This window comes from Epinephelus fuscoguttatus, linkage group LG17, assembly GCF_011397635.1.
Source record: "Epinephelus fuscoguttatus linkage group LG17, E.fuscoguttatus.final_Chr_v1".
Taxonomy (NCBI): Eukaryota; Metazoa; Chordata; class Actinopteri; order Perciformes; family Serranidae; genus Epinephelus; species Epinephelus fuscoguttatus.
The window spans coordinates 6,120,673-6,235,814 of NC_064768.1; the positions used below are offsets into that span (position 1 = coordinate 6,120,673).

At 41.4% G+C, this 115,142-nt stretch overlaps 6 protein-coding genes across 12 annotated transcripts in view; 4 read left to right on the forward strand and 2 right to left on the reverse strand.

The window, feature by feature from the left end:
- The first annotated feature begins 17,110 nt into the window (after positions 1-17,110).
- LOC125904284 (zinc finger protein 235-like) lies at positions 17,111-24,013 on the forward strand. Of its 7 annotated transcripts, none has more exons than XM_049601613.1 (2): positions 17,111-17,634; positions 20,572-24,013. In XM_049601613.1, the coding sequence occupies exons 1-2, from the start codon at positions 17,442-17,444 to the stop codon at positions 21,513-21,515; spliced, it is 1,137 nt and encodes a 378-aa protein (XP_049457570.1). In that variant the 5' UTR covers positions 17,111-17,441; the 3' UTR covers positions 21,516-24,013. The 7 variants fall into 7 exon arrangements, 3 of the variants coding, with proteins under 3 accessions (XP_049457570.1, XP_049457571.1, XP_049457572.1); XM_049601614.1 differs by having other exon boundaries at positions 20,575-24,013; XR_007451412.1 differs by having other exon boundaries at positions 17,509-17,634; positions 19,183-20,707.
- Positions 24,014-26,192: 2,179 nt separating this feature from the next.
- Positions 26,193-34,553, reverse strand: LOC125904314 (pro-opiomelanocortin-like). Its single transcript, XM_049601653.1, has 3 exons — positions 34,419-34,553; positions 33,052-33,172; positions 26,193-28,478 (listed from the first exon to the last, which is right to left on the reverse strand). Exons 2-3 carry the CDS (start codon positions 33,166-33,168, stop codon positions 27,936-27,938), a joined length of 660 nt encoding a protein of 219 aa, XP_049457610.1. The 5' UTR covers positions 33,169-33,172; positions 34,419-34,553; the 3' UTR covers positions 26,193-27,935.
- Positions 34,554-51,175: 16,622 nt separating this feature from the next.
- LOC125905195 (fibrinogen-like protein 1) lies at positions 51,176-59,464 on the forward strand. The gene is made up of 6 exons (XM_049603087.1): positions 51,176-51,790; positions 56,675-56,903; positions 57,025-57,159; positions 57,436-57,652; positions 58,879-59,074; positions 59,165-59,464. Exons 1-6 carry the CDS (start codon positions 51,176-51,178, stop codon positions 59,309-59,311), a joined length of 1,539 nt encoding a protein of 512 aa, XP_049459044.1. The 3' UTR covers positions 59,312-59,464.
- Positions 59,465-63,845: 4,381 nt separating this feature from the next.
- On the reverse strand, positions 63,846-68,256 carry ndufb9 (NADH:ubiquinone oxidoreductase subunit B9). Its single transcript, XM_049601668.1, has 4 exons — positions 68,101-68,256; positions 66,382-66,574; positions 65,419-65,532; positions 63,846-64,240 (listed from the first exon to the last, which is right to left on the reverse strand). The coding sequence occupies exons 1-4, from the start codon at positions 68,187-68,189 to the stop codon at positions 64,109-64,111; spliced, it is 528 nt and encodes a 175-aa protein (XP_049457625.1). The 5' UTR covers positions 68,190-68,256; the 3' UTR covers positions 63,846-64,108.
- A 190-nt stretch (positions 68,257-68,446) lies between these two features.
- tatdn1 (TatD DNase domain containing 1) lies at positions 68,447-88,615 on the forward strand. The gene is made up of 12 exons (XM_049601625.1): positions 68,447-68,544; positions 72,125-72,190; positions 72,268-72,317; positions 73,838-73,901; positions 74,107-74,250; positions 74,417-74,459; positions 79,572-79,657; positions 79,747-79,787; positions 83,206-83,282; positions 86,190-86,260; positions 88,092-88,218; positions 88,330-88,615. The coding sequence occupies exons 1-12, from the start codon at positions 68,472-68,474 to the stop codon at positions 88,430-88,432; spliced, it is 945 nt and encodes a 314-aa protein (XP_049457582.1). The 5' UTR covers positions 68,447-68,471; the 3' UTR covers positions 88,433-88,615.
- A 14,509-nt stretch (positions 88,616-103,124) lies between these two features.
- The window catches only part of rnf139 (ring finger protein 139), a 23,870-nt gene continuing 11,852 nt past the window's right edge, over positions 103,125-115,142 (forward strand). Inside the window, exons 1-3 of the mRNA XM_049601568.1 lie at positions 103,125-103,676; positions 110,225-110,880; positions 113,695-113,842. Coding sequence (XP_049457525.1) covers positions 103,514-103,676; positions 110,225-110,880; positions 113,695-113,842 — 967 coding nt within the window. The 5' untranslated portion in view covers positions 103,125-103,513. The remainder of the gene's footprint in view (positions 103,677-110,224; positions 110,881-113,694; positions 113,843-115,142) is intronic.

Here is a 115,142-nt window from a genome sequence, read left to right on the forward strand (position 1 = left end):
ATTATAAAAGCGCAATAATGTGCTATTTAAATCTTAAAAGATTTAGTCCCCCCCCTCCCATTCCTAGTAGTGGTATATCCCACACTCTTTCCAACGGGCGGGGCTAGCAGCCGTTAGTACTTGGCAGCAGTTGCAGCATGTGGCTGGACCCGGCTGCCCACATCACACGCATAGCGGGGTAAGATGTTCACTCACACAGATACAGTTTAACTTAGACAAGTTACAACACATCCCATTTACTGTTACAACAAGCCCCAGGCCCAGGCTGATAATATAAACTGTCTGCAACATTTCTCCTGCATTGTTCAAAAGCCAGAGTTTAGTGATAGTCAGAGAGGACAGGAGAGAAAGAAGAGGGAGAGGACAGGACAAGAGCAGTCAGTGGCAGAGCAGCTCGTAGTTAATATCTGTAGGCTCTCCACCTGTCAGTGAGACAAACATGACAGACGTGCAGTTTAACTGACGAGGAGCGGTCATTACGCACAGTTTTGAGGTGCCCAGCAGCAGATCCCACAGCACACTGTTTATAAACCAGTTCACCAGTTTAATTGCAGGAAATGTTTATCTCACTGCCAATAAAAAACAAAAAAACAAACAAAACGTTTTGCTCCTGCAGCCAGCCAGAGACGATGGATCCATTCCACATACCTGAGCCAGATGAAAAAGAGGGAGAAAAGGAGCAAGATCGAGTTTCGGTCTTTGATGAATGAAGCCTTATTGTTTTGCTGCTATTAAACAATGAGAGACATGTTTTCTCCGCTTACTTAATAGCATAAATATTCACACTACTGCGCACAGGGAGACAGAGACCTGCTCTGCTCCAGACACACTCAGCACCTTGGACAGCAAGGTGCACCTGACTGTTGTCATTGTGTACATGTTAATTTGATTTCAGTCATTTTGTTTTAAATCTGGACATGTGCAGGTGGACTCAGCCAGTGCTAAGAAAGGTCCTATGCCTGCTTGTTGGAGAGATAGAGAGAAGATTAAAGCGTCAAATTGCAGTAAAAGATGCTGTATAAAAGACAGGCTACAACTTTTTTTCCTTGTCCCCCCCCGGAATTATTCTCTAAAATTTTACTGTTTATTGTCCCCCCCAACTATGAAATGGGATTTTCGCCTCTGCTTGGATGGAATACTCGCGAATGCAGGCTCGCACAGAAACGCCACGCATATCACCTGAAAGTGCAGGAGCAGAGCTTTCCAGTGATACCACACACATCATTGTACTGTCATCCCATCACGCTATAAATACAGATTAATTGTCTACCAAATAAAAACCTGACAAATTTCTTTACAATCCATAATACAGATCTTGTTATCAGTCACTTCATATAGTGAGGAATATCGTATCTTACCACGTCTTAGGCTTGCGTGTGTTTCTCCCTGTCTATCCACATTTGTAGTCCGGCTTTCAAGATGCAAATATCTCCATATTGTCCAGTTGACACTCCATCAAACTTTGTATGACAAGACCAGCACACTTCACCTTTGCGCACCCAGACAACTGTAGCCTAATTATGCGTGCATGACAGGGCCGTAGTCACCATATACCATGAGGGGGACACGTGCCCCCCCACCAATGCCCTGAAACTGAAACTGAAAAGTCTCTCCTCTTCATATATGGCAGAATATGTCATTTTTCAACTTGCTATGCTGAGATACATGTAAAAATGTAAGAATTTAGTCACACGGATTTGTTTTTTCATTGATATTTTTAAAATTAATTTGTGGCATGTTGTCTTGTAAGGTGTGTGGCATCACGGTGGCTGCAGATGGGACAGAGGATGAGATGATTCACTGATTCAAGGCAGGACAACTAGTACACTGTGGTGTAGTAAATAGTGGTGATTTACAAAAACACCAACAACTACTTTTACTGTTAAAGTTTGTTACTGTAAATAATACAGTACTTTATTTGTAATACTAGAAAAAAATTTTACTGTAAAGACAAATTTCCATAAATATGTCTGCTGTTTCAATTAAAAAAAAATACAGTATTTGTATTTTCAAATTTGGCTGTGATTTTTTTGTTTTTTTCTTTTATTAAAAGCCTCCTTCAAACAGTAACCTGTCCCTATTTGTAGCCTGGTCCCAAATGATTTTTTTGTTAATAGTGGCCCCGGCTACTATTTGAGGAAATACTGTATGTATGTAACATACGGTCACTGGCCACTTTGTGTACACCTGTCTAATCTAATGCAATCCAGTAGAACGACTATACCATGATTTTTTTCCCTGAAGCTTATAAATTTTCGGTTATTGTTGACATTGTCTAGAAAGTGGTGATTCTACTTTGTTTATTATTGAGGTCATAGTGAATGGTGGTGGTGTACTGAGGTGGCCTCCTAATTTTGTCTAATTGAGGGGGACAAATATTAGGAACACTTTTAAATATATTGCACTCCAGTACACCAACACCACCCACTACGACCTCAATAATAAAGTAGAATAATCACCTTTCTGACAAAAGCTGAAAAAGTAAAAGCTTTGTAAACGTACAATGTGTGGCAGAGCTGTTGTATTGGATTGTATTAGATTGCACAGGTGTACCTAATAAAGTGGCCAGTAAGCCCCACATTTACACCACCAATCCATGCCTGCTCTGGATCTCCCTGCAGCCCCTGGTTGCTCAGCAGCCTCAGCCCCTGAGACCATGCTGATCAAAAGTTATTAAAAGCTTTTCTCTATGTCAAGGGGTGTGGCAGCTAAGACGCCGCCCTCGCCGCCAAATCAGTTGGCTTTTTGATGGCTTCAGCGACCTCATATCCTCATGAAATTGATACACAGGTCAAGAATGGCGAACTCTTACATCTGATAGGGCCGTCGCCCATGGGGGGGGGGGCAAAATGCCTATGTGGTCCCCCTTGAAATTTTCAAAAACCCCTTCCCATAGGGATTTTCTTGGAGTAGGAAGATAAGAAATAAATTAATAGGCTACCATTCAAGCAGTTTTTCCCTGTAATATTATTGTGATTGCAAAGGACTACATTTAAACTTATGCACTGACCAGAGCAGCAATGTTCTCCCACGCCGTCTCCCTCTCTTTTTCAGCTGCAGCGGTGTTGCACTTCTTTTTGAAAACGTGTGCAAACTCGCCGCATGAGTGCATTAAGATTTCTAATTATTGTGGGGTGAAAAACGCAGCCCTCCTCTTCCCCGCTGCCATGGTGACTCATCGAATCGGGGCTCCATTGATGCTGGCTTTTTATACTTGTGGTGCACGTGCTTAACTCCAGGTGAAACTACTCCGAGTTGATTAAACTGATTCAAATCAGCTGTTCTGGAACCGGAAACTCAGAGTTTCCTATCTCAGAGTAGATCAACTCAGAGTTCAGGATTAGACTCAGAGTTTGTTGAACCTGCTTTGTGAAACAGACTCCAGAAGTCATTATAGCTATTGTTTTGCAAAATTTTAGCCAATAAGTCAGATCTCAAGAATTTTCATTTCTTTTAGTAAATCTAAGAGCATATTTAAAATTTGCATTTGCCTGTTTCTTCTGAGTCTACCCGTGCTTTAAATGCTGCTCTAGCTTCAGTATGGAGCTCTGCCACATACTCATTCCAGCCAGGTTTGATATTATATCTCTTTGGCTGAGGTTTATAAAAAGGCTTACCAGAGAAATGAAGTGACTTCACAATAGACTCATATAAAACGCATAAATACTATGTTGTGGGTTACTACAATTCACATTACCACATCATACAGCATCTTTAGGCAGTTCAGTATTTCTCAGCAAAGTGTCTGTGAGAGAAGTGTATTTCCTAACATTTTCATTAGTTAAATTAGACCACTTCAGTTTCCCTGTATCCATGCTATTTGCCACTGTTGTTATCATAGGTAGCTTTTCTACATTGAGTGATATAGCAAAGGTTATCTGCAATGGCATAGTTATAGTATATATCCATGGCATCCAGAGAGGCATGTGCGTCAGCTGTGCAAATACAATGATCAAGCTATGAAGTCATATGCCATGCTTCACTGATGTAAGTGTAACTGTTGGCAGGCATAAGCACCTTGCTAGAGAGTATTAACCCACCATCAGAGCAGAAGTATATCGGGTGTTTAGCAAAAGGAGAATTTTCATCAGAAATTACAGTGTTCAGGTCTCCTACAACATCAATACAGGTGGAGACATTATCTTGAATAAAGGAGCTAACAAAGGCTAATCTACTGAGATATTCAGCCCCATTCTGATAACATTCATAAGGTGTATGCAGTATATGTTGAAGATGATGAACTTGGTGTCACTGCACTCAAACTCTAAGCCAATAGCCCAATCCACATCCAATCTAACCACTTTAAACAGAGAGACATATTTCTTTTTCCAGAGGATAGCCACTCCCCCTGGTATCCTTCCTTGTATGATTTTGGAACTGAGGCCAGTGGTGGATTCACCAGCCCCATAAAAATCAGAGTGCAATGAATTTAGACTCTTCAAGTCCCGTTTAGCTAAAAATGTCTCTTGAACACACAGTACATCACAATTTCTGAGGAGCTTGTCAACATCAAAATGACGTGACTTATCTCCAGCACTGTGCCCAACACGCAGGCCACTGTGGAGGACCAGAACCAGCCAGGGTCTCAGATCCAGATACACATTTACAACCAGATACTGATGATGAGATTTCACACTCTGAACCTCAGAGTGATGACAGTTGAGACTGGGAGGAGACACAGGAACCTCAGTCAGGTTTAAACTTGCTGCAAAACAGTGAGGTACCTGTCAGCGATGTGGAATGTTATACTGAAAAAACACCCATTAGCTCCTCTGAATGTACAAGAAGCTTTGACAACAAGGGGCATCTGCAGGAACACACTGGAGTCCAAACTGGGAATCAATCAATCAATCAATCAATCAATCAATTTTATTTATAAAGCCCAATATCACAAATCACAATTTGCTTCACAGGGCTTTACAGCATACAACATCCCTCTGTCCTTTGGACCCTCACAGTGGAAAAGAAAAAACTCCCCCAAAAAACCCTTTAACAGGGGGAAAAAATGGCAGAAACCTCAGGAAGAGCAACTGAGGAGGGATCCCTCTTCCAGGACAGACAGACGTGCAATAGATGTCGTACAGAACAGATCAACATGATAAATTAACAGTAAAGAAACCATTTATTTGCTCAGTCTGTGGTAAAAATTTTGCACAAAGGGTACATCTAAAACACCATTTGACTGTCCACACAGGAGAAACCATTAAGTTGTTCAGTGTGTCAGAAAAGATTCACACAAAAGGAAACTGAGAAGACACCTGACAGTCCACACAGGAGAGAAACCATTTAGTTGTTTAGTTTGTGGCAAAAGATTTTCTCGAAAGTTCTCTTTAATGACTCATATGAGTCTTCATTCAGAAGGAAAGCATTTCACCTGCTTGATTTGTGAAAGTAGTTCCTGCACCAGTAGTACTTTGGTTAAACACATGAAAATCCACACAGGGGAGAAACCACTTAGCTATTCAGTTTGTAATAAAAGATTTGCATATAAGGAACATCTGAGATGACACTTCACTGTCCACACAGGGGAAAAAACATTTGATCATTCAGTTTGTAATAAAGGATTCTCACAAAAGCAAACTCTAAGATGACATGTCACTGTCCACACAGAGGAGAAACCCTATAGTTGTTCAATTTGTAGGAAAGGTTTCGCTTAGCTCCATACTTTCAAAAATCACAAGTGTGTTGGTGAGAGCAACAGGGACCACTTTCTAATCATTATGTGTCTGTGAATGTATATATATAGACATACATGTGTGCATTTGTATATATGCATGTGTATGTGTGTGTACATGTATATCATATCTTATCAAATTGAGTTAAGTGGTGCACCAGTCCACAACAATGTAGCGGACCCACTCAAATGTTTCTGTTGTTTGTGACTTTATCATATTTCATTCATCGAGGCTTTGCCTCAGCAGCCTGAGGGTGGGTCTGAACCATTATCACAGCCAATGGTGGAGTGGTAGTTGATGAGGTGCGTGTACTGTTAGGTAGATAGGTAGGTTATCAAGGAAGCAGTGGCTATACACCGCTACACTCCACGACACCACTGATCAGGCAGGTGTATACTATCAAGAGGTGAAAATGAACAAAGAATCTTTTCTGAATGACTCTCTTAGTGTCTGGTACGCAGAGGGTCAGCCTGTCAAACATCTGAGTGCTCACGAATCTCCTACTTTTCCTACTAACTGATGTGAATGGGTACTGCTCACACTGCCTGCAATGGTGAGTGAACAAGAAAGGATTAAATTGGGCTTGGGTGGAGATCTCCACCAGCCAAAGCCAAAAGTGCATTCACACCTCAGATGGTTGTTTTTCAGACATTGGTGTGTTCATAAGCTTTAAAGGTCCAGACACACCAAAGCGACTTCAAAGAACAAGTAGCAACAAAAGCTCATTGTTTTGTCACCTCACATTGCCCATGTCTTGGCTAAAAAGATGCACATGAACACACAGGAAAGACTGCAGCAGTCAGCTAACCAGCACATAGGTTCTGTGCCTGTGTGAGAGAAAATAACTCTCCACACCAGCAGATGGTGATCATCTGTATTCATCATTAGAAAAGGGAAACAGGAAGACTGTCTTGACATTGGCCTGTTAGCACATTAACAACACAATCCAATGTTGAAAGAACAGGCCATATTTAGGCCCAATTCCAATCCCGCCCCTAAAGACTCAAGCCCTGAACCCTCACTGACTTAACTGACGTCAGCTGTAAGTGATTCAGTGTGAGAGTCTGAAAGGGCTCCGGATGCTACAAATAGGAATGGGACAGCACTTATCCCCCTCTCTACAAAATGTTGTTGACACTGGCGGCTCTGGGCGTGATCATTTATCGGTTATTGTCAGCATATATTCCACACACAAAGAATATATATCTATCTATATCTAGATCTATATATATATATATATATATACATATATATATATATATATATAGATCTAGATATATAGGCTATTCTTTGTGTGTGGAATATAACCACTGGTATTCCTCTGACTTCATGTGTGTTTATGTACCATCTTAAATCCTTGTTAATGTAATGTTTCATTGTTTATCTATCTGTTTTTTTTCGCTCTCCTTCCATAACGTTACCGTTTGCATATCTGCCGACCTGTTTTCGTTTTTTTTATAACACTTCCGATGTTCCGAGGGCAACCCCTGTATTTGACGTCACAACGCTATGAACTGTGGGTAATTTCCTTACCGTAAGTCCGCATCGATGCTGACCTACCGTAAGGGGGCATAAAGGGCTCACTCACTGACTCACTGACTTGACGATTTGACATGGGACAGCCCTCACACACTCACGCACTTCACATGAACACGCCTCTAAGTCAGTGAGTCTGTAAGGGATCGGATTGGAATTGGGCCTTACTGTGTGCCAGTGACCAATTTGTGAGCAGTGGTTGACACGGTTGACAGCTGCTCTCTCTGAAAATGGCCTGTGATTGGTCAAAGTCTCCTGTCACAGCCCAGATTTTCTAAAACCTAAAAGCAGAGCCAAGTGTTTTTTCACAATGTAAAAACAACTGATTTGACATGACAGTTAAAACAAATCCTCTAGGAAAAGTATTGTATTTGCATCAAGTCAAAATTATTCAGTGTGGGCAAATGTTAAATCTGTTAAGGATCAGGAGGGAGAACAAAGTGGTTGAAGCCATTTCATGTTTTGATCATTAGTGATGGAGGGAGAACATATTAAAAAATGGTACCTGTTGTTAACTTCCTCTCAACAGGTGTGCTCAACCAAAAGTGACACCTGCTTGGGGGCGTACAGCGTCATGGAGGCTGAGGGGAAAAGCTGGCACCCTCATTTTACTATTGGATGATGGCCGGGAGCTACAGATCTTGGAAGAACAGTGGGCACCGAAAGAACCGAAAATGATGGTGCCTCCTCTGAAGGTTGCTATTATAGTTACTGACATCACTATCACACAAATAAATTTTGTTGAACAGTGATGGCTACCTGTTGTTTTGACATGACCAATGTGTTAATGTTTGTTTTAGTTTTTTTTGTGTGTGTTTAGCCACAGCTTTATATATATATATTGCTATGTGTTACAAATTTGTTAACATTTTCACAATTCCTAAATGTATTTGCAGCCATATTCAATCAGATTTAATATGGTTCAATGTTCATATAAATATGTTAAATAAAAATATATCTTCGTAATGGTGGCCATTATTTCATCTAGAATTTATTTTAGATTTTGAAAATAAAATTAAATTTAAATGAGCAAATTGTTAGCCTTTGCTCTTAACACATTTTCATATTACCTCAAATTGTTGCACATAGGTCAGTGTACTTTTTGGTCTTTGAATAGTCCTTTCTAAACCAGACATGAAAAATAAACTGTTATTTGATTTTCATTTTAAAATAAAAAATGAAAAACAAGGCACCTGTACTTTTCCTGATCGTAAACAATATAAACAAAATTGAAATACCACTCACTTTTCAAGTTCTCCATTCTAAAACATAAAATACCGAAAACAAACAAACAAAAAAAACAAAACAAATGAAAGAAAACACGGCAGTCTTTTCATTTTTCTGAAACCGGAAGATATTCTTCTTCGTTGGTCATGTCAAGCATGCACGGGAGTCTCCCATCTTGGGCATCTCTGATTTGAAAGTTTATTCTGCTAACAGAATATGTGTTGTGTGGCTGATGGTGACGTTAAGCACAGGCTTGAAATAAAATGATCAACTTTTCCTCCATATTTATCACAGACTGATATTTACAGAAGCAGGGAAAGATTTCAAAAGAGGTAAGATACTGAAATAGTTTGTGTTAGAACCTTTGTGGAATGTACTTTTTTCAAGACGTTGTATAAGAAACCATTGCCTTTAATGTCTCAACAAATATGAGGCAGGTGACAGGTGACCTCAATGCAAATAGGTTTTAATTGTATTCAATTAGATTATTATTTTGCAAAATAACAATTTTGTAGTCATTTACACAATAATAAGTATGTTTCAAAATGTAGTTGTACTGTCAGCAACAATAAATTAGCACATCAATATATGACATATCAACAGTATAACAGACACACCTGATATGTTAAAAAATATGAAAAACACACGCACAACCATAGCACTTGCAAAACTCAAATTCATAATGCCTAAACAGTAATTTTTTAAAAAATGGTTGAATAGGGGCGTCAGTGGCTTGGTGGTAGAGCAGGCACCCCATGTACAAGGCTGTTGCCGCAGCGGCCCAGGTTCGAATCCAGCCTGTGGCCCTTTGCTGCAAGTCACTCCCACTCTCTCTCCCCCTTTCACACTTGTCTGTCCTATCAGTTAAAGGCTTAAAAATGCCCCCCAAAAAAGGTTGAATAAGACAAAGCTCAACAATATATGTTTTATCACCATCAGGTATAGCTGTAAGTGCAAAAGATGCAGTGTTGAGTTATTGAGAAATCTGCTCACACTCTATTTTTTACTTATTCTTTTTTTCCCTCTCTTTTTGTTATAAGAACAGTACACAGATAATAATGTGAAGGGTATGACATGCACCCATCACTGCCTATACAACAATAAAAAATTAAATAAATAAATATAGTATAACATAGAAGATATTTCAAATATATCGCAAAGTATATTAATCAGTCTAATGTAGAATGTGCGTGTTTGTTGTTTTGGAAAAGGGTGTTGGGGGGTAAGGGGGATGCCAGTTCCAGCATGCTCAAAGGAGCACTTGAACCACTTAGGTGGGATGACCCAGTGGCTGAACAAGCTGCCATTTGCCACAATTTGTCAGATAGCACTGCAGGGGAAGATGGCTTTGATTTTGCCCATTATCCTCCTCTCTGCCACTGTCTGGACTATCCAGTTTCAGCATGATCACAGGGTTTGCCTTCCTTACCAGCTTTTTAAATCTCTTGGCCCCACCAGCCTTGATGTTACCACCCCAGCACAACACAGCAAAAAACAGTGCACTGACTACTACATACTGGTCTCTCAATTTCCTCTCCCTGGACCCACATTCCTCTGACAGATATATCTTGTAAATATTGAGTTTCAGGTGATTGTTGTTGCACCATGTCATGAAGCCCTCTATCAGTCCTATGTTCTCTTCCTTCTTGTCTTTGCTGATGCATCCAACAATAGAGGAGGCAATGGAGAACTTTTCAACATGATAAGAACCTGACTTAACAGATGTCTGACATGATGGTATTTCACCTGCCTGCTCAATCCGTATTTGACAAGCGGTATATTAAAGGTCATTAAAATCTGTCCTGTCTGCCTTTGGTGCTGCAATGAGGGTCCTACCACATCGTGACAACAGGTATTAAAAAACAATGACAGAGAAATGCATAGCCTATGTATTTTTACTATCATGAATATGTTATTGCAAAACAAAGCTCCACTACTTGATCCCTGTCTCGGGTGAGCTCAGTGAACAGTCTTTTGTTTTGTCTCCATGGTAATGGGTAGAAAGTCCGGATAGTGTGTAAACTGAATGCAACAGTACATAAATCACTTTATAAGGGCAGCTGCAGTACCTAGTAAAAGTAAAAAAAAAGTATGTAGTTAAACGTATGTAGGCATTTTTCGTCTTTCACCTGATGTGCTCATTTAAGCAGTAGGACTTTTTTTTTTTTTTTTTTTTTTTCTAATTTCATGCCTCAAAGCTACTAACCAGTGTTCTAATCATGACTCAGCTCTTTCAGACAGACACACAGATGATTCTGATAAGCTGATTAAACCTCCATCAGCTCCTGCTTGTCTCTGTAACACTACTACTACAACCACCTCTCCTGTAACATTTTCTGATTAATGACTTCTTTGACGTACTTTTTAGAGAGAGAAACCATTCAAATGCCAAAATGTTCAGTTCTTTAAGGACATTCACACTTCATTTTTTCTACTTTTTTTGCTTTTTAAAGTATGAACTACTGCTACTGCTGCTACTAGTAGTAGTGGTAGTACTGCTTCTATTCCTTCTCCTGCACATTTTGATTTTGATTATTTACTACTCCTACATACTTTTAGATAGAGAAACCATTAAAATTTCAAAATTTTTCACTCCTTAATGGAGATGATAAACTCCTCGCTAAGGCCTTAGCTTATAGAATTGAAACTGTTTTACCCTCTATTATCTCGACGGACCAAACAGGGTTTATTAAAAATTGCCATTCATACACAAACATACGGAGACTTCTCAACATCATTCACGCCCTGGCACATCTTTCTAGCTCAGAGATGGTTATTTCGCTTGACGTGGAAAAAGCTTTCGACCGGGTTGAGTGGGGTCATCTATTTTTTACACTGAACCAATTTGGATTTGGAGAAAAATTTATTTCCTGTATAGTTACTATATTCTTCACCACAAGCTTGTGTATGTACCAATACTCAATGATCACAGTTCTTCCCACTCACGCACGGCACGAGACAGGGATGCCCGATTTCCCCCCTCCTTTTTGCTGTTACTATTGAACCCTTATCAATTGCTCTTAAAGATAATACAATGTTCTCAGGTATAAGTAGAGGCGGAATCGAGCAAAAGGTGTCCTTGTACGCAGATGACCTGCTCCTTTATGTTTCCAATCCAGTAGTTTCCATCCCACATATTTCATCTACTCTCAAATCCTTTGGCACCTTCTCTGGGTACAAACTAAATATACAGAAAAGCGAATGCTTTCCTATTAACCAGTTAGCCCGTGAAATACCACAATCTAGTATACCCTTCAAACTATCCACAACTAGGTTTAAATACTTAGGAATCATTATCACTAGCTCCATCCACTCTCTTCAAGTGGAAAATTTTACATCTTTGTCAATCAAGGTAAAGTCAGATCTACAAAGATGGAGCAACCTACCTCTCTCTTTTATAGGTAGAGTACAATCTATTAAAATGAATGTGCTTCCAAAATATTTATACTTATTCCAATGTCTACCCATTTTCTTATCTAAACGCTTTTTTTGTCAATTGGATTCAATGATTTTAAATTTTATATAGGGAGGTGAAAATCCAAGAATTCATAAATCCCTCCTCCAGAGGGGAAGATCACAGGGAGGACTCAGTTTACCCAACTTTCAGTTATATTACTGGGCAGCCACCTTACACAAAATTGCACTCTGGATCTCAGACACGGATAGCACTTGGGTTCACCTAGAAGCTAGCTCCTGTCTTTCCTCATCATTAAAAGCCTTGGTATGTAGCAGCCTTCCACTTAAACCTAGACTATACTCCACCAACCCCATGGTTATTAACACTCTGAGAATTTGGCAGCAGGTTAGACTTCAATTCGGTTGGATCTCTTTACCATTAGTTATACCTATTTGTAACAATCGACTATTTCAACCAGCCAGGATCAATTCAAAGTTTGCTTCCTGGAGCAGACAAGGCCTGTCCTGCCTAGGTGACCTTTATATTGATGGTCTCTTTGCTAGCTTTTCACAGTTATGCTCCACATTCAACCTTCAGCAGTCTGACTTGTTTAGATACTTTCAAATTTGCAACTTTGTCAAATCCAACTCCTCAGCATTTCCACAAGCTCCACCGCCCTCAGGTGTTGACCATCTTCTTCCAGTTGGTGACTTATCAAAGGGACATATCTCCTTTATTTATAATCTTTTATCAAGGACAACCCCACCCCCAGCCCTGCATAAGATCAAGACTAGTTGGGAGGCTGAACTGGGCATCGTCTTGACTGAGGAGTGGTGGGACGATGCATTACATGCAATAAATTCTTCCTCCTCCTGCGCAAGGCTTAGCCTCATTCAGTTTAAGGTACTTCACAGGATCCACTATAGTAAAGCCAGATTATCAAGGATTTACCCAAATCTCTCTGATACTTGTGATAGGTGCTCTCAGGTGCCGGCAGACCTGTCTCATATGCTTTGGTTATGCCCAAATTTGGCAGAGTACTGGAGGTCCTTCTTTAATTTTATGTCAGAGGTACTCAAGCTGACATTAGTCCCTTCACCTCAAATTGCCATTTTCGGTATCCCTGAGGAGGGAGTTAGAATGACTGCTAAACAAATTAATGTTCTCTCCTTTGCCTCATTAATCGCCCGTCGTCGGATTCTCCTCCTATGGAAGAGTCGCTCACCCCCCTCAAATACATCTTGGCTGCGGGACCTACTGTCATTCATAAAACTGGAAAAGATCAAATTCACCATTCGTGGTTCAACAGACAAATTTTACAGGTATTGGCAGCCTCTCATCTCTTACTTCCAAAGAATGCAATCTATCTCACTGGACTAAAATTTCACGGTACGATTTGTTGGATAGTATTCCAGGAAGTACATGCTGACTATATATCACATTACAGTTCTTTTTTTTTTTTTTTTTTTTTGCTGTGATTATCTTTCACTCTTCCTTAACATATTTATGTATTTACTCATTTTGCTGATTACTTTTGTAGTATCACTCTCTGTGTATATTGCAACTGTTTACTGGGGAAAAATGTGGTTGTGTAATACTACCTTGTTACACCTGCAGAAATGTTGAATAAAATTTGGTTATGAAAAAAAAAAATTCAAAACGTTCAGCTCTGTGAGGAGTTTCAGATGTTTGTGGCAATTTGTTTGATATTTTCGGATTTTCAGCTTTTCAGCATTTTCTTTCATTTCAGTATTCAGCATCCACACGCATGTTCCGCAGGAAATGCTTTTTCTAGTTTACTATGAAATCTATATTCTTCCCCCTCTTCCACATAATCCCGTCATCTGCAAATAATGCAACACCTATGGATCTATCAATGCTACTGAACACTTTGTCTATCATCACTGAAAACAGAATGGGACTAACTATACTTCCTTGAGGAGTTCCATTTTCCACTAAGTGCTTAGTACTATAAGCTTTTCCTATTCTTACCGATATTAATCTATCCATTAAAAAGTTTCTAATCCATACATTCTACTGCTTATTCCCATTTGATATAACTTAATCATTAAACCTTGTTTCCACATCATATCATAAGCCTTCTCCACATTAAAAATTTAGCCATTGAACTCTTTTTTAATAATTTGAGCTTTCCTAATTCCAGTTTCAACATTTCTAAACATTGTAATCCTTCCTTTTCTAAATCCACTTTGATGATTCTTTAATAGTTCTTATGTTTCTATGTGATACCTCAGTCTTTCATTTATCATTTTTTTCCATAGTCTTTCCTATATGTGAGGTCAAAGCTATTGGTCTATAACTTTCTGCCAAACTTAGATCTTATCTGGTTTACATATGGGAACAATAACTGACTGTTTCCATTGTTAGGGTAAATATCCTATTTCCAATATTTAACTACCGTATAATAATAATATTTCTCTCTTATTGTAAACATCATATTTATCGCACTCCCATCCTCCATATCATCTTGCAGTGCTTCTATGTTTCTTGCTACTGTTCTCTCTCTCTGTCTCCTGCTCCTAGAATAATGCTGCTTATTTCTGCATTGAGTTCATCAATGTCTTGGTTTATATTTACCTTTCTTAAGTTTCCTTCAGTTATTCCAGTCAGCTTTATCAAATATCCATCTTCCTTCTCTCTCATCCTGTTTTATTTCCTCCCTTATTTCCTTTCCTTTCTACTCCTGTGTTTATAAATATTGGGTTATGATCCCTTCCTATAGTGCTTCCTTTATGTACTTACTACCTAGTTTTCCCAGCTAAAGATTGTGATACCAAGGTGAGATCTATTGCTGATTCTGTTCCCTTCCCCAAATCCTCCCTTGTGCCTCACCCATCATTTATACATACCAGTTCTTTTTCCTCCATTACTTCCTTATAATTTCTCCATTTAAATCTTCTGTCTCTCCCCATACTGTGCTGTCTCTCCCCATACTGTGCTCTGAGCAGTACAGTCACCATACCAGATGATATTTCCTCTCCAGTGATGCAATATTGCTTCCAGATTGCGTTTCTCTAATCTTTTGAATGAGTTATAAAAACTGATTACCTTCACACTTTCCCTCTTATCCCATACAGAACTTCAATAACTACTAGCTCTTATTCTTGAATTGTTCTTAATACTCTATACTTTATACATTCTTTAGCAAATATTGCACACATCCCTCCATTTCCATTGACTCTGTCTTTGTGTATGGCAGTGTTTCCCTTAATTATGAAGTCCATTGTTGGCTTGAGCCATGTTTCCTGTATGCATATGACATCTGGTTTCCTTTTTAATTTGCTGATATAGCCTTTAAACTCCTGAATGACTCCTAGCGTTCCACTGAACCAATAACATTATGGTATGATGACAGAGGCTCCCTCTGAGGTCCCTTCTCCTTGACAAAGATCTGCATGTATCTTTTCCCATGATAGGTCTTTCATATTTAGGAATTTGGCTGCTGCCTTAACTATGATTTTGTTTTTGTTTTTCTGTCTTGGTTTTTGCTTGTTCTGAGCAGTTGATGACGTAAGCGAAAAATAGCACTTATCTGTCCATCAGTATTCCTGTGTTGTTGTTCTGAGTTTGTCCTGGTCCTGCTGTTGTATTGGGCTTGGTCTTCTTTCACTGTTGTAGATCTTTATTGCTTCTGCATATGTTATTTTCCGCTCTGATTTCAGTTGCTGAATCTCTCCTGCCTGCTTCCTGACTGTGCACCCTCTATAAGCTGCTGTGTGGTTTCCTCTGCAGCTATCACATTTAATCACATCCTTGCTACTACATTTTCTGTGCATATCTTAACCTCCACGTCTATCGCATCTGTGCTTTCCTCTGCATACATTAACAGTATGACCATACCGCTGACATTTAGAGCATCTTAACGGTGGAGAAACATAAGCTCCTACATGGAAGCTCACATACCCTACCATCACTTTTACAGGTAGTTCATTTTCACTGAACTGCACAAATTCACTGTCAACTTTTTCTCCATTTCTGAAGACTTTCAGCTGTTTGATTCCTATTACTTTCCCTCCTTTCAACACTTTTCTGAGTTCGTCTAGGTTTTCTCTGGTGGGGATGCCTGTTATCACTCCCCAGCTCCTCTTTTCTCAAGAAGTATCCTCCTTTTCGAAATTTCTTTCTCACACACAGTTTGCATTTTCATCATTTCATTCCTCTGGTTAGCACTCCTGCATTTTATCAACAGACTTCCGTCACGCAATACCTTTGCCATTTCTATATCTCCAACTGCCTTCCTCAAACCGTTCGTCAGAGTAAGTGGGCTAACCAATGTTAACTCATGTCCCACCTTAAATTTAAGAATTACCCTAAATTCGTCTATCATAATCTTCTTCCTCACAAGTCGCCTTTCCTCGTCCTCTTCTAATGCCCGTTTTCCTGACTGTGTCATCCAGCTATTTCTGTTCCTACATCCTCTACTATTACTCACAATTTGTGTCCATTCAGCCTCCATTTCATCATCCTCCAATAAACCACAGCTTATCATAGACTGTAGAGTATGATGCATTCTTTTAACAGATGTGATTGGTTGTCACAGTCACACCATTTTGTGAGCCTGCAAGGTGTGGACACCCAGTGGAAATGAAATGATCTGCATGTCAACATGAGACTGTTAAGGTGTTGTCATTGTTTGTGTGATCATTCTGCTGATGGGAGTTTGAGACAGACTCAAGTCATCACTGCTGGACTGCTGCATTTTTCCAGTTTTCCAAATATCTTAGTGTTGTGATTATTTTATTTCTGGTGTCTTTGCGTTAGGTAGGAAATGTGTGTGTATCCCTAATAAGATCAACCAAATATAGTATCCCTGCATGATCCAATCTGTAGCATTTCATTTACTCACCATCATCCAGTGTTTGAAGAATATTTCTCCGACCTCACTGTGTTTCCACCATTTTCTCCTCTACTTAAGAAACTCTTAAGCCTCTTAAAAGTCCTCCTCCCTGCTCCTAACAGTTTTTCACCTTAGGAGCTCTTATAAGTTCTGAGATACTCTGTGAATAACTTTTATCTTTACAAGGACCTAGTCTTAACTTTAAGGGGAAATTCGAAGAAAATGTCACAATATAAGAATTTTCTTACACTTTTATAGTTAGGAGCTACTCTTTGTGCTAGGAAGCTTTGTGAATACGGCCCCTGGACTTTATTAAAAAATATAGAGTGAATAGTAAACTCTTGTCTGCGGAGGGCAGCATTACGCTTTATTAGCGTACAGCCTGCCGGAACTTTATTAGAAGAAGAAGAACAAGTTACAACGGAACCGGATATTACTCTTTGAGCAATATGGCGCTTTACATCAGCAGAAACAGCAGTGTCCGTGTGTTGTTAGTGAGAAAGTGTGTGTGACCTCCAGCAGTAGTGATCCACCAGGGCCTTTGTATGTCTGAATGGACTTTTTCAATTAATGCTTTTCCTCTGACTCATCTCCGGTTAGGCTACAAAGCTATTAAAGTTAGCTTAGCATGCTAGCTAGAAACAGACTGACGGGGACGGAAGTTAGCAACACAACGCCTGTCAGAGTGACTAATTGAGAGCAAACATTGTTTTTGACGTGGAGAAAAAGTTTGTGTCAAGGTGTGAAAATGCCTAAAGCCCAAATGCTGAGAGCGTTGGTGAAGCAGCGACTAACTGCGGCTGCTGAAGAGATATTTGGGCTGTTTGAAAGAACGATAGCAGAGTACGAGGAGGAACTCTCTAGATCAAAACAGGAGAATGAGCGACAACGGAAACTACTGGACGCTGTTTTCAACCCTCGGCTTCAGTTACACAGAGCAGGTTTGTTCATTAAACGTTACAAATTCATTATTAAGCATGTAAGGGACTGTTCTTTACTTATCGTAGAAGGGGAGTGGCTGGAGTGTGACTGCGTTTTTTGACCCTCCTTGACTCTTCAAATATTTTTCCTTGAGCCTTGTAAAAAGCCTTGTTTTTTTAACTCTTGTTGTGCATGCTGGTCAGTTCTTGTAAACAGTTTCATGAAAAATTATGTGATGGGGTGGGGTGTAGTTGAAATCGGTACAAAAGGGCTTTATTACCATCAAGGGAAACGTTTACATTTCCAAATCAAGCTGACATGAACAATGGTGTAATTTTGGCAAGTTTTATGGAAAACATGCTTTAAGGCGGGTTTGGAAGGCTTATTTTTTATTTTATGTTTTAATCGGCGGTAAAATAAATACAGTAAACAGCCATTTAAATTTGTATGCCCCTCCCCTAAGTCAAAATAAGAAAAACTGAAGTCTCCTCCCAGTGTTTAAAATTATTGGACGTGCCTCCCCTTTTTTGCACCACCCCTCCCCCTTAAGAAGTAACAAACAGTCCCTAAATGCAAAACTATTTTACTCAGTAATAAACATTGATAGACACTGGTATCTATTTTGGCTTTAACACTGATTTATACATTGAATTCATAGTTTTCTTGTCAGCAGTTTCCTGGTGGTTTGGGCAGCACAGTGGTGCAGGTGCAGTGGTCAACATTGTCGCCTCACAGCATGGGGGTTCCTGGTTTGAACCTGGGGTGGGGGAGCCCTTCTGTGTGGAGTTTGCATGTTCTTTCTGTGTCAGCGTGGGTTTTCTCTGGGTGCTCCGGCTTCCTCCCACAGTCCAAAGACATGCAGGTTAATTGGTGATTCTAAATCATCCATATGTGTGAATGTGAGCGTGAATGGTTGTCTGTCAGTCTGGTGACCTGTCCAGGGTGTACCCTGCTTCTGGCTCAATGTCTACGTAGAGAAGGGGCTCCTAAAAGTCAGCTCAGAGCAGTGTGAAGGAGGGAGCACGGGAGTATCAACTGGACAGAAAAATAGTAAGGGAATATGGGACACTGGAGGGACAGGCTGGGCAGCGGGACCTCATGAGGAAACGATTTATGCTGATACGTGTTATAAAAAAGGAAAAGAATCCAGCTTCTGTTGTCACAATGCATATGCAAATGTCCACTTTGACTCAAGGATGATCTGATTAGTTTTTGGTGGTCATAGGTCAATGGTCAGCGTTGTTGCGACCTTGTCTGTCTCATTCTTGTGAACATGATATCTTAAGAATGCCTCGAAGGAATTTCTTCAAGTTTAATACAAATGTTCACTTGGATTTAATGATGAACTGATTAGATTTTGGTGGTCAAAGGTCAAGGTCAGTGTCACCTCATCTTTCCTATTCTTGTGAACACAATATCTCAAGAGTACATTGCGGGTATTTCTTCACAATACATGTTTTTGGTCATAGCTCTAGAATTCTAATGCTAATTATGACAAAACTTCACACAAATGTACAGTAGGATAAAATGAGAAAGTGATGATTTTTTTCCTTTTTTTTATCCAAAAGGTCAAAGGTCAACTTTACTGTGACACCAAGGGTGAGGGGGCTTTATTGTGTGTATTGATTGCACAATAAAGTCTATTGCATCATGTCCTGCCAGCTTCAAGTGTTTTACCTTTATAGTATCGACACAAGTGGGTTGACAAAGAATTGACCAGAGCTCCAGATTTCTTTCCTGGCCCAGGTTGGGAACAATTTGCCACAACGAATTACAATAATCAAGCCGAGAGGTAACAAAAGCATAGATAACTTTTCCCAGGTCCTAATGAGGTAAAAACAGCTGTAATTTTGCTAAAATTTTGACCATAAACTGCTCTTCTCAACACAACTGACTTCCATTCCATTTTCATCCGCTTATCCGAGGATGGGTCGCGGGGGCAGCAGGCCAAGCAAAACACTTCAGATGTCCCTCTCCCCAGCAATGCTTTCCGGCTCCTCTTGGGGGACTCCAAGGCGTTCCCAGGCAAGATGAGATATGTAATCCCTCCAGTGTGTTCTGGGTCTGCCCCGGGGCCTCGTACCAGTGGGACGTGCCTGAAACACCTCCAGCGGGAGGCGCCCAGGAGGCATCCTGATCAGATGCCCAAACCACCTCAACTGACCCCTTTGGACGTGAAGGAGCAGAGACTCTACTCCAAGTGTCCTCCTGATTGGGACAACTGACTTGTTTGTTAAAATTCAGTTAAGCATCCACCAAGACACCAAGATTTTTAACAATATTGTGCAAGTTTGCAGATAGGTACCTGAGTGCCTTACTTAGACTGTTGACAGAGCTAGGAGGACCAGACGTGATCCCTTTGGTTCTGTTTTCATTTAGTTGGAGGAAGAATTTCACCATCCAACATTTGAAGTCATTTAGATATTTAAAGGGCTTTTCCAGTGAGCAGGCGCTGTCAGGTGTAACTGGTAGATTAAATTGTGTATTGTCTGCATAGTAGTGATACACAATGTTGTGTCTTTCAAAGATGCAGCCGAGGGAAAGCATGTATAATAAGAATAAGAGAGGGCCTAGAAGTGAACCTTTGGAATGCCACAATGGATGGGAGCATGAGATGAGGAACGCTTTCCTATAGTGACTGAGAAGGCTTTTTCTTTCTGGTAGGATGTACAGATTGTAGCACAGGACTCTGCAGACCCACTGCATCCTCCAGGCATTTTAAATGAATGTCATGAGTAAGACGTAAATGGCACAGGGATAAATCAAATGGGATGACAAATCTCGACTGAATGTTTAGTTTGAAATATTCAGAACTTTGGCTATAGAGAAGGTGAATGATGACGTCAAGAGATTGATAAGAGACTTGATACTTTTGAAGCCTTCAATAAGGAGTTTGAGCTGTCTCTGTGTGTATTAATGTCTGTGTGTGTGTGTGTGTGTGTGTTAACTCTTTCCAGCAGATGTCCAGCAGCTGTTGGTTAAAGAAGAGGTTCCCCGTGAGCAGCAGGAGTTAACTGCCATTGTGGACCAGGAGGACCCAGAGCTCCCAGACATTAAAGAGGAACAGGAGGGAGAGCAGCTTGAGGGGCTGGAAGAGGCTGATATCAAGTTCACACTCACTTCTGTCCCTGTGAAAAGTGAAGAAGATGATGAAGAGAAAGCTCAGTCGTCACAGCTTCATCAAAGACAAACTGAACAGATGGAAACAGGAGATGATGGAGAGGACTGTGGAGGACCAAAACCAGCCAGGGACTCAGACCTTGATACACATTTACAACCAGCTACTGATGACAAGACTTCACACTCTGAACCTGCGATTGATGACAGTACAGATTGGGAGGACACTCAGGAACCTCAGTCAGGTTTAAACCTGCTGCAAAATATTGAAGTACCTGTAAGTGACATCGAATCTAATACTGGAAAAACATCAGTTAGCTCCTCTGAATGTGCTACAAGCTTTGGCCACAAGGGACATCCGCAGGAACGCACTGGAATCAAAACAGGGGAGAAACCATTTAGTTGTTCAGTTTGTGGCAAAAGATTCACACGACAAGATCATCTAAGACGCCACTTCACTGTCCACACAGGGGAAAGACCATTTAGTTGTTCAGTTTGTAGTAAAAGATTTGCACAAAAGGGACAGCTGAAACATCACCTAATTGTTCACACAGGGGAGAAACCATTTAGTTGTTCAGTTTGTGGTAAAGGATTTACATCCAAGGGAGACGTGAAACGACACTTCACTGTCCACACGGGGGAGAAACGATTTGGTTGTTCGGTTTGTGGTAGAAGATTCGCAGATGAATCGAATCTGCGACGACACTTGAAAATCCATGCTAAGCAGAAACTTTGGTTTGGTTGTTCAACTTGTGGAAACGATTCACACAAAAGCCACACCTGAAATATCACCTGACTGTCCACATCACAGACTGTATATAGAGATGAACAGTATCTCTTCATTTCCTCCCACTGTGCAAAGATGAAGCCAAAACATCCAGGATATGGCAGCTGCTAGCTAGCACTGGCGATGTCATCTAGAGCTAGAGTCTGTGCAGTAGTATTCTCCTTAGTATCAAGTTCCTGCCTATATACCTGTCTGACCTATCACAAGTAGTGCCAATGATCACACCGATTAGCACAGATAGCTGTCAGTCATGTCATATCCCGTTCACTTATTCAGAGCTCCGCGCTCCCGGAGCGCAGCACATACTTTAGGCACAGACGGAGCAGCAGAGCCATAGACTGGAAAAATAATGGATTTAGCTACCGTGACATCACCCAATGGTTTTTTGACTCCCATTTTGAAGCCTGTAGTTTGGCATTTTGGCTGTAGCTGTTTTGGGTTTTTGGAGCCAGTAGTATCCATATTTGGGCGAGAGAGTGAAGCTGTGGAAGGAACAAGGGGTGGATCTGACCGAGACTGAGGACTGTTCAAATCTCTACCCCGCGACTCAACTCACAAAGCTGTTACTGAGGAGAAAAAAACCCCCAAAAAAGTCATGAAGAGTTCCGCCTGTGCTGTTTTATGGACCCGCAAAAACCTCAGAATTCCAAGAGGGGACACAGAATGATGTGCCTCCCCCAGCCGTCAGCTACCACCACACATAGATTCTAATTCTGTGGGAAACAATGAGTATGTTTACATGCACACTGATATTCCCCTAGTATACTGAGTATGACAATATTATGAATTTGGTACAGGTTAGGATGTTTTGTTTTCAGATTAAGACGTGGGATATGTCAGTATTACTCAGGTTTTAAAAGCATCATTTGGACATGTATACAGCATTCAGAATATGTGTCTCAACTTGGGTTTTTACCACAGTTTGCAACACATGGCCTCTTGTCTGTCTTGTCAGCTCTGTGCGTTGTCATGGAGATGTTAAACAAAAACCAACTTGCCAACAGTTTGCAGGGCTGGTGCAGAGATGCATGCCCAAAGAAAAAGCCCACATTTCTGTTTGGAAGAGGAAATACACCAACTTTCAAACATTATGTTAGACTTGCATGTAGGATCTTATCTGCAAATATCACAAGACTGACCTTTTCAAGAAGGTGGTTGAAGGAATGAAACAATGAGGTTGTGTTGGTAAGGTCTAACAAGTCAGCCACTGGTAGGAAACTCATGGCTGCATGTAAATGGGAATATTAGTGGAATATTCATTTTCATGTAAAGAGCTTAGGAAAATTTTCCTTGTCAGAATAAGGGCAAAACTGGAATATTTTGTACATGTAAACACAGTGAGTGGTACAGTTTATGGTCCACATGGGAGAAACTAATTAGTTACAGCCTTTATGATAAAAGATTCACTTGGCTCCATCTTTTAAAAACGTGTGTTGGTGAGAGTGAAAGAAATATGTGAAGCTGCAGAGATTTTTTTTCCTTATACGGACTCCAGAATACATCTTTTCAGTTAAGATGAAGCTACACAATGAGGACTGTGCAATATATCGATATTGTATCGATATGGTGATATTAGACTAGATATTGTCTTAGATATTGGATATTGTAATATGGTTGGTGTCGTCTCTTCTTGGTTTTAAAGGCTGCATTACATTAAAGTGATGTAATTATCTGAACTTACCAGACTGTTCTAGCTGTTCTATTATTTGCCTTACCCACTGAGCCATTATATCCACATTAATCATTACTGATGATTATTTATCAGAAATCTCATGGTATAAATATTTTGTAAAAGCCCCAATAGTCAATAGTATCATCAGAGTATCACATCAAGGTATTTGATGAAAAATGCTGTGATATTTGATTTTCTCCATAACACCATCCCTATACACAGTCATAATAATTCTGTTTGTATTTGCCTTTACATTATGTAGTCATTTTATGGCGCTGTGCCTTTTGGTATTACATGTAATATTTGATTAACCTGTTCAGAACCCAAATATGTTCTAAACACAAAATAAATATTGTAATGGTGGATTTCTACTCTAAATGCATTAGCATGATTAGGATACTTTATTATGTGTTATTTTTTCTGTCCATTTCAGTGGATGAGGAATCTGAATGCAGACACCACCTAATAGTTAAAATGACAATAAATGGTCATAACAGACCTTTTTTTCAACAGAATACATGAGTTTTCAAGCCTATTTTAAAAAAAAAACAAACTGATGCAATGTGTATTTTTGAGAGTTGTTCTTCACTTAGGCATCTTTGTCCTGGGTCTTGTGTGTAGACTTGTTACAGATGTTTTGTAGCACCATATGTAATCCTTTTTTGATTGTTTTTATGGATTTGTTTTTTCTAAATTCTGTGTTTTCTGTTTCAGATTTCTAAATTCTGTGTTTTACAATTTTGTCTTCAGAATGGGTGTGTAACGATGTGATGAGTGAATAAAATTTTTAACAATTCAATAAGAAGACTTTCCAAATCTATCTAATCTAATGAATACCAATGAATTTGATGTAACACAACAATTAGGGTTGGGTCGGTATGAGAAAAAAAAAAAAAAAAAACAAACGGTCTGGTTTTTGTAAAAAAAAACAAACAAACTGTCAAGTCGGTAATACCGGATTTTTGCCACTTGGGGGCGCAATTGACTCATTTAAAATAAAAAAACAACCTTAGGACAACAGAGTGAAAGTAACAAGTTGTTTCTTTTATTCCTTACAAATAAATTTTGCAGCTTACTCAATCAGTGCAAACAAGGGTTGCCTCCTTCATCTGGCTCATAGCCAAAGTGTTGCCATAGTGGCGCATTCCTTGATTTCGTCGAGACTAAACTGTCTGCCATTATCGACTCCCCGTCACTATTAAACAAACTCCAGGCTACAGTAGAGACGCATACGCACTCGCACAAAATCTACATCATTCCAGAGCTGTGCATTTTTGGATGGATGAAATGTACAGAGCTGTAAAGTTGTCCACCATGGTACCAGTTTCCTGCTAGGTAACAGTAGCAAACTTGTTTGATGGTTGTTTGGTTTGTGACGTAATAGGTCAACCGGGAAAAGGTCCAATAGTACCAAGCCGTAAGGGGGCATGTCTCCACTTATTGTAATGGAGTCTGACACACTTTGGTCAATAAATTGATTCCCTCCCGTGCTTGTATACTGGGATACGGACAGTAGTCCTATTAAATAGGGCGGCAACTAAGGATTATTTTCATTGTCGACTAATTTGTCGATTATTTCTTCGTTTAGTCAACTAATAATTTTATCAGAAAATGTGTTAAAATGTTGAAAAATGTCGGTTTCTCTCTCCCATACCCCAAAATTATGTCATCTAATGTCTTGTTTCGTACTCACGCCAAAGGGTTTTAGGTCACCGTTACGGGAGAGTGTGTAAAGCTGCCAATATTGGAACATACGAAGCTGCAATAAAAGTATTTTGGGGTACTTTTGTAGTACTTTTCTATGAAAAATGACTCAAACTGATCAGTCGACTACTAAAATAGTCATCGATTATTTTAGTAGTCGATTACTCATCGATTAGTCGACTAATCATTGAAGCCCTACTATTAAATGGCCTAGTTAAGCTGTAAATGTAGCTCCACTTAACTGCATGTAAACGTACTGAATGGCGAATTCCTCAGTTTTTTGGATGACTGCAGGGTCAGGGATAACGCTAGCTTGATGGAAAAATATCAGACGCTTCCTGTGGATGAACCAAGAAAAAAGGGAGGACAGGATTTGATCCAGCTTGAGTGACTGGAAAAAAGGTCAGGCTGATGTTAGCTGTCACTCACATCTCCATGGTCAAGCCGTAGGCATGGTACACTACCCCATAGCCGGAGGTGCACCTCCGGCAAAATGTAACTACACGTTGCAGCGATGCAGACCACCTGTCTATTTTTGTAAGCTGAAAACCATTTCCCTCAGTGGAGACAAAGCTTCTATTTACTTTTATTTCAGAAAAATAGAGGATAGGGGATATGGACAAAAAGTCAAATCTCAGTATTTACAGGCTGACTGCCAATACACAATATATATAGGAGCCAAATATGTTACTGGGAGGTTTGCTTCTGGCTGTAATTCACTGTGTGGGCATTGGGGGGCGCTGTACTGTCACCTGGTGAGTTCAGGTATTTTAGGATGTGACCTCACTATAATCATCAGGTGTTTGACCCAGAAGGGCAAAAGGTTTTTGACCGCTGTGGTGCTAACTGCCGGCGTTTTCTTTGTTTGATCAGTTGTCAATAAATCCGAATAAATGTTCATTATAATGCACCAGAAGACCAGCGTCCGGACTCTTTTACTCAGCATCAACAACGGTAACGTTAGGGTGAGAAACCAGTAAGTTAGCGAGGCACGTCAACCAGGTTACTCTGGGTCAAGCATCTCAGTAGCTAGTATAAGACTTAGTTCCTATAATAATATATATCTCAGCATTTTCTATGAAATGGGCTACATTGTCAGTTGCAAGTCAAAGCTACATTTGAGATGTCACAAACACTTCTATAAGAACAGAAGTGCTCAAAAGTTCCCTGTTTGAAAATATACAGCTGCACAACATGTAAATAAGAAATGATAATAAAATAAATAGCAGGGCTGTGCGTTAACTTTTTGCACACAGATAGATACAGAAGATAGATAGTAAAAGATAACATCTCACGTGTTTGCTTGCAAATAACTTTTTTTTCACTTTATTTATAGCTATTTACATGAATGAATATATAAAACATTTTTCTATCTTTTTCTGTTCATCTCTCTGTCTCTCTCATTCCTGGTCTGATCCCTGTGGGTGGAGTTACAGTCAGGCAGAAGAACAGAGATTGGTATTGATTGGTCATTAAAGTATGAAAATAATTTCTCCTGCTTACAGTTAATGTGAGATCATGACAACAATAATTCCTGATCTCCACCGAGTAGTTGCCTGAACTGAACCAAACCTTAACCATCAAGGTGGCAGAGCAGAAAATGTTAATATGAATCACTGACAAATGTCGATGTCTAGTGTTGTAACACCGTCTCCACGAAATTACATTTATACAGTACTCATTTGGAACAGCAAGTTGTTTTAAAAGGGAATGTGTTTTATGTCAAAATAATGTGGAAAATTTTAAAGTGATTTTTCTTTTCTGTTCTTGCGATACACACACATGTAGCAACTACAGCAAACTTTTTTAATATTATGTTTAAGTGCTCATAAAAGCCCAAATCTGAAGTAGGCCTACTTCTTTATAAATGGATACATTATATTTTTAAATCTATTATGTTAAAAACTAACTTTGGCAGAAAAGTGTGTGTTCATGGGAAGCCTTCAGTCGTGGCAAGAAGCTGGTTGAGAAAATATGCTTTCAGGCCTTTAAGGTTTGGGAGTATCATGGTTGTGGTTTAATACTGAGTCAACAGCGAGGCCACATTATCATGTTTTTACCCATGTTTAACCCTAAACCCAACTGAAGAGATTCTGTTGTCTAAACCTGATCACACGCAGGAGTCAAGATGCAAACCCTGCTCTCTGGTGTCATCTATCCACCCTGATGGTAGAATCAGCAAATATTTTGACAATCAATGTCTTGTTAAAGTCATTAATTTAAGCAAAAATGCTCCATCATGAATATTTACCGCAATAGTACGAAATTTAACAGTGTCAACTTGGAGTTTTGAAAAAAGGTGCCTGTGTCCACACTGGGTTTTTTTTTTCTTTTCTTTTTCTCATTGCTGGTATCTTTTTCCAGTTGTTCCCAATGACGGCACTCCGAGTGCTACGAGTCGAAAATCACCCCTCCTTTAGCTACTATCTACTGTCACAACAAAGACAGAGAAGCCCATGTGTGGGAGCAAATTGGCTGGCGGACACTGAAAGTTGCTGGTGAGTGTTGTTCTTTTATCACCATTGTAAGCTTGTTGTTAACTGTGTAGTCTCTTTTTTGTTAATGTAGCATTACACTAGCAACCTAGCTAATGTTAACCTTGCCACAGAACCAAAACCCAAGTGCAACGCATAATTTTTTATGAAGTGCTCGCCAGCGCCCTGCCACTGCTTTTCTGCCAGAGAAAAACGCTATGTGAACACAGACCCTCACACATTTCTCACATTTTACAGACTGAAAGATTTAACGTGATGATAATCAGAAGATTATGCGGTATGAAAATAATTGTTAGTTACAAGCTGTGAATGTTATTTAGGCAATGATTTCTCATAAGCATGTAAAGGAAAAAACAAGTTGTGTATATATGAAGGTAATTTATAGGAGACAAGTAGGTGCCAATAAAGGAGTCAGAAAAACACTCAGATGGGTGGTTTTTTTTAAAATCAGTGACAAACATCATATTTTGTTTTTATTTTGGGGGATTTGTTGGCCGATGTCTCTGCTCCTCTTCGAGCTCTTTCCTCCCTCTCCTTCTCACTCCCTCACTGCTCTCCCTCCTGCTGTCCGTCTTTGTTGATGACGTTTTTGAAGAGCGTGAGCAGCGGCCTCTGGCTGCGTTCATCCCAGCTCTTCATGAAGCCACCGTAGCGTTTGCTGGCCGGTGGGCCACCCCAGCGGAAGTGCTTCATCTTGTACCCACCGTCTTTCTTTTCGTGGATGTCACCTGGGAGCTGCTCCTGCTCGTCTTCTGCCACCTCCTGCCCCTTCTCCTCTTCCTCCGCTGCAAGCAGCTTGCTGGTGAGCTCCCGCCTCCTCATCTCTCCGGGGAAAAGCTCGGCTGACTCTTCTTCTACGCCGTTTGAGGTGTAGACTTTGACCGGGCGGCGCTTTCGTCCAACAGGCTTCCCCCAGCGGAAATGCTCCATGGAGTAGGAGCGCTTGGCCTGAGGAGAGGAGGGGGAAGATAAAAGAGGGAGGGGAGGCAGAGAATCGAGATCTGATGGAGGAACAGGTTGGAGGTGGTTGTCGCCTGGGATGACAGGTGTCTCTGCGGTGAGGTCGGAGCGACAGAGCTGGATACATTCCTGCAGGAGAGGACAGAGATGTATTGTTAATATATGAATGGAGAAGAGAATGAAAAAGTTGTTCAGCAACAAACTGAAGACTCATTGTCTCATTAAAAAGCCTTATGGCAGCAGGCAGAAAAGACTTTCTGTACCTCCTTACATTTTGGTGGGATCAGCCTGTCACTATGTGTGCTCTTCCTAAAAACCTCTAATGCATGGAGTGGTGATCCGGGTATTCGCCGTGAACACCGGCTGTTCACTGACAATTGGAAGTGCTCCGCTTTCACCCACGGTCATGAAAAAAAAAATGTTATCCTGGAGAATAATTAACAAGGAAACACTTCTTCTTCAGGGCAGGCCCAGGCAGGCTACACAGTACGCAGGCTACTTTCCCGCAGCTGCTGCCTCTCTGTTGGACTCCGGTACTTCACGTTACTCACGAGCCTTTTTTTTTTTCCAAAGTAAAATTCACATTCAGGGCTTTTCAGAAAACATCCAGGGCTTGAGCCCAAGTAGCCACCCCCTAGCCCCGCCCCTGGGCCATTCTCAGCAGTCAGACAGGAGTCATTTTAATTTACAGGGTTGGTACCTGCGATATTCCACAGGCCAATCCAGCAATCCAATCTAGGGTGACATGCAGTAAAGGGCTGCAGGCTGGAATCAGGCCCGCAGGCACTGTGGCAAGGACACTGCCTTTGTATATTGGATGCCTGCTCTACCCAAGCCACCGGGGACCCCAGCAAATTCTTATTCATAAGGCTCTTCTTGGTCTGTTACCTTCTACCTAGAGATCCACACCCTACAAACAAGTATTGTATGTTACTGTCTTCGCTTGCAGGACTTATTCTTACTAACTGTCCCTAAAGTTCAAACTGAACTGGGAAAAAAGGAGCTCAAGTATGCTGCTCCTTCAGCTTGGCATTACTTGCAAATTTGCTTGAATCTTCAGGAGTTGGTCTCATTTGACACATTAGAAATGTTTCTAAATGAAGCAGGTACATGTGCCTGTTGTTGTTTTAAATGATAGAAGAGTTTCTATCTTTTATATCTTATTGTTTTTGTGAGTTCTTTGTTTTTATTTTAAATTTGTCATATATTTGCTTTATTGTCTGCAACTGTTATTTGTGCTGCTGCCTGTCTTAGCCAGGACAATCTTGAAAAAGAGAATATTAATCTCAATGGGTCTCATTCATGAAATGTTAGTAAATCTGTGAGTAGATTTGCACATGAAAAACCTTGGTACTAAAATCCTACACCAGATTCATGAACGCCGTAGAAACTTGGATCTGAACGTACATCCCGTCAAGCTGTGAACATGGAGCAAACAAAGAGAGAGAGAGAGAATAACGTTTCCGTCACTGAGACTGAAGTTATTTTAGGTGAAGTGGGGTTGAGAAAAACATTTTATTTTCTTCTGTTAGTTGTGGTGTGACAGGGACAGGTGAACCAAAGGCCTGGAAGGAGGTAACGGGTGCTGTTGACTCCGTGTCCTGTTTTGTAAGAACCAATGAAAATGGTTTCACATGAAACTTGATGCAAAAAATGCGTTAAAGTGTGTTATTTGCCCAATAACTGCATTTGAGTCAAGCCCTGCCCCTCCCTCTAGTTTCCCTTGTGGCAGCCGTATGCAAATCAAGCGTCCTGCAGAGCATGTATCAAAGGCATCTGAGTATTGTGAACATAACAGAGAACAATATGAAATAAAATTGTAATTTCTAATAATAACAAGCAAGCATTTATGTGCAATATCTTGATTACACAAGCACTACGAGCGCCTTAGCACCTATGAAAAGATTGGAGCTACTAACATGTTTATGAAACACACATAAATTCCCCTCTGCAAACAGTTTGCACACAGATTTGTTCTGCTCATGTTTAATGAACGAGACAACGAGTTTTGCTCCAAAAAATAAAAATAAAATGGGGGGCAGCTCGGTGGTCATGCATTTAAGGTTGCGTTCTGCAATAAAATGATCACGATAGTTATGTTGATCTTATAGCCTGTCATACATTAGCAGTAAATGCAACAACAGGCAGTCAGTCCGTTGTCTGACTTCTCTGCTCTCTGTTGCTGCCTGTTTGCAGGAGGGAGGGGCTACGGTCTACACAGAGTGGACAGCAATGTTAACTTCAGAGCAGAGCCTACAGTGAAAACAGTGAAACAGAATGTAGGAATCAGTTTTACTAAGGTCAGTGATGCTAATTATCCACAAGTGTAAGTATAATCAATTTCCAACCAGCACAACACAAAGTTGCATAAAATGTGGCATCGTCGGGCCCACTCTGCCCACAGGAACTTGTTTCCTTCTCTTAATCCACATGCAGTTTGTTTTACACAGCCATGGAGCTTGTAACATTAAAGTGCTCAAAGTAAAACTTTTTCACCCAAAACTGAGGAAAGTGTTGACAAAAATGCCAGCACCATGTCAATTATATGGAGGTCATAAACAATGATTCACAGATTAAAACGGTCTGCAAAATACGCCGTTAGTTGATGCCCCATTTCCACCGAGCAGAACAATATGGTTCAGTTCAGTGTAGTACGCTTTTTTTCCATTTTCACCGTGAAAAGTCATGGATGGTACCAAAAGAACCGTTCCGTACCGTCCCCCATTTTTCTTCCGTCCTCTGTAGCGGTGCCTAACAGATCTGGTACTAATTTATTTAACCACTGTTCATACCGTGGTGAGTTTTACATCCATTAGTAAACTACAACTACAATGAAAGGATGTTTTGCTGCCTCTTGCAGCAGCTGTAGTCTGAGAAACTTAATTCACTGGGCCGACTGCCACCAACTTTTAAGGTGAAATGTTTATTTGTAATGTTACTCAATGCATGAGTAGACGATGTAAATCATTTGACGCACCCTAAATTCAAATGTGACAACTTTGACCATTCCATTAGCTTTTGTCGTCTGCTTCGATGACATACACTTTTAGTAACAAGTAAACCTTCAAGCGTTTAAAAATATGTATTAATTTCGACCGGATTATGAGAACTGCATCTATTCTAATCCTCACGTGGAGGGAAAAAAAACCATTGTAGAGTGTTGTTCCTGTGGGCTACGGACAGCTGCACTTACCTGAGAAGGACTAAATGCACAAACCCACTATTTTTAAATATTCTATCAGGAGAGACTCTCACTGCAGCCTGTTTTATTTTCTTCTGAAAATGTCGGCGTGCAGCCTCGTTTAGTAGATGATGAACGAGGCTGCAGACTTTCATCTATGAGGAAATACACTGAGTGCTGGATGAAGCAGTGACTGACCATCAACCACACCATTATTTTAATGTGTTACAAAACAAGCTAACTTGTATTGTTTGCTTGTTTGCAAAGTTAAATTTACATTTACTCCATGTCCTAACTGGACACAAGCATCAGACTATCACGCTATATTGGATGTTATCTATCCAAACCTGATCCATTAAGTATGGAACTCCAACACATCATGTAAAGAAACCATCAGCTGTGGTCTCAGAGTAGCCATTAAGAAAAGACGGGTGAGTATGTACTTCCTCATTATTCATATTTACAACAATAGTATCGCGGGTGTAGCTCCCATATTGTATCATACCACCATCTCCACTCTGTAAAACAAACTAGCTTGTTTGCACCCCCCACAATTCTTACCAGAAACGTTCATCTAGCTGTTGATCTTTCTCCAGCCAGATGACAACTTATTTAGGTTTTTAGTAAAATGAGGAGGTATCCTGTATTTCTCATTTAAACCTCATGAATCAGCTGTTCCTCCTCCATTGCAAGGTGTCCAACACAAGTGACAGAATAAAAACAGAAACAGGGCGTCTGAAAAAAGTTCAGCTCAAAACGGCGTCCCATCAAGTCATGTCGCTCACGGGCAGTTAGGACAGTCCAAAGAAATCAATGCAATCAAACTGATTAAGCCGCTGATGCTTGCTCGAGTTGCATCCAGTTAGGACATGGTGTTAGATGTTATTCAGTTTTATCTGATTACAAAATAAATTCTAAATCAAGACGTGTTTGCACGTTTACTGCCTATGTTATTCTGTGTCATGTAAAATAAACAATATTCTTAAGTTTAACTAATGAACCCTCTTGTTTCTTCCCATTTTAGTAAGTAATGATACTCTTTAAACTGGCATCATTATCAAATTGTACATTGTGATAAATATCAATTTTTTACTATATGGAAAAAAATATTGTTATTTTTACCATCGTCCAGCCCTAGTTTAAGGTGCCTACCAAGAAACACATCTTCTGTCTTCTGTCTGCTCTGTGCAACTTTTTACTCGAGGTTTTGGCTCAACAGTCATAATGTGTGTCTCTGCATTTAGCAGAGTCTTGTCATAATTGTGAGGTTGCCAGGCAACCAGGGTGATACCCACAGATGCTGCACAGACGTTCTGCTGGGAAGAGGAAAGTGTTTTTTGTCCAGAACAGTTTAGGTGCATCTATTAATCTAATGAGATTCAACATGTTCATTAATGAGCTGTAGGTGTTTATAGGTGTAGTTCTTACCATTGGACAGAACCAGGCTGTTTCCATCTGTCTCCAGTGTGTGTGTGTGTGTGTGTGTGTGTGTGTGTGTGTGTGTGTGTGTGTGTTAGTTACCATCATGCTGCCCTCAGACTTGACCTCCTGACAGCTCGGATGTTCCCAGCACTGACTGACAGCTCCTCTGACCACGCCCACCACCGCCACAGCCACCAAAAGCCACGCAGGACACATTCCCCTGCCGACCAATCAGAAACAGCAACATACATTCTTATCTTTTTATCACTATGATGTGCAACTGTACATACAAAATAAAAGCCTCCCATTCACGACACATTCAGTCAGATTCAATTTATCTTAATTAATTTGACGTTAATTCTTATTTCCAAAGCCCAATAATGATTTTTAATTCACGTTTATTAATACAGCCAAGTATCACAAATCACAATTTTTTAAAGATATAAACAGAAAAAAAATCATTCCTCTACTAATAATTACTACAATTACTAATAAATATTTAAAAATATTTTAACATAATTGATCCTTATTTGCAAAACATGCCCACAGCTACAACACATTCACAGCAGAGCGACACACTAATTAAAATTACACATTTGAATATTTATTTTAAAAAAAAGAAAAAGAAATGACTATGGAATAAAGCGGCAAATGTATGTCATGAAATATTTGATTTTTAATCACCTAAGATTTTCTTTAATGATCACAAAATAATTTTTTTTAATAGATTAAGATCACAAATTTGTTATCATTAAAAAACATTATGTACATTTTGTTACGTATATAGAGATAGAACAGTGATACACAACGCTATTTCTAATGACCAGAAAAATAGTGGTGAGATAATATTTTCAAAAATCATTTCGCTTGATCACAACAGAAGACATGTTTAAATGTTCCCTTTGTTTTCTTAGTACAAATAAAAAGGTCACAGATCACATAAACACAAACAGACACTGAAACAAAAGAAAATTTAGTTGTCTAGCTGTTGTTTATTTTGTCTCTTCTAAAAAAGCTTTTACTTTTTAAATCTATTATTGTCTTTTATACTATATTTGGATTCTTCTTATTTCTTCTAACTTATGTTGATTCCTTGCTCATCTTTAAAGTTTGACTTCTTTAGATATTCGTTTTTACTTCTATTTTAGGTTGTTTTATATTTCATATATTCACACATTTTTATGTTTTTGTTTTCATCATTTGCTTCTTTTTGTTCATTATCTTATGTTTGCCTTTTGCATTTATGTATTTTTTTATTATTAATTTAGTTATTTGTTATTATTGTTATATTATTTTTTCTTTATTTTACTTTCATCCTATTTTTCAATGTATCAGATGTTTTATTTAATTAACAAGTAGATTACAGAAAACACAGCTTTTAAATATAATTTAAATTAAGAAATTGAGGTTCAAAAACAAAGATTGTAAATAATAATAATATATGAACAGGAAGTGAGGATACTCACCACGCTGTCCTGTCTGTCTCTCTCTCTGTCTAATGTTTTCTTGTCGTTTGGCTGTTGGACAGATTTCTGTTGTTTCCCTTCACTTTTGTCCGTCCAACTGACCACACGACTTTATATCCTGTCAGCCAAGGACACACACACACACACACACACACACACACACACAAATGATGACGTCATTACCTGAAATCTCCCCATCGTTCTCATTCATGCTTGTAAACACAGACAAAGCTGCATGAAAAGGGACAATCGATGAAATATCACTCCCTGTTCCACCCGCACACACCATCATCATCATCCTCATCATCATCACTCTCCAATGAGAAACCTCCTAACCCAAAAACTAAGCTTTCCAGAATAACGAGTCTGCAGCCACATAAGCAGGTCTGAGGCTGTCATGTTCATTTTGACAAAAAAACAGACGACAGAGATGTCAGTCAATACTCCACTTTGGTCCAGTCTGAAATATCTAAACAGTTATTTAATAGACTGCTGAGAGAGTTTGTACAGAAGACATTCCCCAAAGGACAATTATTTTATATTAGGAACCTTTTGTTGTTTTTCCTGTAGTTTTTTGGCCCCCATGTGTGGATGTCTTTTAAGGTCTTGTCGCTGCTTTTTAGCCCCCAAATGTGGGTGTTTTTCAGGGGACCTGTCCCTGCTTTTTAGCATCCAAATCTGTCTGTTTTTTAGGGACTTGTCACCTCTCTTTGGCCACCAAATGTGGGTGTTTTTCAGGGACCCGGCACTGCTTTTTAGCCACCAAATTTTGGTGTTTTTTAGGGACCTGTCCCTGCTTTTTAGCCCCCAAATGTGGGTGTTTTTTAGGGTTCCATCACTGCTTTTAACCCCCAGATATGGGTGTTTTTTAGGGTCCCATCACTGCTTTTAACTCCCAGGTGTGGGTGTTTTTTAGGGACTCGGCACTGTTTTTAGCCCCCAGATGTGGGTGTTTTTCGGGGACCTGGCACTGCCTTTTAGCCCCAACATTTTGGTGTTTTTCAGGGACCCATCACTGCTTTTTAACCGGCAAATGTGGGTGTTTTTAGGAACCGGTCACTGCTTTTGAGCCCCCAAATGTGGGTGTTTTTTAGGGACCCATCACTGCTTTTTAACCCCCAAATGTGGGTGTTGTTTAGGGACCTGTCACTGCTTTTTAGCCTCCAAATATGGGTGTTTCTTAGGGACCTGTCACTGTTTTCCCACTGGCTTTTTAGTCTCCAAATGTGGGTGTTTTTTAAGGACCCATCACTGCTTATTAACCCCCAAATGTGGGTATTTTTTAGGGATCCATCACTGCTTTGTAACCCTCAAATGTGGGTATTTTTTAGGGACTTGTCACTGCTTTTTACCCCCAAATGTGGGTGTTTTTCGGGATTGTTGCTGTTTTTCCTGTAGCTTTGTAGCCCCCAAATGTGGGTGTTTTTAAGGACCTGTTGTTTTGTTTCCAGTAGTCTTATAGGCACCAAACATGTTTTTTTTAGGGAAGTGTCATTGTTTTTCCTGTTGAGATATTGCCATGAAAAGCAGTTGTTTTTCACGGAGACATGGTTGCGTTTCTTGTCAGATAGTGCCACAAAAAGCGTTGGGTTTCTTGACAGAACGGTGGCAAAAAAAAGTGGGTATCTTAAAAACATCATAAGGTAAAACATGATCTTTTTTTAAACCATAACCAAGTGGATGTTGTGCCTACAACCACACATTAACCACCATGTTGTAAAGGTTCTCTGATCCAGCTCATAATAATGTATACATGTAATGTATCTGTGGTTTGCAGAAGTATAAAATGCAAACATTTATTCTGGTGGTTTGGTTGTATTTTAGGACAACCAAAGATGGATACAAGTTTTTTTCATTCGCCATAATGGAGACTGATGTGAAAGGTTTTTTTCATTTCACAAATGACCAAACACCTGCAACATTAATGTCATTCCCATCAGCCTCAGCTGTATTTTGTAACTGACCTATGGCTAAGTCCCGCCCTCAAACGCGATGAGCCAATCACAGTGCGTACATTCTTGGAACCCATCGGCTGTATTCGGTGTCTGACTTCCGGCAGACAGCAATACAGCCTCTGGGGGCAGACCCCCGATTTTTTGGCATTCCGGTTTGATTTGGGCGAAGGAGGCAAATTTCCGTTTCCGATTGCCGTTTATGTAAATATGCTGAACCATTGCGATGGATTCAGAGTTTGCAGTGACGCCAATTATGTTCCACCTCGTTAGTTCACCGCGCGGACCATTTAACCTGGCAACAACTGCAGCCGGCTCAAACGTGACTGGTCAATATCACACGGACTACAAACAGCCTACGACCGGAAACCAGGGCTCTTCCGCTCTTCTTCCGGAGGCAAGATCTCTGGGGTTTTCCTACAGACTCTACATTCACTGAATGTAGAGTCTGTTTATAGAGACTACAGTGCGTATAGCCATTCCCATACGTTCGGACATTCTCTGCCTGGACGTCCATAGAAAAGCATTACAGAAAGTCAGTTTTGTTCGGTTTCATGAGCTTTTTTGGAGATTTAAAGTTTAAAAATGGTCAAACGGTGTGCGTGGGGTACATGCAACACAAGGTATCCTGAGAGGTTGGGCGACGGGGTGTATTTTTTACCCTTTCCTAAACCACATCTCATCCGAGAAAAGTGTCTCCTTTGGATAAAGTTATGTGGTAATGTTAGACCACAACATCAACTCAACGGGAACTGCCCATTGGTCCGACAGCCCATTGGTTCGACATCCCATTGTTCCGACCACATTAAACCCATTCCGAAATCATCATGTTGCCCTGTGGTTAAGGTCTGCTTAGGTTTAGGCGCAAAAACCACTTAGTTAGGGCCAGGAAAAGATCATGGTGTGGGTTAAAATGAAAAACAAAGTGACAAACACATAAGCCGTGAGCCTGCTTCGCCTCAAGCTTTTCCCAGCTGACCCAGAGTTGGTCGCGGAGCACCATACGCCCACTGCGAGCCGTTCAGCACCGCGGACAGTCGGACTAATGGGATGTCGAACCAGTGGGCTGTCGGACCAATGACACGGACCCAACTCAACGTGAATAAGATTAACAATGATGTCTACATCTGTTCTAAGGTAAGTCAACATCATGTTTGAGGCAACATATTGTCATTTTGCTGGAAAGAAATATAAAGTTATCTTTAACATCTCTAGCTAACATTAGCCTAACATTAGCTCCTAGCTGCGTAGTTCATCATGTCACCTTGTTTTCTGGGAGTTCATTAGCCTATGTTGTTCTAGTTTTGTACTTTGGTGATCGTACATCATTGTTAGCTGTTGTCCAAAGGGCTCTAGTTAAACTAACGTTAACTTCTGGAGCTTAGCTTCATTAACTTTTCTGTAATCGCAGAGATAACAAAGGTTGGCAAATGTTATGCTGAATGATTCAATGTAAATACTGTAGCACCAAACTAACGGAGAGACACTCTTGGTAAAGATGGTAAAAAGGCCGTTATCCTTTTCTCATATTCTGAGCCAAAAACCTTAACTTCAGTGGCACTTTAACTTGTTGTCTTTGATGGTGACGGCAACGAGATGCAGTTCACAAGCGTAAGTTACACTGTGACCTGTAAATTTTGGCTTGTAATTTAAGCTTTTCATCGACCTTCTCAACAAATAAAATGATGAATATATCCCTCCAATGCGTAGTTTAGGCCCTTTTGGTTACTTCTTAATGACATCTGATCATTATGTCTCCAAAAATCATCAATTGCCTCCTGCGAAATGCCATGTACTGTGACACCAGCCATAGCGCCGGTCACTGAATGTTGATAGTTTGTCCGAGTGAGTGGAGGGGGGCGTGGCTTAGCCATAGGTCAATTGGTGTTAATAAGTAAAAGTTAGCATGCCAACATGCAAAACTAAGATGATGTCTCAGTATCTGCCTCAGTTGTATTTATTCTTGCCCATTATGCCTCTGTCCGTCCTGTCTGCCACACTCCCACTTCTGCAGGCCCCTTTAAGTGTCATTCTACACCTGTCCACCAGGTGTCCCCAGACTTTGCCACCTGATCTAGTCACCTGACTCCCACATCCAGCCCCCATCCTCCTGCTCACCTGTTCTCCATTTCCCTCACAATTGCTGCAGTATTTATACTGGCACATCTCCACCAGCTCCTGGACAGATAGTCGATGTTGCTTTGTGCCAAAACTGTATCTGAACTTGAACTCTGAAGCAGCAGTCTGAACCTGTATACTTTACCCTAAAGCTGAAGTTAAAATTTGTGTGACGGTATGTTGTGAATTAGTGTTGACATTTAGTTGGGACCCCTGTGATGTCACAGAGAATCAGAAATGTCGGACAAACGTAATGTGGTTGTCTGTGGGCACCAGTAGCTCTATGATGCAACATTAATACTGTATGGAGACAGAACAAAGGAGGATAGGACTTTGAGATTAGTGAGTGAAGCCATAGGACTACATGGTAAATCCTGGATGTAATTGTGATCTATGTAAGCTATCAGTTGTGCCCAGCTACAAACCGAATTAACACTAACTGTAGAGTCAGCTGCCTTCCCTAGTTAGCACGGGGAAAATATTCGCCAGTTGTGAAACACTCCAAAAAACACACAAATAACACGAGGTAAAGGTGCACTTTCCATTGAGTGAGAACACACCAAAAGTCTTGCTCAAATTATCTTTAAATCTGTGTAATACTTGTATTTTATTAGTCTGTTTTCATCTTGGGATAACAGCAGGTGAAGATGAGCTGTTTCCTACATGATGTTTTTCTAATGTCAGACTGCGGACTCAAGAACAAAAACATCGATCCACACAACAGAAAGAAATGCAGCCTGCAAATCTCCATTCAGCAACCTGCGGCTCCTGTTGAGTGTTAAATGTCATCCGATGTATCAGGCAGATTAACACCAAAGCGGCATGTCGTCACTGGAGGCAAGAGGGGATTCAGACCTGTGGGTCAGAGTCTACAGTTACACACAGTCACCTGCTGCAGCATCTTTTTAGAACCCTCTGTGTGACAGATCATAAATCTGAGGGAGATTGACTAGCTTATTGGACCACTGGAGGAAAGGTCAATGAGGATGAACTTAATTTTTTAAAGCTTCGTGTCCACCAGGAGCCTCACCTTCAAGTCTCTAAGACTTCTGGGACCCTCACCTTAACCTTCAGCGCCCACCAGAAGCCCAATTTTAAGACCCATCATGCACCAGGAGCCTCTCTTTAAGCCTTTACGTCCACCATCATAAAGGCAGGATGTAAGTGCTTGTCAGATGGTTGAAGAGCATCTGGAAAGTTTACCTTTCCAACACGTGCTTAAAGGTTTTTGCAGTGTTTGGTCAGGTTTGTGAAGGTCAAGCTCTTTCCAAAAAGAGAGAAGAAAAAAGAAAAGTCATGGAATCTGAAAAAAGCAATTTCCAGGCCTGAAAAAAATTGGAAAAAATAAATAAACCCAGAAAATTTGGGAAAGTCATGGAGACTGGCTTTACACTTATCTGTGTGACAGAGTATATGTACTACACAGTGTCGATGTCCGGGCAGATCAGTCTCATCACTTAACATTATGTTGTTCTCTGTGTCTTGGCAACATTAGACTACATCCTGAGTTGCAGTTTCTACTTAGTCCACATGTGAATTCACGCTAGCCAGGAAAATACTGATTTATTTATTATTTCTTCACCTGGATGAGTATAAGGCTGAGAAAGACCAGGAGGTGGGACATGCAAAATGTGGACTGGTTAAACTCCCCACATTTCAAACATAGGTGAACCAATTTTTCAGGTTCTCAGCCAATCTATTTTTGGTCAAAATGCTCTAAATAGTTCAAAATTAGGTGCGGGGACCAGAACGGAACTGGTTCCTTGTTGGTGGAAAAAGGGTAATAGAGATACAAAAGGGTGCCCTGTCACTGTGAGATACCAAGGGGCGTGACAAAGTGTTGGTGTTTGATGATGCAGGAAGGAGAACTGATAAGTTTATCTATCTTAAAACTAAAAGACATGTATTTTTCTTTGTCTCCTGGTACATCATTCTGTAAAAATACCAGGCCCAGTTGTCACAAGTATTCATATTTCCCTTTTTGTGTAACCTAATAAACAGATATCTGCTTTTGTATGTAGAGTCTGGTGGCAGCGTAATCAGAGTCATATTGACCAATCAAGTTTGAGTGGCAGGTAACTGGTCCATGTGGAGAGGCAAAACACATTGGCCAAAATGCAATCTGAGAACCTCTCAACTATTGTCTTACAACAATTTTGCTTTTTGTTTTCTTTTTTAAGGATATTAGCCAAAATGACTGCAGCACAGAGGAGGAAGTCAATGCTCTCATCCACTGAGGCTTACTGTCGTCAGACCAATAGCTGATGTTCTCTGGGATTGCTTGTTGTGTTCTCAAAATGTAAAAAAAAAAAAAAAAAAAAAAAGGTGAAGAAAACCATAGAGCTTAGTTATAGAAATTGTTTTTTCATAGTTGAACGTTGTTGTTGTTGTTCTATGCTTTCGTCAAAGACTTGACTGTGTCTGTTTTTTTCTGTTTTTCTAATGGAACAAAGTGAGCAGCTTCTGGAGGCAGGCAGGTAAATATAAACCCATTAGAGGACTCCTGCAGCCTTGAACATCCATTCAGCCCATTAAAGACACACACTCTCTACCTTGTTCTGGAAGAATATGAAGAGGTAATGGCACGATGACACAAGAGTCAGATGAGCCTGTTAGGCTCCCATCCCGTTAAAGGGGACCCTTTTTCTTATTTTCTGTCTTATAATGTTACAATGTCGGATGTTCATATTAAATGTGGCTAAAGTTTCAAATGATGAGGTAAACAAATGTAAAAGTAAAAACTCCAGACTGTTCTGAATACTCTGTTTTCAAAGAGACAAGCTGCTCTCAGCTCTCCAACTCTGTCCTCCACCACACCCACCATGAAACACCACAAGCTATATACAACAGAAAAATGCAGTATTAGACTGTTTATGATGCAAACTCATTTTAGCTCAGTGTTAGAGTCTCTGGTGCATGGTGTTTCACAGCCACACTCACCATGCCACTGCCAGTGCGACAACAGCCCCACCAGCAAAAAGAGCATAAAAGTATTTTTTTAGTCTTCCAAAAAGATGCACAGACGACTAAAATAAACACTCAGTGGAATACGGTTCATTTGGGTAAGTCAGGCCAAGGCTGTGCTGAATCAACAGACACAGGAGAAAAGGTTACTTTCGTAACAGGACAGAGACATTCCTTGGAGACAGCGACGAGGCCAAAAAGATTTCAATTAGGAGAGACTCGTTCTAAGAGAAAAGAATATCATTTACATGTGCACATAAGTATGAGAAATGTGAAAAGTCTTTGGCGATTAGACCCCATCGTAATGTCACCCATTTATTTGTTCATTCCAGGAGGGAGGTAAAGACTTATGGGGTTAGTGTGCACTGCGCAGCTGTATTATCTGCGAAAATAGTGGTTAGAGCAGGTGTCCCATGCACAGAGGCGCAGCCCTTGGCGAAGCGGCCGCGGCTCAACTCTGGCCTGCAGCCCCCTACTGCATGCCATGGAACCTGAGATGGTTCAGCGGTTTGGCGCTGCGTTTGTAGTGATGCAGGTGCTGTGCTGGATTGTTGTGGTAAAGAGGTAGCTGAGCCAGAGGGCAAAACTTTTGATTTACTGGTCCATCTACATGCCAACCCTCACCTATGGTCATGAGCTTTGGGTAGTGACAGAAACAATGAAGTTGCAGATAGCCTATGAGCCGCTAAAATGAGTCTCCTGCATGGGGTGTCTGTGCTCAGCCTTAAGGACAGGGTAAAGAGCTCGGACAACCCAAGGGAGCTCGGAGTAGAGCCGCTGCTCCTTTGCGTCGAATGGGATCAGTTAAAGTGAATCGGGCATCTGATCAGGATGCTTCCTGGGCGCCTCCCGCTGGAGGTGTTCAGGGCATATTCAACTGGTAGGAGGCCCCAGGGCAGACCCAGAACACACTGGAGGGATTACATATCTCATCTGGCCTGGGAACGCCTTGGGGTCCCCCAGGAGGTGCTGAACAGTGTTGCTGAGTAGAAGGACGTCTGGAGTACTTTGCTCAGGCTGCAGTTGAAAGTAAGCACTTGAAAATGTATGGCTGGAGTATCAATTGTAACATGAAAAGTTTGTTACAACAAAATGTTTTCATCATGTAACAAGATATTTTCATGTTATTACAAAATTTTCATGTTATTAAAAAAGAGAATGTGAAAAAGATCTTGTTATAACAAGAAACTTTTCATGTTATGACTGATACTGATCAGTAGGCAGTTGTACAAAAAAGTTCTCGTGGCACAAAAACCACTTGGTTATGTTTATGAAAAGATCACTTTTGGCTTAAAATAACCAGTTTTGGCAGTACAGTCTTTGCTGGAAATGCAGCAATTACTCAGAAAATACAACTGTTTTCCGCTGTTTTGCTCTATCACTGGAGGAAAAACAGCAGCAGCTTCGCTGTTTCTTGTTCTTGAACAGTGGTCTGCAGCCTGGCACACCATCCACCATCCCCTCCAACTCCTGATGAAGTCAGCTCATATACTACGTCAGTTTAAAAACACTGATATGGGGGTGGTGGTAGCGTAGTGGATAGTGTCGGTGTCCTATGTACAGAGGCACCTGCCACGCTGCAGTGGCCGCGGGTTCGATTCTAGCCTGCAGCCCTTTGCTGCGTGAAAAAAAAAAAAAAGAAATGTTGATATGATACTATGACACATACAAATGTAACAAATTTGTTCCATCCATCCATCCTGAGGCTTTCCCAGGCCAGATGAGATATGTAATCCCTCCAGTGTGTTCTGGGTCTGCCCCAGGGCCTCCTAACAGTGGGATGTGCTTGAAACACCTCTAACCAGAGGCGCCCTGGAGGATCCTGATAAGATGCCCAAACCACCTCAACTGACTCCTTCCAAGCTCCCTCCATTTGTCTGAGCTCTTCACCCTATCTCTAAGCTCCTCCAAGAAGCGCTAGCTTAACATGGTGGAGGGTTTGTGTGTCTCTGTGAACCTGGGAGCTGTGTTGTCTGGGGCTAATAGCCCCTGGTAGAGTCTCCCAAGGCAAAGTGGTCACAGGGGAGGAGCCAGACTAAGAGCAATTAAAGAAGACTTTGATAAAACTGCATATTTGGAGCTTGAGCACCTCACCTGGTATGGGGGTACCGGGGCCCTACCCTGGAGCCAGGCCTGGTGGCCAGGCCATGGGGCCGGGTCGGAGGGATACCAATCTGTAGTAATCTGCTCAGAAGACGATGTGTTTTTTATGTCTTTGGGATTCTGTGACAAGATTGATGCCCCATTATTCCTGAAGTGTGGCACTAGGACCCATACAAGGCTTGTGGATATTAGGAGGGTGGCTGCCACAGTTGGCATAGAGGTTTGTAGGGCTCTAATCGGGTTGCATGCATATACAAGATGTGACACTGTGCTTTTGCTGGCAAAGGGAAGACAAGCGCCTTAAAACTCCTGACCAGCAAAAGGGAAACTCAGGACCATGGCCGGCCCAAGTCTCCATGGGGCCCTAGGCAAAATTTGATTTTGGGGCCCTCTATTACTGCCACTAATACTGATTATTGATCATTCACACACCTACTATGACTTATCATGACTTCATGTTCTACTCTGTCATTACGGATACACTTGTAAAACTAGATGTGAGAACTTTCTGTTGTAGTCAGATTGTAATCCACAGTGATTTAGGCCATGGAAGCGGACAACAGATTTGCAAACTTGCAGAAAAATCTTTCAATATTTGGCAATCAGCAACTCCCCCTACTGGCCACACAGAGAATCAATACATAAAACCTCAAAGAGCAGCCCAGCATGTTTTACCCATCTATGGTTTTTAATCTGAAATGGTAGCAAATTCAGCTACAAGAGCAGCCTGGGGTTGATTTACACTTAATATTTAAAGTGATATAGTACTGAGTGGGATACCAAATGTCATCTAGGCCAACTAAAAGTAACAAAATAAACCAATCATTTACTGTAAACACAATCTGCTTTATTATTTTTTGTTTTAAATAAACTGCAACACAGAGGGGACAGTGGGCACAGTGGATGGAGCAGAGGATGGAGATGGACCTAAGATGAAAAACAACAACAAAAGCTAGTCATTTTAGATGTCATATTACACTTGAAAATTATGCTGCTTATTTTCTAAGTAAAATAGTCCAGCTATAGCTTGTAATAAGAAAACAATCTGCCAGTGGAACAACTGACAATTGCTTGAGAAGTTTTGAAATAATATGCATTTGTCTAAAAACATGTCCCTTTTCATATGATTATATCTTATAAAAAATTATTCATCTCAGAATGTTCTGCAGTACACTGAGCAATTACAAAGGCTGTTCTGTTGTTAACTGACCAGGTAGAGCTGAGGTTGCGGCAGACACACAGGGGACAGTGGGTGGAGCAGAGGATGGAGATGGACCTAAGATGAAAAACATGTCCCTTGTCATATGATTATATCTTATATTAGTATATCTTAATGAGATAATTTGACTAGAAATTAAATATATATGGTGACAGTTTTTCCCTCACTGGATTAGCCTTGGCTGAGCCTGAGGAGGTGGACTGCCCTTGGGCTGAGTCAGTGCCTCCTCCAAAATACTTTAACAGTGCTCCTTGGGAAGTTTCATATAACTTATGAACATAATAAGGAGTTGATGTAAAAGGAATATGTTTATTTACTCACATAAATTACTATGCTCTGCAGCAAACAATTGCAAACAGCATATGTCAAACTATAAGTTAACTAAGTTAATTCATTAATGCATGTATGTATGTATATAGTACCAGTCAAAAGTTTGGACACACTTTTTCATTCAAGTAAATGGGAAAGTGTGTGACTGGTACTGTATATATACCGAGAATCAACTTATTCAAAGTATTACCTACCAGTTAAAAGAGAAGTTTCTCTAGTTTTGAACTAATGTTAGCTAGCTAATTTGCTATTATAGACTAATGTAGTTGGAACAAAATATCAACAATTAGAGACTTTCCTAATTTGAGGAAACTTCAAAATCTCCTTGACACCAAACGTTACATTACCAAGACATGCAAACATACCTTTATCTTGTCGTTTTTTCTCCTCTTCCTCTTTCTTCCTTTTTTCTTTTTTCTGCCCCTGAAGGGTATGTCCTTTTTTTGCGACAATATTAAGCCTTCCACCTGCTCCTAGCTCCTTGGATGCGCAGTGCGCACTGCACGGCTGGATGCACACTTACTAGCGGAGCTCTGACATTTAGAGCAGAGAGGCAGTAGGAAACTACACTCTGTTAACATAATATTGTCTTTTTGTACAACAACGTACATTTGATATTATATGAATCATCATCACTCACATCTAGATGCCCATCTTTTACATTTCTGCCTATTTTAGGTATGTGTTTATAAGTCTGTATCACCTATTTGCATTGAGATATTTGCATTCTGTTTTTTCTATTATGTAGAGGGATATTCTGTCATCCAGCATGACAAGTTTGGTAGCTCCCAGAGCTTGTATTGTCAGTCTACATGGATTTATATGATTTAGACCCAATCCCAATATCCCCCCCTAGCCCTTGCCCACTACCCCTTGGCCCTCGAAATAAAGCAACAAGGGGTAGGGGTTGAAATCTTTCCCTAGGAACTGGGACACCACTCACTACGTCACCGCGTCAGGTACGTTCATGCATACGTAACTATTTTAAACAGGAAGCCATCTACATTTCCAACCAGCATCTACAATGGAGTCTCCAGCTGAATTCATCCTACTGATTGCGTTTGCTGTATTCATCATACTTTGTTTGATGAACAACAGATGATGAAATGTATGTACGACAGGGGACTTCTGCTAGCAAGCTAACCAGCTAACATTACGAGGCAGCATAGTTATACTAGCTTGTGTGTTATCGTAATGTGAAAAATCCAACAATTTTGCAGAACAGGACAGATGACAGACGCCAGATAGTGTGAGCTAGCAAGCTAGCTAACAAGCAATCTGATGATGGTAACATTACCTAGCTGGCTAGCTTTCTGTCAACTCCAATCTAAACATCATGAATAGCAATACAAAAATGTTATATGTTGTCTACACAAATACAGTTATTCGAAAATGTTTTTACAAAAGTTCCATGATTATTTGCAAAATTATACGTACATGAATGAAATTTTTTCCCCGTCTCTTGCTCGGTGGTAGCCATGGGGACGTCTACCCCTCGCTGGCAAGTCAGTATCTATCTATCCCTCGCTCCGAAGGGCTAGTTTCATACCCACTACCCCTCATTATGCCCCCTACACCTACACGCAAAAAGGAATTGGGACACCCCTACCCCTCACGGGAATGCGCAAATCTAGGGGTAGGGCCAAGGAATAGGGCTAAGGGGGGGGTATTGGGACAGGCCCTTAACCTCCATTCGGCCAGGCGTTTTTTTTTAGCTCTTTTTTAGTTTTCCTATGGGGTTATAAATTAAGTGATAGCACACAGAAAGCTACCACCGGTACAAGGCTATCACATTTTTTCTAACACTAGAGATGTATACCTCGCTAAAAATCACTATGAGAATTATATCACTATATTATTATATAGTGGTACCCAACAACCCTACTGGCTCACGGACTATAGGCAGTTTAAGACAAATAATAAAATGTGGATCTTTCAGAGTGACAGTATGTCATCATGGGCTCATCTGTATCCTTAATCATGAAATCAACATTACTGGATTTAGTTGACCTTTTGCTAAGCCCCGCCCCTTTGTCATGGTCCGACAAGATGTCGGATTAAGCATGGAGCCCACAGTGTAACTAACTGCACTCCCTGAAGAAATATTAGCATATTTTTGGAAAAATGAAACAGTAATTCCAGAGAGAAGCAGACAGAGGGGTCTACAAAATGCGTTTGAAGAATATATCCAGGATGTCAAACTGACTGAGCAGCAAAAACAGGTTAAAAAGACAAAGATAGTTAGAAGCTAAAGCAGAACTATAGGCTACAGATCACAGTGTAAAAGTGAACCATCACATCACTGGTGATTGCCACAGAAGACAATGAATATAAAGGGAAACTTTGCTGATATTAAACCTGCGCATCTGCGTACAGTGCGATGACACACAGCTGGTTGAATATCAGCAAAGTTTCCCTGCTTCCCTTCACTGGTTCCTGTACAGCAGGGTTGGTCATTAATCATTAAAAAGCAAAATAAGCAGCGTGTGTATACATTCAGTAGACTGTATCTTCAGTAGCTAGCTAGCTAACCCTACACTTTTCAGGGTTTGATTTTGGTTTTGGAACAGGGAAGAAACGTATATCTTTTTCCAGCCTCTCCAGGTAACGAGTATCATTAATGCATGATGTGCCCCAGGCACAACATTTAGCTCCAAATCCACAAAACCAGCCTGAAAATGAAGAAAATCTGAAACGACTGAATTAAAGTCAATCGAGCACAGCTGTTTTGTTGTTGGACCCTGGTCTGAGCCGGCCCAATGCTACGTTATGATTGGCCAGTCTGCGTCCTGCGTTCCTTCAGTAACACCTGTTGAAATCGTATTGTTTCTTCAGTGTCTTTCATTCACTGTGTTATGTCAGTTACTGTAACTTGTAGTCAGATTAGTCTAGTCCCATTAAATGTAATCTATTACCCTACAGGCCAAAGGCTGCCAATCCCGTTAGGGGATTATCTGGATAAGATGTCATACCAGGTGCTGAACACACACACACACACACACACACACACACAGAGTCTCCCGGCTGTCTTAATGCTTTTCCATTGAGTTGAATTCAGCGCTGGGATGCTGCTGGGACATGCAGTGTGACAGGTAGGAACGTGGGGTTCAACTTAAATGTAAAATTCATGTTAAAGAATCATTTTTAATGTTTTACCTCGGTTGCTATGTTGCTTTAGAAATTCTGAGTCAACATTTATTCGCCTTATTTTTGTTGTCAAAGTTGCATTGCCACCGTCTGGTGATGCAGCTGAAAGCAGGGACTGTTCTGAAAACTTTCTTGAAGGTGCATTTAAGTTAAAGTAACCAAACGCAAAATATTTAACACTGTTAAATGGACAAGACTACTGCCAGACAAGTATGTCAATGTTAGATGATTTTGCAGAGCACAAGATTATGTTCAATGGCAAATAGTGGAAATATTAGGAATTTCTACTATCTGAATTTAGTCCTCTTTTAAAGGTTCCTGTTCATCCGTGGACTCTTAAATCTCAGATGTTGGAGCATCTTCATGAACAGGGAGGTTAAAAAGAGGAGAAATTGCGGCGCCATATCATGTCATATCAGTGGGGTACAACACATGGGCAGTAAAATCTGGTCTGCACATGCTGAAAGGCTCAATACTGGCGTGCAATCATATCAATCATTATTCACAGAGCATCCGACAAAGAATTTTCCTAGTCGACCAATAGTCGTCATTTCGGGCCATTAGTCGACTAGCTGCTCACATGTAGCCTATTTACCTGAAATCCTGAGAGCAGAGCTTATCTTCTTCAAAGTGCTGTTTATAAGTGTGTAGGCCTATCGACTGTGGGACAGATGTAAAGGTCTGGGTAGCCCTGCACGAAAATGATCAACTCTTCTGTATTTACCAGACTGAATATTTATGGAAGAAGGGAAAGATATCTGTCGGCTGTGATTGGTTTGCAATGTGACTCCTGTCTGACTGCTGAGCGTGGCCTCTTCCTGTGTCTGTCCTCTCAAATTAAAAGTCCCACATGGTCCAGTCATATAGGTTTTGATTTATTTTGACAAGGCAAAGGTGAGTTTCACGTTTGTTTGTTTGTTTGGTTGGTTGGTTGGTTGGTTTATTTTTTGCCACTAAGGGACCAATGAAATCTTGCCAACTAATGACCTTTCTGGTTGACTAAAGTTTGGTTGACTATTAGGGGGCAGCCCTAGGGGCGGCCATCTTGACGTAAAGATACCATTTACTTTTGACACAGCTGTCCTCACATCTCAAACATTTCCAGCAAAATGTCTGAGTCAGCCATGGCTTTGTTTGAAACTTTACCCCAAATGGAAAGCAAATTTGTCCCACAGAAGCTAGTAAGCAGTAAAACCTAGTTCAGACCAAAGATTCACAACAAGACAATACCATTTTAGAGCATTGCAGGAAACAGTTGCAGAGCTGTAAACTGGCTCATCTCAGCTTAACTCTAGCCAGCCTGTCAAATTGCCAGCTGCTGGTTTTAAAACACACGCCATGCTGTTCCAACAGCCAGTCTGCTAGTCTGTGCGCACACGCGTGTTTGACGGTGTGACGATGTGTTGCTGCAGCATTCTCTGATACCAGCCCTCTGTTTCCATCCTCACAGTGTGTCAGTGTCAGACAGTGGGTCGGTGCTGCTGCTGCTGCTGCTGCTGCTGCTTGCTGTATGTGCACATCCCACACACAAAGTCATTTACTGATTAATTGGAGCTGGCTATTTAAATCATTGTGGCATATTTATTAATGTAATAGGGTCAATTATACAGTAGTAATATGTGTAACAAAGTCAAAATTTGTTTCCGTTGTTTTAACCTGACACACTTAGGTCTCCATAATCAATATGTGGAACTTTTAATAATCAGTTTCTGTATGCCTACATTCACCCTGGTGGTACCCCACCTATAAAAGGGTGTCTCCCTCCTTTCTTCTCCCCTTTTGCTATTCTATGGGACAAGTCTCATTCTTTTTGACCTCTTGTTGTCAGGAATAAACAGAGGTCGCCTCCAAAGTTATTCATAGTCTGGCGACACTTCCTCCGGCCTCTAGGCCTCTTCATATCAACACAACACAGACAACACTAGAGTCCATTGGTTACAATAATACAGTCCATCTGAAGTTCAGGCTTTTTTGTGTATTATGTTTTTGCCATTTCATCACTAGCGTACTAGAAATGCAACTGTAGCAAGTATCTCACTATAACTATCCTCTTTTATATTTTAGGAAACTACAAGTTATACTCAGCTACAAAATAAGCCTGAAAAGCTGGAAATCAGAACGGAAGTAATGGAAGTATATAGAGTTGTTGCTATGGAGACTATACACCATCACCACCACCAGGTTTTCAGGAAGTTGCAGACCAGAGCATTGCAAGTATTAACCTGTCTTGTCATGAATCGGACGTCTGAGCTGGACTTTAGCCAACTTGAAGGGATGCAACATGTTTATGTTTGTGGCACAGATACATGGTCAAACGTTTTTGTTTTTACTCTGTAATTTGTCTGAGCTCCCCATCAGGTTGTTTTGAAGATTCTATCAGTAGCATTAAGCCTTTCCTTTGATCTGGGCTGAGTTAAGATCTAGTTTTAGCATCCTCGTCTCCTCTCTTCACTTCCAAGATTTTTTTTTTCACTTCACTTGACTGAAACATCACCTTGATGTAAAATAGCTTCTCTTGATTATATCCAGATTCTAACCCTGTCTCCTGGGCAAAAAAGTAACAATATTTGCTGTACTAATCCACAGAAAGTGAAAGCACGAGTCCTGGTGCCATTGGACCAGGTCAAGCTCCTTCACAGAAGTCTGACTGTGATGTTACAAAGTTTGAAAAGGTCAGGCCAATTTGTGATTAAGTCACAATTCATGGACAAAAATTCCATTAACTTTGTTTGGACTTTGTTTTGGATATCTTGACTCTCAGCCTACATCTCAACCTAACTCTAGGTGAAGTCTGGACCTCATCTTTCTGCTATGATGTCTGGTGTTGATCTGATAATTGAGACTGAGTCTACCATTGACCTTACCTGATAAAAATGGATAAAAGACAGTACCAAGCAGGGAAGGCAAGTTAGTGAATGTTCGGGATGAAGTGGAGATCCATTTTACTAACTTTTGTCCTACTCACTGGTGACTTTGTGGCCTCTGATGAACACCCAGATGTTGGACACAATGAAGATGTACACCCCAACATCCTGACAGAAACAAACGGGGACATACTGGACATGAACATCCAAACAAACAGAGAAGTGCCAGACACAAACACTGAAACAAACTGGGACATAAACAAGGACAACTATGAGGACGCTGACTGGCATCCTCCTTCCTCGCTCCTGGAAACGTATGCCGACCTGCACCCAGACACCCCGCCACTGATCCGTAGCAGCAACACTGCTGTTAATAACAGCACCAACCAACCCTTCAACCAGACTGTTGGTAGCACGTCAACACAGTGCGGCGAGTACAGCAGCCAGCTGACGTCTAGTGGCCAGTGCCGGCTGATGGCAACACTTCCTCCGGTGCCCGTGGGAACGTCGCAGCAACGCTGCCCGGATATGTTCCGCTGCACAGATGACATCTCGCACTGGCTTCACGAGAACCAGAACAGGAAGGAGCAGCTGGATGAGCTGAGGGAGATGATGTCAGAGCTGCAGGAGGAGCTGAGGAACCACCGGCATCGAATCAAAGCCCTGGAGGTGCAGGTACACTGCTGTATGCAAGGTTACTAACTGTGACTTTTTTTGTAGGGGGAGAACGGGGCTTCTTTTCACACACCAGAGGGCGCTATCTACAAAATCTAACAGCTGCATATGCAATAGGGGTGGGGGAAATAATCAATTCTAAGACTCATCGCAATGCGAACGTGGACAATTATAAATCTGTTCACAAATTTCAATAATCCATTACCTGAATGTTTATTTATAACGTGATGTTGACGGAATGGAGGAACTTGTCTTCATCTTCACCAAAGGCAATGGCTGCAAAATTGTGTTAATTTAATGCCTTAATAATTACATTTGCGAGGTGAATGTGTTGAAAGTATTCACAAAATACTTTCAACACCATGACCATGACCAAGAGCGTACCAAGATGTCCCGCTATCCTGAAATGACAACTTGACTTTCTTAAAGGAGTAGTTTGACACTTCTGTAGTATTTCGTTGCAAAAAGATAATTCAGCCAAGTAAAACACAACCCCGCTCTCTCTCTATTAATCTGTCTGTCTTTATCTCTCTGTCTTGACACCCACTAAGTCCTCATTAACCCTGAATGCTAACAGGATTAGCTTTAGGCCTTTTGGCTGAGGCCCTGCATCCTCCTAAGTTACCCGACCCAGAGGCATTCTTCTCGGCCGGGGTGTGTCGAGGCCACCGCTGGTCAAAATTGAGTTAGGACTGCAGTCTGACTTTGTGACTTTTTTTTTTTTCAAATGGTGCCATTGTTTGCTGACAGAAGTCTCAGGCTATATCCACACTAATACATGTTATTACCACATTTGTGCTTAGCATCCACAATACTACAGCATTTTGGAACCCCGTATAATGACTTCCAATCTGGTTTCTGCCATCTATATATAAACCTTTATTTAATCAGGTAAATCTTGTTGAGATCAAAATCTCATTTTCAAGAGAGACCTGAGTAGGCTACATAAATAACATAAAACAACCAATTTAAAAAGTACAATTTAGTATTTAGTATATATATATATATATATATATATATATATATATATGTATATATATGTATATACATATATACAAGCTTCAAAGTACATTGAAACTTGTTTCAGGTGTGTGGTGCAAAGACTAGAAAAGCAATTGTTCCCAAGTCAGTGTTAGTTCTAGGAACTTGCAGTACTAACCAATCCTGCAAACGTGTGTTATGTGTTACAGCACTCCAGCCAATAAGTGACGTCAAATATGAGGGCAGAAGAAGTCCTTTATAAATAGTAAAAACAAATGCTGGTCCCTTCTCATAGAAGACAAGGTCAACCCACTTTTTGATAAAGAAAACAATGATGAGTGCCATAGCTGTCTCTGGTTATAAATCGGGCTGAATGGTAGACAGCATTTAGGGGTATGAGAGTGGAGGCTGCTGCATGCTGATAAATTACATCACCATATTCTAGCACTGACAGAAAGATTGCTGAACCTTGTGGGACACCTTTTATTGCTTTACTGCTAAAACTACTAACTACTAGATATAACAATTCCCCACTTTTACACACTGTTGTCTGCCAGAAAGGTAACTGGTGAACCATTTACTGGCTTGTGGACTGAATCCAATATTTGTCTTTGTAAGAGGAGGGAATCTTGACCACCTTATAATCGTGTGTTATCCTTCAGTAACAGTTACATCTCATTGTCGACCCAAGCAAAGACATAAGTGGTCTTATTTTTCACCATCTCCATAGTATTTTCTTTATTATTCAGTTTATTGTACCACATAAACGAGGCAGTTACTAAATCCTGCCAAGAACACAATGAAGTAACAAACGTTAAAGTACTTTCACTAAACGCTAACTAGTAAGGAGCAGTAGCTATCTTAGTGTCTAAATCAATGACCGTAAAGGTGGATGACGCCTCCCCACTTCGTTTCATTGTACAAAAATGAAGCAAGAATATCCTGGATATGGCCGCTGCTATCTTATTTTCTGGTGTTATCATTTGAAGCCAGAGCCTATGCAGTTGCAATCAGAAAGTAGAGCGAGCAGTGCCATTGATCCCAAGCACACTGACTGACAGACACACCTGTCCATCATGTTACCATGCCCCCTTTTATAACATTGTATAACTACTTAAAAACAAACTTATCAGACAAACACACTACTTTACATACATCAGTGTGATAAGAACTACTAAAATGATATAAACATTTTTTGGGAAAAATATATTTGACGTCCACTTTGAGTTTTTATTATCCATATCCGCTAACATGGAGGAGGCAGGGTTTATGACCTCTACTGCAGCCAGCCACAAGAGGGTGATTTAAGTGTTTTGGCTTTACTTTTGAGGAGCTGTCCATCTTTATATAGACCCTTTTGGAGTTAGTAAACAACAACAATATTGTTGTTGTAAACACGACAACGTTTTTTGGTGGGTGGGGCTTGGCTGGAGGCAAAACAATTGTCCAGAGATATTACCTAGCAAGCTCTGTTGGCTTGTTTTAGACAGTGGAGGAAGATGATGTGAGTGGAGCATTCAGTGCCGGAGTGCACTCTGGCACAAATTGGTAAATTTGAATTTCTGGGACCGCAAGTGTTACTTGAATAAGTAAACACTGACCAACAGGACCAGACTGGCAGACTCGTATGCTCTCACTCAGTGGATGGATAATGTCACAGGAAGCTTGTGGGTGATTACTATGCCAATCTTACAAAGGAGGACTAGCCTGGTTCCAGACCATAGACCCCGCCCACTCAACTGAGTAGGCTTGCATTACTGGTCTGGCATACTTCTATGAATTTGCGATTTATCTCGTCCAAACGATGGACGGACCAATGAACGCCGGGGGTCTAGCGATTAGCCAATCAGCGCCACGCTGATGTCAAGCTGTACACCGGTGGGTAACTGGTGAGGATAGCAACAATGGTGACCACTACAGATCCTACAGACCACATTAACGATGCTATTGAGGTATTTCGCCACTACTCGCGTTAATGGAGGACCAAATTAAGGAAGCTGCTAAACTGGATTTAACGGCGATGTGGCTGGGCGTGCACAATGACGGAGACATTTTAAACGGGCAATGCTCGCTTGTTTTCGGCACCCCCGAGGCATGGATACTAATGACGTCAGATTCTGGGTGAGTCGTTGATCTCTACTGATTGGTTAGGGAAAAATCAAATTCCCTCCCCCTTTGTAAATCGCCTTCAATGGAAGCCATGTCAGACTGAAGGTTCTGGGAGCTTCAGTCTGACACTCAGGCTAAAGGAGGATGACACTGGAACGGTTTCCTCCAGTTTGTTTTGCTATCAAAGCTAACGTTAGCTAAGATGCTAAAAAACTAGCGTTATGGAGAACATTCCTCTCAATACCTCCCCAATTTCTGATGAGGTGGACATGATAACCCTTAATACACATAACATTATTTATCCAGTCCTTTTGTGTTATCACATTTAACCATAGTTGTCTTTGTTTTTGTTGATGGCCAGTGGCGGCTGGTTTTGAGCCATGACTCCTTCTATTCTGGCTCCCAATAACACAACAAGACCACATTTTAAGACTCCTATGTAGCCTACAGCACTGTGGTGGAGAGGCAGGTTTTATGTCCAGCTGAAAGAATGACATCATTGTGATGTCTAAAAGGGTCTATAGGCCTACCAGTTGCAGCTGCTGGTCTTTCAAACAGGGGAAGCTCACTTTAAGTTTACATCATAAAATTTGTCATATTGTAGCGAGGAAGTAACTTATAAAAGAAAAATTTAATTGAAGCTGTTTTTCAACCACACTCATGCCATAGAACCACAGCAAAACACACCTCAAAGATTTTCAGATGGGTTTATACACCTGAACTGTGTCTACACCACCAGAACTGATTTTCTCTCAAGATAAGTTTCCCCGAAAGGAGGAGCACCTTAACACTGGCCCAGGTAACAAACAGCGCTATCTATAGCAACATTCTCTGAACATTCTCAAATATTACTGAAACACACATTTATTTATGAATTCTGCCCTCTGCTCCTTTTGCAGAAAATGTTCTGTGACCCTGTCATACCAACTGCACATACACAACACAACTACAGCTTTGTGATTCAACAAACAAACAAAACAACTTACGACACTAAACAAGGTACAAACTCAATAACACAACATTTATGTCTTTATTTACAGTGTGTGTTGTGTGTGTACTGTACAAACGGTGAAAATGAGCTATATCGCTTATGGAAATAAGGAACTCCAGACGGCACTCTGTCAGAAGACTCCACTCACAAATATCCACATGGGACTGAGCACGAAATGCGACAGTGCCGGTGTGTATTTCAAGCGCTGTCAATCACAAATGGGTTCAGCCTTTTAGAAAATTCCTCCAATCGTCATTCATACACCGAGTGTCCTCTCCCGCCTACCGCTCCATTAGGTCCCAGGGAAGCTGAGCCTCCCTGGAAGTGATGATTTTGTCGCATTTATCCAATGACCGTCTCACTTTGCTACATGAAAAAAACCTGCTCAGCATGCTTGGAGGCTCTGCGTCCACCGTGCTGACACGAGAATGTATGGCAGGGAAGTCACGTTTGAAAACTGGTGATAAACAGCTGAGGTTTGAACATCATAGTCATGATGTTAAACACATCCTAGCGCACGTTTAATGCAATGTAAATTCTTATTTTAATGTAAATTCAATAGTGCATATTTGACCATTTCTTCTATGAAATTTTAGGGGGTGTTCAGCCTCCGTTGTTGTGTCAGAGCAATCGCGTTTGTAGATGCTGCATTTTCCACGTGCAAACCCTGAAGATTGTTTTAACTTCACTGTTTCTTAACTGTGTGTTTCCGTTTTGGTAAACCTCATTTTCAACAAAACAAACATCACCAACACCTCCTACAGAAGTGTCTCCTGTTTTCTCTCTCCATCTCTCTCTCTCAGGGTGAAGAAACTGTTGGTTCAAACTTGACTTTTGAGCAGCGCTTGCGTTCTCTGGAGCTGCGTCATGCCGAGGCTGACACACTGCTCCACGTGCACGGGGCACTGCTGTATGAGCTGCAGGTGCAGCTGCGCAACCTAACAGCCACTGTGCAGCACATGAGCCACAACACAGGATGCACAATGATCAGAAGCACGCCGCTGCTGGGCATGAAAGACACACTGCCACCAGGTACACATGCAAACAACACAGTGGTGAGGATCAGAATTTCAGTGTCATTGTGTTAGTTGGCCGTCTGAGTGTTTCCTGATGTTGTGTTAAGGCCTGTCCCTTGTCTGTCTCTGTCCCTCAGATGGACAGCACCTGTCCTTCTGTCCATCCGACTGTGCATCTCTTTATCACAATGGCGTTCGCCATTCTGGTGTTTACACTATCATCCTGTCGCCAGGTGCCAGCCTGCCTGTCTACTGTGACATGGAGACCGAAGGTGAGACACATACTGGTTACTGCTCACTATCTACACACATTATATTCAGTATAATCTTTCAGTATGTTCAGCATGTGTGGGTGCATGAGGTACAGACACAAAAGTGCATATAGCTGTTTGTAAAATATATCTGTGTGTGTATTGAATATATGCCAGAAAATACATGACATTGGATATTTTCACAACATGCTTGGGGCCTTATGTATATGTTAGTATCAGAAATGTATATGTCTACCAAATTGTGTGTAAATTTTTCGTGTGTCGTGTGTGACCCAGGTGGGGGCTGGACGGTGTTTCAGCGGCGAAGCGATGGCTTGGTGAGTTTTAACCGCGGCTGGTCAGAGTACCGCGACGGCTTCGGCGAGCTGCGAGGAGAACACTGGCTGGGCAACCAACAACTCCACCTGCTCTCCCACCAGGGCCACTACAGCCTCCGCATCGACCTGCAAGACTGGAGCCACGCCCACAGACATGCTCTGTACCACAGCTTCAGGTAGACACACAGGTAGAGAGAGAAGGCTCATACAAGGTGAATCACACCTCCCCTGAGAAATGAACAAGATCAGGCCGAACTGTCGCGGCGAAGACCTTTCATTACATTGGCTTTATACAAGCAAACATCGGCATATTGTAACCACAGTGTGTACTTTTATATAGCAACAAAAGAGGCATGATGTGTAACAGTTTAGGCCTCAGGTGTGACATAACAGTCACACCTGATTTAGCTGCTAACTGCTATCAGCTGCTTTTTTAAAATCTCCTGCAGTGGGTTGCCTACATAACACATACAAAGAAGTCCACACGCACATCCAAACCAAAAATGGGCAGGTGCTGAGCCGAAAACAGTGCATACAAAAGAAAATTAAATCAGTTCGCACAATGCAGGACTCCAATGCTTCGTCGAATTTATTCGAATGTAAGTAACGTAAGAAACGTTACCTACATTCAAATAAATTCGCCTACATAACACACCATCAAAACGTCACACCTGTCCCAAACAGCCGGCAGTCCCCTTTACACAGACATTGATTCAAAGCAGTACTACCTCTACTGCCGGCTAAAAGGTGAGACAACGCCGTCCCCCCATTTCCATGTCTTTTGTACAGAATGGCGAGGCAGATTAACGGTGCAACAGTCTGGCCATGAACAGGCTGTGTAAAAGGAGGTTAGGAATACACAGGAAGTCACAGACATATTGACATCCTGCTAGATCCATCTGTAAGCGACCTGTAGTTTGCAGACCACAAATTATTAGTCAGCCACACAGGATGTTTAACAGATAAAACTTAGCTGGCTAATAGCCAACAATCCAGCATGAAATATAACGATTAACACAGAAAATTTGAATTTGTGGTTAAAACTAAGAGCCAATCAGCTCTTTGATCACTTGACAGCCAGGCGTTTCCCATCGTGCCCAGGAACTGGCAGTCGGTGGAGAGCAGCTGCATGGCTTGTAATAGCTGCGGCCGCCTCAATCTTGTGAGGTTATGTTGCCTCTGTGTGAATGATGTCAGACGCAAATCTAAGTGCCATGCATTGCGTAGCAATTGATTCTGCACAGGCCTGTCTCATCTCAGCAAGCCTAGAGCCCGTAGGAAATGTACAGAGGCAACTGTTATAGACACAGGTAGTAGGGGATCAGGTAGGGGATCGGTCAAGCAAGTGGATTTGTTAGGTGTAGCATCAGTAATTAAGAGGTTGTGTTTTCTCCTCCTGCAGGATAGAAAACGAGGAGAACCAGTATCGCCTCCATGTGTCTGGTTTCAGTGGAACGGTGGAGGACTCATTCGGTTGGTACCACGACCTGCGTGGCTTCAGCACGCCAGACACCGGCAACATCTGTGCTGAGATCAGCCACGCCGGCTGGTGGTTCCACCAGTGTTTCTACGCCAACCTTAATGGCGTCTACTACAAGGTACGGCTGTCTGCAAGAACACACCACAAAGTGTGGTAGGACCGTGCATTAATATAAATAAATGTTAATGTTTAAATGTTTATCCACCAGGGGGGGCACTACTCTCTGAAAGCTCAGAACCTGCTCGGGCCAGACGGCATCGTCTGGTTCTCCTGGAAGGAATCCGACTTCTACTCTCTGAAGGCCGTCACCATGATGATACGACCACGCAACTTCAGGCCACGCTTGTCACCATAGCGACTGAGGTGGTGTGTCTGAGGCTGCCGTAAATGCTAACAGGAGCACCAAACATGTATTATTTCTCTGCTGAAAATAATCCCCAACAAATAGAACTATTCCCGCCTTTATGAATAACTTTTGCTAGAAACTAGTGTCCTGCTATTTGATAAATTGGTGAGCCTTCAAAACAATAAAACTTTATTTTTGTGAGTCATTTTCTTAAGATCTACACTTTCAATAGGAACCAATGCGATTGTGGCAGAGAGCCACATACAGGGTGGAGAAGTCAGAAAGTATACACTTACTAGCCACTTTACTAGGTACACTTTGCTAGTTACCAGGTTGGACCCCCTTTTTAATTCTTGGTGTCATAGATTCAACAAGGTGCTGCAAACATTCCTCAGAGATTTTGGTTAGCTGCACATCCATGGTGAGAATCTCCTTTTCCACCACATCCCAAAGGTGCTCTACTGGAATGAGACCTGGTGACTATGGAGGCCATTGGAGTACAGTGACCTCACTGGGCTCTAGTTTCGCAGACCGGGCGAGGCGGGGGCGCAGCGCACCTGTGCTTCGCCAACTGGGTGTGGCCAGTCGGATGTTGCAAGTTTGGCACACCATGTGCCTGGCGCAGCTACTCCTCTTTCCCACCTCCGTCCCTCCTACCAGCGCAAGTCAGAAAGAGGGAGGAGAGAAGGCGTGGAGTGGGTTTTACACACATCACACCAATCAAATGAGCCCCTCTCCTCGCCCTTAAATGCACCGCGCGAAGGCGTAATGAGAGTTTACTCAATTCGCCATGGCAGAAGAGAGCAGCAGCGTCAGACGGCCAAACTTCTCCCAGGAGGAAAGTGATGTTTTGGTCCGGGAAGTCCAAGCTCGCAGTGTCCAAATATACGGAACTGCGAGCAGACCTCCACGGGCTGATGATGCAAAGGTAGCCTGGGAGGAGGTCACCACAATTGTAAATCAATGTTGCGTTTCTCTCGTGCGCGCGCGCTCTCTCTTTCTCTCTCGCAGTCTCACTCTGTTTCTTTTCTTTTGACTTTTCTGAGATGACAGATGCTGAATATATACTCCCTATCTGATGCTGTGGCTGTTTGTGGTTGGCTGAGAGGGATGTGAGCTCATTAGTTTGCAGCTGTGTTAATCAAATCAGGTTGGGTTTCAATTACGTGTGCCAAACTTTCCAAACGGTGCCAATCCCCTTTGATCTGACATCAGATGTGACGGGACAGTCGATACAGAGATACATTTATGTGCTGATTGCAGATAGTTGCATTGAATAGTGGTTTTTGTGGGTATTTATTGCATCGTTAATGTGCCTGACATTCTGGAAACCTGCCTGTGAGGTTTTGGTGATGTGTGCGCACTGTCTGCCGGTCAGCCAAACTTCGGCTTACACCAGCTGCGCTCCGCCTGCGCTGACAGTAGACCTGGTTTCAGCTGGCGAGCTTTTAGCGCACCTTCAGCGAAGCCTTTTGGCAGAAACTCACTGCACCAAGCTGCATGTGTTGACACCTCCCCCTGCTGCGCCGCCACACTAGTGATGTTATGCTCGAGCCAGTTTGCTCGACACAGTGTTGATCTTTTGAAGCGCAAGTGTTCCGAGGCAGTGTTTCGATCCCTGCTTCGGCACGCCCACAATCACGTGACTACCGGGAGCGAGGCCTGACACACAGCTCTGACACACAGCCAGCAGATGTCACTCTTCTGACTGTATGAAATGCTTCGAAGCAGTGTGCCATTCTTGAAGCAGGTGTGTCAAAGTGGTTCAATGCTTCATGAAGCTTTGATTTCACCATCACTACGCCACACCCATCTCAGCGCACCTCGGTCTGACAAACTACTGAACTGAGCGCGCCTCGGGTTGAGGTGCTCGAAACTAGCTCTGCGCGGGGTTCGCCACCCTGCGCTGCGCCGGGAAACTAGAGCCCATAGTCATGTTCAAGAAACCAGTTTGAGATGATTTGAGCTTTGTGACATGGTGCGTTATCCTGCTGGAAGTAGCCATCAGAAGATGGGTACATTGTGGTCATAAAGGGATGGACACAGTCAGCAGCAATACTCAGGTAGGCTGTGGTGTTTAAACAATGCTCAGTTGGACCTAAGGGGCCCAAAGTGTGCCAAGAAAATATTCCCCACACCATTACACCACCACCAGCCTGAACTGTTGATGCACAACAGGACGGATGCTTTCATGTTGTTTTCGCCAAATTCTGACCCTACCATCTGAATGTCGCAGCAGAAATCCAGACTCGTCAGACCAGGCAACGTTTTTCCAATCTTCTGTTGTCCAGTTTTGGTGAGCCCTTGTGAAATGTAGCCTCAGTTTCCTGTTCTTCTGCTGCTGTAGCCCATCTGCTTCAAGGTTCAATGTGCTGTTTTTCTTGCATGCCTCCATGGAAAACATTTTTTTACTAAAACCTTAGTATTGGCGTCCAGTTTTAATATTGGGCCTAATTCACTAATATGTGCGTGGAAATGTTCTTACTTTGCGCACAAAATAAGTGCGTACGCAAAATCACCGTGGGATTTATGACACCTGCGCACCGGCCAATTTTGTTCTCACCACGAGTATGTTAGTAAATCAGAACCATTCTAAATTGACAGGCGCGTGTCTGCGATCTGCAATCAGCATACTACCACGCCCCCATTTCTCCCCATAAGGAAACCGCTTGCCTAGAGTTGATTCATGAATGAAGGAAGCGGTTACGCGAGGAGAGAAGTAGTAAATTTCACAGTTTGTTAGAAGTGATGGCGCCGGGTCTTACAGGAATGCCATGGGTCATTGTAAGATTGTGGAGGACACAGCATGCCAGGATGATCTTGCACACCTTCTCAGAGGTATAAAGTAGTTTTCCACCGGCCGTATCTGATCCAAACACATCCAACGGCCCTTAAGCACGCCAAAAGTGTGCTCTACGGCTACGGCTCAGTAAATGAGTCGTGGGTGCCTCCTGGCCAGCGGGCCGCAGCCTTAAGGATATGGCAGTCGGCATTACAGATCATCTGCACGCTGATGGAGTGATGGTTTTTCTGTTCATGTTGTTGTTAATATTGTGACGAGCGGCAGTTTGGAAGTTAGTCAACACCGGATTTCTTAAAACTCAAAGCTCCCTTTTATTGGTCGTTCCTGAACATCAACTGAGCGTGGCATCCTGCAACTGACGTGAAGCCGTCTTAACACATACCCCGAGACTCGAGGGAACAAAACTCTTCTGCATGAGACTCACACACAGGCAGATTGAACACTAAAAAAAAAACATGCCTCTCAGAGCGCACGAAACAACAACAACAAACACTTCTCCTGAACACTGTGCATTCTGGGTAGAGCCCTTAATGGGACCATTCAACATTTTACAGTTCATTTATCACAGTCACATCCCCAGTCGCTACAGTATTTTAATTGTCACAATGATGAGGGTGAACGTGTGTCAATTTCATGGTAATTTAATCCATTTGGCCAATATATTAGTAAATTAATGTTAATTAAATCTCTTTTTAATGAATGTGGTTTTATAGACTCTGCATGTACTTAAAAGGTATGTTTGCATTTTCTAAGTCAGTTCGGCCTTGCTCATTTGTGCGTACGCATGGTCTGAGGCAGTTGTAAATTTGTTCGCAGAGTAAGAACAAATTCGGGTAAGAAAATGTTGATGAATCCCGGATTTGTGCGTCAAACGATCGTACGCACAGTTTAAGCACAGATTTGTGAATGAGGCCCATTGAAGATTCACTTCCAGTTCAGATTTAAATTGTGAGGTTTTAATAAACTTGCACGTTTGTGGAATACTGAGCATGCCGACTGGATGAATGAGACTCGGATTAAACTGCATGAGTTGTGTGACAGATTGTAAACTAATGTTTAATAGGTTTGCTTTTGTTAAACTTGGTCCTCAATCAATAGATAAATCAATGTCCTGACTGTTTTCTATGACGGCACGCCAGAAAAACAAAGTTTACAAAACTAATTCAATACAACACAGCTTGATTAATACATATTCAAATGCCATTTCTGGGCAAATTATTCCCTTTTTTCTCCTTTTATTTATTGTAAACTACCTCAACTGAAATATTGAGGATATAGAAGAAAAACAAAAAGACAAAAACAAAGAAAACAAAACAAACTAACAAACAAAAAAGCAATACTACTCATGTTCAAACTGATGGGAATGAAGAAAATTAGGTGGAGAAAGGAGACCAGCAGACCTGTGAATATAGAGTACACCGATCAGCCAAAACATTAAAACCACTGACAGGTGAAGTAAATAACATTGATCATCTTGTTACAATGCAATGTTCTGCTGGGAAACTTGGGGTCCTAGTATTCATGTGGATGCCATTTGACACGCATCACCCACCCGAACACCACTGCAGACCAAGCAAACCCCCACATGGCAACATCTGTGTCAATCTGTCACACAGCAACAAACATGCATAAGAACGCACACACGAATGGTCAGGCACTTAGCCAGCACTGCCCTGAACCACCAGTATAACAGGAAGATAAGGGGATTTGGAAAAGAAAACAAAAAACAACACAAAGACACAAGATACATCATGTAATTTATTTACTGGAACAGTTATTAATTGATACATCTACAGGACTTTCCAAAGTCACCAACCTCGTTAAACTGATTTCTGAAGGATCAGTGTAAATTCAGACAGGTGGTTTTCTCAGCAACCTGCTCAGGGGAACCTCCACAGAAATGACAACATTATTTACAGATAGATGGTAATTCATTAAGAGGCGCTGCTGTTGCCATGTGTTGGAGACAGTTTCTCCCTCAGACTGCACGAGGTGGAGGGTGTTTATGTGGGGCGCTCCCTGGGACGGGTGACGTACTGCCACCACAGAGGGGGAAGGTCTCCCTCCTTCCGGGCAGGAGGGAGGGCTTCGGTCCTTGGGCCACTGGCTGGAGTCTCAGCCTGCAGCTGGGCAACCTGGAACCAAACAGGAGGGCACAAAAGTTTCCAACTTCACCTGGCACTTATTTTCATTATCAATTCAGTCATTAATGTTTTTCGTCTATGCAATGTCAGGGAAGTGAAAAAGTTCCATTTCTTTTTCTTTTAATTTAATCACTTTAAAGCAATGTTATGGAACATTTGACCTAAAAAAAAACAGATTCATCATCACTGTGATGCTACACTGACTTCTAAAAAGGGAGAATGGTGCCGTTTTATTCCGACTCCGTGTCCCAAACGCCTGTTCTCGCATTATGTAACTTTGGTGAGAAGGTAGGAGCTCCCAGGAGGAGCGAAAACTTTTTGGCACAAGCTAACTCAGTGGCTTTTGAAGAGAGTGATGTAACAACTTCAGTTTCCCATCAGAAAGCGCTATCTGATGGCAAGGTAGTGCGGTGAATAATATTCTAAATATGGTGTACATCTTAATTAATGATGATAGGTGGTCTTGTTTTCAGGTGGCTGAACAAAACAGTAATTTTACCTGCTGCTGGTTTGGAACCAAACTAACACTCCCTCCACATTTTTGTGCCCCAGCACTCCTGTCTGCTAGGGCTGGGTACTGTTCACATTTTGACCGATACCAGTACCTGGAGTTTTGTACCAGTACCCAACGTTATCTTTTCTCTGTACTTTACTGTCTCCATAATAACAATAAAACAACTTTCAGGGATGACGTAGCAGACTGAAACACAATTCTGCTTCTCTGCTCTTTTTTAATCACTCATGGGGCTGATCTTCTGTTTCCGTCTGTCTGTCTGTCTGTCTGTGTATGTGTGTGTGTGTGTGTGTGTGTGTGTCTGCTCGTCTAACATTGATATTAGGCTTTTACTAAAATAATTCAGAAGAGAAATCAGACCAGATACTGTAACTATCACGGAAGTTTTAGCTCACTGGGAAACTGGCGGAGTGGCCTTGGAGCTCCGTGGCTGGCATTTCAGCTTCAGGGCCCTTCACAGCACTTTGGTCTAAACTCGGCGGTCTTATCTAGATGCGCTCTGAGGTACCGACATTTGGCACCACTAGATTTAACATGAATCTGTACATGGTAGTGCCAAAATAATTCGGTTGAAGTACCGAGTTCAGAACCCAACCCTAACTGAAGATCAGCAAAAAGAAGAGGTGACGTATGCGTGTGTGTGAACTGTGTGCACCTCTTTGTCCCAGCTCTGCAGCCTCAGTTTCTTCCACTGCTCTCTCTTGGAGAAGTAGTCAGGGTACATGGCCTTCTCTGAGGGATGCCAGTGGTCCAGCACCCACTCTGGGACCTGCAGGAGCAAAGCAGGACTTTAATCATGTTGGCTGACTTTTGGGATTGTCAGCATTTCACATCCAAGAAAAACTTTTTTTTGTTCCTAATTAGTTAAAACAGACCATCTGGCAACAAGTAATGTCATGAGAATTCAAAAGAACAAGTGCACTTGGCATTAAACTATGTTAATTCTCTTAAATATTTTTGACATCTGAAGACAGAATTTCTCAGAATGTGATGGAGATTTGACTGAAGTTGATGTTGATACAATACAGTTGCACTCTCTGTGCATGTCCAGCAGAGAGCAGTAACAACTTGACAGACAGTGCAACATCTTCTCCATTACATCAACACTCCCTCCAGGATTTTGCAGACTTTTGTTAGACCTAAAAATTTCACATCTGCATTTCTCAAAAAAAAAAAACTGCAATGCATGTTGTTTTGTTTTTAGGCTTTTTTTCCTTTGCAGTGGGCATTAGTGGAATTTGTGTCAATTTTTGCAGTCACACCATCGCAACACCCTGGAGAGACTGCATAGTCCTTCACGAAAACATCCGTCACACATTTGTTATGATAGTTTGATTTAGACGAAGCTCAAATTTATACGACAGAAAAAAATATATACCACTGTGGTTAAAAAATAAAGAAATAAGATGCAACAATAAACCTCTTGTTGCCTCATAAAACCCTTTTGTTGTTTTCTGTTGCTTGCTGTCTCAATAACAATTTTTTTATTTATTTTCGAACCAATTTTTAAATCCTTATTTTTCTTAGGAATGAAAGAGAGAAAAGAAAGAAAATTCTATCCAGTGGTAACTTATATCATGGTCATTATCCAGTTAAAACACATGCAACCCTGTCTCACCTTGTAGCACTCATATCTCTCATAGGAGGTCCCTCCGGGAGAGTCGGGGAAGATGTAGGGCTGAGGATGCTGGTTTGCCCAGAACTCCTCCTCTCCTGCCTTCAGCATTTTGGTGGCCTTCACCATGTCCTTCTCTCCCTTGTTCTCATCGAAGCGAGCCCGCAGTATGCAGGCATAGAACCGGTATTTGTCTCTATAACAGGAAAACACCAAAAGTACATTTTTTAAATCATACAGCTGACAGTTCAACAGGAGACCCGTTTGTCTCCTGTAACTGCAAGACATCTAGTGAGAGAAAAATGTAGATACAGTATAACCATGAAAAAAACAAAAACATGATGTTTTTGTATGCAGTTACAAACTTCTATGTTTTTTAATATCAATTCATCTGCCCATTATTTTCTAATTACTCATTTTGTCTATAAATAGCAGAAAATAGTATGGCAGGCCCATCATTTTCTTCAGATTTTATGTTTTGTCCATTGAGTCCAGATATAGGGATGCACCAATTTTGAAATTCTGGGCTGATACTGACGTTTAATATAACAATTAGGCCCATACCCATGCTTTTTTGTTGTTGTTTATTTAGTTTTTCTTGTGTTCTGTTTCAAGTAGCCTAATGAAGAATTTTATGACTACCTTTGAATGAGGACAAATACAAACATATAAATTTATGAAACAACCTTTCACATGAAATACACAAAAAAACTTTATTTTATTATATATAATCTACAGGATATTTAGTTTACCATCACATAAAACAAAAACTCACAAAATACTTACAACGGAGAAACTGTAACTGGCGGATGTTTTGCAGTTTGGTGTGCACTTATGTCAGCAGATGAGAAGCATTCTAGAGCAGTGATATATCTACTTCTTACCTCTGAAATGCTCAAATTTGTATGTTGTGCACAACTAGAATATAATAGAATATAAACACTGGTCTCAACAGTCCAGTATGGGTCAAGGTTAAATTGAGTTTTTTTCACTTCTCTTTTACCTGCCCGTATTTATCAAGATATTTAAAGTTGTATAATGACTACATCTAAAGTGAATTATTTCATTATATCTCGACTGTTAACTGAATAAAAACAACTAACACCTTATGTACTTTATAAAATGTAAAATAATATTAAATCCCTGTATCTACCACACTTTAGGCTACTTAAACTGGACAGCAACCAACAAAAAACGTATAATTATAAGGTTGAAGTGGAGCAGAGTTGATGTTTAAAAAAAAAAAAAATACCAAATGACAAAAACAATAAGTTTTAAATTACAGTGTTTTTAAAATGGTGAGGAAATGACAAGTGTCATCCGTAATTAACATTACGCATGATTCATTTTTCAGTCTATTTACATCTATTAGACTGTCTTTACTGACACTGAGTAAAGTTTAAGTAAACGTTGATTTCACTGCCGTAAATTTACAGCTGTAGTTATCGATTTAGACGCTTTAGAAACACTTGTCTTTAGCAATTATAACTTTCAAACTTAACAGGACAGCATTGTGGATATATTGGTATTTAAATAAAGAATGTGTGCGCTGATAATGATTTGTAATGCAGTGGAACTGACGAGACTTGAGAAATGAGTGACCTGGCTAGCAATTAGCTTAGCGGTTAGCTTAGCACCACAGCAAACAGATATAATATAGCTGCGTCACGCTCAATTACCCGCTGTTCACCACGGAGGTTGAACACAGACAACTCCTCTTACCTGAAGATGCACCATGACTCCAGGTGTCTCAGTGATTTCTTGTAAAGCCGCAACACTTTCTGTTGGTGAGTAAGGTAGGCAGTGGCCATTTTCACCGTCCCCTGTCACCTTCTCGGCCGGCGGCGCGGAGGATTCTGGGACTTTGTGGACATTATAACCGTAAAAACCTATAAATGCGCAAATGTTTTTCTTGCCTTTTTCGTCGCTTTTTTTGGTCAGCATTTAATCGCAACTAATAACTAACTTAAAGCAAATACTCTCCACGATGTCGCTACTCTAAAGCATATAGATAAGACAGGAAAATAGCCACAGTGACAGCTATCCACTAATGTGGCGTATTAATTCTTCTGTAATTACGGTACTGTAGCATTATGGGACTGGTGAGAGCTGCATATGTGACGCTCTTTAGAAGTATGACAACCATGGCTCAACACAGATTCATCGGTAAGACTTTTGTGTGTAATGGATAGATTTTTTTAAAGCATAAAGAGAAGGTTTAAGGCTTTAAGTGCTACTGCGTGCTGCTTTTTGTTGTGAACAAACAAGCCTGCATGTTTCAGTTAGCATGGAAGCTAGTTTGAGTTAGCCCTGCTGACACTGACAGCACAGTAGTCACAGAGGTTTGCAGCTGTGCAGGAAAATGTGAGGCGGTTTGGTTTTGGTTTATAACAGTATACAACTCCCGATGAGAGCCTGCACTGCAGCACAGCCACTAACTTACTGCTATCAGCAGTAAGTGCTGTGTTAGCATTGAGGTGAAGAATCCAGACAGAGTCATGAAAGTGATAGTGGCAAAGTATTTGATTTTGCCTTTGTGGGAAACTCTCAACCCTGTCGGTTTTACACTCCACGGTAATCTGAAGCACTAACCTCGACTGGAGGACCACAAGATTCTGGTTAAATACTTCTTAAATGCTTCCAGTTTCTTTTCTATTTTAAAAAAACATTTTTTCCCTATTCCTTATTTTGTGAGTCACTTTCTCCATGAACTCTACTTCTTGAAACGTACTTTTCCATTTGATCAAATCTGAGGGTTAGTTTTTTCCACCCTTTCGTTATCTGTTTCAGTGCTGTGATTCTCAAGCTTCTGAATAGGTATTTTTCTTCTTCTTCTACTGAGAGTAGCTGGAGGTTTTCCCAAAATGATATGCTCTGCTTTTAATAATGTCCTTCATCAACGCAAACACTTTTAACCAATATGTATTTAATACTTTACACAAGTAGAAAATATGTAAATTGTTAGCATGCTTTTCTCCACAGCTCCTCCAGCATTGAGAGCTTGATTTCTTATATTTTGAGATAATGCCTGGGGTCAAGAAGTATCTCAGATTTATTTTCTAAGGGAATTCTCTCCAAAATAAGGGATCGGTAGTTTTGTGAATTTCAATGAACATCTGTTCATATTCTTTGTTATTTGTATTTCCAACCCATCTTCCCATTCTTTCCTCATGATATTGGTTAATGTTTTTCTGTTTCCGGTTCTTTTTCAACAAACCGAATTCAGTGTACCAAAAGGTGGACCGACAGGAAAGGGTCTCAGTTTTTTTGTGTTCACACTGTCAGTTCATTTGAAAAACAAGACAGTTCTCTTTCTGGTCGACTTCAGCTCTAAAGGGACCTCAGTCCTCTTCTGGTTCACACTATAGCCTATATATAATAGCCTATATACTGATATAGTTTTGTTTTTACTTTAATGCAACACTGCAGTGCGGTTATGAAGCCCCTTGCTTTCAGATTAATTTAAAATTGGAGGGAAACATTAGCGTTTCATGTGCTGTTGACTGTTGTCATTTGATGCATTGTACATTCCTCTTATGTAGACGTGCAATATCTTCCGTTGACAAAACTTCTTTTGTCATCCTGCGTCTTTACAAGTGTTACAGGCAGACATGGTTTTGTCTGTTTTTTCAAGCACTGCATTGCAATAGCATGTGATATAGAGACCTCTACAAATGAGCAATGTTATGCACATTGAGTTTTAAATGTTAATGTTTCTTCAAATGTTTGAAATTTGAAAGTGTCTGGTTACAAGGTTGAATTAATCAGACACTGATGGCACAGCACTGTGTATTACATCTTTTTTTCAACCAAAAATGCTTTTTGCTGGTTAGGGGGTACATCACTGAAAAAAGGTTCAGAACCACTGAGGGCTAAATACAGTGGCAAAGAACAAAGCAAACCTGGAGCACTTTGTGTTCACAAAGCACAGGTTAGGTTAAGTGAACTGCACTACAGACTTGAAGCTGAACCATACTCAAACCACCTCGGGATCTGAGTTCTCTTGGAGTGTTCACATATGGACAAAAAATGCTGAGTCACTGCTCAGTCCGTTTAGAGGGCTTGAAAGGACCAAGTGTGAAAACACCATAAGGATGCATCATCAACGGAGGGTGTCGCACAATGCACAAAAATTGTAAACAGAAGTAGCAAGATGGCAGATCGCATTCATTACCTGCATCGTTTGCTCTTTTATTACAGATTCTTGTTTGTATCCAAAGGTCAAGGTCTTGCGTGCAAGTAGGGGTGTGCCATATCATCTCGTTCACGCTAATACCGGTGTAATTTATAATATGTCGACCAGAAAGAGAACTGTCTTGTTCAAATGAACTGACAGTGTGAACACAAAAAAACTGAGACCCTTTCCTGTCGGTCCACCTTTTGGTACACTGAATTCGGTTTGTTGAAAAAGAACCGGAAACAGAAAAACATTAACCAATATCATGAGGAAAGAATGGGAAGATGGGTTGGAAATTAATATTGTGATACTTGCGATATTTCAACTTGTTTACATGTGACATCATACAGTTACCCATGGCAACAACAAGCATGGCTGAAAGCGAAATTATTATATAATTTATATAAATATACTCAGCTGTGGTTCCCAAAAAGAGGAGCAGCTTCAGCCGTGTGGAACAAACTGTGAAATTCTAAATGTTTTATGAACAGTCCCGGACTTCAGAGTCTTTTTCGACTTACTGCTCAGAGGAAACTCATTCTGCAGCTCCTATGGCAGCAGCACAGCGTCTCTCCCACTCCCAGTCATTTAGGATTTTGCTAAAAGAGAAGGAAATCACCTGAATTTATATTTATAGATCCTAGAGTGCATTTTTGTATTTGGGAGCTGTTTAAATGTGTAGTTTGTGGTAGATTTTATTTAGTTGAGCTATCAATATTGCATATAGAATCTGAATCTCACTCTGAGTTACTGTTGTTGTTTACAAACTAAAAAAATGTGACATCATTTTTGTTTAGTTTTTCCTGAATATTTGAAAGCAACATGTAAAACTGTATCACTTATTCTGTTGCAATTCTACATTCATAAATTGTCATATTGTCAAGAATATTGTTATCGCAAAAATACCTGAAATATTGTGATATTATCTTAAGGCCATATTGCCCACCCCTCTGTGCAAGACTCCCATCTCTCTTTCCAACCTGTATGACACGCCCGCTGATGTTGTCACAGTTCGCACTTCAGTCAAGGAAAACCTGCTATTTTTTGGCTTCAGCAGGGAATCAACTGTTTTTCAGGTTCTGAACCAGTTTAATTTTGGTTGAAAAGCTTCGAACCATTAAAAATAGATGTACAAACAGAACAAAACCCATGGGTGGAAAAGGGATGCTGATGGCTTTTGCAAGAATCAGAGACAAATCAGAGGCAGGAGGAGTCTCCATCGCAAGTGACATATTGCAGTATTCATAACTTCCATCCTCTTCTGAGCAACCATACTGTATCTATCAATCATACTGGTGACTTGTTTGTGTTGGTGTACATGTTGGTTTACACCTATCTTGTCTTGTCTTGTGTTATCCTATCTTATCTTTTCTTATCCTATCTTATCTTATCTTGTCTTGTCTTGTCAGGTCGCCAGACTATAGCAGGGTTAACACATAGAGACCAACAACAATTCACGCTCACAAACACACCTATGTCCAATTTAGAGTCACCAATTAACATAACATGCATGTCATTGGATGGTGGGAGGAAGCCAGAGTACCCATCTTATCTCATCTTACTCTGCAGATATTGGCGTGAACCTGACAGATCCCATGTTCAGAGGACTCTACAGAGGGAAGCAGAAACACGACGGTGAGATACTTATTCAATTTTGGCTTTTCCAGTTGTTGAGAGCAGTTAATCTGAGAACAGATGTGATTTTCTGACAGATGACTTTGATCAGATCATTGACAGAGCTGTCATAACTGGAGTGGAAAAGGTAAGTGTCCATCACTTTAATGTAAGCACACTTAAACTCTAGTTGTAGCTATAGTACAAGTATGATAGAGCTGATATTCTGTAAATTGTGAACATAGCAGAGAGCACAGCAGAGCTGCTGTCAGCCTTCCACTAAGGGAGACACGATGTATGTTGACACACGAGGAGCAGCATTACTTTATTAATTATCTCTGGAGCTAAAAGTTGCAGGGACACCTGGGGCCATATTCACAAGGCTCCTATTGCAAAGAGCCGCTCCTAGTGACGAACTTTTTAGAATTGTGACGTTTTCTTAGAATTTCCCCTTGAAGTTAAGACTAGGTCCTTGTAAAGACAAGTTATTCACAGATCATCTTAGCCCATAAAAAAATTTCTGAAGTGACTTTTAAGGACTTTTAAACGGCTTAAGAGTTTTGTAAGCAGAGGAGAAAATGGTGGAAATGAGGTCGGAGAAATATTCTCCAAACGCTGGATGATGGTGAGTAAATGAAATGCTACAGATTAGACCGTGCACCCATAATATATTTGGTCGATCTCATTAAAGATATGCACACATTTCCCACCTAACCCAAAACCACCAGAAATAAAATGATCATAACACTAAGATATTTGGAAAACTGGAAAAAATATAACAGTGATGACTTGAGTCTGTCTCGCACTTCCATCAACAGAGTGATCACACAAAAATGACAACATTTTCACAGTCAGCAGTTCATTTCATTTCTACTGGGTGTCCACACATTGCAGGCTCACAAAAGGTCATGTCTGTGACAACCAATCACATCTGTTAAAAGAATGCATCAAAACTAGCAACAGGGTCAACCATACCCCCTCACTAAGATAAAAGTTTCTGTCCCCTCCTTGCTCAGAGTTGCCCTGAGAACTATCCTAAATCACTCTTAAGCTAGGACTCCTTACTGAAAAATTTTAGGCTAAGTTAGGAGCCCTCTTAGAGTATTCTCAGACTGTTTGTGAAAATGGCCCCTGGCTTTTAAAGGGAGTGGGAGATGACACTCTGATTGGTTGAATTCATGTTACACCCAGAACACACCTATGATTGATTAAGTGACAGAATACAACCCCTTTGCCCCTCGCACCTTACCTTGTGCCCGGATTATGTGCTGTTTAACATGCAGTGTTGACAACCTAAATGCACTTTAGACTAGTGGTTCCCAACTGGTCCAGCCTCAGGGTCCAGACTTCTCCTTAGTCAATAGTTTGAGGTCCCACAGTTACATATTGTCATCATCATACTTGCTTTTTTTGCCATGTCGTTGAGCTAGTTTGCTGTGATTGTCTGTCTGTTAGTCTCTCACTCTATAGCAGAAAACGGCACTTCAAAAAGAAGCTCTGCGCTGGAAAGTCCATGTACTTGAAAATAAAGTGGTTTTTTTTTTTTTAACAAACTTGACACATCCACAAGCATATTCTATAGATAGTATAAATAGAGTTTTTTGTCTTGTTATTGAACTGAAAAGCCATTTCAAATTTTGTCATGACAAATCTGTTGTTTTGTTTCAGTTTATGATCACAGGAGGAAACCTTGAAGACAGCAGGGAGGCTCTGAAACTAGCTGAGACCAGAGGTAATGATATCAGGGACAAACACATGTTATGGAACAAAGTGCAACCAAATAGTGTTTGGTTGATTTTTAGTGTCCGTGGGCCTTCTGGGATTATAATGTAGAGCCAGACCTAAAAGTGAATTTATGAGGTCTTCATTAGATTGTGCACCTTTATATTGAAGAAGATGACTTTTTTTTTTTTTTTTTTTTTTTTTTTTTATGACAGATGAGTTTTACTGCACAGTCGGCTGCCATCCGACCCGCTGCAGTGAGTTTGAGCAGAATGGAGAGTCACAGTACCTCTCAGGGCTGAGGGAGCTGGCAGCGGCAAACAGAGGAAAGGTGGTGGCCATCGGAGAGTGTGGACTGGGTCTGTACTGGTGACAGTGGTGCATTTGTCCAGTAATTAAAAAAGATAAAACACAGTTAAATCTGTAAATAGTGTCCTGAGTGTGGAAGTCGGATGTGTTTTATAACAATAAATTTATCTGTTGGTAAGTGTTGATACTGTAACTTGTCGTTTCTCTTTCTTACAGACTTTGACAGGTTAGAATTTTGCCCAAAAGAGACTCAACTCAAGTAAGTTCATTCGTCTCTGTTGAGTATTAAAAACTGCTCTTATTGGTTGCATGTAGTCAGCTGTTAACCCTTTAAAATGTACCTTTGGTTGATTGTGATGCCTTGTCACTGGTTGTGTATGTCAGCGAGCTCAGTTTATAGGTCTCTGGAACGCAGAAGGGCTCTAAACGCGTATTTTGATTTTCATATTTATAGTCAAATTTGTTTGTCTTAATAGGTAAAAATGTAAACGTCTTAATGCGTCAAATGCATCTTAAGACAGCAGAAAATGCCCTGTTAACATGTACATTTCAGATGTCTTAAGACATTTATGACATTAAAGCTCCCATGCCATTGGTTAGCATTAATATATCCACCCCTTTTTGACGTAGCAACTGCGTTTACCATGTAGGCCCCTGTTAGTGGGTACATTTTGGCTACATACCTTCACCTGTCTTCTATAAAAAAAAATCCTCTTAAACATAAATGTCATGTTTTACTCAAGAAAAAAGAGCTTTGTATCCACCATTTTCCTAGCCCCAGTGATACCTTGCGTGAATTATAGGCACGGCTTCCGGCGCTGAACCAGAACCAGCATTTTCCTAGTGTAATGGTACAAAACGGTACGTTAACTGTATGCTAATCCTCTATTCTCGAGGGATTAGGAAATAAAACATGTGGACCACCACCTGTTACACCTCAGATGGTAAAATATGATCATACCTCTATCATGAATGACGCTCGTCCAGTGGCCTTCACTTCAATGGTCATGAAATGCTTTGAATGGCTGGTTTTGGCCCACATAAAGAACACTATCAACATCAACGTGGACCCCCGTCAGTATGCTTATGGGAAGAACAGGTCTGTGTCTGACGCAGTGTCAGCTGTCGTTCACTCAGCTCTCACCCACCTGCAGAGCAGGGATTCAGGCTGCTCTACCTGGACTTAAGTTCTGCTTTCAACACAGTCATTCTGCAGACTTTAGACAACAAACTGCTGCTGGACTAAAATCCTCTCTCTGCAACTTGGTCCTGGACTTCTTGACAAACAGGCCACAGTCTGTTAAGATCCATGGCATCTCTTCTTCCACCATCACACTTAGGGATGCACCAATCCGATATCAGGATCAAATATCGGCCCCGATATCATCAAAATAGATGGATCGGGTATTGGAAAATGCAACCTATACCTGAGGCGATCCTTTTCCTTTAAATCTATTGCGACGCGAGTTTCGTCATACCTCATGGAGTGAAGGAGAGAATCTGCTGGAGGTATTTCACACTATTTCAACTGCTGTTGCACAATTGGTTATTTTTGTTAAAAATAAATAGTTTATCATTGCATTATTCTGTTTCATCTTGTTTTATTTTATCTTATGAAAGAACTGTGTAGTCATCAATGCCTGATGCCTCTAGTCTTTTCTGTTCTACGTGTAAAGGTATATAGCTTTTTAGGTCAACCATGGTATCGAATCGGTATCGGCTAATACTCAAAGCCACAGCATTGGGATCGGTATCAAAACTGAAAAAGCTGGATCGGTGCATCTCTAATCACACTCAACACTGGCTCCCCACAGGGATGTATCCTGAGCCCCCTGCTGTACTCACTCCTCACATAAGATTGTTCTGCAAGGTACCCAAGCAATCATATTGTAATGTTTGCAGATGACACAGCTGTGGCTGGACTGATCTCCAACAACGATGGGTCTGTGTACAGGCAGGAGGTGAAAGAGCTTGTGCAGTCTCTGCACCAATGTGGGGAAGACTAAGGAGATGGTTGCAGACAATAGGAGAAGACACATCCCCCTCCCCTCTTCATCGGAGGAGCAGCTGTGGAGGTGGTGTCCAACTTCAAATACCTGGGCCTGCACATCTCCAACAACTTGATGTGGGCCACCAGTATAGCCAGTATCATAAGGAAGGCCCACCAATGCCTGTACTTTTTGAGGAGGCTGAAGTGGGTTGGCCTCAGCCCTGTTGTTCTGACCTCCTATTACAGCTGTGTGGTGGAGAGCACACTGACATCCTCCATCACTGTTTGGTATGGGAACTGCACTGTGGCTGGCAGGAAGGCGCTGCATCGAGTAGTTAAATCTGCTCAAAAAATAACCAACAGCACCCTCCCTTCCTTGGAGGACATTTACATCAGCAGGTGCAGATCATAACGTCATGTACCCCAGGCAGAAGGCTGCGCAGCCTCAAAGCCAGAACAACAAAGCTAAAGTGCAGTCTGCGTGCAGCAAATGATGCACTATTATGCACTTCAACTTTGTAAAAAAAAAAATACAGAAGAAAGAAGAGAGAAAAAAAAGAAAAAAGACACATCCTATCTAACAACCCAGCTGGACCACTTGAACCAAATGGTGTGCCAGCTCCTTGTGAAAAGGAGAAGAGATGTGACTAGCTCTCTCCTGGGTGAGCCCACTACAGTGTGGTTGCAACTACGTAAGGTTGCTTAAAATCCCTCGTTGGGAATCCTAACAATAATGAATTCACCTCCCGCACCCAGAGAAACCCTCTCTGATCTTCTTTTATATTGCTTTTCAATCAAGTAGCACAATATAATACAAAACCAGCCTTGATATGAATTATTTAACATGGCATAGCTTGCCTTCTTTAAAGGAAAAGACCAAACTATACATACATACTAGGGACCGACCGATATGGATTTTTTTGGGGCCGATGCCGATTCCGATATTATGGAATAAAAAATCCGATAACCGATATATCGGCCTATTAAATTTTTATGTTTTTCAATTTAAAAACCCCCGAAATACCTGCTTTTAATGGCTTAAATATAGTTCAAACACCCGTTACAAAGATATAAATTGAAGGAAGAACATTTTACTATTTTCAAATACTTTTATTATCAGAAATTGTGTGGAACAAGCAGCATATGAACAACTTGAACTCAAAATAAATCAAAAATATGATGTGCAAAAAGGCAGTAAACCTCTGGGAAATAAAATAATCATGCAAAGTCTATATGAATTAAGACATTCACATATATGTTCACAGTACTAGAGTTCTTCTTATTATTGCCAATTTAACAGAGGTAGATTATAGTGCAAAAAGTAACACAAGGACATCATTTCTAAGTAAAACACCATATTCCCTGCATTTTATTAGTGATGAAAATATAAGTGTTAACATCAGCGTCCGATTGCCGATTATTCTCTAATGGCTATAATCGGCCGATTAAATCGGCCGGGCCCTAATACATACATACATACATACATACATACATGCACAATTAGCACATATGCACATGCGGACTCATGCATACACGTACATGAACATATACCCACACGCACATACACAATCACACACACACACACCCGCACATACACGCTCAAAACATACAATACCTGCACACACAGGCATAGATTCACATACCCCCATACACTCTATCTTTACTCAGTAGTAACAATAGCCTTTCATTTTTGTCTTACATTTATATTTGTTTCAAACCTGTCTATAGTCCTTTTCCTAAGGTGCCGAGGAAAGTACGCAGATCTTCTTCTGGTAGAGATGGCATTTCTCTCTGCTCCCTGTATCTTTTGTTGACCATTGACCAGTAACCCTGCAACGGCTCTCTGTTCAGCTTTTCTCTGGAGTCCAGCTTTGTGTGGATTCCTATCTTCTCCAGTGTGGGTGCTGCCTCGGTCAGTGTCTAAAATGCCTCGACTCCAGAGGCTAGAAAAATCCTGAGCTGCACCGGAAATGGAGACTTGGCTCTGATGTTTTTCTCCTGTAGTTGTATAATCACTTGTTGCACCTCCTTGTGTTTTCTCTGGATGTCCGGATTGTAATCCTGGTCGAAATACACTTTGTCAATCAATCAATCAATCAATCAATTTTATTTATAAAGCCCAATATCACAAATCACAATTTGCCTCACAGGGCTTTACAGCATACGGCATCCCTCTGTCCTTGAGACCCTCACAGCGGATAAGGAAAAACTCCCCAAAAAAAACCCTTTAACGGGAAAAAAAAATGGTAGAAACCTCAGGAAGAGCAACTGAGGAGGGATCCCTCTTCCAGGACGGACAGACGTGCAATAGATGTCGTACAGAACAGATCAGCATAATAAATTAACAGTAATCCATATGACACAATGAGAGAGAGAGAGAGAGAGAAGGTGCCCGGTGTACTTTGTCCCCCTCATGTTATCTGCTGTTGCTTCCAGGCCTGTTGCAAAATGACATCCTTTGTATAATAGTCTACGAATCTGACTATTGTGGATCTTGGTGGCGCCTGTTCTGCTCTCGGTTTGTCCGCAAGGGATCTGTGTGCTCTCTCAATGCGTATAGTTAAGTCCTCTGAAAGTTCAAGAGAGTTTCTTAGAAGTTCAGTCACATACCCTATCATGTCGCTTTTGTTATTTCCCTCTGCAACTCCGTAAATCCGCAGGTTCTTGCATCTCGCCCTGTTTTCTAGGTCGGAGAATTTCTCTGCTAGCTTAGCCTCTCTGTGTAGCAAGTGCACAAGAGCCCACTGGTGGCTCATTCCTCTGTCATCTGGTGCACTTACTCTGCCTTTCATCTCCGTGCATTTCCCTTTCAACTATTCAGATCAAGCAGTCAAATCTTTCATGTTGTCCTCCACTCTTGCTAGCCTCTGTTTGGTGTCTTCTGAGGCCTCTTTGTGTTCTTTTCTCAGTTCTCGTAACTCTGAGAGAATTAGCGACTCCTCTTTGTCAGACTCACCGCCATCTCGCGGGGGCTGGTGGGGTGTTTTTTCAGTCTGCTTCTCGTCATCAATCTTACCCTTTCCACCGTGGTCGGTTACTTTGTAACGGCTCGTCATGATAAGTAAGATGTAAACCTTCACTGGTAGGGTATGCCTCGATATTTGTATAATTTATGGCTGGGTTAGAGTTGGAGTTTAAAGAGGGTTTCTCTGCGAGCAAGTCGGCTACACGGCCACAGCTATCATGACGTAAGGGGAAGTCAGGTTTTGGCATTTTTGTTTGATAAATGACGCTGTTGTCTATTATTATTTCTTTGGTCAACCATTCAATTACTCAGTGAACTGTTTCAGCTCTAGTTGGAGAGAAATGTGGAATTCCAGTATAGTATAACAGTCAGCACTGTCCTGTTTTGCTGTCTTTGCTCTTTCTGTACTGCAACAGATACTTTGAGAAGCAGTTTGACCTGGCAGAGGAGACCAAGCTGCCCATGTTCCTCCACTGCAGAAACTCCCATCAGGAGTTTATCGGTAGGTTTGTACACACAGAACCTCGTCTGGTTTATCAGAGGGATTCTTTACACAAACATTTCACTGGTTCTTTGTCTCTGGTTTGACAGACATCATGAAGAGAAATAGAGACCGATGTGTTGGCGGAGTGGTGAGAATATTTATTTTACACCATATACTGTTACTCCAAAATGTACACTTTATGCTGCGCTTCAAAGTTAAATGTTTGGTGGAAAGTATATCAGAAAGTAATGCATGTTGAACCAACAGGGAATCAAACTGCTACTTTGCTTTGTTAACTGATTTTTCTTCAGCTTTATTTTTATTGTTTTTTACTAAAACAAAAAAGCAGACAAAACCAATAACAACAGGCAGGGACATCATAGGTTATGGTGAAATGATTAATACCTTGTGAAACAGAAAATGAGAAGTAAGGTTACATTGTAGCATCACAGATAATGGGTCCTTTATGTCCATGATCGTCCTTTAAGATCACAAAGGTCCTTATGATCCTTGACCCTGATTCCTGGAAATCTAGGATATTTTCAACGAGGGAGAAATCTTCCACAATCATGAGCTAAATTGTCCATCCCGTATGTCTTGGTACTGAGGGGGATAAAACAAAGTTCACCAAACAAAATAAACATATAAATTAAAATGTCACTTCAAAGCCAAATAAGATTTCCATTCTTCCAATATTTTTTGCATTTTTCATTTTTTTACTGGGCATGTCTCGGAGAAAAAGTTAGTTGTTCCATAATCTAAATGTTCTTAACTATTTCCATCCATTCAGAGGTTGCTGAAGGCTCTTTACTCAGCCATTTCCTGGTTATTGCTTTTTTACTACGGAGGACCAGAACTGCCAAAATTAAAAATAAATATATAAATAAATAAATGAGTCAATAAATAAATAATAAATTCCATTAAATTGCACCAAAAATGCATAAAAAATAAATGTAGGCATTAATTAACTGATAAAATGCGTCTTTTCTTTGTACATTTATATTCCCTCACACATTCTTTGTACATTTACATTACTACATACATTTTAACATTTACATTCCTTCACTCATTCGTTATACATTTACACTTCTTCACATATTCTTTGTACATTTACATTCCTTCAGACATTTAATACAATTTATACATTTACATTCCTTCCTAAATTCTTTTCACATTTACATTTCTTCATGCATGCAGAAAGGCATGCAGAGATATAAATGCAAATGAGGGAGCTGTTAGCTAAGCAAACCCATGGATTAACCAAACTATGGCAAAAAGTTCACCCCATGACCCACTTTGGACAGCCCCCTGATTTTCATTTACATTTCTTCTTGTGGCAGGGTAAGAAATGTAAATGCAAATGAGGGGGCTGTCCAAAGTGTGTTACCCCCATGACACACGTTTTCAAAAATTTCAACTCAGAGTGGAAAAGCACCTCACATCATCTCTTTTTTCGTCATCTTTTTTCCCATTGTCCTACTGGATGATTTGAGTGGCGGGCCTTCTGTGGTGGTCACAACAAATTTACAGTTGGTAAACAATGGAGGAGAAACTGGTGGTAGCAGTTATTGGATACCCAGAGCTATACAGCCCAAGGATAGAAGGATAGACAGCAGGTTGTCAGACTGCCCCTCATGGAGGCGAAGGTCCTGGACCAACTGGTGGTACTCCCCATGATCCACCCTGTTTTTTTAGGATCTCATGTACCCACTCAGATCTCTGTTTCCCTGTGCCCAGCAAACTATTTACTGACAGCCTCTTACCCCCAACCAGAGGTACCCTCTGCCTGAACATTTTTGTAATGAGCTACTAATTACCAGGGGTGAAATATGGTAGGTTGATTACACAGGAAGGTTAGTGTAAGGAGGTGATGGGGTGGTCGCCTGGCAACAATAAAAAGGCTTTTTAAAAGTTTTTTTTTCACTAGTGGCATTCAATTTTTAAAAAGGCAGTGCAATGCGTCTCATGTTTTACAACCTGCAAAATGCTTTCTGCGTGATTGGGGCGTAAAGATAACATTCTTACTATATCATATTCCTTTTCTGGTGTATATATTGCCCTAAATCCTACACACTGGACCTCTAATAGATGCACTGTTGTAGTAAAACCTGTTCTGTAAAACTGTGTTACTGTTGTGCTCCTGCAGGAGGATCTTAATTATCTGCATTCATTACAAGGTGAATGTAGGCTAATTGTGTAATGATGCTTTAAAGTAGAGATTAAATTAAAAATACCTTTGTAACCCTTTTAGATCACTCATACTGTGCACCTATTAAAGCACTTACACTTACCTTTCTGGAAATTTTAGGCTTTTCGTTTTAGGCTTTTCGTTTAGGTTAGGTTTAGGTTAAAATACTATTAATAAGCTGATGGCAAACTAAAATGTAAGTGAATTCCACCAGAGATAAAAACTCATAATTGTACCGTCCTCATATGGTTCTAAGAAAATTCCGACCAATCATTGCATTCGGACCGAATGCAATGATCAGCTGAGCGTCCTGTCTGTCTTCCCCACCTGGAGGCCTCCGGCTGATGTAACCACTCGCGAAACATCCCCATTAGCATTTACTTTATATTATAAAACTCATCAGTCATCACTGACCCCAGATAAGTTTCAGAACTCCAGGGTTGCATTTGACTGTGCAGGACAGGTAACGTTATGTGCCTCTGAGTCCGACTCCATAGTTTTCGTTCAGCAATAAGCAGCGTCTTTTTCTCCTCGTCTCTTCTACTCTTCTCCTGGCGTGTTACACTCGCTCTCCTCTGCCGTGTATCTAACGTTACCTTGCCAATGCCTAGGTCTATCATAGACGTAATGAGGACGTAATGGAGGAGGGGGTATATATATGTATATATATATATATATATATATATATATATGTATGTATATATATATATATATATATGTTCTTATATCAAAATCCAATCATGTTTTCATCTTGTAAAACAAAATATGATGGGTACTTACATAGGCTAGTACCAACCAGTTTCAACCAATAATATCACGTCAGCCAACCATCCAACCAACTTTTACCGCACAGAGCTAAGTGTCATTAGTTAGCTAGCTGGATATTGTATGGTATGTGGCTGTGTCTTCCCTTCCCAAAAATACCATGATTACAGTCCTCTGGCCAGAATTTATTCACTGTGAGGAAAGTGTTGTCTGTGACAGCTCCCAATTATGCACAAAGCATTTTACAGTGGACTACTTAAGCAACCAGTATAACATGCACTTCATCCGTCTCTGCCTGACAGATACTACTATCCCATCAGCTTAACAGCATCAGGGCCTCAGTTTTATGACATGGCCACTTTTTAATGATCAAATTAAATTCTTTCCAACATTATATCCTGCTTGCTTATCCTGTTTCACTCAGAAATATGTCATGATACTGAAACAAAGTTGGCCTAAAATGCCGTTTCATCTGGACTTTAACATTTGAAATGATTATCACGATAAACAAACTGAGGGTGGAAGCATCTACAAAGAGTTAACTAAAAAATGAATGCACTGAGTTGGAGATCAAATCATGATCCAGCAAATGACCTGTGATGTCTTCTTCCAGGTTCACTCATTTGATGGGACAGTGGAGGACACTGCTGCCATCATTGACCTGGATCTCTACATTGGAATCAATGGATGGTGAGAGGATTTAGTATTTAGACTTTTTTTTTTTTTTTTTAATTATCATTATTATTATTATTATTATTATTATTATTTTCAGGCTTTTTGCCTTTAGTGTACAGGACAGAGTGAAACATGGACACGTGCCCATCATGTGTAGTTAATTTTTACCCGTGCCTATACCCGTGAGTGTATATACATATATACACTGCTCAAAAAAAAATAAAGGGAGCACATAACCATCACAGTGTAACTCAAAGTCAGTCAAACTCCTTGGATATCAACCTGTCCAGTTAGGAAGCAATACTGATTGCGATGCAATTTCACCTGCTGTTGTGCAAATTGGACAGACAACAGGAGGAAAGGAGATGCAATTACCAAGACAGCCCCTATTTAGGAATGATTTTGCAGGTGGTGGCCACAGACCATTTCCCTCTCTGCGTCCTTTTTGGTTGATTCTTGGCTAGTTTGAATTTTTCCAGTGCCCTCACCACTAGTGGTATCATGAGGCGGTATCTGCAGCTCACAGAAGTTGCTCAGGTAGTGCAGCTACTCCAGGATGGCGCATCCATACGCACAGTGGCCAGAAGGTTTGCTGTGTCTCCCAGCACAGTGTCAAGAGCATGGAGGAGATACCAGGAGACAGGCCAGTACACCAGGAGAGGTGGAGGTGGCCGTAGGAGGGCAACAACCCAGCAGCAGGACCACTATCTGCTTCTTTGTGCAAGGAGGAACAGTAAGGAGCACTGCAAGGAGCACTGCCAGAGCCCTCCAAAATGACCTCCAGCAGGCCACTGGTGTGCATGTTTCTGCCCTTACTGTCAGAAACAGACTCCATGAGGGTGGCATGAGGGCCCGACGTCCACAAGTGGGGCCTGTGCTCACATCCTGGCACCGTGCAGCCCGATTGACATTTGCAAGAGAAGACCAGAATTGGCAGATTCGCCACCGGCGCCCTGTTCTCTTAAGAGATGAGAGCAGGTTCACACTGAGCACATGCAACAGACGTGACAGAGTCTGGAGACGCCATGGAGAACAGTCTGCTGCCTGCAACATCCTCCAGTATGACCGGTTTGGTGGTGAGTCAGTGATGGTCTGGGGAGGCATATCTTTGGAGGGCCACACAGACCTCCGCGTGCTAGCCAGAGGTACCCTGACTGCTGTTAGGTACCGGGATGAGATCCTCAGACCATTGTCAGACCATATGCTGGTGCAGTGGGCCCTGGGTTCATTCTAATGCATGACAGTGCATCGTGGACGATGAAGGCATTGATGCTATTGACTGGCCAGCCTGCTCCCCAGACCTGAATCCAATCGAGCACCTTTGGGACATCATGTATGGTAGCATCCACCGCCACCACATTGCACCACAGACTGTCCAGGAGCTGACTGATGCCCTGATCCAGGTCTGGGAGAAGATCCCCCAGGAGACCATCCGTCGTCTCATCAGGAGCATGCCCAGACATTGTAGGGAATGTATACAGGCACGTGGAGGCCACACACACTACTGAGCCACATTATGAGTTGTCCTGAGGAAATTCACAGAAGTTGGATCAGCCTGTGATCTGATTTTTCCACTTTGATTTTGGGTATGATTCTGAATCCAGTCCTAAATGAGTTAATGATTTTGGTTTCCATGAATTGCTCTTACATTATTTTGTTCTCAACTAATTACACTATGTAATCAATAAAGATTTTCATCTGGAATATTTCATTCATCGAGATCTGGGATGTGTGTGTGTGTGTGTGTGTGTGTGTGTGTGTATATATATATATATATTTTTTTTTTCTTTGTTGATCCTGCCTCAGTATATATAGCCAAAAACAGACGCTCCCTCAACAGCTGTGTACAAAAAAGAAAAAAGGTCTTAAAAATGAGTTTACCCTCTTTCACTCACTTCCAAAACAAACAAACAAACAAACATGCTAGCCAGATTAAGATCTTGCAGCTCTGTTGTCTGAGGAAATTGTTTGCATTGTACAATACGTTTACATGTGTTCCATATTTATCGTATCAACATTTCGAAAGTGACGCAGTATGTGAGCTGACTTTGTCATCTGGAGTTGGATGGTGTGACACTCAGATGTCTGCCAAGCTGCAGACCACCGTTCCAGACCAACAGACAACAAAACCAGTTTGGAAACCCTATGACTAGGGATGTCCCAATCCAGCTTTTTCACTGCCGATCCGATACCGATATTACAGCCTTGAGTTTTGGCCAATACCAATACCAATACGATCCAAGCGCGTATTATACATATTCACTTATTTTGTTGTCAGTCATGTTAGAAAAGGTTTGATCAAGCAATATTATTCTATCAAGAACAACTACTTAATCGGGTTAGTTAGAATGATCCACATCAGTTGGTATGAGAAACTGACTTGTTTATTGTTAACAGCGTTAAATAAACAAACTTTAAACTTGAACATTAACATTAAATAAAAAATATAGCTGGTTTGCTTTGGCTGCTTTGGCCCCTTAATAAATAGAAAATAAATCAACACAAGAAATCTTTAAAATGTCTAACACTGAAATTAAAATAGCAGCAAGACTCCACACACTTGTGCTTTGGCCCCCCTAATAAATAAAAAATAGATTAACACCACAAGACATTGTTGTGTCTGCCGTCTGCATGCTGGCCTGGTGGATTGATAGTAAGAGCTGGAGTGGATCACTGGAATGGACTGCTTGAATCGCGGAGCGCTGGGCTGGCCGGAAAACCTGGATCGGAGTTCTTGGATCGGCATTTTTCCATGCAGTCCGATCCGATGCCGATGCCCGTTTTTTGCTAATATCGGCGGCCGATACCGATCTGAATATCGGATCGGGACATCCGACAGGGGCTGCCACAAAATTAAAGTTCCTTATGGTCGCTTCGTCAGTGCTGCAACTTCAACTGTTTCTTGTCATTTCTGTTTTTCAGTTCCTTGAAAACTGAGGCCAATATTGAAGCCATGAAGTCTATCCCTACTGAAAGACTCATGATAGAAACAGGTGAGTGTCAGTCAGGTTATTATAATGAACAAGGTTTTTGACAAAATTACGCCATTAAGTGAATAAAGTAAAGCATATGCATCAGCACAATGTTGGCAAATGTTTCTGATTTTCCAGATAAAATACTCCAGACTTGAATTTAATTCTTTTCAACACGTCGTCTAAGTTAAATAACAGTTGTGGAATTCAACAGTCTGCGACACTAGAGGCCAGCACGCGCGGGGCCCCGCCCCTGCCTGCCACCCAGCACATAATGCACTGAGCCCAGATTTCGGGCTGAGCCAGATTGGGCCCCATGGCCCAAGGCCTGGCCACCAGAAGCTCGCTGGCGAGCTCCCCTCCCAGGTCTGGCTCCAAGGGGGTGTGTGTCCCCATACCGGGCAAGGTCCTCAAAGTTCATTACGCCATTCATCAAGGTCTCCTTGAGTCGCTCTTAAGTGCAACACACACTGCCGCCATATGCCGCACGTCAAAATGCCCGCCTTCATTATATTCTATGAACAAACCCACACCGGCGCCGGCCGCTCTGCTTCAACCCACTGCTCTATTTCCAGCGTGGCCGGCGCTGCGAGAAAAGCCTTTTATGTACGTCTCGGCTGCCGTAGTATCAACTCCGGTTGCTTCAAATTTTTGATAAGGCGATTTTGATAAGAAACTCACCCGTGAAATCCAAGTTGTTGTTGCCTCAAAGTTTTTCCTCTTCTTCTTCCGTTACTAGGAGTTGGCAACCGTTGGCAACTAGTGTAGGTACAGCCACCTAGTGGGCTGGGGTGGGAAATACACTTTAGTGGCGATGTTGTCGCTGCTCGCCGCTGCCAATGTGTGTTGGGGGGGCGGCACTTGACGGCCACAGCGCCGCACCAGCAGCAGTGTGTGTTGCACTTTAGTCTGGCCCCTTCCCCTGACATTTTGCCTTGGGTGACCCTACCAGGGGCTATAAACCCCTGACAACACAGCTGCCAGGTTCACAGAGACCCAAAAAAACCACTGCTGCAATAAGATGGTGATTCTTGGAGGAGCAGGTTCAGGCATCTGATCACGGCACCTCCTGGGCAGCTCCGTTAGAGATGTTCCGGGCACGTCCCACTGGTAGGAGGCTCCAGGGCAGACCCGTCTGGTTTGGGAACGCCTCAGGGTCCCCCAGGAGCTGGAAAGCATTGCTGTGGAGAGGGACGTCTGGGGTGCTTTGCTTGCCCTGCTGCTCCTGCCACCCGGCCCTGGATAAGCGGATGAAAATGGATGGATGGAATTCAACATGTTTTATAGCCTTATTATTACATAAAATAAAATTAAAAAATAGATGTTTGGTTCATCACAGTACTGTTGTTACTGTGGTTATTAAACTATTAAACATTTATTCATGCATTAATGTCAGCTACTATGTCAGCCCTTTATGGCACACAGCTGCAGCGTAAAGCCAGCTCTATACTTAATGACCACTCACATCCTCTGCATGGTGAGTTCCAGCTCCTTTGTTATGGCTGTCGTTTTGTGGTCCCTAAGGGTAGGACAAAATGGTACAGAAATAGCTTTGTACCAACAGCAATTGTAATGCTGAATAGTAAGGCCACAAGGTGAACAATCTTGTTCATATTAACTTTAGTTGGATCTATGGAGATGTTGAAGCACTTTTCTATGTTTATATACTATATTTTGATATGATTGTATTGTTTTTCTATTGTGTGATCGATTTCACTGTCATGATCTCTGTTGCGTGGCTGTGATTTTATATTGGGATTGCTGAGTTCCTGTCTGCACAACAAATTTACCCTCAGGTACTAATAAAGAAACTTCGAACCTTGAACCTTGATATCTTCCTGCTGCTTCCCAGATGCTCCGTGGTGTGGCATAAAGAACACTCACGCTGGCTCCAGATTTGTAAAAACTACTTTTCCCACGAAGAAGAAATGGGAGGCGGGGCACTGTCTGAAGGACAGGAACGAGCCCTGTCACATCATGTGAGTAATGTCAGGGTGAAAGTTAGAGGATAAATAAATAAAGTGTTTTTCATCCATCAACCATTAAATGTTAACAGCTGATGTTAAGATTTCACTGTTTGTCTCTTCCAGACAAGTTCTAGAGGTGATGGCAGCAGCGAGGGAAGAAGACCCGCTGGAGCTGGCCAACACAATCTACAACAACACCGTCAAAGTCTTCTTCATTTCGAGCTGATGAACAGATTAAACCTTCAGAAAACCAACTGATATGGCCTCCATGAATGTGTGTGTGTCTGTCAGTGTGTGTGCCTGTCTGAATGATGGATAAAACTCTCTCATTGCCAATTTTGCAAAGTCAAATAGCTTCTGATCTGTCTTCTGCTAAAGTGAAAACAAAAATACATTTTCATGGGTTTTAGTTATTGTCCTGTGTTTCATTTACCTGCAGATGAAGTTACTATAGGTTTTTATCAGGGCTGTCAGGCGATTAAGAGAATTAATAATTACATGCTTTGTGATTAATTAATCGAAATTAATCACAAACAACACAGTAGGTTGTCTGTCTCTATGTGTCAGCCCTGCAATAGTCTGGCGACCTGTCCAGGGTGTATCTCGCCTCTTGTCCAATGTCAGCTGGGATAGGCTCCATTTTGTAACGGATGGTTGAGTGTGGCTTGATGAGGCTGGCTGCTAGCGCTAGCATCAGAGGCCATTTTAGATTGGTCCTCCGGGTTTGCTGACAAATTCTTTGCGTTGAGGTGATATTTCAGGCTTAAAATTGTCCAATGGTACAAAAATTCCTTATTACAGATGCTGCAGAGTACGGTACTCCTATCAACAGTTCAATCTGGGCGCTTTTAAAATGTAGATGTTCCATTCACTAGGCTGAGCAACATCATGTCATCTGCCTCCATCATGTGGCAAAGCCAGTGTGGCCTTCACTGACACACCGGGTCAAAGGGCACCACGGAACGTGATTAATCAACGTTAATTTTTGAACACATTATTTTTTCCGTAATTAATTAATCAAAATTAACGCAGTATTTTACAGCCTTAGATTTTATGCCTCCACAGCGGCCGGAGGCATTATGTTTTCCAGTTGTCAGTCTGTACATCCCATCCTTGTGAGCACGATATCTCAAGAACACCTTGAGGAAGTTTCTTCCAATTTTGCACACGTCCCCCAGGACTCCACAATAATAATAATAATAAATTTTATTTGTAACGCACTTTATATTTAACGAAAAATCTCAAAGGGCTACAACAGCAAGAAAAGAAAAACTAAGTTAAAACAAGAGTTAAAAGCAGTTATCAAAGTAACACGAGCAAAAATTACAGATTAAAAGATTTTTTAAAAAGGTACGTTTCAAGGCCCTTTTTAAAACAATCAATTGACTGTGGAACCTTCAGGTGTTCTGGGAGGGTGTTCCACAGTCGAGCAGAGGAGCAGAAGGCTCGATCTCCCAGTGTGTGGCTCTTAGTCCTTGGGGGAAGAAGTCTGTGGTTGTTGGTGGAGCGGAGTGAGCATGCTGAGGTCTGGGGGGGTGAGGAGTTCTTTGAGGTACTGGGGGGCGTTGCCATGGATGCACTGGAATGTGAGGAGGGAGACTTTGTAGTTGATCCGAGCGGAGATGGGTGGTGAGTGAAGAATGGGTGTGATGTGCTCATATTTACGTACTCAGCAGGATTCTAGCGGTGCTGTTTTGAATGTGTTGTAATTTCTGTATGCTCTTGCTGGGAATCCCGCTGAGAAGTGCGTTACAGTAGTCGAGTCTGGAGGAGACAAAGGCGTGGACGAGCTTCTCTTAAGGTGAGTGTGGGACGAAGTCTGGCTATATTCCTCAGGTGGAGAAATGATATTTTGCAGAGGTGATTTATGTGGGCCTCAAAGGTTAGCTAGGGGTCGAACCTGACACCAAGGTTAGTGACTGTTGATGATAGAGGGATGTCCTTGCCAGAGAAAGTAATGCAGGTTATGGAGGAGTTTCGAATCTGATGAGGGGAACCAATGAGGATGGCTTCAGTTTTCGAGCTGTTCAGCTGGAGAAAATTATGTCTCATCCACGCCCTTATCTCCTCCAGACATGCAGTGAACATGGAGAGAGGTGATACTGCTGATGGTGGTGGATGAGTGTCCGTTTTGATGTATAATTGCATGTCATCTGTGTAACAGTGGAAAGATATCCCGAAGCGTCTGATGACTTTACCGAGGGGGAGCATGTAGAGAATAAACAGGATGGGTCCAAGCACCGATCCTTGTGGAACCCCGCAGCCAACAGCATGTGAGCGAGACCTTGATCCTCCCATGGCAATGTATTCTGACCTGCCAGTGAGGTAGGACTCAAACCAGTTCAATGCTGTGTCTCTGAGGCCAACAGAGTCATGTAGATGCTGGAGCAGTATGTGATGGTCGACCGTATCAAATGCTGCAGATAGGTCGAGGAGGATGAGGAGGGATGGTGAACCAGAATCAGCAGTCATCAGCAGATCATTTGTAACTCTCAGTAAAGCTGTTTCCATGCTGTGGGCGGAGTGGAAGCCAGATTGAAACTTTTCAAAGATGTTGTGTTGGAGGTGATCCTGTAGGTGGCCGGCAACTACTTTCTCTAGAAGTTTGGAGAGAAATGGCAAATTGGATATGGGCCTGTAGTTTGCAAGTACCTGAGGATCAAGGGTGGGTTTCTTGAGAAGTGGTTTGATAATGGCTGTTTTTGGTGCAGATGGTATATGGCCAGTCTGAAGAGTTTGGTTTATAACTGTGGTAATCAGAGGACGGAGGGCAGAGCTGTGTGCTTTCACCAGGGCAGTGGGAAAGGGGTCGAGGGCACAAGTGGAGGGTTTCATCCCTTTAATGATGTCTTGCACCTCAAGTTGAGTGATTTCTGGAAAGGAGCAGAGGGGCGACGTGATAACAGTCTGAGGGTTGACAGCTGGAACATACAAGGGGGAAGGAACGGAGAGGGATGAGCGAATAGTATCAATTTTGGTTGTAAAAAAGTCCATGAAGTTAATACAGTGATCTTGTGTAATTCCTGTAAGTGGAGGGTTTTGAGGTTGAAGGAGGTGGCTTATAGTGGAGAACAATTGCTTGGAATTTCCAGGACTGCTTTGGATGATGTTGGAGTAGAACTGTGACCGAGCGTCTTTGAGGGACTTAGAGTAAGTCTTTTGGTGGTCCTGATACGCCAGCTTGTGGACAGTAAGTCCAGAGGCCTTGTATCGGCGCTCAAGGGCACGTCCAGCTGCCTTCATTTTCCGCAGCTCACTTGTATACCAGGGAGCAGAGCAGGAGAATGTTGCTGTCCTGACTTTGATGGGTGCATGGAAATCCAGAATGTTTCTCAGGGTTGTATTGTACAAGTCCACTGTTTCAGTGACTGATGACATAGGCACAAGGTGGAGGTGTTTGAGGTCAGAAGCCAAATTTTTTGTGTCAGTGTTTTTCAGGTTTCTGAAACATATTTCACGTTTGGGCTTGATATGTGATGACAGAAAATGTAACTCCACAGAGATTACCTTATGGTCAGACACACCCATATCATACACAGAAGGTGCACTTAAAGGGGCAGAGTCAGTGATAACAAGATCCAAGATGTTCCCTTTGACGTGTGTGGGAGAGTCTACATGTTGCCTGAGGTTTAAACAGTCCAGTAGCTGTAGGAACTCGGAGGCAAGGTGGCAGGAGGGGGTGTTGACATGGATGTTAAAATCTCCAAGAATTATGATGTTGGGGGGAAGTTGAACAGAAGGTGGAAAGAAGACTGTACATCTCTGGGATGAAACGTGGATTTTGTTTAGGTGGACGGTAGATTAAGAGAACAGTCATGGGGAGAGGATGCTTGCTATGGAATACAAGACATTCAAAAGAGGACAGTTCAGGGATAGGCAGGGGAGACAGGACCAAGTCATTGCGGTAGATGACAGCCAAGCCACCACCACGACCAGAGCTGCGGGCTTGTTGGAGGTTAACAGTAGCCAGGAGGACAGGTCTCATTTAAAACAGAAAATACATCTGGTTGATGCCAGGTTTCTGTTAGGCACATTATATCCAAACACTTGTCCCGTATGTGATCATGTATGAGGCATGATTTATTTGTGAGGGATTGGACATTAAAAAGTTCAATTTTAATGTTGGATGAAGTAGTGAGTCTCTGTACTCGTTTAAGTAGACTGAAATTCACCCCGCGCTTACTGACTGTGTCCATGCGTGGCGCTGTTGCAGCCACTCCAGTGTCACTGCTACTAATCCATGGAGTGACAGTGCTCTGATGACGAGGGAGAGATGCAACAGGGCGCACAGCTGACCAGACAGAGGGAATGGCGTTATCAGACCAGGAGAAAACAAACTTTCTTCGAGAGCTTCTGTGGATGTACCGGGGCCGATGTAGGAGACCAAGTTCTTTTATGACCGACATACAGGCAGGAGTATTGTGGTTGTTTAGCTTCATCAGTTGGGCAGCAGAGAAGTTCATTATGCCAGGCGTTTGGGCTCCGCGTCTGTTGTTAACCGTCAGCCACAGAGGTAGCACATACAGGAGGAGAAACACTCGGGGGCGAATCACTCTGCACAGATGGTACATCAGGGACATGGCCGGTGAAGTCGAGACTGGACGTATGAAGCGTGTCAGGCGTCCAGGGAGCCAAGAGCAGGAGATACGGGCAGGATTGAGAGTGCCGAGGCCGGTTAGCAATTAACTGACAAGTTGTTGGTGGTCAAAGGTCAGGGTCACTGTGACCTTGTCTGTCTCATTTTTGTGAATGTGATATCTCAAGAACACCTTGAGGGGATTTCCTCAAATTTGACACAAGCATCCTCTTGGACTGAAGAATAAAGTGATTTGAATTTGGTGGTCACAGGTCATTGTGATGAGCAGCCTGGGATGAAAAATATCTGCACTATCTTTTCACATTTAATCAGTTTGCTACTCAATATTAGACTACATGTGCATTACACTTTACAAATCACAGTGGATCTAAAAAAGAGCACAAAACATTAGTGCAAAAACATTCTGAAACGTTCACAATTAATGAACATGACATTTACAAAACAGATGACGAGCAGCCTGAGTATAATAGTGCAGTTTTAACAATGTCTTAGTTTTTCTACATTCAGTCAGTCTACCACTGACAGTCATTACATGTGCATTTTTACGTACATTTGTGCAGTTATGCTGGCTTCACCACACCAAACTAAAGTGGAAGCTGTTGAAACAGGTCGTGTTATCTCCTGCCTTACAAACCACTTACAAATCAAAAGTTTTGGCAGTGCTGTAGCAATAGATAATTTGTACTAAAGCTGCAAATGACAAGTTGACAAAATTTTTCACAGTGCTCAGTATCTTTGAAAATGACCACAATAAGTATTCATTTTTCAGAGAACTGTATTTTCGTCAGACTGGCCTCTGAAGCAGCATTTTACATGAAGTACACTGAAAAAATAACATGTTGGATTTATTTAATTCAATAGTGGACATTGGTTGCATGCAGATAATTTGCTTCAACAGCATCTTACAAAATTGTGTTAAATCAACCCTAACCATTTATATTCAATCAACACAAGTACATTGTGTTGACATAACCGAATTGAAATGTGATTCAATAAAGTAATTTCAACTCTTTGTTCATTTTACTCCTACACAATTTGTTCACTTTATTCCAGTGTTTCTCATTTCCTTTTATTCACTTATTACTTAACTTCAACAGTATTTGTTATTGTAATATTGCAATGTCAATTAAGTATTTTCATAATTGTAAAGATTAAATTAAATGTAATTAATTTATATAATTTTATTTATGAATAATATTATGTAAATACAGAACTGATTTTAAATGTAAATACAATAAATAACCATTAAAATTTCAGCGATCAATTTCAATTATTTTCTTGTTGTCTAATACCTTTCAATTTACTTTGATCATTCTTAACATTACCCAAACTTTTATTGCAGAACATGGCATGGACAGCAGATGTCCCAAAGGCATAATGTTAATTTCACAAAAGGAGAGACTTGGTGTTCTCTACAATTAGATATAATAAAGTGCATATATGAGTATTGGCATCTGCCAAATAAGTTGGAAAATATCAGCATATTAGATATCAGGAAAAAAATCCAATATCAGCATCCCAAATAAACATCAGGTTGGCCTGCCTAACGAAGGCACAGTGTAGGGTTGTGCCAATGGGCGATCCGATCGACCATCGGCGATAGAAGGGTTGTTTCACGACAGAGGGAGGCTGCTTAGTGAGAGAGCGCAGGGTGGGGGGGATCAACGCCTCCGCCCGCTCGACACAAGCATACTCGGACGTACTATAAGCGGAGCGGACTCCGCCAGGAATGTCCGCAGTCATTCGGGCGTTTCATAGTTCCTGTAAAAATGTCCGTGAAAAATCCCCGCGATGTGAAAAATACATGCCGAGCAGTCACTGGTGCGTGGAGCGGAGTCTGCGCGGTCGTAAAATCTGAGCTTTGCGCGCACAGGACTTGCGGACGTCCGCTTTGAGTCCGCGTGGACCTCCGCGAAATCCGTTCCGTATATGTTCCGCCCGAATATGTTCGGGCCTTAACACGCATGTCGCGGAGTGGTGAACAAACCAAACATCACAATGTCAGGAGAAATTGAAAAGATATGCCGTTTATGTAAAGTCAGCTTGCTAATTAAGGAGCCATTACATGTTCAAGAGTTGTATAAAGCTGCTCAAATGCCAAAGAGAGGCTATAAGTGAACGTTTCATGACATAGTTCATCGGCGATTTCACTAGATGGCGATAGGACGATAGGATATGGACAAGATCGCCCAACTCTAGCACAGTGGTAAAAGTAGACACTGTATACTTCAAGATAAAAATACATAGGAAATTTCCTTTACATCAAGAGAGGAACAAAGACAATGGTTAACCTCAGTGGACGTCAAAAACTTTAATGAACACTGACCTTATTGTTGCAAACAAACAAGAACAACTGTTGTCAGTCCTAACTCTTTCCTTTCCTCTCACTGATTTATAGGTGTGTTCATTAACACATATCCCTGAACAAGAAAGACACTGACTGAACAAGTGCACCTTGTACAATGCAACAATGTCAAGATTAGTCAACAATGTATCACATGACCAAATATGCAAAGATCTGCACAGCAATTGCAACTGTAAAAACTAGGGATAAACCAATTCAGCCTGGCTGATAATATCAGTTGATGTTCAGCATTTTTTTACAATAATTGGTATCGGTAGTGTTATCAGATTGCCAATTAAATTAATTCATTTTAAAATGCGCTTCATGGTACCATATTTCTAATAAGACTGGATTTATTTTTCAAAACATTTCTTTATTCTTTGTGTTGGGAATTTGTGTTGTTCTAAATTTTGACACCAACGTTTTTTTTTACTGCTCATAAACTATGTCAGCTCCAAATATCAGGTATTGCTCTCCTTGTTACTAATAATCTGTATCAGCTGTGAAAAAAACATATTGGTTGATCCCTGGTAAAAAAAAAAAAAAAAAAAAAAGCAAAAAAAGCAAATGGAATTAGCAATACAATATGCAAATAACTTGACAGTAGTTACAACTGTAAGACATCAATACTGATGGCAATCAAACCAGCCACACAACTCAGTCCAGGAATGTAGAGTTTCTTAGTTTCTTACACACACACTTTTCCAGGAGCAGTGAGCCAAGAACAAGAACAGTGAGCTCTCCTTACTGCTGTATTTTAGTTTTCAAGCTTTGGGCCTTTATTGATAGTTCAGCTGTATCTAACTCTATTATTACCTTTTGAATGACTTCAAAAGTGTAGTGGAGCTTTGACAGATACCTCATATTTAAGGCATAAAAAAGTCCAAACAGCATGGCAGATGCAAGGGCCACATTCTCAAGATCAGGAAGTGCCACCATACCCTCAGTGATGACCCCCACATCAGAATGGTCACTGCTGGGAGTCTCTCTGGTGACATAGATCCCCACTGTCGTTCCCTCTGTGGCACTTGGTGTGCTGGCCTCAGTCATGCCCTGGTGAAAGATAAAGAATTTCTTAAAGGCTTTTTAAAAAGAACAACTCAATCTCATTTAAACGAAAAGTTATGATTGTAACTACGGTTCTATCAGCCCCAGATGACCACCAGAGGCAGTGCATAAGCACTGGATAACTCTGCCCGCACCAGCGCATGTCGAGTACGAATATCAACAATGTCACCTGTGACCCCTGCATGAACTCTGGGAGGCTATATCTTCCGGTGTCAGCAGGCGATCTGTTCCCAAAATCTGCTTGCGAACGCGCAAGGATTCTGAGTGACCCAGCACTCTGGCGGTCATCTGGGACTCATAGAACCGTAGTTACAATTGTAACTTTTCATTCTATTTCGTCCCTCCTGACCGCCAGAGGTGGTGCATAAGCACAGGATGACATATACCAACAACAACGTCACGAAGAGTCCCCCAAACCCACCTTACTGCCCAGGGGCAGAAGTCCCGGGGTGAAGCAGCACAGATGTCTTCCTCTCAGAGCAGCTCAGGACGTGGAAACACCCCTTGTAGAGTGACACCTGACCCCAGATGGCAATGGGCAACCGCTGAACCTGTAAGCACAACAGATGGTAACCACATGGGACAGTCCACCACCTGATTCTGATCCCTTGCCAGCCACACTGCCCGCAGGCTGGACAGATGAGGATCAGCCCATGTCAGTAGGCGCTGGGACACCCGTAACAAACGTGTCAACTTGGTGCCCCCCTGATGATTGATCTGGGAGACCATGGCTTTGTTGTCTGACCGGACCAGGACATGTCTCCCCTGCAGGTGTGGTAAAAAGTGCCGGAGAGCCAGATGGACAGCCCGCAGCTCCAGCACATTGATGTGGTGCGTGCAATCCAGGACAGACCACCGTCCCTGAGCCAATCTGCTGCGCCAAACTGCACTCCATCCTGAGCGGGAAGCATCCGTCATGACAGTCTCCTGGGATAGCACCCAGGGGCACACCTCCCAGCAGGAATTCCCTGTTTCTCCAAGGCGCCAGGGTGCGAATGCACGCCTGTGACACTCTGATCAGCTTGCGCCTGTGGAGCTTGGGGTCCAGATGAAAGCTGTTCAGCCACATCTGGAGGGGGCACAACACCAGCAGGCCAGATGGTATGGCAGTTGACATGGCCGTTAGCTTGTCCAACAATATGACAGGCTTATGCACCGCCTCTGGCGGTCAGGAGGGACGAAATATAACACAGCATTTCTTATGCCGTTAACATATTATTTCAACCATTATGTCAAGGCTTTGAAATTAAAAAATTAAGCTCTTATAACTTAGGCTACGTATTTTTTTAATTATGGTTCAACAAACTTAATTTTTAAAATGTGGCAAAGACATCTCTTGTACACACTCACCGTGTAATTCTGTACCAAGTCATCAGTGTCCTCACTGAGGTAGATGCAGGTGTGCACCTGCATATACAATCTGAAAACCAAATAAAATGCAGAGGCTGCTCTGTTCACCTATGGCAAATGGTCACTGAATAATTATGGCATTTTTGCTGTAAACCAAACTGATATTTGACATTACTTGTTAGGGCTGGTTGATATGACTTCAAATCAACATTATGGTTATTTCAAACTTTTACCTTGATTACAAGTAATGAACAAATATTTATTTTATACACTTTTTTTCTTTTTCTTTTTTTATACTGCCTTCTTTTTGTTTGTTGTACTTTGTTGTAGTCTTCATTGAAGCATGGCATTCTTTAAAGGAATAGATCAACCAACAATGAAAATTCAGTCATTATCTACTCACCCCTCATGCCAATAGAAGGTGGTTTAGTTTTTCAGTCCACAAAACACTCCTTGAGTTTCACACGAAAAGAGTTTTGCAGCTCCCTCCCAAACAACTGAAGTAAATGGTGACAAATTTTCAAATGTAATGAAAAGAAAAAATAATAATAATAAAATGAAATAAATAAATGGCTCCATACTGCTTGTCTGGTGTCATCCAAATTTCCAGAAGCAAAAACATGCAAAGTTGACTTGAAAAGATGTCATTTACCATATTTACCATATTTTTAGCCTGTGTTCACTGTAGCGCTAGTATGCAAAATGGTCATGAAAGTGGCTCCCGGCTAAGGATATCTAGTGGACATTTCAGCTAAAGTGACATCTTTTTCATGTGAGACTTGAGGAGACTTTGATTTCACCACACAAGCAGAAAGGAGGTCTCTTAAGGGTTTTTTTTAAATGCTTATTATGTTTCACCATAAACTCAAGCTGCAACACTGTTTTCCTGTGAAACTCCAGGAGTGTTCTGTGGATTAAAGAACTTCACCTGGCACTCTGTCAGCGTGGAGATGACTGGATAATGATGGAATTGTCATTTTTGGGTGAAATGTTCCATTAAGGTATAAGATGCTTGGCTTATACCTTAAAGTCACAGTGTGTAGGAATTTCTCCCATCTAACGTTGAAATTATATATTGCATTCAAATGGATAGCGCACTCTAGCACCTCACTGTTTCAAACAGGTATTGCAACAACGGTAGTATGGAGCTACATTACGGTCAAAAGTTTTGTACTTGAAAAAATAAAATTTGAAACTGAAAATTCATGTGTTGATCTTGAATTTTGAAAAATACAACAATGTATTCAAAATAAAAATAAGTGTATGGAACGTTTTTTCGGGTTAAATATAATTTTGATTCACTTTGGTAATTCTTTTGAATGAATAATTTATTTTCACTTTTCACTTCCATATATATTTTAACATTTGAGGTCTTATTTTTTTCAGTTTCAAATCTTATCTTTTCACTTTCAAATCTTTTTTTCACTTTCAAATCTTTTTTTTTTCAGTTTCAAATCTGTTTTTTGAGTTTCAGACTTTTGACCATGATGTGGCGTGGGGGGCGTGGCATCAACTGAGAGGGGTGTGGAATAATGAGTGACAGTGCCTTCAGGGAACGTAGGAACTAAAAAAATTCTGACTCAGCACTTACATACACCATATTCATGTGACTGGCAGTGTAAAAATTGATGCCAGTGACAAACTTCCATTTAGAAATCTGTTTTAGACAGTACAGTTTTTGTAACAACATACATTTTCACAGCTCCATCGTCACGGCCCTATTGATGCTTCCACATCCAGACGTGTCCCCTGGATGAAACCTTTGAGCTTGGGGAAAAGGAAACAATCCTAAAACACCTCCCTACTCACCTGGTGCCACAAAAATCACCTGGAGCCAGGTCAAGTGAGTAGGGAGGTGTGTTGAGGAAGCTCAAAGGTTTCATCCAGGGGCAGTGACGGACTGGGACCAAAAAGAGGCCCTGGTATTTTTGACACAGAGGCCCCATGGCGGCGCATCGGCCAGCCAGGGGTGAAAAATTTTCATATTATTTTTCAAAAAAATATGCACTTTTACGTCATTTTCGATCATCAGTTCCTTATTTGTGAAAGAACAGGCGTGGTGTCTCATATCCCCCCTCCCACATATTACTAGGTACTATGATTGATGATTTTACACATACTAACATAAAAAACACTACCACTGGCAGAACGTTTCAGAGCGCCACAGAGACACAGACTGTTCCACAACTACCATAGAAACTCAAACACTCACTCACTGCCTTGATGCACAATAGAAGAGGAGATATACAGACACAGTCATTATGAATGATAAAATTGATTTGTGACTTGCATGGGAGCATGTGGAAAGCTAACCATATGATGAGAATGCAGAAATTCAGAACACACACCACGCAATCAACTCACTACAATTGCACTGGTACAGTAGACAACAATGCACAGCACACGAGATAATAAGGCAGCAGCAGAACCCCCATAAATTCAGGCACGTTCAAAGGTCAGACTAATAGCCTCAGTTAATAATACTAGCTCTATGTCTACCAAAACACGAAAATCTGAAATCAAACACCACACAACTTCATCCTAAAGGTTTAACCTACTTCCACCATTAACCATAGGCGCCCCCTCTTGGACAGAATACAGCACAACCAAATTATAACAACAGAAACATAAATCTTACACCATCCACAATGCATATTACAATAGTTTCACCAAAACATGAAAAGAGCACTGCACAGCCACAGTGCACATTTCAATAGCTCTATCAAAAGCACTAGTTACAACAGAAACAAGAAGGACCCTATGTGTTATAAGCCATAATAAATGTTACAGCAGCCACAATGCATATTACAATAGCTTCACCAAAACATGACAAGAGCACTGCACAGTGAGTATAAAAATAAATATGTGTCTCTCAGTGTCTTCTTTTAAATCTCTTCTTACTCACATTTATCGTATGGTCTTTTCTTAATTGATGGTAATTAATTATTGTAACTGTTTTTAAATTATTTGGTGTTTTATTGTTTTATGTACTAATTGTTTTTATTGTGTAATTGTTTTTATTGTTAAGCACATTGTAACTCCGTCTTGAAAGGTGCTATACAAATTGAGTTATTATTACTTATTATTATTATGTCTTAACTTTAAGTAGTTAGCAGGCTGCGAAGGAGTTTGCTCTTCTCTGAGGCAGAGGCCGTACTGCTAGCTGCACTTGCTGCAGAGGTGCTCGGTCTGTCGCTGCCGGGTAAACACTTTTCTGTAAATAAATCTGATATTTTCGCATACTTTTCACTCTCCGCAAGCATAGCTTTCCTTTTTTTCTCTCTCTTTTTCTCCTCTCCACCCTTCTCCACCCATCTTTTCGTGCCTCAATCCATTTTCTTTTCTTGTTGTGATGTTGTCGTTGATGTTGAGTGCATGACCCATCATTCATTTGTCACTTGTCAGATGTCAAATGTCATCACTTAGTGATCGCGAGAAAATGCTTGATGACCAAAAACACTTTATATTACCGGTAGCCCCATTTCACTCATATTTATTTAAAATTATATACTTATATGTATATTGTGGCCGATAAAAATGGTTTGGGCCGCCAAGAGAAGATTTATTTATTTATTTTTATATTTTTGCCTGGTGGCCGGCGGCCGCAGGACCATGCGGCCGTTCTGGCATTTGCCCAAATGCCAGATGGCCAGTCCGTCACTGTCCAGGGGACACGTTTACTGGATGAGGAGCCATCAACAGGGCCGTGATGATGGAGCTGTGGACAATCACACTTTCCAGCTTTGACAAATTCGCCACTTAAAAGATGTCACAAAAAAAAAGTATGTTGTCACAAAAACGACCCCTTAATATTTGTTATGATTTCCCAAAGCTTAACCAGAGATATTGGATGAAGCGAGATACCCAACTCAGCTCACTTCCTGATTCAGTGACGTCAGCGCCACGCCCCCGTAGGAGACTTGTGGCAGCTCTGAATGTATTGTCGTCAATGAGGAAAATGAATGTGATCACAATTTATGGTCAATTCTTTCGCCCTGTAGTCACTAAAGTAAATATTGGGTTCGTTTCCACAAGCCACACATCTTACCAACATTCTGACACTAAAGCTGCATTTTTCATCCGCACAGATCAAGAGAAAGTTAACTTTGTTTGAGCCCTGTCCGTCTCAGAAAACACGTTCTCGCGAGATCTCGTGATCTTGATAAACAGGTGGTAAAATCACAGTTAGAAGGCTCTGATTGGAGGGAGAGCTAACCACGCCCACTTAGGAGACAGGAAGAGTAACCGTTTTCTTAACATTGGATAAGCCTACAGTTGGGTATCTCCCTTCATCCCATATCTCTGGCTTAACATTTCTCACCTACGTGCTGGATGTAGGCCTATGGGCTCCAGCAGATTGACCCAACCGACCGGATGCCATCATTGCAAGCAAAGCAGATACTACGCTGCGTTCACAGTGCTATGTGGAAATCGGACATATCAGCACTTAAAATGTGGCTGTTGAACTGCAAATCTGGCATAATTTATCGCTCTTATACTGCAATTGGTGCTCAGTACTGTCTAAAACAGATTTCTAAATGGAAGTTTGTCACTGGCATCAATTTTTACACTGCCAGTCACATGAATATGGTGTATGTAAGTGCTGAGTCAGAATTTTTTTAGTTCCTACGTTCCCTGAAGGCGCTGTCACTCATGATTCCACACCCCTCTCAGTTGATGCCACGCCCCCCCACGCCACATCAGGGTCAAAAGTCTGAAACTCAAAAACAGATTTGAAACTGAAAAAAATAAGATCTGAATCTGAAAAGATAAAACATGCAACTGAAAAAAATAAGACCTCAAATGTTAAAATATATATGGAAGTGAAAAGTGAAAATAAATTATTCATTCAAAAGAACTACCAAAGTGAATCAAAATTATATTTAACCTGAAAAAACGTTTCATACACTTATTTTTATTTTGAATACATTGTTGTATTTTTCAAAATTTTCAGTTTCAAATTTAATTTTTTCAAGTACAAAACTTTTGACCCTAATGTAGCTCCATACCCCCTCCCTGTCACAAAACATTTTTTGAATGTTGCCTGGAAGTGAATTATTTCTCACTGTAAACATGGTTATTGCAGTTTTAAATTTGACCAGATCTAAAAATTTCAATGCATGTGACTTTAAAAACAGTATGCATGTGTTTCCTGTACCCCACATTGTGTACTGTGTTGATTGCTCTCTTCTGTATAATGGATGTGTCCATAGGATGTGCTTTGAACAGTCCACAGTAACATGATAAGTAGTAGTAGCCTATGGTGAATTAAAGATGTGATAAATTTATTGCTGTTTGTAAAAACCGTTTAGCCAGATCATGAATTACCAAAATATATTACCATTTTACATTTGTAAGAACAATAGTTTTCAACAACAGAGATTTAAAGTACAAAATGCTAAAACAAAGAAAAAAGCCTTTTTTGTTTGTTTTGTCATTATTGCCAAATATCTAAATATGTAGTTACTCTTTTTTGTTTTTATATTTATGTTATAGTTCAGAAAAAATGTAAATGTTTGTGAAACAGTTACGTAACTCCCACTCCCTCTGACGCTTCAAGTTACGTCACGTTACGTCGGAACCAACAGCCTGGTAACTTCTGCGCTCTGCCAAAGGAAGAGGAAATACCAAATTTAAAGATATCCTGATATTTTTGAGGATACTAGATGAGACAGGACTCAGAGGAGAACTGAGATGGAATGACTGGCGGCAGTAACACTCTGGAGGGGAACAACCCGACATTAAACAGAGGAGGAAGAAGAAGAAGCAACAGGAGGTTGAGATGGACAGATATGGCGGCGGACGGTAACTAGTTCCCAGCTATCAAATAAACCACCGGCAAAGCGAAACCGAAGACGAGAGGAGGCTCCCAGGGAGCTTTAACATATTTTAATGTTGCATGAATAGCCGGGGCTCCACAGGACTGTGAGCCCTCCTCTGAAGCCTGCATGGCGTCCACCCAAGCCCGGCTAGGCCAGCAGGCCTTAGCGGTGCTTGATGTGGCTCTGCGAGTTCCCTGTATCTTTATTATCGACGCCATTTTTAACTCTTACTACGACCCTGGTTCAGGATGGGCCGGGGCGATGGGGAACGCGCTAGTCAGAGTCATGGGTGAGTATTTTAACGTCCAAATTTAGTCAACAGCACCCAGCAGATTGTCACTTACTGTGTAACGTGTAGCTAACTGACGCTGCGTTAGCCGTGACGTAGCACTGTGAAGCCATGTCACCTGTCAAACCGACTAAAGCCGACTTAGCCGCCAGCAGTAACATCAATACGAGCCCGATTTGTCTGATACTGTGCTTGAATGGTTTACCTCAAACCTCATTTAGTCTTATCCGAGGAAAGCAACTCGGTATCTAGCTATAGCTAACCGGCTAACGTCAGGTCTTTTAATGACAGGGGTTGTGTCAAATTCTGTATCCTCGCCAGAATCCACTGTTTAGGTCCTTAAAGTAACTGTGGGGGGCATTTAGGCAGCCTGTCATTCTGCCTGTCATAATAGGCTTCTTTACCCACTGTAACATTTCCCAGAGAGCTGTTATCTTATCCAATCCATCATCTGAACTCTGTAGAGGACTTGGTGTAGGCATGACAGATGTAAACATTAACATTGCAGTGTTGTGCTGCATCCAATGATTACCTTCACTACATTCTCGATTAATCAACAAAATGAAAAATGACGATCACAGTTTCCCAAATAGGTAAGAATGAGATAAGAATATAAACAATAAAAAAGAACAGCATAAACAGCAAAACATAGCAAAAAAATAGCAGTAACAGTTATAGCAGTAAGGGACAGAAAAACAAAATGAGCAAACACTGTTAAACTGTATTGTTAACAATAAAACGAAACCTTCACGTTGATACCAGTAAAATGAACCCAAATCAGCAGTTTGATGCGGCTTCTGCAGTGATGCGGGCACTGCGCCAGACCATCATGGTGAAGAGAGAGCTGACCTGAAAGGCGAAGCTCCCAATTTACTGGTCCATCTATGTCTCAACCCTTATCTATGGCCATGAACTCTGGTCAGTGATGGAAAGAATGAGCTTGCGGATACAAGTGGCCAAAATGAGTTTCCTCAGAGGGGTGGCTGGTCTCAGCCTTTAGAGATAGGGTGAGGAGCTTGCATCCAGTGGGAGCTTGGAGTAGAGCCGCGGCTCCTTTGCGTCAAAAGGGGTCAGTTGAAGTGGTTCAAGCCTCTGATCACGATGCCTCGTGGTGGGCGCCTCTTGTAAGAGGTGTTCGGGCATGTTCCACTGTTAGGAGGCCCCGGGGCAGACCCAGAACACACTGGAGGGACTACATATCTCATCTGGACTGGGAATGCCTTGGGGTCCCCCAGGAGGTGCTGGAAAGTGTTGCTTGGGAGAGGGACATCTGGGGTGCTTTGCTTGGCCTGCTGCCCCCGCAGCCCGGCCCCGAATAAGTGGATGAAAATGGATGGATGGATAAAAAGGTCCTCAACTAGGTTGCAGCAGTATACTGATTCCAAGGTGTACTGTGGTATCAAAATTAACAGTTAACATACTGTGTACATTTGCTTATCTATGGTATTGAAAAAAATGCAGCTAGACAGAGAGTCTCATCAAAATGTTTGTTCACCCAGAGGCAAACCTTCCGTTGCTATTCTTTTAAGGATCATTGTAACTGATGATAATAATAATTCTGTGATACCGTGAAGCCACAATATTTTCTTAGGCAGTTATCAAACAGTGAGAATCTCATGTCATTGCAACTTTGTCCTCAGCATAATTAATTTAATACCAAAGCCCAAGCTGACTAACTTAAATGTTTTGGGTTTTTTTCTGACCAAAAGCTCAGAACTCAAATATATTCAGTTTACTATCACAGAAGAAAATTAGAAAATATTCACATTTGCAAAGCGAGATCCATTGAATGTTTTGAATATGTGCTTTTAAAATGGTTTAACTGATTTATCTAAAATTAGAATTAACTATTCTGTCAATGAACTAATAATTTCACCTCTGATAGCCTCATGGTCATCTTGATATCTCATATTAGTAGAGTATTCACAAAATGGCAGAAATCACAATATCAAATTGTTTGCATTTTTGCAGTCTGATGCACTTTGAGTTTTCTTTTACATTCTTCCTTTTACAAAATTACATTTATATTATTGTATCATGTGATTCTCAACAAATGTTTTCTTCTTGTTGTAGCACTTGACAGTGAGAAGTTAAGCCTCTCAGTGCCTTGAAACACTTGTCTACATTAATCACAGCCTTGCTTTTTGCTCCTCGCAAACAACATGGTTAAGCCTCTTTCTGTGGAGTGATTAGTCATTAGAACTGTACGCAGACAAACAACCACTAGGTTACATAACTCTTCGTTTGTACAGTTTAGACCTTTGAACAGCTCAGGTCCCATCAAAGTCCTGTTGGTGTTAGCCAGGAGCTCTGGGTTTGGAGAGCCAACAGGCCAAATGAGGTGCTTTTTAAGTAGGTAAGGCAAGAGGCTCATGTTGCTTCAACCCACGAGTCTTTCATGTTAAGTACCAACACATACACCAACTAATTTTTACCTGAAATAAAACTGAAACAAGACTGGAAAAGTGCTTTAAAAGCTATCCAAATCAAAAACTGAACAGTAATATCTGAATATATTCAAATTAAGAGTTCTTAAACAACTAGGTTCAGTTAAAGTCCATTTAGTCAATCAACTCTTATCAAAGCTGATCCAGGGTTAAAATTGTCCTTTGCTAAAGCATTTCAGTTAGAGGTTGACCTTGTGGGGCCTAATGTCAAGGTGGCAAACAGCCGTGAGGGATGACTCAGTCAGTAAAGAGACAGTCCAGGCCAGTATACTGACTTGAGATTATATGCAAAAACTACATAACACCTGTTATATTTTAATACTGCATTTCTTCTTCCTTTTTTCTTTTCTTTTTTTAAAGATGAAATTATTTTTGTTTTGCTGCTTTTAAACGTACAATTTATATATATTTTTAATCAAAATAATAACAAAATGCAGTGCCGTCATTGTGATCAGTTTTTCCCGGGTAGGATTCCTTCAGTGTTCATTGTTCAGGAGGTTTTTACTGGGCGCCAAATTATCTGCAGAGGTCTCCTCGTCTCTAGAAATAATCAGGCTAGGTGATTTAAACCAGTAAAATCCCTGAATAAAGCTGTTTCATGTATTAAAAAAAAAAAATCAGTGTTCTGTTTGGCTTGTCGTGGAGGGGCTGCTAGCCCAGCTCCTGTTAATGTGTGGGGTTTTTATTTTTTAATTTTTTTTTTTGGTAACTTGAGATCTAGACATTCATGGGGGTTTTTACCTGGAGCTGAATTATCCACAGAGGTCTCTGACTCTCCAAAATAAACAGATCAGCTGATTTAAACTAGTGAAAACACTTAAGGCAGTTTCATGTTAAAAATGAGTGTTTCCTCAACACTGTATGGCACAGCAGGGGCTATAGTTTGTTCAACTTGTTTTTAAGATCCAGACATCTGATGACTAAAATTCTTCATCTGGTTAAAACATATTGTTAAGACAATCAAGATCTAAAAATTGTATCATAAAAATGTGGCTTAAAACTGCTTAGAAAGTCAAATTTTGACAGCTTCCAGCAGACAGCCATAACCCTGTTGCAAGAGCAAAGGGTATATGATGTCACTGACAGGTGACGCTGACCAACTGACACGGATCATGTCCTTGGTTATAATGACATATTTCTCTGGGTTTGATCATTGTTGGAAACATTTGGGATAATGTAAGTACACAACTCAGTAATATGTGTAACATTGGTCTAGTCGTTTTCAGACATTTTAATGCGGAAAAGTAAAATATATCTTTATTTTGACTACTGCAGCCATATGTCAGGTTGGTCTCAGCTAAGACACCAACTGTTTACAGCTCAAGGTCATTTGTGTTCAACCGTTCAAGTTCATCGCTGAAGAAAAACACTATGTATAAGAAAACAGTCCTTTTGAACTTTTGAGCTCTTTAATTTTAATTCCAAGTGGCATTTAAGAAGTCTTTCGCTTTTTGTGCAGTTAGATTCATTGGTTTCAATGCAGCTGCATGGCAGGAACGCTCAAACGCCAGAGAAACGGCAATCACAGCCGACAGATATCTTTCTCTTCCATAAATTTCAGTCTGTGGTAAATATGGAAAAGTTGATCATGTTAGTGCAGGGCTACCCAGAGCTTTACATCTGTCCCACAGACAATATGCCCACACACTTATAAACAGCACCTGGAAGAAGATCAGCTCTGCACTCAGGATTTCAGTTTAATAGGCTATGAAACAGTGCTTGTTAAGGTTGCTTAGCCACCTCAGACACCACCTGCTGCCACGCTCTTGAAAGCTGGCTCAAAAAAGGCATAACAGTAGCACCCAGCACCTGACCTCATGTTTTTCAGGTGGTTAAAGACGCAGTATATGTTCGACCCCTTAAGCTATAAGAACCTTGATAACCTTTAACTGTGTTGCCATAGTGATAACAATGCTGTGAGATGTGACTAGTGCTGAACGATTAGATAAAATTCTGTGATTGTGATTTGAGTGGACGATATCCCGATTTGTGATTGCGATTACAATATAATACATAAATGGTATCATTAGCCTTCTTGCTTGATTCAGTGTTTCCCCTACATTATATTAGGGGGACACTGACCTGACCTGACATAGTTATTGTTATGGACAGTGTGTAAATGACCATCAACAGACTGCGCACAGTCAAACAGGCTGCTCGCATAGCAGTGCAGCATGGCACTGTACACACAGTGGAGCGAGCCTGTGTTGCGTTCAGGCATTAGACTCGTTCGAGATGAACTGCGCCTTGCCTGAAAAGTAGACGAGAGCAGGCGGCCGCGGCGGGGGGCGGTGACAAAAAGCTGCGGTGAAGTCAGACAGTTTCCCGACAGTTTCCAGCAGCCTTCAGTCCATACAGGAAGTCACAGACACACTAACATCCTGTCTGGAATGATGTCAATTCATTAAAAAAGTGATCAGACCCATATATCAGTTTGTTTTCACCATCAGTCACACAACATGTTTTCTGTTCACAGAATAAACCTTCAGGTCAGACAAATACAATCTTAATCTCTAAAATACAACAAAAATGAAAAGTTTATCTAAAACGTCATCTTGTTGAGTCGACATCTAAACCAATCAGCTGTTAGATCAGGTGAGAGCCAGGCATTGCAGTCTGTGGAGAGCAGCTGCAGCGCCTGGCTCTAAAAACTGCAGCCGCCTCGCTCTCGCGGTTTTATCGCCGTCCACTTTTGTAATATGTCAGAGCAAGTCGGGATGAAGTCGGACACAAAACTAACCAGCATGCATTGTGCGCTCATCTCGAACGAACCTATTGTCATGTAAATGACAAATTCCAGCACGTGAACAGGCCACAGCACAACACAGCAGCATGTCAAGTGGGCCAAACCTGAGCAAAATTTTGCTCAGTTTTTTATTTGTTATTATATAGTTTGTTAAGGAGTCCATGATTTCCCCATGACACTTACAAATGTATGCATAACTGTTCTTGGATGTTGTTTTATGAGGCTCTGGCGACTTTCAGTTGTCCCTTTGTCTGTAACGTTACACAGCTTGTCTTTCTCTCGCATGCATTCTCCTACTTTTCTCTGTGCTGTCTCAAGTGTTGATATACTGTAGATTGGTCGTGTTGCCGCGGGGCGTGGTGACTTTAACTTTTAAACTTTAACACAGCACGTCTTTCTGTTCAACGTCATCATGCCTTAATCCAAAGTATCGCCATGTAATAGACGTTGCGTCTTTCTCGCCACCAACTCAGCCTGTTCATGGTCGTGCTCATGCTCTTCTTCAGCGTCCATGTTTGTCACTGCTGCACGCCGGGTGGTCACCTGACCATATGTGCTGCACACACCAGGATCGCTTGTGGGCGTAATGTCAACAAACTCCACACACTACAGGAGAGGTAGTCACGTTCACAGGCACACACGTTAACATTTATTTACATTAAATTGCAAATTGCAGCCTTTTATGCGGTTATGTAATCGCACAGCCTGACATTGCGATTGCAATTGCGATAGATTAATCGTGCAGCACTATATGCGACACACTCTTATTGTGTGTATTGTGGACAGCATTCCTCTCACATGAAGAACTCAGGTGTTTATTTTATCCGTATAGTTTAGTGTGCTTCCATTTTCAATCTCATGACAGGTCATCCGTCACAAGCGCACCTGCAAAAGTTTTTTCTGATAATTGTGTATGTGTTTTGCTCCGCACACCCTGACAGTGACCTGCAACCAAACATCTGGGCTGTTATGTCTTAAAAAATGTTAAACAGGATTTGTTTGATGACTAATTCTCTTTCTGTTTGCCTTGCTTTGCCCTGCTACATGTTGCCTCTGACTTTTCAGGATCATAGTGCTGTGAGCTGATGATATTTTTCCTTCTAATCTTCTTTGTGTTTCACACTCTTGAGTCATTCTATCTCAGAGAACCATGTTCTCATTCTTCACCTAAAAATCCAAAACACATAATGTTGTTTTATCAAACAGATTGACTTTAGTGAGTTGCTAATCAGACAAACTTACAAGCTACAGTCAGCAATAGTTCATTTTATGGTTACTTTCTAGTCCGTGTGATAGGAAACACTTTTATCACTTTAATGTTTGTCTTTTCTGACTGCGTCTCTGTTGTGTCTCAGGTGTTCTCATCTCCAGCATGGTGCTGCTGCTCTCTCAGAAAGCCTTGTTTAAATTCTACACCCTCCTCTTTGCTGTTCTCCTCGGCATGGCTGCAGTCCTCATCAACTACTACGCCACCTCCCACATAGACTTCTACAGCGCCTACTACAAAGCGGCATTGGGGTTCAGACTGCTGCCCAGAAACGGGCCGACGCTGTGGCTGGGCATGGCCGCTGTCCAGCTTGTTTTTGGTGTCGGCTACGTGTTCCTGCTCAACCTCCAGTCAGTTTTTGCCGCTCTGGTGGTCCTGGACATCATGATCCCTCTGTGGGGGCTGATGATTGAGCTGCCTGCGGATGTAAGGCAGCTGGTGGCGGTGTTCTCGGGTCTGGCGCTGGCTCTCAACACAGCTGTGTGCCTGGCCATGAGGCTCAAGTGGTTTTACTACTCGTGCCGGTACGTCTACCTGCTCGTACGGCACATGTACAGGATGTATGGGCTTCAGCTGCTGCTAGAGGACACATGGAAGAGGATCAGATTCCCAGATGTTTTGCGGGTGTTCTGGCTGACCCGGGTTACCGCCCAGGCACTGATCCTGGTCTACGTGGTGCTTGCGGTGAGGAGGGAAAGCGGGGATGCCACAGGTGGTGCCACCGACGGAAGCTCCGATTCACAGGTGAGATTAGAACGAGTAAGTGTGTTTTTGATTAGGAAATCTGCAGGTCACTGTAAAGCCTTGGAAAGCACTGAATTCAGTTCCTCCAAAAAGGTGTCAGGGGGAATTTCATTTGCAATGGTCTTGAACATTTTTTTGCCTGCTTTAGACAATAACATTAGTTAAAAATATTTTTTGTATTTTAATATTTTTTTTTTAATTTAATTTGATTTGATTTTGCCTTTACTGTCAAAAAAATCTGAAAATGTATCTTGCGTCCCACAGTCAACTGTGTAACATAAATACAAATAAATACAAAAATACAAAATAACATTGAACCAAACAACAAAACCATACAACAACTGCTGCAAAACACATCAGAAATTGATATAGTGCAAGTGGATATAGTGCAACAAATTAATCATTCCTAATAAATTACACTGTATCACACCATGTTCGACCCAGTTACACTGAGGCTATGTTGAAGCCGCACTCTGGTTTAATAGGTTAACAGATAGAGAAACAACTGAGTTCCTGAACCGGTTCAAGCAAGCCTTAGAAAGCAAATGTGGTGTTGTACCCTGCTACAAAATTAATTTATATGAGTGAATGAATGAATGAAGGCTTACAAGACACCTTAAAATCAGAGTAATATTTTCAGGCAGCATTTAAAGGAAAGAAAATGTAAAAAAAAAAAAAAAAAAAAAGCAAAGTCATTGTACATAATCAGATCGTCACTGTGTAAGACCAGGTTCGTAGATCACTCACAAATGCATTTACTGTGGAGCACTCTAAAAGAGAAATCAAGATGAATACTAATTAATACTAATTATTTTGCCAGGCTTTAGAAACCAGGGTTTAGATCAGCTGTTTCATAGAACATTAACACTCTAAAGTCATCATAGTTTGTACAATATAAAAGAAAATTGGACTCACTATCCACTTCCCCCAAATCACACAATTGACCTATGGCTAAGCCACACCCCCCTCCACTCACTCAGACAAAATATCAACATTCATTGACCGGCGCTATGGTAGGTGTCACAGTACATGGCATTTCCCAGGAGGCAATTGATGATTTCTAGAGACATAGTCATTGAGAAGTAACCAAAAGAGCCTAAACTATGCATTGGAGGGATATATTAATTTTTTTTATTGTTGAGAAGGTCGATGAAAAGCTTAAATTACAAGCCAAAATTTACAGGTTCCAGTGTAAGCGTGATAAACTGCATCTGCAAGGTTTTTGGCTCAGAATATGAGAAAAGGACAATGGCCTTTTTAACATCTTTACCAAGAGTGTCTCTCCGTTAGTTTGGTGCTACAGTATTTACATTGAATCATTCAGCATAACATTTGCCAACCTTTGTTATCTCTGCGATTACAGAAAAGTTAATGAAGCTAAGCTCCAGAAGTTAATGTTAGTTTAACTAGAGCCCTTTGGACAACAGCTAACAATGATGTACGATCACCAAAGTACAAAACTAGAACAACATAGGCTAATGAACTCCCAGCAAACAAGGTGACATGATGAACAATGCAGCTAGGAGCTAACGTTAGGCTAACGTTAGCTAGAGATGTTAAAGATAACTTTATATTTCTTTCCAGCAAAATGACAATATGTTGCCTCAAACATGTTGACTTACCTTAGAACAGATGTAGACATCCTTGTTAATCTTATTCACGTTGAGTTGATGTTGTGGTCTAACATTACCACACAACTTTATCCAAAGGAGACGCTTTTCTTGGTTGAGATGTGGTTTAGGAAAGGGTGAAAAATACACCCCGTCACCCAGCCTCTCAGGATACCTTGTGTCTGAGTTGCATGTACCCCATGCACACCGTTTGACCATTTTTAAACTTCAAATCTCAGAATAAGCTCATAAAACCAAACAAAACTGACTTTCTGTAATGCATTTCAATGGACGTCCAGGCAGAGAATGTCCGAGTGTATGGGAATGGCTATACACACTGTGATTGGCTCATCCCGTTTGAGGGCGGGGTTTAGCCATAGGTCAATTCACATATTCTGTTTTCCTCCTGAATTTTGTTAAATCACCTGATCTCAGTGTCCAGAGGAAGAACACCAGCTCTCAGCTGTGCAACTTAAAGGGATAGTACACCCAACAATAAAAATTTAGCCATTATCTACTCACCCAAATGCCGAGGGAGGCTCGGGTGAAATTTTATAGTCCTCACATCCCTTGTGGAGTGCTTTAGTTTTTCCATTTGTTCTCAGTGTGAGAGAGAGACAGGGGCAACACTCTGTGCCCCTGATGGCAGGGGGTACACAACAATCCATAGCTTGAGCAACAGCCGTAGAGCCAATGAAATCTGCCTGATTTGAGCTGGAAGGTGAGCAGAGAGATCAGGGTGCTGGCAGGATGGAGGAAAGTTGAACATACTTCATTTACTCATACTACCCACATTATGATGATACAAATCTGGTTGGAAATCGGTAGTATCTTGTTACTGAATTATCATCAGCCTGATTGTCCCCTCTGGTTCTCCATAATGCTTTGACCAGTTTAACTGTTAAAAAATATTACATTGCATTCTGTGTGGCATTAAAAAGGTCTGAAAAGGTCTTGAATAGAATTAGTTGAACACTGCATAAGTCCGGTTTAATGCAGGTCTGTAAAATCCTGCACACTGCAGGAGCAGCTTCTGTCAGCATCTGTCTCCTTGGAAGGCAGAATTAAACCTGGCTGCAGTGGTGCCTTGGATTCCTCAGAAATGTAGGCACACCCACAAAGCAAGCACAGTCTGAGTGCCTGCATGTTAAGAGTAAAGGGAGTTCTAAATAATGATGTAGCTGAGTGACTGCTCTCTTTTCAGGGTTACCTGCTGAGCTGGGACGTGTTCTGGGATCTGACCAGTAACCTGATCATCTCTGGCTGTGACTCCACGCTCACTGTCCTGGGGATGAGCGCTGTTATCTCCTCTGTCGCACACTACCTCGGCCTCAGCATCCTGGCCTTCATAGGTATGACTGGCTGTGACTGTGTTAATAATCTGCATACTGGCTATAACAGGGCTTGAAATTAACTTTTTTACATGGTAGCACAAAATTTTGCTGGTGCTCCTAACTTTTTGAAGTTAGGAGCACTTGCAAAATTTTGGGAGCACCCACCTTAATGTAAGAAGCACCAACAGTTTAGTCGATTTTTTTTATTGCAACAAAAAGTCGACATTTTACTGTATACATTACATTGTATGTGTATAGTACACTTATCATTAACAACTTTTTCAGTTAAAGACATTTTTAGAAAAAACGCCACTGAACCACTAAACACCACTGTGAATGAAAGAGAACCCTTACTGCGGCGGGCATGTCATCAGAATAGGAGGGGCAAGGAGTGGAGTGAATGCATTTCGTAAACAACCAACATGGCTACTGATTTTGAAACTGCGATGGTAAATGTATTGAACGAACTGGAATGTACATTTTCTTTAAAAGCAGAACAAACAGCTGCACTGAAAGCTTTTATTGAAAAAAAAGGATGTGTTTGCTGTCCTTCCTACAGGGTTTGGTAAAAGTTAATTTACCAACTGGCCCCGTCGATCGGGAAAAAGATGGGACTCAGTGAAAACCCAGTGACTATTGTTTCTCCGCTAGTTGCTCTCATTGGGGAGCAGGTCAGGGAAACGACCAAGCTGGGAATCACAGCCATGCAACTCGGAGTCCACAGTGAGGAGGAGGAAGGACACACAAAGACGGCAACACTCTTTCCCAGACATCATCACAGCTCATCTCCACAACAGCTTGCTGGTCTGTTTACAGTGGCGTTGTGCTAGCCTACGTCACACGTTTCGTTTACTCTGATTGGTTTTCCGTCTTTCCAATTGCGTGAAGGGGCACTTTGAGTGACAGCCGTTGCACTCCGTGTCCAGACCCATTCGCGTTTTGCGAATTGGGTCTGGACACGCCAGGCTAGTTCAATGGTGGTCCAGTGGTGTTTCTTCTAAAAAAAAGTCTTTCAGCGTTCTCTTCATTTTCTCTTCTCTCCGGCATGAATTAGATTTGGCTTCTAGTTAGTTCTGAGTGACAGAAGTGCCAGGTCACGGAGTGATTTGAGGCTAATAACCAATCTAAAATTAGCATTAAAGTCAAACTCACGTTTGATTGGTCACTATCAGCTCACGAGGTAGAGAGAAGCCTGGGAACTTTATCAATGTAGCCTGCTAACTTTTTCAGAGTTTTTCAAAATTCTATTTTGAGGTCGCACAGATTAAATTTTGGTCACAATTTCGAGCCCTGTATGAGAATGCTGCTGGAGTTTAGT

Bases quoted from the DNA above. Each gene is read 5' to 3' on its own strand.
- LOC125904284 (XM_049601613.1), top strand. From the start codon at position 17,442: ATGCCTAAAGCCCAAATGCTGAGAGCGTTGGTGAAGCAGCGACTAACT. The intron at 17,635-20,571 runs GTTTGTTCATTA...AACTCTTTCCAG, and splicing joins GCTTCAGTTACACAGAGCAG to CAGATGTCCAGCAGCTGTTG.
- ndufb9 (XM_049601668.1), bottom strand. From the start codon at position 68,189: ATGGCCACTGCCTACCTTACTCACCAACAGAAAGTGTTGCGGCTTTAC. The intron at 66,575-68,100 runs GTAAGAGGAGTT...TTCCTGTTATAG, and splicing joins GAGTCATGGTGCATCTTCAG to AGACAAATACCGGTTCTATG. The intron at 64,241-65,418 runs GTGCACACAGTT...GTTTGGTTCCAG, and splicing joins TGCAGAGCTGGGACAAAGAG to GTTGCCCAGCTGCAGGCTGA.
- tatdn1 (XM_049601625.1), top strand. From the start codon at position 68,472: ATGGGACTGGTGAGAGCTGCATATGTGACGCTCTTTAGAAGTATGACA. The intron at 68,545-72,124 runs GTAAGACTTTTG...CTTACTCTGCAG, and splicing joins GGCTCAACACAGATTCATCG to ATATTGGCGTGAACCTGACA. The intron at 74,251-74,416 runs GTCTGTACTGGT...TCTTTCTTACAG, and splicing joins CATCGGAGAGTGTGGACTGG to ACTTTGACAGGTTAGAATTT.
- LOC125904314 (XM_049601653.1), bottom strand. From the start codon at position 33,168: ATGTGTCCTGCGTGGCTTTTGGTGGCTGTGGCGGTGGTGGGCGTGGTC. The intron at 28,479-33,051 runs GTAACTAACACA...CCTCTCCTGCAG, and splicing joins AGTCTGAGGGCAGCATGATG to GAATGTATCCAGCTCTGTCG.
- LOC125905195 (XM_049603087.1), top strand. From the start codon at position 51,176: ATGAAGTGGAGATCCATTTTACTAACTTTTGTCCTACTCACTGGTGAC. The intron at 51,791-56,674 runs GTACACTGCTGT...TCTCTCTCTCAG, and splicing joins TCAAAGCCCTGGAGGTGCAG to GGTGAAGAAACTGTTGGTTC. The intron at 57,160-57,435 runs GTGAGACACATA...TGTGTGACCCAG, and splicing joins CTGTGACATGGAGACCGAAG to GTGGGGGCTGGACGGTGTTT.